The sequence below is a fragment of the Leptopilina heterotoma genome, unplaced genomic scaffold, assembly GCF_015476425.1.
Source record: "Leptopilina heterotoma isolate Lh14 unplaced genomic scaffold, ASM1547642v1 Lhet_92, whole genome shotgun sequence".
In the NCBI taxonomy this organism is placed as follows: Eukaryota; Metazoa; Arthropoda; class Insecta; order Hymenoptera; family Figitidae; genus Leptopilina; species Leptopilina heterotoma.
The window spans coordinates 39245-183423 of record NW_025111199.1 but is presented as its reverse complement, the minus strand read 5'-3'; the positions used below and the strand labels follow the sequence as shown (position 1 = coordinate 183423).

General features: G+C 29.0%; 5 protein-coding genes across 10 annotated transcripts; 2 read left to right on the top strand and 3 right to left on the bottom strand.

The window, feature by feature from the left end:
• Nucleotides 1–39244: 39244 nt before the first annotated feature.
• On the bottom strand, nucleotides 39245–52395 carry LOC122511973 (mitochondrial inner membrane protease ATP23 homolog). The gene is made up of 5 exons (XM_043627569.1): nucleotides 52011–52395; nucleotides 41703–41748; nucleotides 40115–40196; nucleotides 39671–39895; nucleotides 39245–39534 (listed from the first exon to the last, which is right to left on the bottom strand). Exons 1-5 carry the CDS (start codon nucleotides 52240–52242, stop codon nucleotides 39331–39333), a joined length of 789 nt encoding a protein of 262 aa, XP_043483504.1. The 5' UTR covers nucleotides 52243–52395; the 3' UTR covers nucleotides 39245–39330.
• A 302-nt stretch (nucleotides 52396–52697) lies between these two features.
• Nucleotides 52698–86997, top strand: LOC122511972 (GPI mannosyltransferase 2). 5 transcript variants are annotated; one of them, XM_043627566.1, is made up of 4 exons: nucleotides 52700–53035; nucleotides 76260–76772; nucleotides 78028–78494; nucleotides 81665–82750. In XM_043627566.1, exons 2-4 carry the CDS (start codon nucleotides 76425–76427, stop codon nucleotides 82542–82544), a joined length of 1695 nt encoding a protein of 564 aa, XP_043483501.1. In that variant the 5' UTR covers nucleotides 52700–53035; nucleotides 76260–76424; the 3' UTR covers nucleotides 82545–82750. The 5 variants fall into 5 exon arrangements, 2 of the variants coding, with proteins under 2 accessions (XP_043483502.1, XP_043483501.1); XR_006302574.1 differs by lacking the exons at nucleotides 76260–76772; nucleotides 78028–78494; nucleotides 81665–82750 and adding exons at nucleotides 58717–60721; nucleotides 63576–63769 and having other exon boundaries at nucleotides 52702–53035; XR_006302576.1 differs by lacking the exons at nucleotides 52700–53035; nucleotides 76260–76772; nucleotides 78028–78494; nucleotides 81665–82750 and adding exons at nucleotides 53209–53226; nucleotides 58717–60721; nucleotides 63576–63769.
• Nucleotides 86998–90742: 3745 nt separating this feature from the next.
• On the bottom strand, nucleotides 90743–96421 carry LOC122512033 (ankyrin-3-like). Its single transcript, XM_043627639.1, has 2 exons — nucleotides 96218–96421; nucleotides 90743–93485 (listed from the first exon to the last, which is right to left on the bottom strand). Exon 2 carries the CDS (start codon nucleotides 93396–93398, stop codon nucleotides 91086–91088), a length of 2313 nt encoding a protein of 770 aa, XP_043483574.1. The 5' UTR covers nucleotides 93399–93485; nucleotides 96218–96421; the 3' UTR covers nucleotides 90743–91085.
• A 2745-nt stretch (nucleotides 96422–99166) lies between these two features.
• Nucleotides 99167–138549, bottom strand: LOC122511994 (ankyrin-1-like). Of its 2 annotated transcripts, XM_043627597.1 has the most exons (3): nucleotides 138371–138549; nucleotides 128997–129142; nucleotides 99167–101759 (listed from the first exon to the last, which is right to left on the bottom strand). In XM_043627597.1, exon 3 carries the CDS (start codon nucleotides 101659–101661, stop codon nucleotides 99349–99351), a length of 2313 nt encoding a protein of 770 aa, XP_043483532.1. In that variant the 5' UTR covers nucleotides 101662–101759; nucleotides 128997–129142; nucleotides 138371–138549; the 3' UTR covers nucleotides 99167–99348. The 2 variants fall into 2 exon arrangements, with proteins under 2 accessions (XP_043483532.1, XP_043483531.1); XM_043627596.1 differs by lacking the exons at nucleotides 128997–129142; nucleotides 138371–138549 and adding an exon at nucleotides 106616–106819.
• On the top strand, nucleotides 123969–124905 carry LOC122511995. The gene is made up of 2 exons (XM_043627598.1): nucleotides 123969–124029; nucleotides 124265–124905. Exon 2 carries the CDS (start codon nucleotides 124304–124306, stop codon nucleotides 124697–124699), a length of 396 nt encoding a protein of 131 aa, XP_043483533.1. The 5' UTR covers nucleotides 123969–124029; nucleotides 124265–124303; the 3' UTR covers nucleotides 124700–124905.
• Nucleotides 138550–144179: the final 5630 nt, after the last annotated feature.

The window sequence follows — 144179 nt, the reverse complement described above, 5'->3', positions numbered from 1 at the left end:
TTAACTTTTAATAAAGATAGCTGTGCGTGCCTCCTCCCGGTGTGGGGGATTATGGTCACATTTGATACAGGAAATTCTTTTTATATTGTAATATTTTGTTTTTTCCGAAAACCAAGTCTCAGTTACTAAGAGTACGTCTAAATTATGCTGAAAAAGAAGTGCTACGCAGTTGGCCTTTTTTAAAGTAGACTTCGCGCGTGTTGCACATTTGAAGTCTGTTGTTGAAATTAAAGAATTCATGTTTTCCTTACCTAATCTATTTATTAATTATATCAATAATCTAATCTAACTTATACTGTGGGCATAAGAGTGTCAATGTTGAAGACTTTTTTAATTTCTCTCGACAAATTGTGTCTGCTTTAATTTCCGAAAAAATTGCTGTAGAAACAAAAAATCAATCCGAATCAAAGTTGTGGAAAGAACTTCTGTATGGTCGTATAACAGCATCTGAAATGTATAAAATAGCACAGTGTAAAACTGAAAAAGGAGTTTTGGTTGAACAAATAATAGGTGCTTTAAAGATCAAAGATACTGCAGCAATGATGAGAGGACAAGAACTTGAAAAAAAGTTCTCACTGAGTTAAAACATTGGATGTCAGGTGTGAAAATTGAAAATTGCAGATTATTTTTAAATACAAATTTTCCAATAAATGGAGCCTCTCCTGACGGCTTAGGGCTAGATTTCGTAATAGAAATAAAATGTCAAAAAACTCAGAAAGCTGGGAAAAAATATATACTTAAACTCCTCTAACCAGATTACGAAAAGATATTTAGGTCAAATACAGTTACAAATGTTACTAACTGATAGGAAACCGGCGTATTTTTGCGATGCTCACCATGACTTTGAGTATAGAGTTTAGAGTTTTGAAAAAAAAATATTTTTTCTATTTCATACAATGCTGTTGTATAGGGTCTTTAAGAAAAAATTTTATTTACAGAATATGGAAATAAATATAATAAAACGATGTGTTACTAACTTATTTTATTTTTCTTCTAAATTTACAGATTTTTTGTAATTTATAAAAAATGTTAATGCATCACAGTTGAGCAATTACAGGAGTTTGTAAATGTATTAAAGCAGAAGCAATGATAATAACGTCATCAATTAAATCTAATGATTGAATAGGTACTGTTGCAAGAGGTTTCAAAAAAGAAAATTCTCCATATCTTTTAATTACTCGTTCGATATGGATTCTCAAACTTGCAATGCGTTTTGTTTCCAATACTTCATACTTAGTTGGTTTTTTATTACTTGAAACACTTGCAGGTTTAACAAGAGTGCAATTCTTTCGTTTTAATTAAGATTCAATGTGTTTGAATCCTCGATCTGCCATCACAGCACAATCAGTTAGTAATTGTTCTATATAGTTACTCTCTTCAACTATAAGTACATCGGAAGCTCTTCTACTAAAACCTTTTGAAATAAAATTGACTGTTCCATCTGGTGTTGAAGAAATCAAATATTTAAATGTATTACATTTTTTAAAATCAGACCAAGTGAGAGCTTGATGCAGTGGATTAGTTGGTTTTTGTATTTGTACTTCAAAACAATCGATGATTGATTGTACTTTATTATATCTAGCACGAACTGACAATGGTAACAATGCTTTAATTGTTACTGGTAGGCAAAAAAACAAATTTTTTCAAAAAATGAGCAAGAACAGGAACAGTTTTTTTATAAATGGTATTGGCATTACTTTAACTCATTCCATACTCATCAGCCAAAATATTAAAAGAAAGATCAAGTTTAATTTTTTCAAGCGTTAAACATACATTTTCAAATTTTAATTTTGATTCTCCTATCCTTTTGACAATTAAAAAATCGTGGTAACACACCTTTCTTTAAAAATATTTTTGCCCAAGGTTTAGTTTTACTCTCAAGTAAGAAGCGAAAAATTGAAAAGAATTGAAATTGAAAAAAGTGTTCGAATAATATTCGTGCGAATAAAACCCGGATTTTTAAAATGGATTTTCAAAAAAAATTTCGTTCGGAAATCCGTATGGAAATTCGCACGGAAATTCTTTTGACAATTTCTTTAAAAATTTTGGCCAAATTTCCTTCTGAATTTCGTACAAAATTCAAGCGAATTACGAACGGATTTATTTTGGAAATTTTTTTTATAAAATTCTGCTCGGAAATTCGTATGGAATTCCGCACGAAATGTCAGCTAAAAATTCCCTCAAAAATTTTCGGCGGAATTTCCATACGATTAATTTCATGATTAATTCGGTGGTAATTTGCTTGAATTTCGTACGAAATTCGTAAGGAAATTTGGTCGACGTTTTTTTGAATATATACTTTTTGCTGACATTTCGTGCGACATTCTACTACGAACTAAGACGGGACTCGAAGAAGGCATTTGCTAATTGAAGAGGTTTCCTTGACTAGAGTCGAAGAAGAAACTAGAGGAACGAAAAAAATTCTTACAAAAAATTCTTATACTTTTTATCAAAGGGGTTACTATTAAAGCAAGTTTTGAAAAATAAAAATGTTAATTCTTTGTTAACAAAATCGAAACGGAAACTTATATATGTACACACATACATAATTCTAATCATTGATTTTTAAATGAAGAAAATTTATATATAGAAAACGTTTAAAGCTGACCTTAACTACTGAAAATTCTAAATTCCATTAGTCTTAGCAAATAATTAAACAGTTTTACTTCAAAATGGTTAATTAATATCTACCTAAAAAAGTTTTATTTATAAATCTGACCAAGAGCAGGAATAATATTGATTAATGTAGGAAATTATTTGCTGATTAAGAATTTTAATTAAGGAAGATTTCGACTATATCAGCAATTAGTGACATCTATTAGACGTCGATTGAACTCTTTGGTTTAGAGTCAGGTGTTATTCTTAAGATAATTATTCCGATATGGTTGTTGGTATATAATTATATTTTTTGAATTTAATTTTTGATCTGAAAAAATAAGCTGCGCGAACGACTGCACTGTGCATCTGTGAGGACTCAAACCCCAGTTAATAGCTGCCTTTCGCGGGACTAACGCCTACCAATGCACCATGTCAATACAGCCTGGACGTTCACGTTTCTTATAATCTTAGGTCAAGCCCATACACTAGTCGAAGAGCTGTATAGTTAATGTAGGAAATTATTATATGCTGATATAGTCGAAATCTTCCTTAATTAAAATTCTTAATCAGCAAATAATTTCCTACATTAACTATACAGCTCTTCGACTAGTGTATGGGCTTGATCTGAGATTATAAGAAACGTGAACGTCCAGGCTGTGTTGGCATGGTGCATTGGTAGGCGTTAGTTTCGCGAAAGGCAGCTATTAACTGGGGTTCGAGTCCTCACAGATGCACAGTGCAGACGTTCACGCAGCTTATTTTTTCAGATCAAAAATTAAATTCAAAAAATATAATTATATACCGACAACCATATCGGAATAATTATCTTAAGAATAACACCTGACTCTAAACCAAAGAGTTCAATCGACGTCTAATAGATGTCACTAATTGCTGATATAGTCGAAATCTTCCTTAATAATATTGATTGATTATCACAATTAAATCACATATTCAATTCCTTTGTGATTCATTTAAAATCATTATTGTTGGAATTATTATTACATAATTGACTTAATCATTGATTCTATTAAAAAAATAATTACTACTAATAAGTACTAAAAAGAAATTAAAATAATTAGAAGGGATACACATGTTTTTACAATAAAGGTAAATCCAATAAGTAATTTATAATTATACATTTATTAAATTTTCATTGAAATCTATACAATAAAAATGAAAACATCGTAAGTAGAAATAAATTGGTCGTGTGTGAAAATATTTAATAATTAATAAACGCTGCAAGGCAAGGCAAGGCAAGGCAATCTTCAAATTAATATACTAGGTGCTGGGAAAACTTTATTTACAAAATCGTAATCTAAGTCAAAAATTTTATATTTATCACTACCCTCTGGACACGGAAACTTCATTGTTATAGAAACGTTCCTAAAACGTTTTTAGAACTTTTCATATTCTCCACATAACGTCTTAAAAACGTTTTATATACTAAAAACGTTTTTATAACATTAGACGTTCTTAAGACTTTATGTAGCGGACATGAAACGTTCTAAAAACATTTTAGGAACGTTTCTAGAACAAAGACGTTTCAATGCCAAGAGGGTATCATTTACTTCTGCGGCAAAATTTTGTAGATCAGTGATATTCGTAAAATAAGATAAGAGAAGAGGTTTTCTTGACTACTTAACATGGGTCGTTTTCGGCATGGTCATGGATCGCGATCCGGATCACTAAGATCCATCGCGATCCGTGACCATGCCGAAAACGGCCAGAGTGTAGGTAGCTGGATTGTCACAAAGAACACAAGTATCTAATTAGATGGTGAATTCTGGACTAGTTAATTTGAAGGCGTTTCATGAATTAACTAGAAAAAGACGACTTTCAAGAAAAATTTTTTTCTTAAAAAAAGTTCAAACAATTTGCCTTAAATTGTTTCACTTTGCTGCAAATGAAATTGTTGAATATTTCTGCTAGAAGAGTGATTGAAGCCAAAGTGTATCCAATTTTCAGTACGTAGAAAAGAACTAATAGCAATTTTTCTTTTTCAATTATGTCTGGCGATGAAACTTTTTGCATTTCTGGCAATTTCTCAAAAAGCAATTCTTGCAGCAAACCGTGATCAAAGGCTTTCACAATTATTTTGTTAAAATGATCTATGAATGGTGAACGATTCCTTGTAACGAACGTCATTGGATAATTGTCGATATACCCCTGCAGTATTTTAAAACTAAATTCTTGATTTTTAAGATTAAATCTTTTTATTAAAATTTCAGGATTAAATATTATACAGGAAACGTTTCGGTTTTTGACCAAGAATTGTAAGCAATCATAGTCTGAAATACCAGATCTCCTCACTGCCTTAGAGGCTAATTTTTTAATGAAAGCCAGATGACTTTTTTGCATTGAATCATTTATGAAAGAACTGGTCATTGGTGTCAACGATGAATTTACCAGTTCTTTGATAGTTGAAATTTGAGGAGATTCTCGGAAATTGATTTCCAAAATGACTGAGAACAAGTAACCAGAGTAGACCATGCAACTCAATATTACAATTCCAAAAACTAATCTCTCTGATAGCTTTCTTGGTTCGTTGTCTACAGACATTCCCATTATCATTTGAATAATGCTGAACGTGTTCCAAATGCTTCTGATAAATTTTAGTAACGCAGTGGCAATTCTTATAGCAGCAATGGCAGTAGTTGTAGCAACGATCATGTAAATGAATTCCTCAGATACTTCAACACTTTGAGTTTTACTTCTTACATTTTCAATTACAGCTCTTGATGTTTTAAACGACAATATACGCATTGAAATGAGTTTAACAGCATTATTCGATTTACCTAATGTCACAAGGTTTAAATACATTTCGAATTTTTTTTAATTTTGAAGAAATGATATAAGTTTTTCATTCCTATAAAACACAGGTCTAGCTTTACAATGCATTGACTGCTGAATGTACTCTCTGAATTTTCGTAGTGAAATGAAGTGTTTTTCGGTACCTATTTCATTGAAAGTAGTCGTCGCAAATCTTAAACGTTGTCCGTGGAGATCCAATAACTTGTTCGGAAACCATTTTGTTTGTAGCTTAACTTTTTGTTTCGTATATTTCTTTGCAAAAAGATTGATTCGGTGAATAGTGGTCACATCCTCTGTTTTCCATGATCGATTTACTGCAACATTTTCAAGTATAGAAATGTCTAGCATGTCTTTTTGCCATAGTGATTCTAGCATTCTCTCATACGACCGAACCTTTTTTGGTTTAAAGAAGTTGATTAAACACTTGGGGTACGAACCATTTCTGGACAAGAATTCCAGTTTATTGAATGTAGCGTTTAATTCAAGTACATACTTCTTTTCAGCTCTATTGAGAATGAAGATAAACAATGTGGTTCTTCTAGGCAGTTGCAAATGTAGTGAAAAGTACTTTTCCAGATGCTCTCGTGCTTTGTTTAAACTCATACTCAATGATGGAAAGTTTTGAAAAACATTGCGAACAAGTTGTGCATTAGCATTGGATTCGTTTGCAAGAAATTGATCATCAGTTACAAATATTACCTGGTGGAGTCTAGATTCTTCTTTTAGGTATCTTATTAATCCCAAAGTGTAATTGCTCCTTCCTAACACACTCAGAATAATTACACTGAATAGTATGACACAAGAAATCTTTCTTAAAAACTTCATGATTTTTTTCTCTTTAATGAAAAAATGACTGTTTCGTTTGAGAGAGGAATCGATTCTGTTATTGCAGTATAACCACAAGTTTGTTGTAAGTTCGTTTATTTTTTAATTGGACTTTGTTGAAGGGCAAATGCGTTTATTTATATCTGATAGTACTGATAACAATACAATTATTAGTCATTTGATGCTAAAAGATACAAGAAAAAAAAATTTACCTTTTGTCGGAAATAAAGTTTATGAGAAAAACGCTCCTAAAGTTAAATATTGATATTCCTCAACGTTGATATGGTTTGAAACTCCCCAGATAACAGATAAGCTAAACTTTACAGGTATTAATCTAATTAATAATGAATTAATTAATATAAAATGACTAACTTATAAATTTAATAATTGACAATATTAACTAATATGCAAGTATAAACATTTTATGCAAATAAATATTATGCATATTTCATTATATGTCCAACTATTCGTCCTTATCATATCCGACTACTAGAACCCATAAACTGGCATGTCTAACTATTGCGGTGAAGAAGCAATTATTCATTTTCGAGATTCATATTTAACTAAAATGGAAATTTAGACTAATTTCTTTTAATTTGAATCCTTAAATCATAATAAAAACGAATTAATATAAAAATTTTATTAAGTAAAACTATATTGTCTTTATAAAGAACGTTGCTAAATTTACTACTATTTTACAAGTGTCTAAGTATTGGTGCTTTTATTTTATAAGTCAAAACGAAAAACAACATAGAAATTTCTTTCAAAAAATTTAATTTATATTGCTCCATGTTTATAATAGTTATGATTTTTTAAAAATCGCAGTATTTCAACTAAATTGTCATTTCCACTTAATTTTAAAAAAATTACAAGAGAATACAAGGCGGAGAAAGCAGTGCCCACGTTATGCTAGAATCGAGTCGTCACAGTTAAATTCCAATGCACCAATCGTCGAAACACAGCTTCACATTTTTAATGATATATCGAAGACGGATTAACCTTTTTTAATTTTTAAAGGCTTATTTTAAAGCTGAAATTCTAACGAAGATTTGTGTTTTTAGAAAAATTTTATCTAAATTTTTCTAGATTTTTGAAAAAGTTGAAATCAAGAGACAAAAATGAGAAAATTTGATAATTTTTTTATTTCTTTTTTACTCTACAACTTAAAAAATAATTAACGAAATGACTTTAAAGACGGCTTATTTTACGCAGAATTTAATCAGCTTTCTAACCGTGTTTAAGTTTTTTTTGTACCACCTTTTATTTCCGAGATATGATTGAAAAAGTGATTGCATGTATCTTCATAGAGTCGCGTGTAATCGTCCTGATACTCGTGGACGGTAGTGTAATTCTAATTATCGATCTTTTACTGAAAAAAATTTATATATAGAAAACGATTAATGATTATATTCACTAATGAAAATTCTAAATTCCATTAGTCGTAGCGAATAATTAAACTTTTTTACTTCAAAAAGGTTAATTAATATCTACTTTAAAGTTTTCTTGACAAATCTGACCAAGAGCAGGAATAGTATTATTATTCATTATTATTCCTTAATTAAAATAAATCCAACAGTTAGAAGACCAATTACAGGATTATTTGAATTTATTTAACTATATTAATAAAATCAGACTTCTGTCTGTACATTGCTCCAAACTTGGAAATTTTTATATATTTCTTTGTTTTGAGACATTAGAATTCGAAAAATGTAAAAAAGAAAATGTCTGTCTGTATGCAAAAACTTGATCGCGCATCACTTGAAAACGGTTCAACTGATTAAAATGAAACTTGGCAGTCTATTAGGTATTAACGTAACTTAAAATCATAGCCTTATCCGATAAAAAAATATTATCTTGAACAAAAGTTATAACATTTTTAAAAAAATTCGAAAAATCAAAAAAATTAAATTTTTTAATTTTTTGTAAAATGGATGGAAAAATATCCGTAGATAACTTTTTCAGATACATACAACTCATTTCTACTATATAAAATTTAAAAAAAGACTTATTTTGAAATTTTTTTTTCGTTTTTTCTGATCAAATTTTTTCTACAAAAATGATGATTCTTGATTTTTAAATAAGCTTTTCATAGAAAGTTATTAAACTTTTCTTATTTAAAGACCAGTATTTAAAGCAAAAAATTTGCTACATTAGACGAAAATATTGTTTCAATATTCAGTTTAAAATAAAGAAAGTTATACACGAGTTAACAAAAAAATGTTCATATTGATTGAATATTAACAAGAATTAACAAGAATTTTTTTAGTTTTACTAAGCTCCTGGAGAATAATCCCGTGTAGAAATTTTTACAGGGGAATGGTCGGGTTCAAATCGGGCTTCTCCGAACCGGGGTGAAACCGGGAACCTGGTCAGGTTTCTGATTTCATACGGGGTCAGGGCCCTGTTAGGGCAATTTATGCACGGGATCTAAAGACTTACCAAAAACAACCAATATTGGTTACCTCCAAGTGGTGCTTTTCGGAAAAAAGCAAATAAATGGTTTTCTATAAGCTCCAAGTGCTAAATTGCAAGACTGCAAAACGGGCCCGTTAATGTCTGCAGAAAACTGGCAAAAATTACTGGGTCAATACTAGCATTCAAATCGTTTCATTGCTGGTAACGGGGCTTAGCAAGGACCAATATTGGCTCATTATTATCAGATTATTAGGCTAAACTTTTCTATCTATGATGGCAAGAAAGTATTGAAAGTATTGGATAAAACTGAATTCCGGAATTTTTGGAAAATCCGTGACACAAAAATAAAAATCACTACTTTCCTCGCCTTGAATACTCTTGCAATTTTTTTAAATGGCTTCTGATAGTGAAATATAAATTATTAAGAGAAAAAAATGCTTGATTTCTCCTTGTCTATCCTTAGTCAAGAATAAGGATATAGTTGACAGAATTGTGACAGTTTATTCTCTCGGGATTCAAGGTTCGGTCACCTCTCTTTTCCCTTCTCATTATTTAGTCAATTACAAAATCTCCAATCGCGATAAATTTTCTCCATGAGTGATTTCTTGTATTATAAATAAAAGTTGGTAATTTAATAAATTATTGATAAATATTTATATAAAAAAAAGATTTTTTTTGTAAGACAGTGTGTATACTTCTGAAACCGGGACACAACAAAATGAACTGGACAAAAACGTTACACAAAAAATTTAATAATAATCCAACAAATAACTTAAGCAAAAACTATTATATGTTAAGCGATAAAATGGGCTAACCCGATACCGATATAGTTCTCTGGAAGTTCAAAATTTCAATTTAATTAAATTTTATACCAACCTGTATAAAGTCCATTTCACTAATAATTAACGCAAAATTTGATTAGAAATAACTGGAACAACAATTCTGATTATTACTCTTAGGCAAAATAGTCCATAAGTTTCAAATTCTATCCTAAATAACGGCCAGGGTTTCAATAAAGTTCAAAGTTTTATGTAAACGACTTATTTTCAATATTTTAAATTTCAATTCTTACATGAAATTCTTTCTTTTAATTTCGAGTCTTCAGTCAGTAGGTAATCTCTATAACAATTTTTATTTTCTTTCTCCCATTCCTTTCGAAACAAAAAAATTATCGTAGCACTGTCACAAACAAAATAATATTCTCGACGAAACTTTGTTAAAGAAGGGAGAAAATTATATAAACTATAGTGCGTCATACGCAAAACTTTTTAAAGTCGCTGAGGTACATAACATAAATTATACTTTTATCGGAAATAACGTCGATGATAATTACCTCAGTTACCCAAAAATAAACGAATAGATTAAATGAGAACGAAATCACAGTAGTAAAAATAGTAATTTTTTAGTGATGGTCATTGCGATTAGGGCGATACAATTGCTCTGGACGCGTGAAATAATAGCCCTCGTTCAAATACTTGCCTATGCAAGAGGGAGAAGAACAATTTTTAACACGAAATCCTATTTCGCCACAATGAAAACAAAAGATTCCAGTAAATGGTTTGTCACAGGCAGGGTAGCAGTGATTTAGATCACCACAATTCCAACATCCTAGTCTTTTTTTCTTGACATCCCTTTTTACGGCATTTCTTGATGAAACGGAAGCTCTCTGTGGTGAAAATGATCGGTCTCTCCTATGTGAGGATCTTGTCGGAGTTAGCAAAAGTTCACGTCTGCGTGAAGATCTTGAGGGTGATGGCGGAATATCTCGTTCTTGCGAATATCTCGAATGGGGTGTAGATGCGTCTCGTCTTCGATAAATCTTTGAAGTTGTTGTGGATGGCGATGAAACTCGTTCACGCGAAGTCTTGTTTGAGGCTAAAAAAGGCGTAAAAGCATCGGCGTAAAGGCGGAAAGCGCAATTTACAAGATTCTAGTAGTTTTCAAACTAGAATCGTTTGACTCTCTGTGTTTTGTGACATATTATTTTAACCCATTAACGCCCAAATGTCCAAATTTTTTGACTGAAGTTCAAGGTAAGAATTTTTATCCTAAATGATTAGTTTTTTAAAAACCCTTCGGTACTAGGGGGTATTAAGGTCCGCTCTTTCAGAATCCGGGGTCAAAAAAGCATTTCGACAATCAGGGAAACCAATATGGCGCCCAAAATGGAGAAAATACCGAAAAATCGTAGGATTTTTTTTTGAAACACGCTTTTCACATCAATAAGAATTTTTTTGGCGGGTCTCATGTATGCTATAGATGGATAAAATAGTTGTTCTTTCGAACTGTGTACTTGACAACTTAGAAATTCAAGATGGCGGATCCAGAATGGCAGAAAAATCAGAGCAAAATACTTGATAAATAGCAAATGCATAATGAATATTCAAAACTTGATTTAAAATATCTGAAAATGACTTCTCGGAGGTTTTAGGGGTCGCTGATTACGAATATAAAGTTTAATTTTCAAAATTTAAAATGGCGGACCTAATATGGCAGACGAAAATATTTGAAAATCAATAAAATTGTAAGGAATTACTCACTCGGGGGTTGTTGGGGTCGCTGATTACGAACATAAAGTGCAATTTTAAAAATTCAAAATGGCGGATCCAATATGGCGGATAAAAATATTTTAAAATCGATAAAATTGCATGAAATTACTCACTCATGGGTTTTCGGGGTCGCTGATTACTAATATGAAGTTGAATTTTTAAAATTTTAAATGGTTGACCTAATATGGCAGAAGATTTTATTAAAAATTGATTGTATTTGCTTAAAATTTGCCATTTTGAATTTTGTAAATCTGACATCGAATTCGTATTTAGTTATATCGAAAATCCACAGAACAATTTAAAATTTAGATGTCTGGTTATATGTGACCTGGACAGTGAAAAGGGACCTTACGTGCGGAAACAAGTTTTCGAGAAAACAGCAGTTAAAGTTTAACTTAGAAGAACCCTTGTAACTTTTTTAAATATTAATATTTTTTAATCAATTTATGCTTATTTTCTTCACCGTAAATCACAGTATCAAAATAAAAAACATACAAGCAATGAAATTTTTTTTAAATAATTGTTTATATAAATTAATAACAAACTCCCCAAACATAGAAAAAATAATCTAAGTTTTCTAACTAGCAACAATAAGTATAAATAAGTGACACATGTTTGTAAGGGTTTTCGAGGCCGCTGATTACGAATATGAGGTTAAATTGACAATTTGACAGTTGACAGCTGTCAACTTCTTTAAAAAATGACCGTTTTTTGTAAAAAAGACAGTTATAAGGTTTTTGAGGTCGCTGATTACGAATATGATATCAAATTTGAATTTTAACTGTTGACAGTTGTCAAAGAAACTGTCAACTTTTCTAAAGAATAAAAAATTATCGTCTTCGTTATTTTAATTTGTATAATAACAAAAAATCAGTTTTTTCGTATTTTTACTCTTGTTTCTTTTGACTTTAAAAATTCTTTTTAAAAAACTTTTAATCAACTTATGATTTTTTGGTTTTAACCATCTTAAAGATTTTTAGGTTAAAATATCTCGAAAACCTGACGTGCAGGGTCTATTTTGAGGATTCAACGCGTGGAAAACCTTCGGAAAAGTATTGTCTAATTCTTCAAAAATAAATCTTGTCGGCCTGTGTTATTATTTGCTTGGTTTCTTTCATATTGAAAACTACGTGTTAAATATTTTCTTCTCTGTGGATTAGGTGATGTAATTTTAGCTGCGTTATTGGACTTATGCTTCAGCATAATAGAAAAAAATAATTCATTAAAAAAATAAGAGTTACTTACCAAGATTTTTTAAAAATAAATAAATTATAACATAACCAAAAAATAAGCCACACAGTACGATATCTTTCTTCCAGTAGTAATTTACTGTAATTTTATTAATTTTACAATTCTTTCATCAGCCCGCCATTTTGAATTTTTAAAATTGCACTTTATGATCGTAATTAGCGTCCCCAAAAACCCCCGAGTGAGTAATTCCATGCCATTTTATCGATTTTCAAAAAATTTTATCCGCCATATTAGATTCGCCATTTTGAATTTTTAAGTCGTCAAGTACACAGTTCGAAAGTACAACTATTTTATCCACCTATAGCATACATGAGACCCGCAGAAAAAATTCTTATTCATGTGAAAAGCGTGTTTTAAAAAAAATCCTACGATTTTTTCGGTATGTTTTCCATTTTGGGCGCCATATTTGTTTCCCTGATTGTCAAAATGCTTTTTTGACCCCGGATTCTGAAAGAGCGGACCTCAATACCCCTTAGTACCGTAGGGTTCTCAAAAGTCTAATCATTTAGGATAAAATTTCTTACCTTGACCTTCAGTAAAAAATTTTGGACATTTGGGCGTTAATGGGTTAATTAAGAGAAATTAAATGTATCTTCTGCACAAAATAAATCAACTTTATTCGATCACCAAATAATTACTCTAGATGAGTTAAAACGCGCCAGGCGGCTTCTTCCTGTCGGCGTCCTTGTTGCTCCAACGATGATATGTCCTCTCTGTCTCTCCTACGGGCCTCAACACCTGTAACGAAAAGTCGGGAGGGACCGAAGGGCCTTTGGGGCCAATCGTACGAACCAACGATGATGTCACGGATGAATTAAATGATAAGTTGGAAAGTTCCTTAAATGCTTGTATTCTTTTTATTTTTAATTTGCCTAAGTTTGAACACATTACGAAATACAGGATTAAGTCTGGGTTGTTGACAGTTGCATCAAGAAGACAATTTTTCATTGGTAATATGTTGTATTTAGTGTTCGATAGTAGAATTCCATCATACTTGTATGATTTCTTTGAATTTAAAAATATTGATGAATCGAATAAAAGTAGGCTTACAGAAAGACGAGCTGTTTTAAAAATACCTGCACATAGAACCTGCAAGATGCAAAAATTAGAGCTGTGCAAAATTCGAACCGAACCGAGTTTAGTTCGGTTTTGGGGCGCCGAAATGTCGAATATTCGACATCCGAACTGGGCTAGTTCGAATGTCGAATATTCGACATTCGAACTGGGCGACTAAAATGTCGAATTTTAGAATTCGACATTTTAGCGTACCAAAACCGAACAAAACTCGATTCGGTTCGAATTTTGTAGTAACTCGAATGTCGAATATTCGACATTCGAACTAAGCTAACTCGAATGTCGAATTTTCGACATTCGAACTAGGCGAAAAAATTCGAACAGTTCGGTTCGAATTATTTTGCACAGCTCTAGCAAAAATCTTTTATCGTCAGGGGTGCTCGGCTTTGGAATAAATTGCCTTAAGAAATTAGAAATGCTCAGAAGCAATTTTCTTTTAGAAGACTTTTTTTTTACTTCTTGTTTTAGACGCATAATAAGATTTTTGATATAACTTATTGGTAACATATTTGTTATATTTTTGAATATTTTATTTTCTTTTTGTTTTATCAATGTTCTAGTATTTATTTGTTTCTTTTTCACAACAATTATGGATTATAGTTACGGATCCGCGTCATGCTGCGTCATGAATATTAGACTCTACATTTATAATTTTTTTATTATTATTATTTTTTTTTCTTTATTGTTCCTCCACTCAAAAATGTATTTATCTATTGTTCCTTGGAGGGCTCTTTAGTCCTAGGAACCGTTTAAATAAATAATTTTTAAAAAATATATATATAACACATTGTCCCTAGATGGCAGGACTGATCAGAAAAGAAAATCATAACGAGATCGATAAACGCCTCGTTACAATCCCCTCTTCTAGGCTAACAATATCCCTAGATTTGTTGCCGACCCAAATAATACCAAATACACTAAATAAAAGCCAAAATTAGAAAAATTAATATGCTTTATTCAAAATAGGCTTAACTCTAGATTAACAGTTTGTCAATCAAAATAATAATAAAATAAACAAAACTTTTTCCTTTCTTAAAAATTAAACTAAACCTGTTTTTTTTCATTTATGAAACATTAATAACTACTCTGAACAACTGTTAATAATACTGCAAATAATACTATCGAAAATAAAAAGAAGGAACAAACAATTGTCCCAAAACAAAGAAAAATGATCACTGTGGCCCACGGAGCTGGCGTTCCCTCCAAAAAGCAGTACGGGCCGCAGTAACCAAATCTAACGAGAGCCCAGAAAGTGACTGCTCCAACAGCCGTAAATCCTCCATAAGGCCTCCAGCCGGGGGCCCAAAAACGGGTTCCTTCACTTTCTCTTCTAAACCATCCTCCTGGTCATCCTTGGTCAACTCTGCTTCTCTAGGAGGCAAATTAGCAGGCGGATCCGGAACAACGATAGTCCTTTCTACCACCACTTGAACCTCCTGTACTCGTCCAGGGGCTCTTACTGGCTTCAGACCAACTCCTTCCACTTCTATTAACCCTTTAAGGCCCGACTTTCTTTAAGTGATGCGATTTTCGTCATACTCTATACTCAAGGGTTTTTTAAGGTCGCTGATTACGAATCTGATGTTACTTTTTTAAAATTCAAAATTGCGGATCCAATATGGCGGACAACTTTTTTAAAATTTCACCGGATTCATTTGAAATTCGTTACTCGGGAGTTTATTGGGTCGCTGATTACGAATCTGATGTTAGTTTTTCAAAATTCAAAATGGCGGACGACTTTTTTAAAATTTCATCGGATTCACTTGAAATTCGTTACTCGGAGGTTTATGTGGTCGCTGATTACGAATCTAATGTTAGTTTTTCAAAATTCAAAATGCCAGATCCTATATGGCGGACGACTGTTTTAAAATTTCTTTGGATTTACTTGAAATTCGTTACTCGGGGGTTTGTGTGGTCGCTGATTACAAATTTGATGTTAGTTTTTCAAAATTCAAAATGGCAGATCCAATATGGCGGATAAAAATATTTGAGAATTGAGTTAGGCTCATGAAAATTACCACTTGCAGGTTTTTGGGGTCGCTGATTACGAATCTGATGTTAGTTTTTCAAAATTCAAAATGGCGAATCCAGAATGGCAGCTTAATTTAAAAAAAAATTAATTGGCTTGAAAATCGAATTTTGAAAAACTGACATCGGATTCGTAATCAGCGACCCTACAAACTCCCGAGTAACGATTTTTAAGCTAATTAATTAATTTTTTTAAAAAAAAGTTCGCTATTTTGAATCTGCCATTTTGAAGTTTGAAAAACTTACATTAGATTTGTAATCTGCCACCCCTAAAACCCCTGAGTAACATGTTTTAAACCAATTAATTCATAATTAAACATTTTTTTACCCCTATTTTTGACCAATTTTTTTTACAAAACCTTTATTATTTAGGGGTTAATATGCTCCAAAACCCATCATTTATAAATGATGCGGCTTTTTTATTGCAATCATTTATAGAAATTCTCTCGCAAGCGGTAACTATTTTTTTTACAAGAAACAAAAGCCTAACGGAAAAATAGAATTAGAAACGAACGAGTGACGCTATTGGTGATTATACAAAACAAATTTCTAACGCATAAATATCGTAAGAAATAAACGGGTTATAGGAATTGTTAGCTGTAGGACAAAAGAAATGCCTAATACAAAACCTAATTCAAAAACAAGTGACAAGCTATCATTGACAATCAAACAAGAAACAAAAGCCTAACGGAAAAATAGAATTAGAAACGAACGAGTGACGCTATTGGCGACTACAGAAAGAAACTAATTGCTAACGCTAAAATATCGTCAGAAACGAAAAAAAATACCTTGTGCGAAATCTTGTTCAGAAACAAGTGACAAGCTAATATTGACATTCAAAAACTGAAAGAAAAGACACAAAACTTTCCTAGTAGTAACCAAGAAACAGTGCGAACACCATGTTTCATAAACATCTAACATTTTTTTTAATAGGTCGCCATATTAAATCCGCCATTTTGAATTTCAAAAAACTAACATTAAATTTGTAGTCAGTGACCTCAAGAACACCAAGTGGTAGTTTCCATAAGCCTAGCTTAATTTTCAAATTTTTCCGGCCGCCATTTTAAATTTTGAAAAACGAATATAAGATTCGTAATCAGCGACCCTAAAAACTCCCAATGAAAATTTTCATGACTCTATCTCAATTTTCAAATATTTTCGTCCGCCATATTGGATCCGAAATTTTGAGTTTTGATAAAATAACATTAGATTCGTAATCAGCGACCCCGAAAACCCCCGAGTAATCATTTTCATGAGCCTCGTTCAATTTTCAAATTTTTTCGTCCGCCATTTTGAATTTTGAAAAACTAACATCAGATTCGTAATCAGCGACTCCGAAAACCCCCGAGTAGTCATTTTTATAAGCCTTGTTCAATTTTCAAATTTGTCCGTCCGCCATATTGGATACGCTATTTTGAATTTTGAAAAAATAACATCAGATTCGTAATCAGCAACCCCGAAAACCCCTGAGTAGTTATTTTCATCAGCCTCGTTCAATTTTCAAATTTTTTCGTCCGCCATATTGGATCCGCCATTTTGAATTTTAAAAAACTAACATCAGATTCGTAATCAGCGACCCCATAAACCCCCGAGTAGTCATTTTCATGAGCTTTACTTGAAGTAATTTAACAATTTTTAATTTTTTTAACAACCCTTAGCAAAAACATTTTTTTTCAATATAGTTATAATTATAAGATTGTTGTAAATTTATTGCACTTTAATTTTTTTTTAAAAAGTAATATAAATTTCTGGATCTTTGGCGTTTAGAACTAAAAAATTGATTAATTTTTGACAAAGTTACACAGCCCCACAAAAAAAGAAAAGTACCCTGCGCGAAAGTCCACAGTACCATACCCCTATGTATTTTGATGCGCTGAACACGAATCCGAAGTCAGATTTGCTCCATCACGTCAGGATGTTTTTCTAACCTCAAAAAACATGTCAGATTTTATGTAATTTATGTAAAATACAAAATTTTTTAAAAATTGATTAGATTTGTCTCAAACTTGTTTCTCGGGGGTTTTGAAGATCGCTGATTACGAATCTGCAGTCAGTTTTTAAAAATTCAAAATGGCGGATCCAATATGGCGGACAAATTTAAAAAATTTGTTGGATTTTCACTTTACTTGGTATATAGGGGTTTTCGGGGTCGCTGATTACAAATTTGCAGTCAGATTTTAAAAATTTAATATGGCGGATCCAATATAGCGGTCATTTTCTTGAAAATTGATTTATTTTGCTTTAAAATGGGAACTCAGTGGTTTTTCGGATCACTGATCACAAATTTTAAATCAGACTTTAAAAATTTCTAACAACTGGTCCAATATGACTTGATATGCAAGCATTTTGGGAGTCAGTGAATTTAAAAGTTTCGAAAAGTTTGTTGGTAAACATTTATGCAGCAGGAAATGCAGATTTTTGGTAACCTAAATGCCTAAATTAAAATGTGTTTATCGAGACGACATCTAGGAACATTTCTAGAGAATTAGGCCTAATTTCTGGATGAAGTTCAATTCAACAATTGCAGAATACTTTTCTCTTGGACGCAGGTCTGCTAGGACATAATACAGTATTGTATTTCCGTTGTGCTTTGGCACAATAATAATCCTGCTGCTTCGATAGATGTAGTAGGCGATGACAACTGCCCCGAAAGGGGATGTGTAGAATTATTTGCTTCCTGGCTATCGAAGTAACGAAGCTAGCAAAGGCGCGCTGCCTTGCAGGGAGACGTTAGGGTGTGAGGATGATACCGTAGTGTGTCCGACGACGAGTTGACAGTGTCCTCGTCAAAGTCGGAAAGCCTCTCATACTTAGGCCTGGGGAGGTATGAGAGTTATCAAACGCTTCAAAAGTTCTTTTTGGAGTGTCAACCTCACAACATACATGTGACAGCAATGCAGATGTATTTTGTTACGTATGCGGACAATTTGATATCCCGAAAAATCGCAAATTAATTAATGAAAACATTAAACAAATTTACAAAGATTGTTTTGATTTTGAGATAGTCAATCAGAATGAAAAATGGGTTCCACATACAATCTGCAGTTCCTGCTACACAATGTTAACTCGTTGGAATGATATGAAAGAGAATAAACACCTGAATTTTTAAAAACCAACATTGTGGAAAAAACCATTGAATCGAGGAGATTGCTACTTTTGCATGACCAATGTAAAGGGCTATAATAAAAATCATAAAAAGAATATAATTTACGCATGTATAAAGAAGGCTTTACGCAAGAAGAGCTTAGCAACCTCATCAGAGATTTGAAATTACCCAAAGATGGAGCAGAATATCTAGCTTCAGTTTTAAAAAAGAAAAATTTGTTATCTAAAGGCACCACAGCTTACTTTTATCGTGACAGAGAAAAGCAATTTCGGAAATATTCTACAAAAGACGATGAGCTTTCATTAGTATATTGTTCTGACATTGAAGGACTAATAAATGAATTGAAACCAAACGTATATGAAGATCAACATTGGAGATTATTCATTGACTCTTCTAAAAAAAGTCTATAGGCAGTGCTAATTCATAACACTAATGTTTTTGCTTCAATTCCCGTAGCCCATTCCACTGAACTTAAAGAAGATTATGAAACTGTCAAATTAGTTTTGGAGAAAATTAAATATAAAGAACACAATTGGCAAATTTGTAGAAATTTTAAAATTATAAGTATCATGTTGGGCCAACAAGCAGGTTTTACGAAAACACCTTGCAACACCTTGCTCTTTATGTTTGTGGGACAGTAGAGATCGAAAAAAACATTACGTACAAAAAGAATGGCCTAAAAGAACATCCTTTACACCAGGTTCCAAAAATATTATAAAAAAACCTCTAGTTGAACCTACAAAGGTAATTCCACCACCATTTCCGCCATATTAAATTTTTAAAATCTGACTGCAAATTTGTAATCAACGACCCCGAAAACTCCTATATACCAAGTAAAGTGAAAATCCAACAAATTTTTTAAATTTGTCCGCCATATTGGATCCGCCATTTTGAATTTTTAAAAACTGACTGCAGATTCGTAATCAGCGATCTTAAAAACCCCCGAGAAACAAGTTTGAGACAAATCTAATCAATTTTTAAAAAATTTTGTATTTTACATAAGGGCAGCTCCATACGAAAAGCAAATGGTGGATCACCGATTTTTCTTAAAGTTTGTAATTTTGTAGTACTTGGGGTACTAAATAACTGTGCCAAACAGTTTTGCAAAAAAAAATTTTTTTTGCAAGATATTTAGATTTGAAAAATCGGAAACTGAAAAAAATGACTTTTTTTGAGAATTTTTATTTCGAAAACTATTGATTCTACAAGAAAAAGTCATTTATTCAAAATTGTAGAGAAAATGTCAATCTTTTATAATATTTAAAAAAAGTTAAGAAAAATTAATTTTTCAATACTTTGTTTAAACAATAATTTTTTATTGTTAAAAAAAAGAGCAAAGGACATCATGGAATATTCTAGAAAAATAATTTTCTCAAAATTTGAACCTTCCTTAATAAGTGGTTAAATTTTTAAAGAAGTGATTTTTGGTGTTTTTGAGAAAAAAATTTTTGAAGTTTGCGCTACGAGTTTTTGTGCGTTGCGCTAACTAAGCAGCGCCTATATCAGTGTATTTTAAAAGATAATATGACCTTTACTGCTCGCCTCTAATACATTTAATAATTATATACGTATATATATTATTATTATAAACAGTTTAACAATATATTTTTAACTTTTTTATAAACATTATTTTCCTTTTTTAACCCATTAATACCCATAAGCACAGGAACGCAGGTATAAAAAGTAACTATTGGGATCCTGGCATAGGATCTAATAATAATTTTTAACGTTAAAAATTAAAAAAAAATTATTTTAAACAATTTGTTATAAACAAATGAAGAAAAATTATTTTTCATAAAAAACTGATAGCGCCATTCGATTCGACGCAAAAAACTACTACGAGAACGTATATTACATAATTTTCAAAAAAGGAAATATTGTTGCAAAAATGTTATAAACAATTAGCCTGCATTTATACTGTATGAGATAGAAGGATCTATATATTCTATCTCGTACAGTATAAATGCAGGCTAATTGTTTATAACATTTTTACAACAATATGTCTTTTTTCTTAAATTATGTAATATACGTTCTCGTAGTAGTTTTTTGCGTCGAATCGAATGGCGCTATCAGTTTTTTATGAAAATTAATTTTTCTTCATTTGTTTATAACAAATTGTTAAAAAAAATTTTTTTTTAATTTTTAACGTTAAAAATTATTATTAGACCCTATGCCAGGATCCCAATAGTTACTTTTTATACCTGCGTTCCTGTGCTTATGGGTATTAATGGGTTAAAAAAGGAAAATAATGTTTATAAAAAAGTTAAAAATATATTGTTTAACTGTTTATAATAATAATATATATGGGTGATTCTCCTGAAAGGGACCACTTCACGTGTCTCCAAAATGAGGTTCATTATTTAAATTAATTTTTCATTAATATTTTATCAAGTTTAAATTTTTTGAAAAATTTATTTATAATCTACGAAGATTTATCTATCTTTATATAATCTTCTATTGCTTATATTTAAATTTCTTCCTATTTAAAAAACATATTTAATTTTGTCATCGAAGTTTGGTTAAACAGAATGTATATTTTATAATTATATTTTAACGTATTTAAATAATTTCAACATATTTATGATATATATCAAATTAAAGTTCAGAATATAAGGATTATTTTTTACTTACATTTGTTTAAAATAAGATAAAAAAAGTTATTTAAATTATTAATTAAAATAGTATTATCAATGAGAGTAAAAATTAAATTCATCTCCGAAGCCTCATTTTCTATATAATAACATCATATTTTTTAACGTTTTAAACATAATATGTAATCGATGTGAAAATATTTGATGATTAAAACTAAAAATATTGTTTAAAAAATTGTAATATTTTTAGAATTAGAAAAAATGAGAATTTTTTCATTAAATTATCAATTCATCTCCGAAGCCTTTTTTTATATTTGATAGGCGTTTTCTTTTGTTTTTAATTTTTTAATCATTGTTTTGAAATATTTAACCCTCAAATTAAATTATTAATTTAATAAAAATAAAATATACAATCAAAAAGTGCAATAAATTAAAACATAACAATTTATTATTAAAAAAGAATATTCCTACCGAGTTTTTTTTACAAAATAATTAATTTAAAAGTTATAATTAATTATACTTAACCTCTAGAACACATGATAATAAAATGTTCCTGGAGGTCTTATTTCTGAAAATTAATTTTGCGCCACTTATATTTTTATCTTTAAACATTTTCTAAACTTATTTATGAAAGAAAAGTAACAAAAAAAGAATAATTTGATTTTTTGGAAATTCAACCAAAAAAGGGTCCCTTTCAGGAGAATCACCCATATACGTATATAATTATTAAATGTATTAGAGGCGAGCAGTAAAGGTCATATTATCTTTTAAAATACACTGATATAGGCGCTGCTTAGTTAGCGCAACGCACAAAAACTCGTAGCGCAAACTTCAAAAATTTTTTTCTCAAAAACACCAAAAATCACTTCTTTAAAAATTTAACCACTTATTAAGGAAGGTTCAAATTTTGAGAAAATTATTTTTCTAGAATATTCCATGATGTCCTTTGCTCTTTTTTTTAACAATAAAAAATTATTGTTTAAACAAAGTATTGAAAAATTAATTTTTCTTAACTTTTTTTTAAATATTATAAAAGATTGACATTTTCTCTACAATTTTGAATAAATAACTTTTTCTTGTAGAATCAATAGTTTTCGAAATAAAAATTCTCAAAAAAAGTCATTTTTTTCATTTTCCGATTTTTCAAATCTAAAAATCTTGCAAAAAAAATTTTTTTTTGCAAAACTGTTTGGCACAGTTATTTAGTACCCCAAGTACTACAAAATTACAAACTTTAAGAAAAATCGGTGATCCACCATTTGCTTTTCGTAGGGAACTGCCCATAAATTACATAAAATCTGACATGTTTTTTGAGGTTAGAAAAAAATCCTGACGTGATGGAGCAAATCTGATTTCGGATTCGTGTTCAGCGCATCAAAATACATAGGGGTATGGTACTGTGGACTTTCGCGCAGGGTACTTTTCTTTTTTTGTGGGGCTGTGTTATGAATGATCGAACACAAAAGTGGTTTCAATCGAAACCGCTGGGCCTTAAAGGGTTAAGGCAACAGATCCTTCAGAGCCTGCATAAGATAGGGCCCGAGAAAGTCGTCCAAGACGGGCAAAATAAACCCTAGTGCAACGAGGACAGTCCTCAATGTTGACTCCCCAGCGGTCGCAATTTTCACAGAAACGGCCAGTTGGCTCTGGACAACGGGACAATTTATGGTCCTCACTCCAACAATAAAAACAAACGCCATACGGTGGGGTCAATTTCAGGGTCCGTCCATTTAGGGGTCAATCCCCGGAAGAAACGTCCGGCGGTGATCGGGGGAAGGACTGGCAATGCGTCGAATGACAATCCATCGGTGAGTCTGGCCACCACAAAATGGTAAAAACTAACAAAAAAAATCAAATAGGAGACAATTTAATTTCATGAACCCTGAAATATAAAAAAATAAATTGATTAATTATCGAAAGTAGATTATTTTAATTTACCAAGAATGCATTTGCATGTCTTCGTTTCTTTAAACACTAGATCCTTTTTATCATTTTTCCGAAGCGCGTTGAATTAATGTACTACATTTCTTGAAAGATATACATTTTAAGAATGTTAGTCACAGTTCGAGATAAAATATTGTTTGAATCCAAAAGACAGGAAATACTTTGTATCTGAAAGTAATATATAATTAGAATAGACAAATATTTTAATTTTCTATTTAATTCTATCAAGATTTTTCAAAAAAAATTTAAACAATACATTCCACATTCCACTCATTTTGAGGTTAGAAACTTTGTAAGTTTTTTAATATTAGCAAATATTGTTTAATGAAATGTATCCACTTACACGCAAAGAATTTATGTTATTTATTATATATTTTCTTAATAGTAATTGTTTTTTTAATAAATGAAACCGAATAAAAAGAGTTTTTTTATGGAAGCACATAGAACGATACATGGCGCACGTTGTCACAGACGAAAGAGACACGAGCAGACACGAGGCAGCGTGGTCCTCAAATGGCGTCACTATTGTGTTACTAACTTTAAAGCTTGAAATAAAGAAACTCGTTCATAATTGGTAGCACATGTTATTTAAATTCTTACATTTGCTATAGGGGAGAGTCTCCAGTTGTGAGACACCTCCAGTTGTGAGACAGTCAATTTTTTTTAACATGCAATATTAAAAAGACGATTGGTTTATATAAAAACATTTCTTTTTATATGAGCCAACTTTTTCGTGTACGCCGAAGCGGATATATAAACTGTTTTTGTTAAATACCAACACTGTGTGTGATAATTGACTAAAAAGCGTTTTTTCAATAAATGCAAAGTACTTTTTTTCCAATTTAATTAATTGGAAAAGGTAAATGTAATGCATTTTCTTTTAGTGTTTTCCTTATATTTTGTGATGCATTATTGCATTGTTCCAATCTACGGTTGAAAATAATTTAATTTTCCTTTTTCAAAATAGCGCCAATTTCTGGGTGTGAGACACAGCATATCACCAGTTGTGAGACGGTGTCAACACCCATCTGGGCAGCATAAAAATACGACTTTGCAGGCATACTATTTAAATGTTGTTTTCATTTTTTTTCTAGTATTTTTGGGCATGTCAAGTGGAAAAAAGTCAATTGATTCAGAAGAAATAAATTTTAATGCGATGTGCTCGGAAAATGTATCGTAAAATTTTTTGAGTTCATCGAAACACTATACTTTCTTTTAATAAAAGTTGCGTATTTCTGTTACCTTTCGAACGGTGTATTTTATTTACAATTTCGTTTACCCGTTTACAATTTACGGGTCAACAATGAAACCCGTCTCACAACTGGAGACTCTCCCCTATATATTTATTTTATGTTTTAAATAAATAATTGTCAATTCAGGGGAATTTAAGAAATTTATTAAATTTTACAAAGATGTCAGAGGTTGAAGTGTGGAAAAATTTGAAAAAAAAATTCCGCTCGGTACATACATTATACCCTTTGAAATACTTGTAAAATTTAATTAATTTCTCAAACCATGAATTGCTCATTATAATGTTTACATAGAATTAAACTAGAATATTTAAGCTTTATTTTGACATAAGTTTCAAGAAAATCGGATGCGACGTGTTTTGAGATATTCAAAAAGGTTATCTTTCAAACTTAATTTTTTTCATAAATTCTATTATTTTAAAAAAAAATTTCTACCATTATAAAGTTGAGAAATTTTTGTTTTAAAACCACTAATAGTAAATAAAGTTTGGCTTCAATAAATAATTAAATATAAGAAATAATGATTTAAAAATTGCCTTACAATGTCAATTGCTTATAAGGAGAATCGTTTTGAAATGGAATGCCCCATATTTAGTTTTAAAAAGTAAAATCTTTGCCTTTCCTATATCACAGAAGATTTTTAATTTCTTCTTATAAAATTTGTTACGTATTGTATACCTATAAATTGTTATATAAAATAATAATAGTAAAAATCCTTTAACTTCCCTGCTAAAAATAAAATCAGAAATAAAGAGAGAACGTCAGAAATTTTGATGTTTTGTGACTACTTTGACGATTCCTGAAGCTTTTGGTTAATTCTGACTAAAGGATTTTTTATGCTCCTGTTAAATCCTGATGTTTATGGATTGTGATTATTGAGCATTGAAATCTTTTTTTTTACTTACAGCCCCTCACCGAAATATAGCCGGTAAATGTAAAGTACCGTTAAAACTTGAAATTTGTGCGTAGCCCTTTTTTGACAATAGAATTGCGGGTCTATTGTTACGAGGTTCGGGTTTCTAACCTAATTTTTATTGCTCAAAAGTTTTGCAATTTTAAAATTTCAAGTAAAATGAATATAAATTCAAAATCTAGCAATCTACACAATTACAAATATCTAAACTTTATTATAAAAAACATTTTTTTAAGGAAACTGTAACGTATCTCGAAAACCGTAATTGTTAAATAAAAAAGGATATCATTTTTGAATGTAAGTTCTAAAGGATATACTGCATGCATAATAAGAGCATATATTGTTAGACTAGCTGTCGTACCAGTCTTCGACGGGTTTTAGTTTCTTCAAATACATTAAATAGTGTGTCTATCAGTCTCGAAAAATGGGAAATAGCGGAGAATTTAATTTGACCGGAAAAAATAATAATTAGCTACCATTAACTATTTCATGACATTAGATAAATATTACTATTTAAAATCAGTGATTGACTTTTTATCATCAAATAATTTATTTTTAATTAATTAAAATGCAGAGAACAATGTTTGTCAATTATTTGTAGAAATTTAATTATTGTATTATAAGTAAATCCAAAATTTCCACCAGTTTTTGGAGTTACAGTGAAGTCAAATTCGAACTAATTGTATCAGCTGGGAGTATAATAAATTATGGATTTATAATAAAAAAAATTTACAAAATAACTACTTTTTAAATATCCAAACAAAATTTCCATCCACAATTAATTGTATCATAATTGCTAAAATCTAAAATAAGACCTACATTGCAGGCTGAATTCACAGTTTTTCCCGATTAAATTAAATTCCTGCATATTTCCCGTTTTTCCAGTTGGTAGAACCCCTGTTAAAAGTATTAGTAAAAACAAAAACCCGTCGAAGAGTATTTTCATAAAATAAGTGAATTTTTGTAGCCATTTGTAGATTTATTTAATGTTAATTCTTATCAAGAAAATTTATATTTAATGAGAAAAGGTACACCTGTAAAAATTTGGACAAAGCTGGGAAAAACCGGATAGTTTGTTAAACAAAAATAATAATAGACACCTTGTTTAACTTTTGTCTTTACATAATGCTCAAAATATCCCTAAAAGTTAAATCAAGAATTAAAATAACAAAACTTTTTACTATCTAAGTTTTTTTCCAGTAGCATAATGCAAGTATCGTATCACAGGTATTCTTGAATTTCTGCAGTATCAATTTTATCATAAAAAATCTCCATTTTTAATATTTTCGAAATTTTTGCAATTGAAAATTGTTGATTAATTGAAAAAACAAATAATTCTGAATTCCATTTTTTTTAAGTTAAAAGTTTATCAGAGACCCCAAAAATACTACTTAATTAAGCTTGATAGTAATTGGTGTGTCAAATATAATTTTTCAATTTTTTTTATATTAAAAACATTTTTATACTTATACTTCAATCTTATAGTTATAGAACAGTATTTTTTTTAATTATGCTAAAATATGACTAAATAACATGTAATATTTAATTACAGAAAGTTTAAAAGATATACAATAAAAAATATAAAATTTGGAAATTTTCCATTTTTTTAATTTTTTGAAAAAATTGAATACCTCCCGTTCTAATTAATATGTTTAAAATCTGTAAATTTATTGTTTATATATATATATATCTTATAAAATTCATAACTGATTAATTTACAGCAATCTGTCAAAATTAAAAAAAAAAATTCGAATTTTTTGGAAAATTTATAATTTTCTTTCATATTAATATTATTTTTTAATTCAATTTATTGTTATATATCTTTATAATCATTTGTATTATTAATAAATTAAAAAATGTATGCCAATCTGCAAAAATTAAAAAAAAAATTTTTTTTGAATTTTTTGAAAAATTCATAACTTTTGTTTAGCTCAATATTTTTTCATCAAATATAGCTAATATTTTAAGTTAGACCAATACCTAAAAGATTGACAAATTTTACTTCAATCGGTCAAGACGTTTTCAAGTTATACGCGAACAAAATTTTGCGGACATACATACATACATACACACATACATACATACATACATACAGACAGGAAATTTTCTATTACCATTTTTGGATTCTCCGTTGTTCAAATAAATAAATTATGCTATTAAAAATTAATTTCGTGCAATGTACAGACAAAAGTCTGATTTTATTAATATAGATGAACTAGCTGTCGTACCCGTCTTCGACGGGTTTTAGTTTCTACAAATACATTCAATAGTGTGTCGACCAGTCTCGAAAAATGGGAAATAGCGGGGAATTTAATTTGACCGGAAAAAATAATATTTAGCTACCATTAACTATTTCGTTAGAAAAATATTACTATTTTAAATCAGTGATTGACTTTTTACCATCAAATAATTTATTTTTAATTAATTAAAATGCAGAGAACAATGTTTTGTCAATTATTTGTAGAAATTTAATTATTGTATTATAAGTTAATCCAAAATTTCCACCAGTTTTTAGAGTAAAGTAAAATTCGAACTTATTGTATCATAATTGCTAAAATCTAAAATAAGACCTATATTGCAGGCTGAATTCACAGTTTTTCCCGATTAAATTAAATTCCTGCATATTTCCCGTTTTTTCCAGTTGGTAGAACCCCTGTTAAAAGTATTAGTAAAAACAAAAACCCGTCGAAGAGTATTTTCATAAAATAAGTGAATTTTTGTAGCCATTTGTAGATTTATTTAATGTTAATTCTTATCAAGAAAATTTATATTTAATGAGAAAAGGTACACCTGTAAAAATTTGGACAAAGCTGGGAAAAACCGGATAGTTTGTTAAACAAAAATAATAATAGACACCTTGTTTAACTTTTGCCTTTACAATGCTCAAAACATCCCTAAAAGTTAAATCTAGAATTAAAATAACCAAACTTTTTACTATCTAAGTTTTTTCCCAGTAGCATAATGGAAGTATCGTATCACATATTCTTGAATTCCTGCAGTATCAATTTTATCATAAGAATCTCCATTTTTAATATTTTCGAAATTTTTGCAATTGAGTACTCTTAATAAAGACGGCTGTAGACGCAAATTAGGTTAATATATAGAAAATTTCTAAAGTAGAATGGTTATGCTTAATCCAAAAAAGTATTTCTCGGGGACTCTTGTCGAAGTGCGTAAGGCCAATAGGGCAGGAGTATAAACAATAAAAATATTTAATTACAGAAAGTTTAAAAAATATACATTAAAAAATATAAAATTTGGAAATTTTCCATTTTTTTAATTTTTTGAAAAAATTGAATACCTCCCGTTCTAATTAATATATTTAAAATCTGCAAATTTATTGCTTATATATATCTTACAAAAGTCATAACTGATTAATTTACAGCAATCTGTCAAAATTTAAAAAAAAATTTGAATTTTTTGGAAAATTTTTTTTCATATTAATATTATTTTTTATTCAATTTATTTTTATATATCTTTAAAATCATTTATATTATTAATAAATTAAAAAATTTATGCCAATCTGCAAAAATTGAAAAAAAAAAATTTTTTGAATTTTTTGAAAAATTCATAACTTTTGTTCAGCTCAATATTTTTTCATAAAATATAGCTAATATTTTAAGTTAGACCAATACCTGAAAGATTGCCAAATTTTACTTCAATCGGTCAAGACGTTTTCAAGTTATACGCGAACAAAATTTTGCGGACATACATACATACATACATACATACAGACAGGAAATTTTCTATTACCATTTTTGGATTCTCCGTTGTTCAAATAAATAAATTATGCTAGAAAAAATTAATTTCGTGCAATGTACAGACAAAAGTCTGATTTTATTAATATAGATTCTAAGTCGATGAAAAACAAGTATAATGTTTAAATAAATATGAATATAAACAAATAAAAAGATTTCCCTTCAATTTTATGACGGTCAGTTGACCTTTTTCCAGGTAAAAAAGGGTGTCGACTTTGTATAAAAAAACCTGACTACTTTTGAAGCTGTCTGATTAAACATGACTCAAGCCTGACGTTCTGTGGCTGCAATCGTAACAAATGCAGCCTAAAAACGTCAGAGATTCTGACTAAATTTCTGTCGTTTTGTGATTTTATTTTTAGTAGGGTTTTATAATATAACGTGTACTAAAGTTACACTGAGAAAACTGGAGTGTCAAATTCGGAGGTTCAAAAAGTGTATGTTTCCTTTGCTTATGAAGAGAGTTAAATAGTCCTTCTAAAATAAATTTTGAATTGATAATGGAAATTTAATGATTAAACTAACTTACAAGTGAAGTTCGATCGTAATTATATGAATAGTACTTGTTCGAAGATATATAACTTGTAGTACCGCGACTTGTCGCTGGATGACGCCACTGTTCAGAGATAGAAAGAGAAAAATTGTCTGGACTACCATGTTCCCTCTCTATCTATCTACGTATATGTTCCTCTTCCTTCATTTAGTTTAGAGTTGCTTCTTTTTATTTATTTATTTAATCTCTTTATCCATATATTTTGTTTATATATATGTTACTATTTTTTATCTTTTATTATTTATTTATTTATTTTTTTTTGGGTCGGGAGGGTGGGATTCTATATCTTCGAACAAGTACTATTCATATAATTATGATCGAACTTCACTTGTAAGTTCGTTTAATCATTAATTATATTTCATTCGACTTGTTCGAAGATATATAACTTGTAGATGTTCAAAGTAAGATGCATCTTCTTTTTTGAAAACTTTTTCTTTATTTAGAAACGATAGAATTACACTGTAAAAAAATCTGGTGTAAAATAACACGAAACTTGTAATTTCACACATCAAAATTATAGGTTGTACGTAGTAAATTTATTTCGTTCCAAAAGTAGTTTTACTATTTTTAATAATTTTACATTATACGACTATGTAATTTAATAGTTTTGTGTAAATTTACTACGTCCGACGTAGGAAAATTTGATCACTATGTCCGACGTGGTATTTTTACATTGCGTGTATTTCTACACTTTGACGTAATATTACGTCGCACGATCTGTACAATTACATGGCGAATGTAATTTTCTTATTCCTTTAAGATTTTCAAAAAATTTTCAAGTTTTTATAAATAACTCTAAAAAAGTGTATATAATGTACATTTATAGAAAGTATATGCTAATTTATAAGTAAATAATAATATTACAAAAAGTTTTGGGCTATATTTCATAAATACAAAAAGTTACGACTGAAAATATTATTTCAAAAAATATTTGCAGGTTATGTAGATTACAGTCGGCGTGTAAAAATACCACGTCGGACATAGTGACCAAACTTTCCAACGTCGGACATAGTAAATTTACACCAGATTTTTTTACAGTGTAGTATTGAATAATCACAGTAATTATAAGGATTCTTAAAACAAACATTGATCGAAAAAAAAAATTTTTAATTTTAAACTTATGATCCTATTAGGATCTAGAAAGTACAGCTTCAGCGTAATTGTCAATGGAGTGCCTTACAGGTCTATTATAAAATTTTGTAAACATCTTTGAGTTTTTTGACCATCCGGCTGCACTCTTAATTATACTAACGTCAATACCTTTGGAGACAGCTTTTGAAGTAGAAGCATGTCTGGTAGAATAACCTGTATATTCTTTATCTAGACCTGCTTCTGTCATTACATGTCGTAACCAACGACTGATTGTCTGTGTGCCAATTTCCTTATGAGGCTTCTTATAAGAAATAAACAACTGCTTAATGTTTCCACGCAAATTTTTAGTTTTTTCTAAATAGCATAAAAGTGTTTTTGCTATGCAGAGAGTAACATTTGTATAAAACCTAAAAACCGCGAATGGTTGTTCTGCACCTGGACGCGAAGTTTTTACTAATTCTGATATTTTTATTTCAATATCTGTCTTTGTGACTTTTATGTTCTCTAATTTAATTAAAGACAAGGACTGAATCCTGAAGGATGACCCAAGGGCTAGTAGCATAGCTACTTTAAATGAGAATTTCGATAATTCTAACGAGTCGGTTGGTCCCCAATTTTCTATCACATTTAAAACTATACCGACATCCCACGTCGAGTGGTATTTCGGAGTAGTTGGCCTTAATTTAAAAATACCTCTAAGGGTGCAATCCCATTACAGCAGAATACGTCGACCGAAAACAGAAAATCATGAGTGCGAAAGAGATAGATAGATATTGTTGTTCTTTTCACTCTCATGATTTTCTGCTTTCGGTCGACGTATTCTGCATACATGGGATCGCACCCTAAAAAAACGGTTGAAAAGTTTGCTTTCCGAAAAATCACGTCCATTAACTAAGGAAATAGCTGATCGCAGTGTGTTGAGGGTTCCATATGCTCCTCCTTCCGAAAACTTAATCGTAAGGCATTTTAAAATTGAATTTTCATCGGCGTAAAAAGGATCCAGAGATTCCGACAAACAAAAATTCCACCAATAGCTTAAGGCGCTGTTGTATTGTTTTTTTGTACCTTCTGTTATCGATGCCATCAGGATATCTATTGTGTCGTGGTCCAGTTTCTTTTTCTCGAACGCCTCGAAGAAACTATTCCTGACACCAGGGTAAGGTCTGCTGCTAGTGGGTGTTGGAGCTTCCTGCAAGGAGAAAGAAGAAGATTAAACGAAGGTTTAAATTCAATTATTTTAGAAATCAACATGCTTTCAAAAACTGGAAACCATGATTGACCTTGCCAGTAAGGAACAACCAAAATTCCTGTGGAGAATTCTTCATTTACTTTTTTCAGAATTTTTGATATTAGGGAGAATGGTGGGAAGGCATACCAGAATTCTTCTTTCCAATTAATTGTTAATGCATTAATAGCAATTGCTTCCGGATCCCTATCCCAAGAGCAATATCTGTTACATTTTTTATGTATTCGGCTTGCAAAAAGATCTATTGTTGGAGTACCAAACTTTTTAACTAATTTTTGAAACGCATCACTTGATAACTCCCACTCAGTATCTATATTCGAGATTCTAGATCCCTCATCAGCTGGGTTTAATTTTGAGGCCACGTATTCTGCAAATATCCAGTTATTTCTATAGATACAAAATTCCCAAACTTCTTTAGTGAGGCTATGTAAAGTTTTGTGTTTAATTCCACCCATTTTGTTTAAATAAGCAAGTGCAGTGAGATTATCAATTCGTAAAAGGATTTGTTTGTTTCGCGAATTTGAGGTAAAGCTCTTTAATGCTAGAAAAGCTGCCAAAATCTCTAAGTAATTAATATGCAAACTTCTTTCTTTACTATTCCAAAAACCTCTCACTTTTTGATTTCCACAGGTTGCTCCCCATCCTGTGGAGGACGCGTCGGAGAAAATCTCTAAATCAATGGAACTAGACCTGATTTTGTTTTTGCTTATCAAAATTTGCTCCTGCCACCACCTAAGTTCATCCATGGCTTCTATCGACAACTTAACCTTCTTATTATAATTGTTATTGTAGAGAAGAAGGCCTTCTCTTTTTAATGACTCTAAATCTTTATAAAAAAGCCAACCGTAGGCTATTGCGGGACAGGCAGCAACTAGGGAGCCAATGCATTTGGTCTCTATACCTAAATCTGAGATATTTTTTGTCTGAAGATGCAATTGGTACGTTTAAGTATGCATCTTTTAAATCTATTCTACACATGAAGTCATTTCTATTTAACAAATTTATTGCTGTTCTTATATCCTCGATTTTAAAATGTTCTTTCTTTATAAATTTATTGAATTTTTTAAGGTTTAAAATGAACCTGAATGACCCGTCAGGTTTGTCAACTAAAAAATAAGAGGACAAGAACTGATCAAATAAGGGATCGCATTTTTCAATAGCATTCGAGTCTAGGAGATTTTTTATGGCTGTGTCTAAGTCCTTATTCGGACTTAAAGAATGTGGTTCTTCATATTGAAAAACATTTTGTGATAAGTTGAGTTTATAACCCTTAATAATTTGTAAAATAAATTGATCTTGGTTTATTTGTTCCCATTGTGAAACGAATTTAATTAAATTTGCTGCTTTAAAACTTACCGGATTGTTTATTAATGCCTGTTTTTCTGCGGTTGAGATTGGCTGTAGTACTTTTTCGCTGGATATTTTGGTTTGTCTGAATTCCTTGAGGTGGACGCTCTTGCTTGATTGGAGTTGTAGCTCCTCCGTCCCACCTCTTTCCTGATGGTGGAGCTCCTCCAGTTTAAAGCTGAGCGTTGTTGTTGATGTTGTTGTTGAAAAGGTCTTGTTTTTGGCTTCAATTCTCTAGACACTTTTTCCATCGCTTTTGACGTGTCAATAAGTGCCCTGAGGTTATCACCAAAAGGATGCTCAGTCTGCTCAACCTTCTTTAATATTATATAGATGATTTTTTTCTTCCGTTGCATTCCTGTTTTCTATTTTAGATATGTGGACGACATATTATTAAGTGTCCATACAGAGATCATGTCGACTTAGTATTAAATGTTTTTAACTCTTATAATAAAAATTTAAAATTTAATCATGAATTAGAAATCAATAATCAAATTAATTTTCTCGATATGACTTTAATTAAAGACAATGATAAACTCATTACTAATTGGTTCCAAAAACCATCATTTTCTAATAGAGTTATTAATTACTTTTCAGGTCATCCAATCCAACAAAAAAAGAACATTGTTTATAATTTGTTGGATAGAGCTATCTTATTGTCACATGAATCTTTTCACAAATGTAATATCGAAAAGGTGTTCCAAATTCTACTTAAGAATGATTATCCATTGGACTTTATCAATAAACATAAAAAAATTAGATTGTTTAAACAAAAATCTACATTGAACAATAATCAAAATTTTAATAAATCATTTATCTATAGTCGTATTCCAAAAATTTGCATTCCATTTAATAATAATTATTCACAATTGTCAAAGATTTTAAAAGATTATAATTTATTGTCAATTCCAATGGTTAATAAGTCTTTAACTTCAGTTGTTAAATTAGGTAAGGATTCAACCAACAAATGGAACCAAACTGGTATCGTTTACAAATTTAACTGTAATAATTGTTCCGCCACTTACATCGGTGAATCAAAACGTAGTTTGGAAAAAAGAATCAAAGAACACAAAAACAAAAAAATTGAATCTGTAGTTAATGAACATCAAACTACACTCAATCATTCTTTCAATTTTGATGAAGTAAAAATTGTAGATTTGGAATCAAATTATAAAAAACGATTAATTTCTGAAATGTTATATATTAAGTTTAACGATAACACGATCAATAAGAAAGAAGATATACAATTTCTAAGCAATACATATTTTCCTCTATTAAGAAAACTGAAAGAGTGAACTTATCTCGATTATTTTGATTTGAGTTCATTGACTCCACACGTGCTGTTTATATGACGTGCAAAATTGTCTCCTTCAGATTTTAGTCTTGTTTTGTCACTCGTATGAGATGTCCGTGTTTTATGTGAAACTGTTCGCTCGTAATTTTTTGACGTTTTTTATGTTTTTGAGACGTGTTACTAATGTAACAAATATAACAAAAAATTATTTATTTGAATAATTTTTTTTAAACTAATTTTGTAAAATGACTAGGTAGATATTAATTTTTGTATTAACTTAATTTTTTTTTTTTGTAAAAATCTTTTATTTGTAAAATTTAAAAAAAAAAAATAATTTTTATTGTTTAATAAAGTGGCCTGATGATGGTGTCAAACCAAGACACCGAAACGTTGCACAACTAATGTAACATTGTTTCATTTATCACTTTTCCGATAATCGAATAAAAAAGGATTTACAAACTTCTTTAGTATTTTTTGGATTTTTTCGTCATATATTCCCAAGACGAAAGTTTTTCTAGCTTGTGAAAGCAAAAAAAATAAATCAGCGTTCAGTTTCACAGAGGATGACAGCAGTTGTAATAATAAATCTCTGTCCAGCTCAATCTCATTATCGTTCAATATCATAGACAAGACAGAAGACGATGCAGCTAAATGCCGATCCTGTTAAATTTTGGTATTCCCGAAAATTTTCATCGCGTGCGAGAGCTTTCGGGTGTAAATCCACTACGATTTCTTCATTTAACAAGGGGGCTTCTAAATTTATTTGACCTTTTCTTGGAACTGCTGCAATGAGTTTTTCTCGGTCTTCTTTTTTTCCCAAACCGGATTTTATCCAGAGTTTCATCCTTTTAGCAATGTCCTCTCTTAGATTAATCTCATCGGTTACTTGATCTGGATTATCGCCGAGAAAATAATCAGCCTCATCTATCCCACACAGCACATGATATTTCCTAAATATTTCCTGAATATTTCACTGAAAGATTGAAATATTTCAGTGCAAAGTTCTAGAAATATTTCTGCAAACAGGAAAATGTCCGCTTTTGTGGGAATATTGACGCGAAAGTTGAGAAAATATTTCATTGAAATATTCCTGCAATATTACACATAAAGATTCTGCAATATTGTGAAAATATTTCACAAAATGGAAAAATTTGTTAAACACCTCAAACCAATAGGAATTTTCTGAAATATTTTAGAACCCATAGGATATAGTAAGCCAAAAACTACTGCGCAGCTCTACAGGCCATAGAAACTGAGTTCGACCAGTGCGCATCATTTCAGTTGAATATTTCCAAAATATTTCAATGAAATATTTTCTCAACTTTCGCGTCAATATTCCCACATAAGCGGACATTTTCCTGTTTGCAGAAATATTTCTAGAACTTTGCACTGAATTATTTCAATCTTTCAGTGAAATATTCAGAAAATATTTAAGAAATATCATGTGCTGTGTGGGATGGCATCGTCATTCGGATCTGAATTTTGTGTTTCAACTTCCATCTGCTTCTCGTAGTTAATTACGTCTGTAAAAGGGAAAGTTGATTTCTCTAGACATTGTTTGTTGTAGATTTGATCAGCAATATTTTTGTTCACCTTCTTCAATTCGAGATTGGAGATAGGTAGAACTTTTAGGCATATGGCCTCAACTCTGGGTTGAGGCTCCGCCATATTGTTTGAAAAATCTAACCTCCGCTCTACATGGCGAGAAGCTTTTGACTTTAACCTACCTACGAATTCAAGATCAGCATCTTTCTGATCGTCTTGATGTCCAGAATCCTCCTCCGCTATCTCTCCGAGAAGTCTGTTCATCTCCGCCTCCACTTCTTTTAGACGCTGCTGCTTTGAACTCATCGTTGTAAAAAAGAATGTGGTCGTCACCAACGCCAAGAAACGAATGAAGGAAGAGGAACATATACGTAGATAGATAGAGAGGGAACATGGTAGTCCGGACAATTTTTCTCTTTCTATCTCTGAACAGTGGCGTTAGTGATGCATTACGAGCGAATATCGTCTCGTGAGAACGAGAATCTCGCGAAAAATACAATGAAAACAATTGAATGTTATAGTTTCATCTCTTTCCTTTTATGAAAGGACAGAGTCTCGTTATGCATCACTAAGTGGCGTCATCCAGCGACAAGTCGCGGTACTACAAGTTATATATCTTCGAACAAATCGAATGAAATATAACTACACGGAGAGAAAAATCAAGCGTTTTTAGTATGGACAGTTAACCTTATTTAGTAAAAGAATTCACATGCGCAATAGGCGTAAAATTTCTGCTGTATTTGTATGAATTTCTACGTTATCAGCATAAAAGTTCTACCTTTAAACGCATGGGGCGTCAGTATACTACGATTGCAAGAGATCTATGCTATTTTAGTATATGTTTCATGCAACTGAGGTATAAAAACACGCCTTTTAAGCAGGGCGTTCATACAAAATTACCATAGGAAGTCTCCATACTAAAAACGCTTGATTTTTCTCTCCGTGTACTTGTATATTCTCTCCCATTATATCTGAGGGTTAAGGCCAACGCAGAATAGATCTGTAACCGGAACCGCAATCGTAAGCGTAACCGTAAGAATGAGTTAGAGAAGGATAAACAATAAACCTATCCTTCTTTAACTCATTCTTACAGTAACGCTTACGATTGCGGTTCCGGTTACAAATCTATTCTGCGTTGGCCTTTAAAAGTTGCGCAGAAAATGTGTACGATCTGATGCGCGCGAAATTATTTTTCTGACATTTTATGTATTTAATTTAGGGGTTAGGTTGCCATATTTATTCATTTCGCGCCGGATAAGGAAGGGATTTCTCAAGATGGTTAATTTGTCCCTCTGTTATAAACTCATTTTCCCTCCAAGAGAAATGGCACGAATGTCTGTCAATGGTGTATTTGAACATTTAGATTGTTATTCAATAGCTAACTCTCAAATATCAACAATTTGTCCCTCCAGATGTTTAGTCCAATGCTCCGTTTTTCTCAGTGTCGTTTTAAATAAAATTTAAGTTATTATTTTTACTACTGCTTCATACTATCAATTTACCCTTGACGATTTGAGCTGTGACCGTGTTATTATATTACGCTTTGAAAAAAATTATAATTTTTTATATACATAATTCAAAAAATACCCTATAAATAGAAAATTCCCGGGTTTTTCCCGGTTTTTTGAAGTCGAACCAAATTCCCGGGTTTTTCCCGATTTGGCAGCGTTTTGCATTGCGTTGTAATAAGAGAAAATGCAGCAAACGTATATTTGTGTCTTTTTCTCTCCCATTACGACGCAACGCAAAACGCTGCCATGAAGCGTTTTTGTCTAACTATTAAATTATTGTAACTATCTTATAGGGTATTTAAAAATACATTGATTGACCCAAAATCCAATCACTTTTACCATATTTATAAAAAGTTAAAGGTTCCAGAGATATGCCCATAAATAAATTACAAACGATTGAAGCAACCACAGCGTAGAATGGTCAAGTTTTAGAATTTAAATAAGGGTTCGACTTAATTTTAAGCTAGCATTATTCATTGTTAATATTTCTAAAGTTTCAAAATAAATTTTTATCTTTTTTTTTATTTTTGAAAAATGACGTTTTTTACGTAAATTTTTTCTTAAAATGCTTATAACTCGGTCAAAAATTGATCAAATTGGACGTTTTTATAATGAAAAGTTTTGTTTTCACGCGTAGTTTTTAAAAAAAATATTTAAAAAAATTTTTTTAAATAATTTACGATAAGATTTAAAAATTTTTAAAATAAAATTTCATTTTTAACAATGTATGTATCGATCAATTTTTTCAAAATTTTTTGTAAGAAACTAGCACTAAATTAACAATTTTTAAGCCTTGTCCAATCGTTGGGCAAACGATGGGATTTATTTATTTTGAAATTTTTAATTTTTATATACGCAGTGGTGGCCAAATGACTAACTTGCCATTTGACAAAATCACACAAATTTTTCACAGCAAATGTGTTTTCAGACTGAGTCTCTCCAAACTTAACCTTCTTTCTGTGTAAAATTGTGATTTGGTCAAATGACAAGTTAGGCCTAATGTTTTCACTGTGTATATAAAAATTAAAAATTTCAAAATAAATAGATCCCATCGTTTGCCCACGATCGGACAAGGCTTAAGAATTGTTAATTTAGTGCTAGTTTCTTACAAAAAATTTTGAAAAAAATTGATCGATACATACATTGTTAAAAATGAAATTTTATTTTAAAAATTTTTAAATCTTATCGTAAATTATTTTAAAAAATTTTAAAAATATTTTTATTAAAACCTACGCTTAAACACAAAACTTTTCATTATAAAAACGTCCAATTTGATTAATTTTTGACCGAGTTATAAGCATTTAAAAAAAAATTTACGTAAAAAACGTCATTTTTCAAAAATCTGTATGTGGATCTCCTGAAGAAAATATTAAATTTGTAAAAAATAAAACATAGTTCCAACCCCTAAAGAGAAAATTGATATTTTAAAATAAAATACTTTCTCATGTGATGAGAATGTAAAAAATTCAATTTCCTCCTACTTAAAGAAAGCAATTTTTTATTCGTTGTAAAACGTCACAGAATGTACCAAATAACGAATATGTAACAATTTCCAAAGTAATTTATTTATAATAAAAACTTATACATGATTTAAATATTTACATAATTCATTTGAATAAACAGTAATAGTTACTTTATATGTTCATAACCATACATTGGTGCTTCAAGATAAGCCTTATGCATATCTACTGAATTCCTCTTAATTCGTCTACCAATAGGCTCCAGATCATTGTAACATTTCGTAAATACACGCTCAACGGCTGCACGTGCCTCTTCTTCAGATACTTTACGTACTGCTAATACAGACAAAACTGCTTTATCTTTTACACAATCCTATAAAAATTAAATATAACTTTTTTAATTTTTGTTACCACTAGTATATCTACATGAAATTTGATCTAGATTTAACATTAACTTTATTTTCATAAAAATTGTGTTAATTATGTTATTCTCTGATAAGAAAAATTACCTGATGTGATTGTTTGATATTGATAAAGGACGATGTACCATTTGCGCAAGAACTTAAAAAACTGCAGTGAGCTAAATTTGCAGCACGAATTTCTGTACATGCCAGATGATCAATATTTTTGAAATCAAGATCATTGCGACAATAATCGAACATATGAATCATTTCATGTGTCAATACTCCTTGTATCTTTCCTACTCCTCGAGCAACATTGTGACATATAACTATCTGAAAATATACAATCAAAATACCTAATAGTTTTTTATCAGTAGATTTTAAAATATGGCAATCAGAATTAGTTTACTTGTGTTTACAGAATTTCTGTTATTAGTATACGAATTTATAATTAGATATTTATAAAAATCTATGTCATGAGCTACCTAAATTATTTGTCTTTTACGATAAATACTGACTCAGTTGGTCTATAATTTGAAGAAAGAAAATTACCTGATTCAGCTCAGGATCATATCCACCACTAACGCTGAAGTCACAAACTTCACAGGCAACGTGCCTTCGAATGTCAAATTCACTGTAACAAATAGAGATTTATATATTTTCCATTCAAAAAAACATTAATGTAATCAGACAACTTAAAACTACAAATTCATGGTAAAAAAATCTTGAGTGACACACTTTTATAATTCAACATAAAAAACTATAAAATAAATACATTTCAATTCTACTATAACCAGAATTTATACATTTTAATAAATTAATGAAAAGGATGAAAGAGAAAAACGTACAAAATTTACAGAAATTATCTTTCTAATTTCTGCTAAATTAGCTGAAACTTTAGAAACATTTTAAAAAATTTTAAAACATTTTCCTTAAGATGTTATAAACAAATAATGTTTATGAAAAAATGCTCGATAAAGAATATTTTTGTTCACGCTTTGCTTTAAGTAGATTTAAGTAGTATAGATAAGATGCAATTTAATTTACTGTTTTTATGAATAAATGAAAAGTTATTTTATCTAAACTTCATGTTTTGGGTTTTCAGCAGAACTTTCGTTTGTCCTCTTTATAAAATAAATAAAATATTTTTGAAAAGCCTCACTCGAAGTATATAGAACAAAAATTATGTATCAAGTACTAATAACTTCTAATTTTCAATTTTAACCAATTTAATATTAAATTAATTTAATTTTCAAATGTGAGTTAGATTTAAAATATTAAAAATTACAATCAGTCCATTTCTGATCCTCCAATTTAATATTACTGTCAATCAGTTTTCTTGAAATTGGCAGAAGTAATTTTTCTGTAAGGTTTAAAATTACGAAACTTTCTGAACCACATTTAGATAATACTTCACCTATTTTTTAATTTTTTGCAGCAAATTTTAAGAAGGAAATTGGGATGAGCCTATACAGGTAGATTAAGTGGCCATAATACATCGGTAATGCATAAAGTAATTTTATTTCCCATTTTGTTCAATATTTCAATAATTATTTAAATTTGGGTGCACGAAGTGGTAAAGACTACGATAACTTGTTTTTTTTAAAAACTTAATACCATTAAAATACGCCGTAAAATACTAGTAATTTTTGTAGTTTTAAACCTAAAAATGCTATTTCTTTATGCAAATTTAACATAAATACTAACTTGTTAACTTAAAATGATATAAATAGTAAGTAAAATTGCACTAAAAATTTCAATAAAAATTATGAAAATCCACGAATATTTAAACTCTAGTTTCGAATAACAAAATAATGGGGAAAGTATTAAAAAAATATTTGTACACAAATTTGTCAATGAAAATTGGAAAACAACACAAAGAAACTTAGTTTTGGAGATGAACTTTCGAATAGAATAAATAAAAACACAATTAAAATAGGCTTTGTGTAAAATAGACCATGATTTCTGTGTCTGAAAGAAAGCAGGAAATTTCTTTGAAAAATGCGGCTCATTACTACAATAATTTCTAAACACTTTTAAACCTCTCAGTCTATTGAAGTGTTTTGTTAAAAACACTTCAATAACATCACTTCAAAACATTAAAAATGTATTGTAACTTTTAAAATGAAAATTTACGTACCATCCTGAACTTTTTAAGGCTGATGCCATTAATTTCACTAATGGACCTGAATCAAACAAAATTAATTTTTTTAATTTAAGTATTAATGATGGTAAAGTAAAGAGAAATTACAGAATATATAATTGTGGGAGGGTATTTTTAAATTTTATTATTTTTGGCCTTTTTGAAGGGATCTATTTATAAAAGTGTATTACATTCTCATCAAAAATGAGAAAGTCTTGGATTTGTGCGATTTTGAGAAATTTCTAATTTTGATAAATCTTCACGTTTCATGACCCCCTGATTCCAAAAAAATGGTTTTTAAAGAAGTGTCTGTCTGTCGATCTGTCTGTCTGTCTGTCTGTAGAAAATTTTGTCTCGACGATAACTCGAATAAATTTTCATGAATCAACTTGCAATTTGGGGTGCTTTTTTAGTCCATTAAAATAAAGCCTAAGTTCCTTGGACAGCTCATTTCGTCAAAAAACGACAAAAATACAAAACTTTTAAATTTTCAAAATTTTGTATTTTTTACAATTTTCAAAATAATATTTTTTTTAAATTTTTTCCTTAAAATTTGTACAAAAAAACAACTTTTCCTTAAGATACTTTTTTGTACAACAAAAAACAAAAAAGTTATGAATTTTTTTTTTCAAGTTTTTGGGCCAGGTTTATTTTTGAAGTTTTTGGGTCAGGTATAGCCAAACGGTTTATCTAGAACTAAAAAATGTTATTTTTAATTTAAAATATTTTTACATTCTCATCACATGAGAAAGTATTAGTTTTGATCGAAAATTGATTTTCGCTATTTTTATAAAATCTCATGATATTAACACAGTTGGGCTGGTCTGACCCTTTTTTACGTTTCAATTTTTGGTCCTATGTTGTTGGAAATGGTTTTTTATATTCTCATCACATGAGAAGATATTATATTTGATGGAAAACTGACTTTTGCTAATTGTATATGAAATCTTTGCGTTTTGAGGTTCCCTGAATTCAAAAAACATGGTTTGGCGATTACGTCTGTAGAAATTTGTCATGGAGCCACTCGATTGTTCAAGTTACTGGACAGTTTTTGTCACGGACGCTGATTCTAGGCGGACTGGTAAATAACTGTAAAGTTACTGACCAACGCTCTTCGTCAAAGATTCAAGTTGAATTTGATATTGGCTAGACATAACTTCTGTCTAGTTTTTTTAATGTTACTTTAAAGTACTCCTAGAAATTATAGTTCTAAGTTTGTCGTGTCGATGACACTGCAATAATGTCTAATAACAAGACAGCTCGACTGATTATTTGCTAGAGATAAATTTGTTCTTATTCTTTCCAATATTTTAAAACTTTTCATTTTAATTTGTTATTAATTAAAAATTTAATTAATTTATTATTATAAATTAATAATATTAATTAATAAAATTAATTAATAATAAAAAATATTAATAATTATTAATAAAATTAATTAATAATATTAATAATTAATAAAATAAATTAATAATATTAATTAATTAAATTAATTAATAAATATTTATAATAAGTAGAAAAATTATAAAATTAGTTAAAAATTAATTTTTTAAATTCCATTTTAGTTTAATTATAATTTTCTATTAATTAAAAATGTAATGAATTTATTATTATTAATTAATAATCAATTATTCATATTAAATAATAAAATTAATTAATAAATATTATTATCTTTTGATCCATCCACTTTACTAGAGGGTTACGAGTCCCAATAAGGGTTAAGTAGCCTCCCATCCCCTAGTAAAAATTCAATCTGCAATTTTAAGGGTTTCACATTATTTTTTTTGTGAAACAAAAATTTGACTAGAATTCCCCTACCCGTAAAAAGGGAAATTCGCCCATGAAAAAAATAAAAATAATTAAAAATTTAATTACAGTAATCAATTTATTTATTAATTGTTAACGTTGCAAATTAAATTACTAAAAAGTTATAATAATTAAAAAATCATCTAAAATGTTTTATTACATAGAAAATATTAAAAGTATATACCAATGCTTAAAATCTCTAGTTACGTCACTGAACTGAAACATATGTGCAGTTGTTATTAATTCTCAGTATCCATTGCGTTGAACGGCCGAGTGCGTTAAGCGGTGCGACTTTAGTCCAGCGGGACCTGGGTTCGCTCCCCGTTACCCCCCAAGATTTTTTCGGTGAAATTGCGTTATCATTTTAAGGTTTATATAGATTATAATTGTTTATACTAATAAAAAATATTTGTTTCAGTGTTATTGTTAATAATAGTGCATTAAAAAAAGAAAGATGTTTGAAAACAGTAAATATTTAGGATATTTGAATTTAGAATTTTTTTTTAATTGAATTAAAAATCAAAAGGTAATGTAGAAAATTACATGTAATAATTTACTATTTAAATTATTTTTATATAATAATTCAACTTATTAATTAAAAATTATAAAATATTATATAATTTTTTATTCTATTCCATTTATTATGTATATTTGTGTCACGCTCTGAGGAAAGGTACCTAAGAAGGAAAAAATTTGAGGTTATGTTTTAAATTTTTTAAGTAAAAATACAGAAAGAGAATCAATTATTAATTAAAAATTGTTGGTTTTCAAGTTTTCATTATATTCAAAATATTCAATTAATATTGGTTTAAAATTCAAATAATTAAAAATGAACTTTTAATCAAGATAAATCTAACTCGAACCCAACCTATAATTCGTTTGCTTCTTAGGTACCTTTCTTCGGGTCGCGTCACATATTATAATGGATACAGAAATTTTCCAAAAATATTTTTTATTGAATTTCTTTGGTGCTAAATAGAAATTTTATATTAATTGCATGAAATAAATGTGTTAACTACAGTAAATCTTAATATTAAACAAATTTTCAGTATTTTAAAAGAATTAATTTGTCTAGTTTTTCTACAGAACCGTTGACCAGAATTTATAAAGTTGGGCTAGATAATAACTTGATGAAAAAAGCGTGACACTCCATTCCAGTTATTAGCCAGTTGGCTTGTAAAGTAACTAGACAATTTTAAGCGCGACTGGACAGTTCCTTTATAATAACTAGGACAAATTTCTACTAGGGTATAGGGGGAACGGGACATAATGGCTAAGGGGCGTAATGAATAATTGTAATTTATTTAAAAATCGTAAATCGAAATGATTTCGCTCCAAACACAACTTGATGTACTGCAAGTTTCTACAAAGTTTGATTATTTATTATTCAATCACTATTGTAAGAAATATAGTAGAAAAACTGTATTTCACATATGAAAGTAACTTTTCAAAATTTTCATTTTTTCGTTCTAATTTTTTTAAAATAACTTTAAAAAAGAAACTAAAATCGCGTTTTAAGCTTGAAACTTATTTTGAGGGTCAATTTGAGATTTTTGATTCACACTTACTGTATTGATAAAACTTACAAAATATTTCCCATGTACCCCTAGGGCGTGTTGGCTAATGCAACACGCTATGCATAAAGAGCAACCTACGATACCTACACTGAGAAAACTGGAGTGTCAAATTCGGAGGTTCAAAAAGTGTATGTTTCCTTTGCTTATGGAGAGAGTTAAATAGTCCTTCTAAAATAAATTTTGAATTGATAATGGAAATCTACTTGTATATTCTCTCCCATTATATCTGAGGGTTAAAAGTTACGCAGAAAATGTGTACGATCTGATGCGCGCGAAATTATTTTTCTGACATTTTATGTATTTAATTTAGGGGTTAGGTTGCCATATTTATTCATTTCGCGCCGGATAAGGAAGGGATTTCTCAAGATGGTTAATTTGTCCTTCTGTTATAAACTCATTTTTCCTCCAAGAGAAATGGCACGAATATCTGTCAATGGTGTATTTGAACATTTAGATTGTTATCCAATAGCTAACTCTTAAATATGAACGATTTGTCCCTCCAGATGTTTAGTCCAATACTCCAGTTTTCTCAGTGTACGAAGTGTACGTTCATTGTAGAAACAAATGTGAGAGTAATATAGGGACGTTCGTTTTTTAAAAGAAAGCTGAGATACCAGAGTAACTTTTCTAGGAAATGTCCGAGTAAATCAACAAAGAGTGAAAATTTAGCCATTACGCTCCGGTCTACACGACACAAGAAACTTATAATAATACTAATACTTTAAGAATATTTTAGCTGCTTCTGCAAATCATGTTTCTGCTAAGAGAGTTAGTAGAATTAAAAATAACTTCTCAATTTTATCATCAAGACCAAAAATATACATTTAAATGCACTTAATCTCGCAATCATCAGCAAACAAAAACATGTGATGAGAATGTAATCCTTAAAGTAGTAGTAACTTTAAGAAAAAAAATGTTTTATGAAACATATAATAGGAAACAAGAACACAATATAATAATGCACAATAATTGCAGATCACCGCGAGCGAAGCGAGCCCCCGCGCGAAGCGCGGATGAGAATGTGTCCACGCTTGCGCGGACAGATTTTTTTTTAACACGACAGGCAAGAAATTATTAAATACAATGGCTGGTTTCTACAACGGACTTAATGAGTTAAATAATTATGTCATTAAGAAATAACCTTCTCTCTACTATTAATAATCCATAGTATTTGAGATATCTATTCGCAGTTTGAATTTAATTACTTTGCTCTGCTTTTCTTCCTAATATTTTTGATAATTTTTTTTTCTAAATGTGTTGAATTTTAAAATTAATAAAAAATTTTATTTACTGTTTCTGCATATTATTTAAGAATAACAAAAACATTAATTAACCCTCTCTGTTGATTTATTTTCAGCAATTCTTTTCTTTTTGTAGTGAAAATGGATTGAAAAAATTAATTCAAAATTATTTAACAATGTGCAAGAATGTTATAAACAATTGTTATATGTAATCAATTTGCAAAACATGAAATAGAATCGTAGAAACAATTATTTTTTAATTATATTATGCTCTCTTGTAATCAAAATGTTTGCTAAAGGTTTAAAATTAATTTAACATTATTCAGCAATATTTAAAACTGTTATAAACTGTTTTCATAGAAAAAAGGAGACGCATGCTTATTCCCGAAATCTTTTTTGACCAAATAGTTATTTAATATAAAACTACTTATCTTAAAATTCACATAATTTGCACATTATTTGACATAAATTTCATTGCACACAAAAACCATTAACCATAAATATCATTTGTCATAGAATTCATTAAGGGCATTTGAAACTTGATGACGTCACACATGCTTTGCACAAACTGAAACGTCATCAAGGTTCAAATGCCCTTAAACAGAAATATTATGTTACATAAAACTCAGATAACTTAATTCCCATTTGACATAAAAATTATATAACATAAATTTCTATTGACATAAAAATCATTTAACATAAATTTCTTTTGACATAAAATTCATTTAACGTAAATTTTATTTGTTATAAAATTCATTTGACATCAACTTCATTTGGCATAAATGTCATTTAACGTAATTCTCATTTGACATAAATATCATTAGACATAAAATTAGATTGACATAAATTTCATTTGACGTGAATATCATTTAACATAATTATTATTTAACGAAAAATTAATTTATATAAATTTCATTTAGCATAAATTCCATTTAACATAATTCTCATTTGGCATAAAATTTACTTGACATAAATTTCATTTGGTATAAATCCCATTTAACATAATTTTCATTTGACATAAAGTCACTTGATATACATTTCATTTGACGGATAACTCATTACTAGAGGTGTGCAAAAAGCTCGAAACCCGAAGCTCGAGCGGGTATTTTCGAGCTTTTCATTTTTCGAGCCGAGCCGAGCCTATTCAGTTCGAGCTCGGGCCGAGCCGAGCTTTATAAAAAGCTCGAATAATTTCGGGTACTCGAATTTTTCGGGTACCCGAAACTTTCGGGTACTCGAAATTTTCGAGTACTCGATTTGATTCGAGCCCTTGAGAAAATCCAAAATTTTCTACATTAATTTTTAATTAAATTTTTTTTTGTAAAAAAAAAAATTTTTTTAATTTAAAAGCTCGAATTAAATCGAGTACTCGAAAATTTCGGGTACCCGAATTCATTCGAGTACCCGAAATATTCGAGTACTCGAGTGAATTCGGGTACCCGAATGTTTCGGGTACTCGAAAATTTCGGGTACCCGATACATCGAGCCCGGCTCGGGCTCGGCTCGGCTCGACTCGAAAAAATTGCGGCCCGGCTCGGCTCGGCTATTCGAGCTTTTTGCACACCTCTACTCATTACACATAATTCTCATTTGACATAAATTTCAGTTGTCATAGATTTTATTTTACGTAAAGATCATTTGACATGGAAATATAGACGCGAATTTCAAAATTGGCGAATCACAATGTTGTTGATAATATCTAATTGGTTACTTTTAAAATTCGCGCTGATATTGTTATGTAAAATGTAATTTGTGTAAAATGATTTTTATGTCAAATGAGAATTTTGTTGAATGACTTTTATGACAAATGAGAATTGTGTTAAATGTCTTTTATGTCAAATGAACTGTATGTCAAATGAAAATTATGTTAAATGGGATTTATACCAAATGAAATTTATGTCAAGTAAATTTTATGCCAAATGAGAATTATGTTAAATGGAATTTATGCTAAATGAAACTTATATAAATTTACTTTTACGTTAAATAATAATTATGTTAAATGATATTCACGTCAAATGAAATTTATGTCAAGCTAATTTTATGTCTAATGATATTTATGTCAAATGAGAATTACGTTAAATGAATTTTATGTCAAAAGAAATTTATGTTAAATGATTTTTATGTCAAAAGAAATTTATGTTAAATGATTTTTATGTCAATAGAAATTTATGTTACATAATTTTTATGTCAAATGGGAATTAAGTTATCTGAGTTTTATGTAACATAATATTTCTGTTTAATGAATTTTATGACAAATGATATTTATGTTAAATGGTTTTTGTGTACAATGAAATTTATGTCAAATAATGTGCATATTATGTGAATTTTAAGTTAAGTAGTTTTATATCAAATAACTATTTGGTCAAAAAAGATTTCGGGAATAAGCATGCGTCTCGAAAAAAGAGTTCAGAGTAGAAAGAAAAATTTTATTTTTCTTTATTTGTTTTGTTTATACATATGTTAAAGACAAACCTTTGTCTGAAATTATTTAAAAATTGTTAATAATGTTATAAACAATTTTTATAGACAATTGTTTATAACATTTTAAAAATTGTTTATAAATATTGAAAAAATGGTTGACACATCAGTTTCCACTTTAATGTCAGAAAAAGTTAGCAGTGAAAAAAAAAAATTTTTTTTCTTTCTGAACAACTTTTTTTTATCAAAATTGTTTATAAGGGGCCGTTCATAAACTACGTCACACTATTTTGGATAATTTTTCCACCCCCCCCCCCTACCCACGTCACAAATTTTACATGCTTTAGCGCCATTTTTTCTACAGAACGTCACAAAAAATGAATTCCACCCCCCCCCCTCTAAGGCGTGACGTAGTTTATGGACGGCCCCTAACATTGATAAAATTTTTTAAATAATTTCAGACAAAGGTTTGTCTTTAACATATCTATTCTAATGACAAACAAAGCAAATAAAAAAAGCAAAATTTTTCTTCCCACCCTGAACTGTGTTTTCTATGAAAATTATTCATAAAAATTGTTTATAACATTTTTAAATATTGTTAAATAATGTTAAATTAGAGTTTAAAGCATTATGAAATTGTTTATAACATTCTTAAACATTGTTAAATAATTTTGAATTAATTTTTTTACTTTCAATATCCATTTTCACTGCAAAAAAAAAGAATTGCTGCAAAAAAATTATTTCGACCACTTTTGTCCATAGTTTTCAAATTGTTTATAATATTGTTAAATAACATCATATAACTTTTTTTTGTTGAAACAACATTATTTTATTCAAATGAAGAATAAAAGTTAAAAAAAAAATAATGTTAAAATTTTTAAAAATTATTTTTCCCAATTTGAAAATTCTGGCGGACATTTTTGAAGCACCATTTTGAAATTTGAAAAAAAAAATTTTTGGCAACATGTCTATCTGATAGTCACAACATTTTGGACGCTATATTTTGATATTCCGGATTTTTTCCAAACCGATTTCGATTGAATAATCTGATTTAAAATTAAACACTTATAACTTTCTATTATTAAATTGAAATTGAAATTTTCTCTCAGATTCTGAAAGAGGACACTCAAAACCATAAAAAACCTATATCCAGATTTTTTAAAATTCGTAACTCGTAGAACGGAAAGCTCGAACTTTTAAGTACTAAGAAAACGGTCATTTGGGACTAAATGGGTTAGATATTTGCGTAGAATTTTATTAAATTTTTTTTTAAATATGAATTCTTTTGAAAATTTTTATTAAAATAGTATATATTGAAAAAAAAATTTTGAAAATAATTGAAATTTTGCCAAGAATTTTAATAAAATTTTTAAGAATAATTTAATTTTAGAGAAGAATTTGATTATTTATAAAGATACTTGAAATTCTGACGAGAATTTTTTTTAATTTTTGAACATAATTGAATTTCTGCGAATAATTTGACTACTTTTTAAAATAATTGAATTTCTACAATCATTTGTAACTTCTCAAAAATGCAATTTTTTTAGTATTTTTAACTAAATTCTACGCACAAATTCAATTATTTTTAGTAATTAATTAAATAATAATAAAATTAATTAAATAATAATATTATTAAATAATAATAATAAAATTAATTAAATAATAAGGAATATTTTTTGTACATAATTAAATTCACTAATCTATTCGCAGTTTGAAGTTAGTTGTTGTTTGCTTTTTTGTTGCCTAACTTTTTTAATGATTTTTCTTTTCAAATATTTTCCATTTTAAAATTAATGTATTGAAAATCATTGAATTCTTGCAAAGAATTTTTTCAACAAATTTGAGAATAATTGAATTCTTTCGAAGAATTTTATTATTTATGAAATTAATTGAATTCTTACTAAGGATTTTATTAAAATTTTTGAAAATCCTAATTAAATTCTTTTGAAGAATTTGTTCTTATTTTTTGAGAATAATGGAGTTTTCTTTAATAATTTTAATTGAAAATTTTTATTAAATGAAACATTTATTTATTGAATTTTATTAAAATTTTTTGAAAAGAATTAAATTTTTTCCAGAATTTTATTACATTTTTCTAAAATAATTTAATTCCTTATTATTCAACAATACATAATTGAATTCTTTCAAAAAATTTCTTTAATTTATTAAATATACCCGATTTTATTAATAATTGATTGTAATTAATAATTTTACTATTAATAATTTTACTATTAAAATTTTATTAAAATTATTAATAGAAAATTAAACTCTTTCAATCAATTTTATTAGAGTTTCTGTAAATAATTAAATTATCTTAACGAATTTCTTTAAGTTTTTGTTGAAAATAATGTAGTTTGTTGAATAATTTTAATTGGAAATTTTGAAAATAATTAAATTAAACAAAGAATTTTTTTTTTAACTTTTTAAAATAATCGTGTCTGTTAATAATTATAATTAAATATTTGATTTTTGAAGTTTATTAAAATTGTATTGAAAACAAATGAATTCCTGAGAAGAATTTTTTATTATATATATTAAAAGTAATTTAATTCTTGCGATGAATTTTACCACTTAAAAAAATAATTGAATTGTTTCAAAGATTTTATTAAAATTTTAGAAAATATTTGAATTTTTTCGAAAAATATTATAACGAATTAAGAATAAAATTGAATTCTTTCCTGAAATTTTATTAAAATTTTGAAAATAATTGAATTCTTTTGAAAAATTTTATAACGAATTAAGAATAAAATTGAATTCTTTCGTGAAATTTTATTGAAAATAATTTTGAATTTTTGCAAATATTTTATTATTCAAAAAAATAATTGAATTGTTTCAATGAATTTATTAAAATTTGAGAAAATAATTGAATTCTTTCGTGAAATTTTATTAAAATTTTGTTGAAAATAATTGAATTTTTGTAAAAAAAAAAATTACTACCTATTTATAAAAATAATTGAATTCTTCTGAAGAATATTATTATTTATGAAAATAATTGTATTCTTGCGAAAAAAGATTTCAAAAAAAAAACTTTTTTTTTATTAGAAACAGGTGAAAAAGGGGACAAATCATCAAAAAAGGGGAAAAAGGTAACAAATTATCAAAAAAAAAAGGTGAAAAGGGTGACAAAATTAAAAAAAAAGGGATAACAGGAGAAAATCTAGATATTAAACCATTTTTTTGCAGTAACAAAAATTTGTTCATATTTCCCTCTTGGATTGAGAATTATATAATTTAAATTAAATGAATACTTTTAATAAGAAACTTACTAGTCCTGAAAACTTTGAAGACATTTGTCTCGCACTCCATTCGACGTATATTTTCTTTACCTTCCATACCAATCATTGCTTTTAAATATGAAGGTTTAAATACTGCACCTCTTCTCTCAGGATATAAATCATAACCCCATAAAGATTTTTTTTCTCCATTTTCATCTTTTTGTATTGGAATATTCTCCTTGTCAGTACTTTCACTATTATTAGCGGCGTTTTCTGTACTCATTTTCGTTTTTGCCGTTCTTTCTAGGACAGTAATTGCATTTATTTATTATTTTTTATTTTTTTTTATAAGTAAATAAATAAGAACATGCTCCTGACACTCAAATTTCATATGTCGTACGTCGTACACACACATATATGTATATAGCAGAAAGAATAATCATAGATAATAGATGTAGAAATGTAGTAGAACATCTGAAGTGTGAACTATTTTTAAAGCCATTTCAACAATTCGTTTAGTGACAACTTTTGAAAAACCCGGAAAAATTATTCTCGTCTTTCTCTCTCTTATGGCAGTGGCATAAGTTTGTCTCACTCTACACTTTCCGTTTTTGGAAAAAGAAAGAAAATGTAGAGTGAGACGAACTCATGCCACTTTCATGCGAAAGAGAAAGATGAGAAATTGAGAGTGGTTTTTCCAAACGTCGTGTGATCGTACCTTAATAGTGAAAAGTTATTCATTAAGTTCCCAACCCTGTTGGAACATCTGATTGACAACATCAACAAATAAGTAATAAACTGTCATTTTCGTGATAAATTGTTCTTTTTAAACAAATATATTTTCAAACAATTACCTCTTAAAATACAATTCATCGTCTATAAGTCTGTCACTAAGAAACTTATTAACTGAACTTTGACATAAAAAACTAAGTATTGAACGAAGTAATTTTATTACATCAAAAAACTAAGTTTTAAACGATTGTTACTTAAAATAGCAGAACAACAATGTTTCTGTTATGATTCGCCGATTCGTTTAATCAATATTACAATATTCAAGGAGATTTCTGCCTGAAATTGTAAGTATTAAAATTGTTTTTATATGAAACGCATGATACTATCATTCTAACCTAAAAATAATTATTGTTACCACGAAGACGAACACTGTAAAAAATTTTTCTTGCTCATTCACAGTTGCGATTTGTAATTTTACAGAAAATTGTAGAATGGTACTTTTAAATGTAGCGAATTTGCAACGCCTACTGTAAACGTAATACTTTTAAAGCAACAATTTTACAAATTTTTGTACTTTTACTACTCTAAAAGAGGGTCTGAATATTACCTAAATTCAGTGTGGCAAGATTACAACCGCGGTTGTAATTTTACAGATAGTTGTAAGAAAACAAACATAACCAGTATAGTTGTTACTTGGAATTTAGTAAAATTGCTACTCTGAATGTAGGTAATATTCGGACCCACATTCAGAGTAGTAAAAATACAAGAAATTTTTTTTACAGTGTAATGCAAAAAAATACCATTTTTTACGAAATTAATTTTAAAAAATCTTGTAATTTTACTATTTAAATTATATGATTTATTATTTTTTGTAACCAAAAAGCAATGTCACTTTTATTGAAGGAAAAGATTTTAAAGTTATGTAAGACAACTTTTAAATAATTAGGATTTTCATATTTTTTTTAACCGGAGCTAACTTTTTCTTTAGAATCCATAAAAAAAATCCAGAATTTTTATGTCTTTTTTGTTTTCCTCATAAACTATAAAATTACCACGAATTCTAATAAAAGAAACTTTAATTTTTTTATATTTCTGACAATTTCTTTTTAAACAACTTAATTCTCGAAGAGTTATCATAAAATTATTACTTAGAAATTATTTAATGAATAATTTTACTCAAATATTTCAAAATTAATTGAATTTTAAAAGAGTGGCGTTTACAATTATTTTCATAAATAAATTAACTTCAAACGGTTTCAATTAAAAATTTTATAAAATTTCAATTGTGAATAATTTTAATTAGCATTTTAAAGAACTTAGATTTTTGAAAAAATTTAATAATTCAAATTCTTCTGAAATTAGTTAAATTTATCAATATATGTTTAATTAATTATTAAAAATAATGGATTTATAGAAGAATTTTAGTTAAAAACAGTAAAAAAAAATTGAAGTTTGATGAAGTTACAAATAATTGCAAAAATTCAATTATTTTCAAAAGTAATAAAATTCTTCGTGGAAATTTAATTATTTTGAAAAATTTTTGAAAATTCTCGTCAAAATGTCAATTATCTTTATAAATAAAAATAAAATTCTTCTTCGAAATTCAATTATTTTCAAAAATTTAAATAAAATTCTTGGCAAAATTTAAATTTTTTTCAAAAATTTTCCTCATTTCAATGATTTTTAATATCTACTATTTTAATAAAATTTCCCGAAAAGAATTCAATTATTTATAAAAAATTTTGATAAAATTCTAAGCAAACATTAAATTATTTTTATAAATAATAAAAATTTCACACGAATTCAACTATTTACAAATTTTTTATTTTCTTCGCAATAATTCAATTTTTATTATAAAATGAAATTCTTCTTAGAAATTCAATTATTTTCATATATAATGAAACTCATATCAATTATTTTTAATACAATATTTTAATCGAATTCTTCGAAAAATGAAATAATTATTCTTGAAAATTTTTTATGAAAATTCAATTTTGAGAAAAATTTATATATTCCATATAAGTTATTTATTTTTGTGTTTAAATAATTGAATTTTCGTAGAATTTTCTAATAAAAATTTTTTTAAAAACGAATTTCAGTTAAGATTTTAGATAATAATTGAATATAAAAAGCATTATAACTTGAACTTTTAGAAATAATTGAATTATGAAAATGTTTTCACTTAAAATCTTTGTAAACTTGAATTTTTTATACTTTTAACTGATAATTCTGTAGAATTAATTTTTTTTGATAAAGTTTAATTGAATTTTTCTTTAAAATTATTTCAAATTTTTATTTTCTAAATATTTAATTGAAGAATATCCGAATAATCGAAATTTCGTGCAATTGAAATGTAAACAAATGGGTTTGAAAATTCTCAAGGAACTTTTGCAAAAATTATTAAAAATAATTGATAATTGAATTCTTTTGAAGATTTTTAATCAAATTTTTGAAAATAGTTACATTTTTCGAAGAATTTTCTTAAAATTGTATTAAAAATAATTGAAATCCTGCAAAGAATTTTATTATTTAGTAGAATGGGCAAAGTGACAATTTTATTTTACATTTATTTTCTATTTGACTAGAAAATGGAAAAAACTTTAAACAAAAACTGAAAGTTTATCACAAATTCTTAATATTCCGTAAGTTTTTACTTAATTTTATAATCCACTTTTTCCATTATTTGTTAATAAAAATCCCAAAATTAGGTTGCTTTACTGATAATCTTTGTGATAATATTTTTTTTATTATTTTATATCTTTTAATTGCTTATAAAAATTTATAATAATAAATTTAGACATTCTTAACAAATGACAATAATTTTTGTTATATTTTTGCACTAAATTGTATGCCTTTTAAATTATTTTCTGCAGACAGAAAACTGACAGATTTTAGTATTTTTTACATCAGGGTTGCCACAAAAATTTAATTTTGTTTTTCCATGAATTTTTCCTGATTTCCAAACAAAATTTTGACTTCTTCCCTGACCTTGAAGAATATTCTGATTCACTCTAAAAATTATTAGATACTCAAAAAAAATGTTCTATTACATTTATTTACGAATTTCTTTAATTGTAAATTTTTTTGAACACATTAATAACTTCTTTTTTTAAATAAATATTTAATCATTATCAATTTTCTATAGGAATTAAGATTTTCAAATTCAAACCTTTTAAAATTCAATAACTTATGAAAATGTTATTATAAAACATGAAGAAATTTAAGATGAGAAAATAATTGGATTCTTGCAAGAAATTTTATTAAAAATTTTTTTTAAAAAATGAATTCCTTTGAAAAAATTTATTTCTGAAAATAATTGAATTCTGGAGAAAAATATTATTTTTTTTTTATTATTTATAAAAATAATTGATTTCTTGCGAAGAACTTTATTCCAATTTTTTTAAATAATTGAATTCTTTTAAAAAGAATTGTATTAAAAATATTTGAATTGTAAGTATAGAAAATTTTTATTATAATTGCAATTTTATTAACTAAATCTTGTAAAGAATTTTGTCAACATGTTTTTAAATAATAGAATTTTTAAAAGAATTTTATTTAAATTTTTTGAAACAATTAAATTTCTTAGAACTATTTTTGTTCAATTCTCTGAATATATTTGAATTCTTTTGAGAAACTTCATTAAAAAATTAAAAATAATTTAATTGGTTCGAAAAATTTATAAAAAAATGGTAAGTAATTGAATTCCCTTGAAATTTTTATTAAAATTTTGTTTAAATAATTAAATTCTTTTGGAAACTTATATTAAAATATTAGATGTTAAAAATAATTGAAATGAGGAAAGTTTTTGAAAATAATTGAAATTTTGCCAAGAATTTTATTAAATTTTTTGAAATTAATCGAATTTTGGAGAAGAATTTTATTATTTATAAAGATAATTGAAATTTCGACGACAATTTTAAAAAATTTGTCAACATAATTGAATTTATGCGACGAAGTTTATTACTTTTGAAAATAATTGAATTTCTGAAATCAGTTGTTCTTAAAATTTCAAATTGAATCCTTTGAAGTTCATCTATTATTTATGAAGATTGTAAACGCAACTCTTTTGAAATCCAATTAATTTTGAAATTTTTAAGTAAAATCATTCATTAAATAATTTATAAATAATAATTTTATGATAGTTTTTCAAGAATTAAGTTATTTAATATTTAATAAAGTTATTAAATATTTAATTAAGTTATTTAAAAAGAAATTATTGTCATAGAAATAGAAAAAAATGAAGGTTTTGTATTATAATTCTTGGCAATGTCATAGTTTATGAGGCAAAGAAAAAAGATTCCAAAATTCAAAATTTTCTTATGAATTTTAAAAATTTAATTTTTTTCAGTACTTTTAATAAAAATCCCTGACATTTTCCCGAATTCCCTGATCTGTGGCAACCCTGTACATTTTAAATTCATTTTTACAAAAGATATAAAATTTTTTTGAAAAAATCTTTTTATTTTGTGACTTTAGTAACAAAAGTGGCTGTTTTGCACCACCTGGTGGGGTTTTCCCATTTTGCGATTTTGGTAAAATATAATGTTATAAATTTTTGTGTTCTTATATTTTTCTTTTATTTATAGGACAAATAAATAAAAAAAATTTTTTAGCTTGCAAAATTGTATTTTAAGTTAAGTTTACGTGCTTTCGATTTACAGTCATCAAAATGAGCAACTCAAAAATAAAAACTATAATATTATTCATACAATATCCAAACTAATATTAAAATTTATGTGTTATCTAATTAATTTTATATTCCAAATGACTGGTAAAACAGTTAAATAGTTTTAAGGGGTTATACATAGTCTTGATTTTCAAAAAATCGAATTTTTTTGCAGTTTCTTAAAGTATATATGGGGCATTCCACGCCAAATCGTAAATTATTTTGCTTTTGCATCTCAAATTTTTTTTAAACATTTTTTTTTCTTTTACTTCTCTCTGAAATGAGCTACCTTGATTTTTTTCAAATTTTTTCATAAAGCGGTTCAGGAGGTACAAATTTTTGAAAAATGACATTTTTTTACCTAAATTTTTTTTAAATACTTATAACTCGGTTAAAAATTGATCAAATTGGACGTTTTTATAATGAAAAGTTTTGTTTTCACGCGTAGTTTTTAAAAAAAATATTTTTAAAAATGTTTTTAAATAATTTACGATAAGATTTAAAAATTTTTAAAATAAAATTTCATTTTTAACAATGTATGTATCGATCAATTTTTTCAACATTTTTTGTAAGATACTAGCACTAAATTAACAATTTTTAAGCCTTGTCGGATCGTGGGCAAACGATGGGATCTATTTATTTTGAAATTTTTAATTTTTATATATACACAGTGAAAACGGTAGGCCAAACTTGTCATTTGACCAAATCTCAATTTTACACAGAAAGAAGGTTAAGTTTGTAGAGACTTAGTCTGAAAACACATTTTCTGTGAAAATTTTGTGTGATTTTGTCAAATGGCAAGTTAGTCATTTGGCCACCACTGCGTATATAAAAATTAAAAATTTCAAAATAAATAAATCCCATCGTTTGCCCACGATCGGACAAGGCTTAAAAATGGTTAATTTAGTGCTAGTTTCTTACAAAAAATTTTGAAAAAAATTGATTGATACATACATTGTTAAAAATAAAATTTTATTTTAAAAATTTAAAAATCTTATCGTAAATTATTTTGAAATTTTTTAAAAATATTTTTATTAAAAACTACGCGTGAAACTAAACTTTTCATTATAAAAACGTCCAATTTGATCAATTTTTGACCAAGTTATTAAGCATTTAAAAAACATTTACGTAAAAATTGTCATTTTTCAAAAATCCGTATCTCCTGAACCGCTTTATGAAAAAATTTGCAAAAAATCAAGGTAGCTCATTTCAAAGAGTACTAAAAGAAAAAAAAATGTTAAAAAATAATTTGAGATGCAAAAGCAAAATAATTTCCGATTTGGCGTGGAATGTCCCATATATTTGTCTGTTGTAAAAAAAATGTTTATTAAGATTCAAGGAATATTTTCGAAATTACAGATATAATTAGCAAGGCGGCGTGGCGCCGTACGGTGTGCAGAGCAGGTGATGCGCCTGTAACGAGTTCCTATAGAAATCTGATTCTTTTGTCCCGTCTATTATATTCTACCGTCCAATTTTCGTATACCTGACTATAGATAGGCATTCGTTCCTTGCCTTCGAATAACGGCAAAATTTTAGTACAAAACTAGACTCTGAACTGTCAAGTCGTGCGTTTATATCTATTCAGTTTATATCTATTTTCGTCGTGATTTAAAAAATGAGTCAATCCAAGTGTAGTAGAGAAAAACGAGCACTTACGGGCTTCCATAAATCGCGACCAAAGAAGAGGAAAAACGTTTTCAATCCAAAAACAGCTGAGACTGATGAAAAAAATTTTAGTGCCTGCGCGAAAAAATTCAAAAATCAAGACGAACTCATTGTTCCACGTGATGTGTCGATTGAATATAGAATTTTAAATTTCATAACTGTCTTTGCATCAATCTCGGAGTTTGTAAAATGTAAAGACTGTGGTGGAAATGTGTCATTTAAAACTGATAGTCAAAGAGGACTTGGTTTTAAAATTATTATCGTATGTGACAAGTGTGCGAATAGATGTGTCAATTCGAGTCCCTTAATCGGACATTCTTATGAAATAAATAGACGTTTTATATTTGTGATGAGAGTGCTCGGATTAGGGTTGAACGGTTGTGCAAAATTTTGTGGATTAATGGATATGCCCGGTTTCCTAAGTCAGAGTTCATATGATTCTATAGTAAAAAGTATACACGGTTGTGTGAAAATAGTCAGCGAAAAACTTTTCCAACGCGCTGCAACGGAAGAAAAGGAGAAAAATTCTGAACAGAAGGAGAAAACTGAAGGTTTGACAGTGTCTGCTGATGGTACATGGAAGAAACGAGGATATTCTTTGTATGGTGTGACATCGCTAATCGGCTATTATACTGGAAAAATTCTCGATCTTTCGGTGAAGAGTTCTAACTGCAAAGAGTGCGAAGTTTGGAGTGAGAAAGAAGGTACTGCAGAATTTGAAGAATGGCAAGAATCTCATCAAGATAATTGTTCTGCAAATCAAGAGGGGTCCTCTGGAAAAATTGATGCAGCGGTGGAAATGTTCAAGCGCTCAGAGGAGAAACATAAAGTGCAGTATAAAAACTACATTGAAGACGGCGATTCGAAAATTTACGGCGAAATTCTAAAAGCTGCACCTTACGGTAAAAATGAGGTAGTGAAGAAAGAGTGTATTGTCAACGTCCAGAAGAGAATGGACACACGACTTCGAGAATGTGTTAAAAAAAATTTAGAAGATGTTGACAAAAGTGGTAAAACGAGACAAAGAAACGTTGTTGGTGAAAAAGAAAAACTCCCTGCGAAATTAATCGACAAGTTAACTGTTTATTACGGTTTAGCGATGAGAAGAAATTGTGACTCTGTGGAGAATATGCGTAATGCGATTATGGCAACATACGAACATTACTGTTCTACAGATGAGAATCTACAACATGAGAAGTGTCCCATTGGAAAAGATTCTTGGTGCTCTTGGCAACGCGCAGCAGCTGAGAATGAATTACAATCATTTGAACATGATTATAAACCGTTTCCAACTGAAGTTGCTAAAGCACTGTTACCAATTTATAAAGATCTTAGCAGTGACAACTTATTGGAAAGATGCATTGGTGGCTTTACACAAAACAATAACGAAAGCTACAACCAACTGATTTGGAACATCAGTCCAAAAATTATCCCAAGTGGGGATAAAATTGTTGAAATGGCAGCATTAATAGCATCTTGTATTTTTAACGAAGGGTCAACATCACTATTGTATATTATGAATGCATTGGGAATATCACTTGGACCGAATTTCCATTCGTATGCAGAATGTACATCGAACTTCGATCTCAAAGGAAAGGGCGCATTAGAACACCAGGGAGGTGCATAAGATTAAAATTCTGGAAGCTGCAACTGGAATGGACGACTCACTTTATGGTCCTGGAATAGATGAATTGATGTAAGTTTGAAAAAAAAATCTCAGGGCTCGAACTAAGTCCGTAAATCCCTTAAAGTCCGTAAATTTCCTTCAAGTCCATAAAAGTCCGTTTTTTTAAAGAAGATCCCGTAAAGTACGCAATTTGCTTCAAAAAGGATGAAAAGTTCGTAAATTTTACTATATAATTTGGATAATTTAAGAGAAATTATAAAAGATTGCAGAAAATTAATTATTTTCAAAGGTAAAATTCTTCGCAGAAATTCAATTATGTTCCAAAATTTTTTTAAATTCTCATCAAAATTTCAATTATTTCAAGCCTTGGATATTATAACTTTTTTCGACTATTTTCAAAAAATGCGACTTTTTTCGACTTATTTTCAAAAATTACGACTTTTTCGACTTTTCTTCCAAATATTGCAATAATTTTTAGTATAAAATGCCAACTTATTTCGATTTTTATATATTGTGAAAAATAACTATAGACAAATCTTCAAAAATTATTTTTTAATAATTTCTCTAATTAAATTTTCAAAATTTACAATTAAAAAGAGTTTCAATAATTGAAATAATGTAAAATTTAGTAATTAATTGAAAATAATTGATTTTTTTAAAATTGCAAATTTTTTAAAATTATTGATTTCTCAAAAATTTTATTGAAAAATCTTCAAGTCTAAATTTAAAAATGGTAATTAATAAAAATTAGCTTCTAAAAATTATATATGTAGTAATGATGTTATCACTATCTCATCGTTTTTATTTCTAAAAATTATATTAAAATATTTTTCAAAAAAATTGTTCTTAGAATTTTTGCATTCTAATCTTTTAAAATTCATTTATTTTCAAATACAAATTTCCAAAAATTCAAGTACATACAAAAAATAATAACATTAAAATTTTTTAAAATTATTTTTAACATTTTAACAACATAACAATCATGGTCAAAATTTTTAATCAAAATTCTTCAAAACATTAGTTTTTTTTTAAATTATACAATAATTCTTTTAAGAAATTGAATTCTTTTCGAAAAATTACATTACAATATTTAAAAAAGAAAAACTTTTTCTTGTAATTTTTTTATCTTAATTTTTTAAGATTCAATTAACTTCGAATAAAGTAAATTAAAATTTTTTTTAGATTTATTAAAATTGTAGAGAAATCACGTTCATATTAATAATTAAAATTCTTTAAAAATTTAATTATTTTTTAATAGAATTTACCAAATTTTAATTGTATATAATTGGAAAACTATTATCTTTCATAAATTATTTTTTAAATTATTTTTTTTTTAAATTAATTAAATTGATCAGGTTAAATAGGGTCCTGAATTTGAAATGAAACACTTTTTCTGATCAGGCCCTGAAGTGGTGTTTTAAAAAAAGGCCAAATAAGGTTGTGATCAGGGCCTTATAAGTTTAAAAGAATTTAAGCTAACAAAAAATGTAATTGACAAATGTGAATGATGCAAATTGTTTCATTTCTTTTCAATAAAAAACTAAAATTTTGTTAAAAAATGTTTGACAAATCAAAATTCTGCAGATTTTTTTCTCTATTTTTCTAAATAAATAAAGAAAATTAAGCAAATTTTATCAAAAAAAGAAAATTATAATATTAAATATAAATAATAAATGTCAAGTTATATTTTTTTATTTTTATTGTTTAGAATTAGAATATTATATTCGTACCTTCAGATTCAGAAAAAACATTTTCCAGTTTCATTAAAATCCGCTTAAAAAATTTTAATTTGTTATTATTATTTAATTAATTATTACTTATTTTCTCTGGAACTTTTTATTTTTTGCTTAAACTGACATAAAATGAATTTTAAATAATTGAATGTGGCTTAATGTGTTGACAATAAATTATGTAATTCCTTTTTTGAAGTAACCTGAAACCTGATCAGGGCCCGAAGAGTGGCCATGATAAGTCAATCCTGATCAGGGCCAAACCACAAATAGAATTTACTTAAGGCCATTTCTACACGAGTAATTTTTTGGAAATTAATTAATAACTTAAAAACATGGACAATTACAAGTATTATAAAGCACTGAATTTTTGTATTTAAATAATTGAATTCTCTAAGAATTTTCGGAAAATTATTAAAAATAATTGATTTCGAGAAAAAGTTTGAATAAAAATTGTAGAAAATAATTGAAGCCTTAAAGTCGATCCGACGCCTGTTATCTTTAGAAATAATTCAATTCTTCTCCGAAATTCAATTATTTTCAAAAATTTTCCTCAATTCAATCGCAGAATTTCGATTACTTTTGTAATACAATTTTAATGGAATTCCTCTAAAAATGTAATTGTTCTTAAAAATTGTATTAAAATTCGTCAAAAGAATTCAATTACTTAAAAATTTTTCATAAGTACATTCAATTTTTCAATAAATTATATTAAAAAATTAAAATGTTGCAAAATCAACTTTGGGGTCATATTTTGGTACGAAAATACTATAATATTATTGATATGGAATATAAAAATATCTCTATCGAAAAATTAGTAAAATACGAAAATACTATAATATTATTGATATGGAATATAAAAATATCTCTATCGAAAAATTAGTAGCACGTTTAAGAAATTTTGAGCCTTTTTTAAATAGGTGAACACGATATTTCAAAAATCGCTGAACCAATTTGGCTCAAATTTTCACACAAGCTCAACAACTACATTTTGCTGTCGTTGATCGAAGGTTTTTTAAATAAAGTTAAAATTATTATTTTAATCAGCAATTTAAGATAGTTTTGTTTCATGAAAATGAAATTTTTTCTAAAAAGTTGCCATTTTGTGAAAAAGTGATATTTTTTTAATTCCTTCGATCAACGACAATATTTTCTCATAAACTAACAGAATCTATTTTACTTTTTGATTTCAGATAATTCTGTCAGAATTTATGTTGCTCACCGAGAGAACCATTTTTTTCGAGGACCTTTTGGCAATCGCATTTATAAAGGACAGAAAAATTAATATTTTTGTAAATTAAAAATTATTTTAAAAACACTAAAAGATGTATATATGTAATATAGAAAAACTTTCATTTTAAGAAATAAATATTCCCTTAAAAAAAAATCTTCAAAAACTGAATTTTTCCAAGCCCATCTGACTAGGTACAACCCCTTAATATAAAACCCAGTTGGTTATTTTCCACTTTGAATTTTTCTCTCTATTCTATTTTTTAAACTGAAAAATTGTCGAAAAAAATTATTATTTTTCAAACAACTTTATTCAACTTGGTAATTTTAGCAATGCTAAAGGTATTGTTAAATTTTAAACAAAGAAATAATTTTCTTTATAAAAACCGTGATATAGATGTAAGCTTAAAAATTTATTCTGTTTAAAAAAAATAAATCTATATCAGCTCCTGATTTAATTTTATACAATCGATTTGCATATCATCAATAATAATTAACGACCCATGTTGACAAAAAAGTTGTTCCGAAATGCGATTAATAGGGATGATATAAAAGTATCGAAATCGTATACATTATATTTTGCAATGTCCTACAAAGTGGTCAATTTTCTTTTTTCTTTAAAAACAAATTCAATGTATCAAACACTATATATTGCTTCTAATTAATAAAAATACTAATATTTATATTCAAAATTATAAAGTTAAGAATAATATACTAAAGTCAAAAAAAAATCTAAATAAATAAAGATTTACATTCTCTTTCTTCTTTTTTAAATTTTTTACTAAAAGCATTATAAAGACTGCACACGAATATAATATAAGGTTTTGGACCCGAGCAACAGAAAGCTTTTTTCTAAAAATAAATTTTTAAAATATACCTATTAATTAAAAAAAACTTTTGAATAATTGAAATTTTATAAAATTTAATTGATTTTTTACATTATTTAATAGAACAATTTTTTAAAATCAACTTTTGGAGACTTTAAATTGCAAATTTTCAAAATATTAATAATTTTTAAAATTTATTGGCAATAATAAATATTATTAATAATTTTCAAATTCTCAAAAATTTTAATGAAAAATCTTCAAGTGTAAATTCTAATAATTACATTAAAATATTTTTGAGAAAAATGATTCTTAGAATATTTTTATTATAATATATAAATTTTTCATTATAATTTTCATTGACTTGTAATATCTAAAAAATCAATGTTTTAAACATAAATTTTAGCCAAATTTATCTTCTGAAAAAAAAAATTAAACTGAAATTTGTATTTTGCACATTGATTTTTCAGGCATCAGGGACTAATGAAAATGTCTGTACAAATTTTATTTGTGGTATTACTTTCCGGTGCGGCGGCTCAAATACATGCAAAAAATAATATTACAATTATATAGTTAAAAATTATATAGAAAGTAAGTGAATTTTTGGAGGAATTATAGTTTTAATTTTTAAAAATTATTAAATTTCAGAAGATTTATATTGAAATAAATTTTATTTTCTGTGGAAAAATAAATAAGAAATATTCAAATATTTATTTAAGGGGATTTTCTGGTGCAGAATTTGTAAAAAAACACTTTTTCAAACTCTTATTGCAAATAATGTACCTATTATAGTTATTGCAAAATTCCTTTTGGATATTCTTACATATTACAAGAAGATAATTAAAAAATTTATTTGAGTATTTTTAGTTGATTTTCTTTTCATAAGCGTTTTTCTAGACAACAAACCTCAAAAACAATTTTTTTTAATGTTTTATAAATTTTTATACACATTTTTCTCAAAATATCGCAAAAATACTGTGTTTTTGGGCTAATTCAGGGTGGCCGCTGGACCGGGAAAACCGATGTATATCAAGTTAGCAGTGCAACTTCACAAAATTCAAAAATGAACAATACTATAATTTGCCGTTAATTAATCGCTAATTAATTGTGAAAGAAATAATTTTGTCGTTTAAATATTTTTTTTTATACAGGGTGCCCTGCTAACTTGATGTCAAGTTAGCAGGGCACCCCCTTGAAACTGTTAAATCAATATATTTCGCAGAATTTCTTGCGCAAGAATTTACCGTTTTTTATCCGTAACAAATCCCATTAATCCTTTTGAAAAATAATTAAAGTTGCGAGGGCAAACAAAAGTTTTCGGCTTTAGAAGTGTAGAATAACCACTTTAACCGCACTCATAGGGTTATTCCTGTGTTTTAAATTTACCGCTTGTCGAATTTAAATTAATTGTGTCCGGGAAAAAATCGTATGATTATTTTCAACTTAACATTAGATAATATCAAGTTAAGCCAACCTCCTATCTCAATTTTTTATATTTGTTTTCATTTTTATAAATTCCACACTTTCGCCACTAGTTGTGCAATGTACTATTGTACCAAATGATCAAAATATTAGTGTACGGAACCCGCTATTTCAGTGCAAGTGAAATTCGCACTTGCCCAGTTTTTTTTAAATGCCGTCTAACATAAAAATAAACAATTATGAAAAGATAAAAATTACTTCGGAGGCGAGGGAATATTAATTTAGTTAAAATTTCTAAAATTTTTGTAAGATCCTGGAAAAAAATTTCAAATATAGTGTTTTTCCTACCTTGGATCCTCTTGCAATTTTTTTTAATTACTTCATACATTAAAATTTACAATTATCAAAAGAAAAAATTGTTTCTAAGGCATGAAAATGATAATTTAATTGAATAAACAATTTAATTTAATACCGAGATTTTTTAAAAAATCATAACTATTATAAATGGTACAATATAAATTAAATTTATCAATCTTTTTCTGTGAAAGTCAGGTGGCAGATTGCACCCGTAGTAATTTCTTAAATCATTAATGCGCGCATAGAATTTTACTAGTAAATTGAATAAGTTAATAAAATATCTCTGAATATCTATAATATATTTAAAATATAAGTAAATAACGTAAATATTTTTTCCCATTGACTATAAACGTTGTAAAAATAATCTCAGGGCATTCTAGCGATATTTTTATTATATCCCTAGGATATCCTGTGAATATCCTCTAGATATACCAAGGACAGCTATAAGATATCCCTACACTGTAAAAAATTTATGGAGTTAACGGACTCGGGAGTTGGGAGTGAAATTTTTTGAGTTAAAAATCAACTCTAGAAGAGAGTTAATTTACTAACTTCTACTAACTCCCTTTATCACAAAATTTTATTCACAACCATTGTTTACATGATTCTTTATGTTTTTTTATTATTGTAGATTATGTAAATGCAATATTATAAATAAAAAACCAAACGGTCCGGTTTACCCCAGGGGGTGGGGCAAACCGGACCGTTTGCAAAATTTTTTAAAGTTAACACAGCAACTTAACAATAAAAGATAAGGTATATGTGTCTCTGGGAAAAAGTTGCGCAATTAAATGATCATTCAAACAAGCCATCGAAAAGTGAAATCAGTTGATTCGTTTGGTCACAAGAGTCAAAAAACCGTTAGGGGGTCCGGTTTGCCCCACTCTACCCTATTAATTATTTTTAAGAAATAATCTTCTAAAAATTGAAAATTAAAGATTTTTAAATTCAAAAGTTAATAAACTAAAATAAATAAAAAATAAGTATAAACCAACTATTTACTACTTTTTTTACGTTATGGTACTATATATTTAAGTACTTTTTTTTAGATTTCAGCAACTCGAAGCTACTATTTCTTTTTTTTTTTGAGAATTTGCACTACTTTAAATTCGCTAATACAAGAAATAAAAATATATTTTAATAAAATTTCGCAAAGAAATTCAATTATTCAGAAAAAATTGATAAAATTTATCCAAAATTTAATTATTTTCATAAATAATAAAATTTCTCCATTTTAAACATTTTAATAAAATTCTTCTTAGGAATTCAATTTTTTTTAAATTTTAATAAAATTCTTTACTATTACTATTTCTTTTCTAATACTATTTTAATTGAAATTTTGAAAAGAATTTAATTATTGTCCGAATTTTAATAAAAGGCTTCGCAGTAATTCAATTATTATTCAACTCATTAACAAAATTTCTGCAAGGCATTTAATTATTGTTATAAATTTGAATAAAATTTTTTTTAAAAATTCAATTATTTTCATGAATGATAAAATACTTTACAGAAATTCAATATTTGTGTTGTTACTTAAAATAATAAAATCCTTTGCAGAAAATAAAATATTCTCGTATAAATAACATTTTTACAGGGAATCAATTATTTTTATAAAAAATAAAATTCTTTTAGGAATTCAATTATTTTCATAAATAATAAAACTCATTGCAGAATTTCAATTATTTTTTATAAAATTTTAATCGTATTTCTCGAAAAATGTCACTATTCTCAAAAATTTTATTACAATTTGTTGATAACGATTCTTTATGGGAATTGAATTTTAAGAAACATTCAATTCAATTAAAATTTTAGATTAACAATTAAATATCAAAAGCAATATAGCGTGAATTTTTAAAAATAATTGAATTTTGAATAAATTTAATTGAACTTTGTAAATATTATTCTAAGTTTTTATATTTTAATATTTATTTCATTGAAGAATTTAGGAATATTTGAAATTTTGTAAAACTAAATATTGTAAACTATAATGGATTTAAAAATACCATCCTTCTAATTTTAGGTTAGGATTTTTGTCAAAATAATTGTGCGAATAAATTAACCGAGTTGAGTTGTACAATTCGAAACTCCGATTTTCGAATTGGCTAGTTTGATTCGAATTTACTTTCGAATTGGTAGTTCGATTCGAATTTTCTTTCGATTCGAATCGGCCAATTCGAAATTGAACACTTGAACAAAAGGAACTTCAAGCGTATAGAAATATGGATAATAGATATATACTGCCCAAAAAGAAAAATTGATATTCTAAAATTAAGAATTTAATCACCGACAGATTAGCTCAGTCGGATAAATGCCTCGCTCGGCGAGATGGACCAAGGGTACTTGGTTCGCGCCCATTAGCCTGGGATTTTTCCGGCACGTGAGATAATCTGAGCGGGCGATTTGAACGTCGAGGACTTGGTTGTGTAATATTCGAGACTTCGAATTTATACATCCAAGACTCGGCGTCGATAAATCGGCTGTACTCAGTTAAAGGTTTTCCGTAGTTTCCCTTAACTATGGCCAGAGAGGGCCATGTGAATACGAGTACTTCTAATAAAAGTCGGCTGCGGACCGCAAATAGGGGGTATTTGGGGAAATCTGGGGAAATTTGGAGAATAATAGGGGGGTTGTCAGATATGTAAAAACCCGAATGGGGTATACATGAAGAGCAATTATATACTATAAAAAAAATATAAACAATAAAGAAAGAATACAAAGTCATTTTATAATTAATTAGATTTAAAAAATTATATTTTTAGGAAAACATTTTTCTTAAAATTTAGAAAATTTTGAATCAAAAAAGTTAATTTATTACAATTAAAATTTATTTGTAAAAATTATAATTATTTACTTGATTTAAATACAACTTATAATTTTGTTATTAATTTAAAAAAATTTTATTTAATTTATTTAATTTAAGAAAACAAATAATTTACATTACTATAAAATAAAGAACACATCTAAGTATTTTTTTATGATAATATAAAGAAGTTAAATAAATAAAAATATGCTGAAATATTATTGTATATTTAAAATTAAATTTATAATAATAACGTAACTTTATAACCATGGAAATTTCTAAAAATTTAATTTTATAATTGCTTATTTTTGAAAATTAAAAATAAAATGAATTCTTCCTCTATAATAAATATACATTTATTTTTCTTTATTAACTTTATAATTTTCAAATTTTTAATTTTCAATGTTCAGAAAAATATTTGTTATTACTTAAAAATAATTATTAATTATTAATAAGAAATATTAAAAATTATTGGTATTTGTATGTTGTTTATATATTAAAATTATAGAATTAATAAAAAATATATAGACAATTTTTAAGAAAAAGTTTCAAAGTACTATAGATAGCTGTATTATGAATATCAGCCTACTAATTTTAGGTTAGGATTTCTGTCAAAATAATTGTGCGAATAAATTAACCGAGTTGAGTTGTACAATTCGAAACTCCGATTTTCGAATTGGCTAGTTCGATTCCAATTTACTTTCGATTCGAATCGGCCAATTCGAAACTTCGAATTCGTATTTCGATTCGAATTTTCTTTCGATTCGAATCGGCCAATTCGAAATTCGAAACTTCGAATTGGTATTTCGATTCGAATTTTCTTTCGATTCGAATCGGCCAATTCGAAATTCGAAACTTCGAATTCGTATTTCGATTCGAATTTACTTTCGATTCGAATTTTGCACTACACCTCTATTAAAAACATTTAAAAACTTTTTTGCAAAAGCAAGGAAGATTTTTTTTTATTAAAACAAATTTCATCTTCAATTTAAAAAGGGATTTTAAAAAAACAATTTTTCTTTGTTTTAAACAAATTTTTTCTGGGTGCAGAGTTAAAAAGGTGTTATTTAAATGACTTGCAATGCAAAGAAAATAGAAAGGTTATTTTAATAACGAATTTGGTGTTAAAATAACAAGCAACAACCCTTACAACAAAAGGATATCTTTAGGATATCCTCAGGATGTCCTGTATAAATGTAAGATATCCCGAGAAAGTAAATTCGAATCAAACTAGCCAATTCGAAAATCGGAGTTTCGAATTGTACAACTCAACTCGGTTAATTTATTCGCACAATTATTTTGACAAAAATCCTAACCTAAAATTAGAAGGATGGTATTTTTAAATCCATTATAGTTTACAATATTTAGTTTTACAAAATTTCAAATATTCCTAAATTCTTCAATGAAATAAATATTAAAATATAAAAACTTAGAATAATATTTACAAAGTTCAATTAAATTTATTCAAAATTCAATTATTTTTAAAAATTCACGCTATATTGCTTTTGATATTTAATTGTTAATCTAAAATTTTAATTGAATTGAATGTTTCTTAAAATTCAATTCCCATAAAGAATCGTTATCAACAAATTGTAATAAAATTTTTGAGAATAGTGACATTTTTCGAGAAATACGATTAAAATTTTATAAAAAATAATTGAAATTCTGCAATGAGTTTTATTATTTATGAAAATAATTGAATTCCTAAAAGAATTTTATTTTTTATAAAAATAATTGATTCCCTGTAAAAATGTTATTTATACGAGAATATTTTATTTTCTGCAAAGGATTTTATTATTTTAAGTAACAACACAAATATTGAATTTCTGTAAAGTATTTTATCATTCATGAAAATAATTGAATTTTTAAAAAAAATTTTATTCAAATTTATAACAATAATTAAATGCCTTGCAGAAATTTTGTTAATGAGTTGAATAATAATTGAATTACTGCGAAGCCTTTTATTAAAATTCGGACAATAATTAAATTCTTTTCAAAATTTCAATTAAAATAGTATTAGAAAAGAAATAGTAATAGTAAAGAATTTTATTAAAATTTAAAAAAAATTGAATTCCTAAGAAGAATTTTATTAAAATGTTTAAAATGGAGAAATTTTATTATTTATGAAAATAATTAAATTTTGGATAAATTTTATCAATTTTTTCTGAATAATTGAATTTCTTTGCGAAATTTTATTAAAATATATTTTTATTTCTTGTATTAGCGAATTTAAAGTAGTGCAAATTCTCAAAAAAAAAGAAATAGTAGCTTCGAGTTGCTGAAATCTAAAAAAAGTACATAAATATATAGTACCATAACGTAAAAAAAGTAGTAAATAGTTGGTTTATACTTATTTTTTATTTATTTTAGTTTATTAACTTTTGAATTTAAAAATCTTTAATTTTCAATTTTTAGAAGATTATTTCTTAAAAATAATTAATAGGGTAGAGTGGGGCAAACCGGACCCCCTAACGGTTTTTTAACTCTTGTGACCAAACGAATCAACTGATTTCACTTTTCGATGGCTTGTTTGAATGATCATTTAATTGCGCAACTTTTTCCCAGAGACACATATACCTTATCTTTTATTGTTAAGTTGCTGTGTTAACTTTAAAAAATTTTGCAAACGGTCCGGTTTGCCCCACCCCCTGGGGTAAACCGGACCGTTTGGTTTTTTATTTATAATATTGCATTTACATAATCTACAATAATAAAAAAACATAAAGAATCATGTAAACAATGGTTGTGAATAAAATTTTGTGATAAAGGGAGTTAGTAGAAGTTAGTAAATTAACTCTCTTTTAGAGTTGATTTTTAACTCAAAAAATTTCACTCCCAACTCCCGAGTCCGTTAACTCCATAAATTTTTTACAGTGTAGGGATATCTTATGGCTGTCCTTGGTATATCTAGAGGATATTCACAGGATATCCTAGGGATATAATAAAAATATCGCTAGAATGCCCTGAGATTATTTTTACAACGTTTATAGTCAATGGGAAAAAATATTTACGTTATTTACTTATATTTTAAATATATTATAGATATTCAGAGATATTTTATTAACTTATTCAATTTACTAGTAAAATTCTATGCGCGCATTAATGATTTAAGAAATTACTACGGGTGCAATCTGCCACCTGACTTTCACAGAAAAAGATTGATAAATTTAATTTATATTGTACCATTTATAATAGTTATGATTTTTTAAAAAATCTCGGTATTAAATTAAATTGTTTATTTAATTAAATTATCATTTTCATGCCTTAGAAACAATTTTTTCTTTTGATAATTGTAAATTTTAATGTATGAAGTAATTAAAAAAAATTGCAAGAGGATCCAAGGTAGGAAAAACACTATATTTGAAATTTTTTTCCAGGATCTTACAAAAATTTTAGAAATTTTAACTAAATTAATATTCCCTCGCCTCCGAAGTAATTTTTATCTTTTCATAATTGTTTATTTTTATGTTAGACGGCATTTAAAAAAAACTGGGCAAGTGCGAATTTCACTTGCACTGAAATAGCGGGTTCCGTACACTAATATTTTAATCATTTGGTACAATAGTACATTGCACAACTAGTGGCGAAAGTGTGGAATTTATAAAAATGAAAACAAATATAAAAAATTGAGATAGGAGGTTGGCTTAACTTGATATTATCTAATGTTCCCAAGTAGAAATGTCCGGAGTTAGGACGGAGTTAAACACCGACATGGTACTGACTCAGTACTGACCGTCGGTACTGACTTTCGGAACCCGATCAGTACTGGGAGTATACTGACTCCAAAACCGAATCAGTACTATGTCGGAGTTAGAAAAGTTCTAAAATCAGTACTGGCAGAAAACTGGCTTAACACTAAATCAGTACTGCGAAGGAGTTAAAAAAACAATCAAAATTTGTTATAATGTAATTAAACATTAAACATCGTTTTATTTATTAACAATTAAAATATTTGCAAAGATTTGTAAAAACATTATTCATCAACAATAATATCAAACATTTTATTAATTTATTATTAACTAATAGATATATTTTAATAATATAATAATAAATTATTATTAATTAATTATTTTTAGAATTATTACGTATTATTAATAATAAAAAAAATTTTATTTTTTAAAGCTGTATATATATTTTTATTTATTTACTTAACAAAAATTTTTCTTAAATAAATTTTTTTTTATTATTATTTTAATAAATAATTAGATTATAAATAATTTATAAATAATTATATTAATAATTTTTACCATATTATTATGATGTATCTATTAATTACTACATAATGACTTGATAAAATGTATATAAAGATATATGTATAATAATTTTTCTTGAAATAAATATAATATGCAGTGGATTTATTATTAAAGCACTGTATATATCGGTCCCACAATTCAAAAGGAAGTTTATGCGAGATAACTCCCGAGCTTGCGTGGCTATGCGGTATGTGTATTCGACTTGCGTCCTCGAGGTCTAGGGTTCGGTCCCCCGTGCGTGCGATATTTTTCCGTCTTAGTTTTAAGTGTTTTGTGTATAATTCTTAACAGTGTTACATAAAGTATAAGTTTAAATAATTAATAACCAGTAATAATAATAATTTAGTCATTAATTTAAATAAATAAGATTTAAATAAATAATGAAAAAATAAGAAAAATATTTTTTTAAAACTTATTTTAATAAAAGGAATTCTAATAATTAATTAATAATAATTAATACTAATAATAATTATTAGTATTCAATAAATTACTCCCCATGCTTTAATAATTAAATAAGGAGCTTATACTGACCGCCGGTAAAAATCAGTACTGGACAGCGTTACCAGCCAGGGTTTTCCCAGTACTGACTTAGTACTGGAGTCAGTACTGCAATACTGGCAGTCAGTACAAGATCAGTACTATGCCAGTATTACATTTCTACTTGGGTTAAGTTGAAAATAATCATACGATTTTTTCCCGGACACAATTAATTTAAATTCGACAAGCGGTAAATTCAAAACACAGGAATAACCCTATGAGTGCGGTTAAAGTGGTTATTCTACACTTCTAAAGCCGAAAACTTTTGTTTGCCCTCGCAACTTTAATTATTTTTCAAAAGGATTAATGGGATTTGTTACGGATAAAAAACGGTAAATTCTTGCGCAAGAAATTCTGCGAAATATATTGATTTAACAGTTTCAAGGGGGTGCCCTGCTAACTTGACATCAAGTTAGCAGGGCACCCTGTATAAAAAAAAATATTTAAACGACAAAATTATTTCTTTCACAATTAATTAGCGATTAATTAACGGCAAATTATAGTATTGTTCATTTTTGAATTTTGTGAAGTTGCACTGCTAACTTGATATACATGGAAAACCGGGAAATGACAGTGAATTTTGATCTTGACCGGGATTTTGGAATTTTTTTTTAAAAAACACATTACTTTGTGAGAAAAAATAGAAATATTTATTTTAAGACTTAGGTATTAACTATATTTCATTAAAAAAGATTGAATAATCTTCTATAAAATCTATTTATATTTTGTCAGAGAATTTTATAAAAAGTACTATAAAAATATTCAATTTCTAGAATTTATAAGAAAATTATGAATTTTGTTGTCCAACGTAACAGACTTAGAAAAAAAGAAAATATTAAATTTAATTTTAAATTCTTTCTATTTCTAACAATAATTAAACAAAATATAATTTTAATTAAATTTGTCAAAAAAATTTCAAAGAGAAAAAATTTCACATCCTATAAAATAATGAAAAATAAATCAATTTAAAAATTTTTTTGCAACTAATATTATAACAAAACAAATAAGAATTATTAAAAATTTGAACTAATTAGAACAAAAGTGATACGAAATTTATAAAAATGAATTTTTGAATAATAAATAAAGTAAATAAAAATAAATAAAATTTCTTTTCTTAGAAAATAAATTTTAAAAACCCGTATTTTTCATTAATATCAATTAGTTTTTTTTACAATTATTCATAAGCAAATTTTTCGATTTTTTATAATGTTAAATTAAGATTAATAATATTATTATAGATTGAATTTTAAAAAATTTCAAATTGAAGTTTTAGAAAAGTTGAATTTTAAAAGATTTTAATTAAAAATTCTGAATAATTTAGTCTTTAAAAATATTTTTATTCACATTTTCTCAAATTAGTTATGTTTTTAAATATGTAATATTTAATTGAAAAATTTTCAAATTATTCAAAATTTCATGAAATTGTCTTGTAAACAAGTGGATTTTAGAAATATTTTAGTTATTTCTAGAATATAATTAAATTGAAATTTTGAAAATAATTTTTAATAAGTTGCAGTAGCAATTCTTAAAAATTATTCAAATTTAAAGGATTTAAAATTTGAATTTTTTTTGAAATTTGAATACCTACTATATGGAAAAATAATGGATAATAATTAAATATTTATTTCAAAAAATCTATTTAAGTTCAAAATTATTTTTAGAGTAAACTAAAATATTTTTAGGGTTTAGGAAAAAGTCAAAGTTTTGTCTAAAAATCAGGAAATTCTTTCAATCTTTCATGGAATAATTTATTTTCAGAGTTATTATTTATGACCGGGAAAAATAATTTATGACCGGGAAATGACCGTGAATTTTTTTTACAAAAAAAGTGGCCACCCTAAATTTAATTTACCCCCGTAGAAAATGGTTTTCGGTTTTTTAAAATAGATTTCGAGAAAAGTGTCTCTTTCGTTTTAAAAAATGTTTTTTCGATAAAAACGTGTTTCAAATTTTCGTAATGTATTACAGTGAGTTAAGAAATGGTTATAAAAATTGTTATAACTTTTTTCTTTTGCATATTTTTTCAAAAATATTTTAGGACAGTAAGTTTATGAAACTAAGGAATATTTTTAAGCAAAAATAATGAAAATCAATTTTTTTTAAATCTTTGACCAGAAAGTCCCCTTACTTAACAAAATTACTCAAGTTTTGAATAACTGATTTTAGAAATCAGTGAAAAGTCAGGGAAATATAAAATAAAATTTTTGTGACCACACTGAATTAAATAAACGACTTTTTTGTATTTTTAATGGACTAAACCTGAAGCGACTTTTTTTGCGCCTTAAAGTCGATCCGAGGTCTGTTGACCCCTTAATTGCCACGACGGTGAATATTTTGTGACCAAAATCTTTGCCATCTATATTTAAGGTGTTTATATGTGTGTAAACATAACATTTGTGCATATATTTTCGAAATTATAATAGCTAGTGTTAATTTATTTTTTCCACTTTGTAGGTTTCATTGTGGAGATAACTTCGAGTAGTAGTTTCATCGAGTTGCTTTTATTGCACTGGAACACCCGAAGATGACAATATAAGTATATAGGCGCGACGTGTTGATATGTAGAAGCGTGAGATTTTTGTTATTAGATCAAAGTCCCGACAAACTATTCAATTTAAGATGAATAAAAAAAGAAGAAATACGTTTTTAGACATTGAATCTAAAACTGAGGTATTGAAAAAAATAAGAAGTGGCATTGAGAAAGATGAAATTTTAAAAGAATATAAAATCAGTGAAAGAACATACTTTAGATTGATGACGAATGAGTCGAAAATCTTGAACAGAATGAAAAGGCCGGAAAATAAGGATCGAAAAGTGTTTAGAAAAGTAAAAGATGAGTGTTTGGACGCAGCTGTAATTGAATGGTTCCAGCAAGTGCGAGACAGAGGAGATCCAGTGTCCGGACAACTTATTAGAGAAAAGGCATTGATTTTGAATGAGAAGCTTAATGGATCTCAAGATTTCAAAGTAAGTATTTACATAAAACAAAAATAAACAATAAACAAAAGAATTTGAAACATTCTCATTAACAGTGCGACCGGATATTTTAATTAAAAATTATAATTCAATTATTAGCATCTAATCCGTTCGTTAGTTCACTTTCCTGCAATTTAACCCCAAACAACTCGACTAACCAAACAATAAAACAACACCACAAAGACAATTCTTACTCAAGTTGTGGAACTTTCCCGCCAAGACAACCGATGATGCTAAGACGATGGAAACAAAGAGAAAATTATGAAACGATTTACCAGCGACGCCAAAAATATCAATTCCTTGGGAAAAAGGCTCAATAAACTCCAACACAAAAGATAACAAGCACAATTAAAGAACACTTTGCCTTTATTTTCCACTAGAAAATACAATTAACGGAATCATATCACAACGAACAACATTCAACACGCGCCGGTAAACGAATGAAATAATATTAAATAACTGCTGGTAACGAATTCGTCAGCTGAGACGCCGGTATTCCTGTCTTAGTCCTAAGGTCACGCAAATCTGATAAATCCTTCCTTGTCCCTCAAACGACGGAAAATCACCTGTAAATAAATTCGGCCCTGGTCGCTATCAATCGTGGAAACTCGTCACCACGCCTTATTTTCATCACATACAGTGAGCCGCAACCAGAAACAAATAAACTTTGGAAATTTAAGAAAGAGATACCAACTAACACATTTACTTTTCCGACACAGACAAACCGCTATTATCCCAGTAACAAATGCCTTGTTACAACAGAAAAATAATTTTTAAAATTCAAACATATTTTTTTTAGTAAATTCTCTTGAAAAATCTACACCATAAGTAAAACTTTTACTCTGCTTCTTCATGGAAGAATTGTTTTACCGAAAATTTTCAATCTTGATTTCTTGGCATATCTTTATGTTTTTTTGACAAAAAAAACCTGTTAGTGTTAAACAGCTCGTTTCTTTAGTTTTAAAATTAAAAATATCATTGAATTTGGACCAAATATGATAAAGTTACAAGCAATTTTCTGCATTAACTTAAAAAATTTTTTTAGCTCTAAAATTAAATTTTGGGGGCGTTTAAGTCACATACCATTTTTTTTTAGTTTTTCAAGACGAACAAGTTAGAATAGATACGATTTAAATTAATTTTTCTTTTTACTTTTGTAACATTGTGTTATTTACTTAAAGTCTATGTACTAAAGTAGATTTAGAAGCAGTGAAAAGTGAAATTAAATAAAATGTATTGTTTATAGGCAAGCAGTGGCTGGTTGGTAAAATTCAAAAAGAGATATAATATTCGTAGCGTTGATATGAAAGGAGAAAGACTATCAAATGATGTGGAAAGTGCAGAGGAGTTTTCCAACTATTTAAAGAACAAAATTGTTTCCGAAAATCTTTTACTAGACAATGTCTATAACGCCGATGAATCGGGTATTTACTGGAGGACAATCGTATCTTCGACTCTTTCCCAAGAAGTAGAAGATGAAGTGTCTGGATCTAAGGAGAGAAAAAATAGAATAACAGCTTTATTCTGTTCTAATGCTACTGGAAGTAATAGAATCCCATTATTATTGATAGGAAAATCGAATATACCGATGAGCTTGAAAAAACTAATATCTAAAGAAAAAAAGAACAACTGCTTGAAAGTGTTAGAATGTATTGACACCATCTACGCAAGCCAAAAAAACGCTGTGATGAGTCAGGAGATATTTAAGCACTGGTAATTTCAATTTACTAAAAAAATTTATATTTTTTTCCTTGCTGCAAGAAAGCTTATTTTTACAAATATATTAATTACAAAGCCGGCAAAATGGTTTTTAAAACCTATTTAAGATGCTATTTTAAATAGTTTTTTCATTTGAAATGCTATTTTAAATAAGTTTTAAAAACCATTTTGCCCAGCTCTGATTAATTGTAATCAAGTCTTTAACGTCCGAGTGGTTTTAATAATAAGACAAAACGAAGCCATTCAGACAAAGGATCTAAAGGAGTCTGAATGTCTTCTTTTTGTCTTATTAATATTAATTGTAATTTTTTTTGTTTAATTCTTTGAAATCTATTAAAATTAAACCCTTATTTCATAAAATATAATTATCTGTTTAAATTTTAGTTAAAATATATTTTTCTGATTATGCTTTTAAAGAGTATTTGGTTGATTTTATGTAAGTCAATCACACTAATTTTCATGAGTTGTTGGAATTTAGCTGTACCTACTTTTGAAAATTTATTACTTTAATTGTGAAAAACAACCCTACCAAATATTTTTTTTAATTTTAAAAATTCCCAAAAATACGGCATTTTCAACATTTTTCAACTTTTTTTAAGGTCACGTAACTTTCGTTATAATTAACCAATATCGTCTATATTTTTGGATAAAATTAACATAAAAAATAAAATGTCAGAAACCTAGTTTTTTTGTTGTTAAAAAATTAAAAAACCTTTTTTGAAAAAACATCTTTAATTTTTTTCAAAATTTTACTATAAAAAACCTTTTTTGAAAAAACATCTTTAATTTTTTTCAAAATTTTACTAATTGGATATGAAAATTTTCAAGGAACTTTTGCAAAAATTATTTAAAATAATTGATAATTGAATTCTTTCGAAGAATTTATTTAAAAATGTGTAAAAAATCATTCAAATCCTGTGAAATTTTTTAAAAATAATTAACATCCTGTGAAGAATTTTATTAATTTTTTTTAATAATTAAAATTCTATATATAATTTTATTATTTCTAAAAAATTCTACTTCATATATAATAATTTAATTGTTTTGAAGGATTTAATAAAATTTTAGAAAATAATTGAATTCTTTTGAGAAGTTTTATTAAAATAGTAGATTTTGAAAATATTAGAATTTCAGGAAAGAATTTCATTATTTGTGAAATGTAATTGAATTCTTGTAAAAAAAACTTTTGCAAATAATTACATTTCTCGAAGAATTCATTTCAAATTGTATTACTTGAAAAAAAATATAATTCTTGCGAAGGATTTTATTAAAATTTTTGTAAATTTAATTTTTTTTTGAAGAAATTCAATTATTTCCAAAAATTTTTTTAAATTCTCTTCTAAATGTCAATTATCCTATAAATAATAAAATTCTTTTCCGAAATTCAATTATTTTAAAAAACTTTAATAAGATTTTTGACATAATTTTAATTATTTTCAAACATTTTTCTCAATTCAATGATTTTCAATATCTAGGTACTATTTTAATCAAATTTTCTAAAAGAATTCAAATATTTTCATAAATAAATTTTTAATGCAATTTTAATCGAATTCCTTGAAAAATGCAATTATTCTTAAAAATTTTATTAAAATTCGTCAAAACAATTCAATTATTTAAATATTTGTTGATAAAATTTTTTATGAGAATTCAATTTTCCGAAACATTCAATTATTCAGTAAATTATTTATTTTTGTATAGTTAAATAATTAAATTCTCGTAGAATTTTCTATTAAAAATTAATTTAAAAATGAATGTCACTTAAAATCTTTGATAATAATAAAAATTGAATATTAAAAGCATTATAGCAGGAATTTTTAGAAATAATTGATTTTTGAAAAGGCTTCAAATTAAAATCTTTGAAAATTTGAATTTTCCATACTTTTAACTAACAATTCTGTAGAATTAATTTCTTTGAAAAAGTTTAATTGAATTTTTTTCAAAATTATTTGCAGTTTTTAGTTTCCAATATGTATGTTTAATTGGAAATTTTCTGAATAATCTAAGTTTCGTAAAATTGAGTTGTAAACAAATGGATTTGAAAATTCTCAAAGAACTTTTTCAAAAATTATTAAAAATAATTGATTTAGAGAAGAATTTTAGTTAAAAATTCTAGAAAATATAATAACTGATATTAATTGTCATGTTTAATTATTATAAGGTTTGAACTTTAAATTTTGGAAGATCATAATTCCTATGGAAAATTTATAATGATTAAATACCTATTTATTCAAAAATGAAGTTATTGATGTTTTCGAATCATTTTACAATTAAATAAATTCGTAAATAAATGTAATACTATATTTATTTGAGTATCTAAACAGTTTTGGAGTTAATCAGAATATTCTTTAAGGTCAGGGAAAAAAGCAAAATTTTGTCTCGAAATCAGGGGAAGTCAAAGAAAAACAAAATTACATTTTTATGACAATCCTGAAATTAATCTTTATTGGATAATTAAATTCTTATAAAGAATTTTATCAATAAATATAATATATATATATATATATATATATATATATATATATATATATATATATATATATAATAATATAATAATAATAATAATAATATATATATATTATATATATATATATATATATATATATATATATATATATAATATATATATATATATATATATATATATATATATATATATATATATATATATATATATATATATATTATATTTTTTATAATTTTATTCTTGTAAAGAATTTTATTTAGATTTTTGAAAATCATAAAAATTCTTCCGAGAAAGAACCCCGTAGAAAATATTTTAGTTTTAGTCCCAGTAGATTTTCATATGAGTTTTTGAATTTAATTGTTTTCCTCAGACTGAATACAAATTTCTTTGATTAAAAATTATGAAAATAATTAAATTCTTGCGTAGTATTTTATTAAAGTTTTTGAAAATATTAAATAATAATAATGATAATTATAATTAATTAGTTAAGTTAATTTTTAAAAATTTTAAATACAAAATTATTCAAAATATGGAACTTTTAAAAAAATTTAAATATTATAAATAGATAATAATATAATATTATTATTATAAGATTATTATTTATTAGAGAATATTGAAATCTAATTAAAATTTCATTCAAGTTTTAAAAATATACCTACTACAAATTTTATACAATCTGTTAATAATTATGATTTTTCAGGTTCGAGGAAATCTTCATTCCGCAAGTATTAAATTTTCAACAAAATTCAGGAATTACGGGAAAAATTCTCCTACTCCTTGACAATGCTCCTTCTCATCCACCTTTGAAGGAGCTTAATTCAATAAACGAGAATGTTGAGATAATTTTTTTACCACCCAATGTTAGTGCACTGGTTCAACCTATGAATCAAGGAGCAATATCCCTGACAAAGAAGCACTACAAAAAAAATATATTGCGGAATCTCTTGTCAGCTGAGAAACAAGGAGGTGCTGATAATTTCCTGAAGAATTTAAATTATCTAGATTGTTTTCCACTTCTTGATGAGGCATGGAACACTGTAAAAATTTCATCTCTACAAGAAGTCTGGAAACCGTTATTGGGCGACTCTTGTCAATCCACTGACACACAGCATCCAACATTTGTCAATTCAGAGACAACAATAAAATTAGAAATAATGGACGAAGACATGATAGAGATTGATGAGGATGTTAAGTTCCCTCAAAATATGAGCACGGATTTATCTCGTCTTACTTTGGGAACAAGTATTAAGGTGGAAAATACCGAAGAAGTTTTTCGCAACTGGTATAATAGTGAAGAATACGATTGTGGCTGGGAGCCCTTATCTGACACGGATATTGTCAACTTTGTTCAAAATGGTAAAGTGAAGATTGAGGAGACTGATGAAATTAAAGCGACGGATAGTGATAATAGTTCAGATGTAGTTTCTCAAACGGAAGAAATAACGAAATCACAAGCAATCGAAGGTTTAAGATTATTTGAAATGTGGGCGCAGCAAAAAACTTCTGTGGAAAATTTTGACAGAATTTCAATATTATTAGGGGAAGTGAAGAACATTGTAAATGAAGACTTGAATGAATAACTTTAAAAAAGTTTATATTTTGAATGTGAACGTGTAATTTTTTGTGTGTAGATTCAGTTTCATTGTACAGGTTTAAATTGTAAAGATACAATTAAAAACAGACTTTTTTTATTTTAAATACTAAGTTACGACGAATAAGATTTATTTATTTAATTATAAATGTAAACAATTTGTTTAATTCTAACATACATTAAATGTATATAATTAAAAAGGAAACAAACTTTTTGTTTATGAGCGATTCTTCACTTAGTAGTCACTTTTGATTTTCCACTGTTCCCTATTTAATAATCTTTAAGAATTATTTTCAAATCTGCTTTAAACTTTTGCACAATTAATCTTCACTATGTTTTTTAGTAATATAATCAAAAAAATTTCTTTTTTTAAACAAAAGTTATGATTTAATTGGAAAAGGCTGAAAAATGTAGTTTTCTCGATTCTCTACACAGAAATCATCAAATATGCTTTATTTTACACAAAACATTTTAATCGCCTTTTTATTTATTTCATACGAAAATTCATCTCCAAAACTACATTTTTTTGGGTACCGAAAGTGGTATTCAATTTATTATTATTACGCAAATTACAAAATTTTTTATTTTCAAATATAAATTTTTGAATAATTTAATAATCGAAATTTAAGAAATTCACTTATTAATGAGTAATATAATTAATTATTATTATTGTATATCTTTTCAAAAAATTTAATATAGGTAATATTTTTCGCAAGAATTCAATTATTTTCATAAATATTAATATTCTTCAGAAGAATTCAATTATTTTTATAAAAAGTAAAAAATTTTTTTACAAAAATTCAATTATTTTTAATACAATGTTAATAAAATTTCACGAGAAAATTTTTTTTTTCGTAATTTGTTCTAAACTTTTTTTAATTAAAATACAATTATTTTCTAAAATTTTAATAAATTCTTTGAAACAATTAAATTATTTTCATAAATAATAAAATTCTTTACAGGATTTCAATGATTTAAAAAAAATTTAACAATTATTTTCATAAATAATAAAATTCTTCACAGGATTTTAATTATTTTTAAAAAAAGGAATAAAAATTAGTTGCAAGACTTCAATTGTTCTCCTAAATAATAAAATTCTTCATATGCGATTTCAATTATTTTTAATATAATTTTAAGTAAATTCTTCGCAAAATGCAACTACTTTTAAAAATATCACGAAAAAAATTTTTTTTCTTTCGTAATTTGTCCTAAACTTTTTCAAAAGAATTCAATTATTTTCTAAAATTTTAATAAATCCTTCGGAATAATTGATTATTTTTATAAATAATAAAATTCTTTACAGGATTTCAATTATTTGAAAAAATTGTAATAAAAATTCGTAGCAGGATTTAAATTATTCTTCTAAATAATAACATTCTTCACAGGATTTCAGTTATTTCTAATAAACAGTTAATAATAAAATAAATAATAAAATTCTTCAATTTGAAGAAAATTCTTCTAAAAATGTAATTAATTTCAAAAATTTTATTAAAATTCTTAGAAACAATTCAATTATCAATTTATTATTTTTAATACAATATTTTAATTAATTTTTTTTATATCAATTTTTTTAATACAATTTTTTTAATTCTTTGCAAAATGCATCTACTCCTAAAAATTGTATTAAAATTCTTCAAAAGAATTCAATTGTCAATTATCAATAATATTTTTAATAATTTTTGCTAAAGTTCCTTGAGAATTTTTAAATGGTTGTTTATATTTCAATTTTACGAAATTTCGATTATTCAAAAATTTTTCAATTAAATATATAATTTATTATTTATTACAAAAATAAATAATTTATTGAATAATTGAATGTTTCTTGAAATTGAATTGTCACAAAGAATTTTATCAACAAATTTTTAAATAATTGAATTCTTTCCAAGAATTTTAATAATATTTTTAAGAATAATTACATTTTTCGAAGAGTTTGACTAAAATTTTATTAAAAATAATATTGAAATTCTACGATGAGTTTTATTATTTATGAAAATAATTAAATCTTGGTAAAGAATTTTATTATTTATGAAAATAATGAAATTATTACGAAGAAATTTACAATAAATTGGATAAATAATTGAATTTTGAAATTTTCTGTAGAAAAAAAAATCAACAAATTATAATTTTTGAAAAATTTTCAAAATCGTTTAAAAGCTGAAATTTCGCATAAAATTTTGTTTGAAAATGGAAAAAAATACTCGAAATTCAAGATTTTGAAGTTTTATGGGAAAAAGAAAAATAAAAAAATCGATAAATTTTAATTTTTGAAAAATTTTCAAAATCATTAAATTGAGGAAAATTTTTTAAATAATTGGAATTTTGACAAGAATTTTATTAAAATTTTTGAAAATAATTGAATTTTGCGGAAGTATTTTATTATTTTTAAGATAATTGAAATGTTGATAAGAATTGAAAAAATTTTTTGAACATAATTGAATTTCTGCTTAGAATTTTATTACTTTTAAAAATAATTAAATTTCCGATTAGCAACTTTTGAAAGATTTAAAAATTTTTTAAATTGTATAATTTTTAGGGTTTTATGGCCAAGAGCCGAAACCCATATAGCGAGAACCGTAATATTCCTAATGGCCCCCATAGAGGCCGTTACATTGCGCCAATGCCACCGTTGTTATAGTAATTGTCACCAGAGCAATTGTGTTGCCGATGCTATGAAAATTATTTTGACTTTCTCAAGAATTAATTATTTACTTTATTTTTTCATGCGGCACGAAACCCTAAGATGTAGAAGCTATGTGTTATAAATAACTTTTCTATAAGTGCTAATTAATTAATATCACAACATCTTTTATTTTGTTTCAGTTGGAATGAGGTGATACATACAATTTAAGAAGGATGAACCACATTATTGCAACTTTTTTAATAATTTAATCGACAATGTACGGTCCCAGGAAGAAAGTATGGTGGTTCGCAATTACCTCACGTATAATTATAATTTTTCTACAATTTATTTTCAATTCCATATGCCCTGATCATGACGCCGATGCCTTTAGCAGTCCTCGAAATCCACGAGAGAAGCATTCTATTTTTGATAATGCGATTACTTTTCTATTTGGAGGACTCACCAGATGGGATGCCCAGTATTTCATCCACATTGCTAAATATGGATTCACCTACGAAAATACCTTAGCCTTCTTTCCACTTTATCCAATGGCAATTCGTTGTACAGCTATGCTATTAAGGGCAATTCTTTTCGTTCTCAATGATCACAGCATAATTATTTTAACAGCTGTTGTCATTAATTTTATCTGTTTCATTAAATCTGCGGTAATTTTATTCGATCTCAGTTTACATGTTTTAAAGGATGTTTCCCTAGCCTATAAAGCAACAATACTCTATTGTTTAAATCCAGCGAGTATTTTCTTCACTGCCGCATATTCTGAATCATTGTTTGCTTTATTAACATTTCGAACAATGTTAGCGAGTGTTGAAAATAATTATTATGTATTTTTACCATTAAGTCTGTCAACTTTGGTTCGTTCGAATGGTTTAACGAATTTGGGCTTTCCGGCTTATAACTGGATGAAAAGTATAATGAACACTGCGATTCCTAATTTTATTTCAGAATATAAATCAAAGTGGTCTTCAATTTTTGACCTGCGACACATTTGCCTAAGTATTTGTCAGATAGGGACAATTATTATTTTATCAATTCTACCTTTCGGTCTCTTGCAAATTTATAATTATTCCAAATTTTGCATTCCTCGGGCAAACACAACTGACTTACCTCCTTACATTGTACATTATGCTATTGAAAACGATCTTGTTCTACCTGGAAATTTTCGTTCACCTTGGTGCGATTCCGCAATACCATTAGCTTATTCGTACGTTCAGGAAAAATACTGGAACGTCGGTTTTCTAAAATACTATCAACTAAAGCAAATACCACAATTTTTACTCGCTTTTCCTATTTTGTATATCATGTTAAAATTTAATATAAAATTTCTAAGGGAACATAAAAGTGAAATATTAGGTTTAAGTATTTTTGGTACAAAAGAAGAAAAGGAAAAGACAGTTAAGAGTCTATATCCATTGGAAATGTTTCCCTTTGTTGTACATAGTTTATTTTTAACATGTTTTTGTATTTTTATTGTACACATTCAAATTAGTACAAGATTATTAGTATCTGCAAGTCCTGTGATATTTTGGTATTGTGCCTTTGCTTTATCTTATAAAACAAAATTTGCAGAATTTGAGGAAAGTTGTAATTTGGATTCAAAATGGAAAGTGTTTCTTTTAACACAAAAAACATACTCGAAGCCAGATATACTTATTCTTGGTTACTTTTTAAGCTACATTATAGTAGGTACATTTATGTACTCAAATTTTTTACCTTGGACATAATGTTAATCAATGTGAATAATGTAAATTTTAAATTATTTATGTTATTAAATAAAATATTTGTTAAATATTTGAATCTAAAATTGATACATATATTTATTTAATAAAACCATTTCCTGATTTTTTATCTTGTTCCTATCATTAATTTTGATCCTACTAAATATTTATTCAGGAAATTCAGATTTTCAAAATTCAAAATGGCGAATCCAATATGGCGGACGCCTTTTTTAAAAATTGATCAGATTCGCTTGAAACTCGTTACTTGGAGGTTTTTGGGGACGCTGGTTACGAATCCGATGTTAGTTTTTCAAAATGGCGGATCTAATATGGCGGACGAAATACAAAAATTGTTCGGACTTACTTGAATCTTGTTACTCGGGGGTTTTCGGGGTCGCTGATTACGAATTTGATGTGTCAGATTTTGAAAATTCAAAATGGCGAACCGAAATTTAAAAATTCGATATGGATTTTCATGAAACTTTGTATCTAGGGGTTTTCGGGGTCACTGATCACGAATCTGATGTCAGATTTGCAAAATTCAAAATGGCGGATCCAATATGGAAGTAGGCAATTTTTTTAATTAATGGGTTTTTATAAAACTTGATATCCAGGAGTTTTCGGGGTCGCTGATTAAGAACCTAATACTAGATTTTCAAATTTCAAAATGGTGAATCCAATATGACCGGAAAACCGGGAAATAACAGTAAATTTTTATCTTGACCGGGGATTTTGGAATTTTTTTTAAAAAGTATTTTTTTTAAACACTGATTATTTTGTGAGAAAAAATAGGAATAGGGGAGAGTAGGCTACATTGAACCAGCGTCAACAGTGAACCACTTCAATTTTCTGAGAAATGACTGAGTGAAATTTTTTCTTATTTAATATGTAAGTTAGTTTTACTGAAACAAACTATGTCCAAAAATTTCGGGCACGTAGGTTTATTATTTACAAAGAAAAACTAAAAAAACTGTTTTTCACGTACAAAACAAAAAATTTGGTGGAATTATAATGACGTTTTTTTATTGAAATAGGAAGTTTTAAAAATTAGTAAACTTGCGATTTATTTCGCTTAGGGTGTCAACTTCAATATTCCGATGTGATAAAGAACTTTAAATCTTACACAAATTTATTATAAACAATTTTTGTTGTGAATGTCATGTGAATACAGTGAGTGCGGCATCATTGAACCACCCGAAAAAGCAAAGAATTTTCAATTTTAAGAGTTGTAAAATTGTCTGCTCTACTAATTAGTAAGAAAAATACTGGAAGACATGCTTTCATCACAATTGTGAACGAGATAAACTCAAACTGTCACTTTACCTACCTAACCTGACATTAAAATACATTAATCTCCTATATTAACAAGTAATAACAATTAAATAACAATTTTCTATTTTTTTGAGTGGAAAATAACCCACATAGCACCATAGTATGAGGTAAGGTTATGTTGAGTACTAATCGTAAGGCACATAAGGTTACACAATATTGCTGCGGTAGACCTGAGGTGAACTAAAAACTTCCGCCATGGAGGTAAGGTTACATGTTAGGGTGTGGTGAGTATATATGATAAGGCCATGGTAACCTTACACGTTAAGGTTAAGGTAACCTTACACGTTAAGGTTGATGTAACCTTACACGTTAAGGTTGAGGTAACGTTACATGTTAAGGTTGAGGTAAGGTTACATGTCAAGGTTGAGGTAAGGTAATTATTAAGTTGTAAGGTTGAGGTAAGGTTAAGGTAAGGTTGTGATAAATTTACCAGTTATGGAAAATATTAAAAAAATAATTAATAAATAAATATTCAATTAAAAAGTTAGTTTGTTGCTCTTCTCTATTTTGGAAACCTGACATGAAGCAGAAAATTTTGAAAACAAATTTGGGGGGACTGGGATTCGAACCCGGGATCGACGCGCATAAACCTATCATTCTAACTAACTGAGCTAAGTAGAGAACTGGCAGAAGGAAAATTAATGTTGCCTTTAAGGTGAACCAAGAAGATGATTAACTCCTTAAAGGCAATATTAATTTTCCTTCTACCAGTTCTCTACTTAGCTCAGTTAGTTAGAATGATAGGTTTATGCGCGTCGATCCCGGGTTCAAATCCCAGTCCCCCCAAATTTGTTTTCAAAATTTTCTGCTTCATGTCAGGTTTCCAAAATAGAGAGGAGCAACAAACTAACTTTTTAATTGAATATTTATTTATTAATTATTTTTTCAATATTTTCCATAACTGGTAAATTTATCACAACCTTACCTTAACCTTACCTCAACCTTACAACTTAATAATTACCTTACCTCAACCTTGACATGTAACCTTACCTCAACCTTAACATGTAACGTTACCTCAACCTTAACGTGTAAGGTTACATCAACCTTAACGTGTAAGGTTACCTTAACCTTAACGTGTAAGGTTACCATGGCCTTATCATATATACTCACCACACCCTAACATGTAACCTTACCTCCATGGCGGAAGTTTTTAGTTCACCTCAGGTCTACCGCAGCAATATTGTGTAACCTTATGTGCCTTACGATTAGTACTCAACATAACCTTACCTCATACTATTGTGCTATGTGGGAAGATTTTTTACAATGTGTAAGTGGAAATATTATTTTTGAAGTAAATTGTAGTGTTTTATTAGAGGTGGTTCAATGTAGACACACATCCTTCAAAATAAGAAAAGTGTGACTTGTTAGAAAAAAATTAAATTTAATTATTTAATCCTAATAATTTGTGTTTGTAACGTGTGTATTAACTAAAGGAGTACTTCAGCTTAATTTTGATACAAAAACCTGATCGAAATTAGTAAAATTTTATTAGTTCTTGGACTTTATAAAATACCCGGTTCAATGTAGCCTACCCTCCCCTATTTATTTTAAGACTTATTAATTATTATTTTTCATTAAAAAAGATTGAATGATCTTCTGCAAAATCGTTTTATTTTGTAAAAAAACATTTAAAATACGTATTCAGGGTTGCCAAAGCCAAAGGTCAGGGAAATCATGAAAACTTCTTGAAAAATATTCAATTTCTAGAATTTATATGAAAATTCTGAATTTTAGTTGTCCAACGTGACAGACTTAAAAAAAATATTAAATTTAATTTTAAATTCTTTCTATATTTTTAATAATAATAATTGAATAAAATCAACTTTAATATAATTCTTTAAAACAATTAAATTATTTTTAATACAATTTTAATTAAATTCGTCGAAAAGATTTCACGTCCTATAAAATAGTGAAAAATAAATCAATTTTTAAATTTTTTTCAATAATAATATCACAAGACAAATTCGAATTAGTAAAAATTTAATTTATTAATTAGAACAAAGTGATACGAAATTTATAAAAATTAAGTTTTTAAATAATAAATAAAGTAAATAAAACATGAAAATAAATAAAAATCTGTTTTTCTTAGAAAATAAAAGTTTAAAAAAAGTATTTTGCATTAATATTAATTCGTTTTGCAACAATAATTTATAAGTATATAAGTATTACAATGTTTTAGAAGTAGGTTTAGATTGAATTTCAAAAAGTTTCAAATTAAAGTTTTAGAAAAATTGAATTGTAAAAAATAATAAGTTAATTTTTTTAAACATTTGTATTCATATTCTTTCTAAATTAGTTATATTTTTAAATATATATTTAATTGAAAAACTTTCAAATTATTCGAAATTTCATGATATTGTCTTGTAAACAAGTGGATTTTAGAAATATTTTAGTTAAAATTTCTAGAAGATAATTGAATTGGAAGGTTTTTCAGGAATCTTTTTTTATAGTAAAAAAATATTTATTACTTATTTTTTTTACAATAAAATACAAGTCTTAAAGCATTCGAAAAATATTCTTTTTATAAATAATAATACTTTTTATTTAAAATATTTTTTCTTTTTTAGAAAATGGCTATCAGATGTCTTTTACTTAATTAACTTGACTTTTAGAAAGTATGTTTCTCGAATGTCTAATTTTCTATACGATTGCCAAAATGGCACAGATTAACAAAATTTTTAATTTTTTCATTTCAGTTAACCCTTGCAGATTAAATTCACTTTTTATTACATTAATACGAGAACGAATCTTTAAATAAAAATTTCCTTATTCGTAGATAGAAAATGCTTAAAAAATTATACATAAGAAAATATTTTCGTGAATTACGTATTAAAATCACATTTTAGGAACAAGCTGTTGAAAATCTTCGCAAATCTAAAATTGAGAGATATTTGAAAATTTTATTGACTTCAACTTTAGAAATTCGAATTTTATGACACTTTTGAATCAAAATTAACATTAAATTAACACAGTCGTTGATGAAATTTCTTCTCCTTTCTGCTATTTCGACAGTTGACTTCAAAAGATTAGCATATATAGGAAATTTTTTATCAGAAGATTCGATTTCTTTTAAAAAATCATTGTTGCTCGTGTACATTGCAACTTTATCAATTGACTTAGTTAATACATTATAGAATGTAAAGTTCAGATTTTTATTAACTTTCGTCTTTTGCATGACACTTTTCTCCTTTAAACACTTCTTTCGCCAATCAATAAGATCATCTAATTCACATTCTTCCAACTCAGTTATATCATACTCTGCATCTAACAATACTATACGACATACTATCAATTTTAAAAAATCATCTTTATTCTTCCACATGTCTTCGTCGTCGTTTATATCATAATCATTAGAAATTTCATAAATAACACTTGAAAGAATATTAACGTTTTTAGAGTAACCAACTGTGAGTAATTGACTCTTAGGATTTCTATCAGCATAGTTTATTCCTACACAGAAACGTGATTTCGAATCATTATATTCCATCATAAGTTGTAACAACTCTGGTGGCTGAACATTTGAAGAATTCCCTTCAGCTAAAACTTTCTCAGAACAACATTTGATCTTTTTATTACTGAGATGATTACATATGCATGTAACAATTTCAGGACGAAATACACAATCACCTACTTCCGATATTTCTTCATTTGTCACTGGCTTTAAATAATTAATACTTGAAACTCTCATTGTAACTGCAACTGAAAATAAGTACTCATTAATTTTACTATTCGAATACCGAATTAACATCTGCGTCACTTTTAACAATTCCTCAAACACTAAAGGAGTAACAGGCATGACATGATACACGCCTGAATAAGCCCCCAAAGCTTCATGCAATGGTACTCCACCGAATTTAGAGGTTGTAAATGGATCAGCACCATTTTCTAGAAGAAATTTAACTACAGCTGGCTGCGCTGCAGTTGCTGCGAAAAGTAATGGTGTACGGCCACAATCTTCAGTTCGTAAATTAACATCAGCTCCAGCTTCCAGGAGTAGCTTTACCAATCTCGGGTGTTCGAATGTAGCTGCAAGGTGAAGAGGACTTATAAATTTAAACAGACTTTTTTTAACAGGATAACCAGCGTCTAGAAGAATTTTTAATATTTCTTCACTGCCACTTTCAACAGCAATGTAAACGGCCAATTTTCTAGCGAAAGTGTTTGATTCATATTCACCTGATGGTTCATTTACCATTACTTTAACAGTCTCCACTTGGCCCATTCGAATAGAGAAATGAAGTTGCATTTCTTTAAAATATGTGTTTGCACTAATTTTGGACAACCTTGTTAATAAATATTTCCACATGTCATGACGACTCAAATTAAATGTACTATTAAATACGTCATCTAAATTTTGTACTTTAATACCAATATCGACTAAACATTTTAAAGTCTCTAAACTGCCTTCCAAAATAACTGATCTAAATAAGCCTAGTTTATCTTCCTTAACTGTTGCGATGCTTTTTACGCCATTCTTTATGAGATATTCTACAATGTCCAAACGATCGGACGATACTGCACATTCAAGACAAGATTCGAGATGAACGAAAGTATATTCTGGAATATCTACTTTGTTACATCCATTCGCCATGAGCAGCTTTACCATTTCAAACTTTCCTGTGAAAACTGCGTTACGAAGAGAACTCATATTTGTTAAATCTGTGTCATTTAAAACCGCACCGTGTTTAAAAAGAATTTCAGCCATTTGAACGTTTCCTTTCGACAATGCAACATAAAGTGGCGTTTTTCCATATCTATCCTTTTCCTCAATAAAGGCGCCATTACCTAGAAGTGACTTTGCAAATTCAGGGCGATTATACAAAACTGTATAGTGAAGTGGACTTTCATCATTGAGATTTTTCGCGTTTAAATTACTATCTTCTAAAAGAAGATTGAATAACTCAGGCTGATTTTCCCTAATCGCCAAATGCAGCGGTGTATTCCCTCTTCCGTCTCGCTTGGTGCTTGTGAACAGTTTTGCTATTGCTGCGTGTCCTCTTGCAGTCGCCACATGCAGCAATGTCCTGCCACGTATCGTTTTCGTCGCCGAATATTTCTTGAGCAAAGAATGGACAAGATTCAATTCTCCATTGTGGACTGCGAGAAACAATTCATTGTACTCAGAGGTGTCGTTGTAATCATTTCCAAAATCCATGACAACAAATAGAAGATTTGGATTCGAAGGTAGTTTACTGTGGTGATTTGTAATCTCAAATAGGAAGCATTGCTCCACTTAAATATTCTGTAACAAAAAGTACCCAAAAGTGTAAAAATATTAAATATAGGGTTTAAGGTGACTTATCGACTAGCCTGGCCGCGATTTGTTAAGATATTTTTTAATCTGGTAATATTATTGAGCGCCGGGCAGAAAAAAGTTTCCTTTTTACCTAAAGAAACAAATACAAAAATACTTCAGTTGATCTATAAATAATTAATAGACCCAATAACTTAATAATATTATCGAAAAAGAGATCCCAGCTTAAAATCCCCGTACAGGGTCCTTAAAAGATCCTCTCGGGATCCTGCGCAGGATCCCGACCGGATCCCGTACGGGATTTTGGGACAGGGTTCCTGTGCAGGAACCTTAACTATGAAAGGTTCCTGTACAGGAACACTTGCAGGATCATGTACAGGAACCTTTACAGTTTTGTAAACTGCAGGTATTTAAGTATAAAGGAACCCGTAAAGGATCCTACAGTTTCCTCAATTAATTTATTTATATTTTTAACTCCTGCGCAGTAGTTTTCTATGAGTTTCTCGAATGCGCAATACATTTTCCTGTCCAACATAGTAATACGAGCCTAACATAATGAAATATGAAGTCTATGTATGTCAAATGTTGATTAACATATAAAAATTTAAAAAATTAAAAAGTTTCCTGTTCAGGATCCTCCAAGTGTTCCTGTACAGGAACCTTTGATAGCTAAGGTTCCTGCATCGGAACCCTGTCCCAAAATCCCGTACGGGATCCTGTACAGGACGGGTATAGGATCCCGAGAGGGTCCTTTAAGGATCCTGTACGGGGATTTTAAGCTGGGATTTTATTGACATTTTGAATTTTAATATTAATTTCATAAAGTTTTGAATATCCTTGACTATTGTTTATAATAAAAATAATGTTAATAAAAAAATTAGTTTTTAAATAAAAAAAAAAAATTTTAAACAATTTTTTCATTATTTACTCCTTTCTGAGAAAAATGTCATTAACATATTTGGAATCCTTATGAATTCACCTTTAATTTAATAAACCAAAATTTATGAAGACTCATCTGGTTCCGGAGATATTGGAGTTTTTGTAAAAAAAGACTAGCTGCAGCAACAAGGTGAACTTCGAATAAAAACCCAAAAGTTCTTGCCCATCCAATTTTTTTGGTATTGTCTCAGTAAAGCCATACAATAATTTTAAGACAAGAAAGAAAAAATCAGTATATGAAATTTTGAATAAACTCAGTTTTTCGATTTTTTTCATTTCGGATATTTAAAAAATTTTCATTTGTTAGTTAGTTTGGAAAATTCTACAAAAATTGAGTAGAAATAGACAAAACTTCGATAATTTAGAAGAATTTAACTACAAACATCTAAATTGCAAATAGTTCTGCAGATTTTCGGTATGACTGGATACAAATTCTATGTCAGATTTCCAAAATTCAGAAATGGCGGATCGTATATGGCAGACGATTTGGTAAATCTGACATCGTATTCGTATTCAGCTGTACCGAAAATACGCAGAAGTATTTGAAATTTATATCCTGGTTTGTAGTAATATTCTTCTTCATTATCGAAGTTTTGTCTGTTCTTACTCAGTTTTCAAAGAATTTGCCAAACTCAGTAAACAGAATGAACGAATACTCAGACTAAAACGAAAATATTTTAAATTTTCAAAATGTATTTTAAAGAAGAAAAGTAGTGTCTTTAGATGCAATATTGAAATTCTTCAATAAGTTTTATTATTTATGAAAATAATTTAATTTTGTTAAGAATTTTATTAAAATCTAAAAGAATAATTGAATTAATTCAAAAAAATCTAATTTTAATTAGAATAATTTATTTCTTTTGAAAAATTTTATTAAAATATTTGAAAATAATTGAATTCCTGTCGAAAATTCTAATATTTCTGTAAATAATTGAATTTTTCCAAAGAATTTAAAAAAAAATTTTTTTCTGAATAATTGATTTTTTTGAGAAATTGAAATTTAGTTTTTAAGAATAATTATATTTTTTGAGCAATTCCAGTAAAATGGTAATAAAAATAATTGAAATCCTCCGATGAATTTCATCATTTATGAAAATAATTGATTTCCTAAAAAGCATTTTATTATTTATAAAAATAATTGAATTTTGCAAAGAATTTTATTAAAATGCCTCAAAAAGAATTGAATTTTCGGGAATAATTTTCTTATTTATTGACATAATTGAATTCTATCGAAGAATTATTTATGTAAATAATTGAATTTTTGGGAAGAATTGTATGAAAAATAATTGAAATCCTGCGATAAATTTTATTATTTATGAAAATAATTGAATAGCTGCAAAGAATTTTATTAAAATTTTTAAAAATAATTGAACTCCTGAGAAGAATTTTATTATTTATGAAAAAAATTGAATTATTCATAAGAATTTTATTAAAATGTTTAAAAAGGAATTGAATTTCTGTGAAAAATTTTGATGTTTTTGAAAATAATTGAATTTTTGGGAAGAATTGTATTGTATCTGTTTTAATTCTTATAAAAAATTGTATACATTTTAATTTTGATATGTTGATTTGAGCTGATATATTAATTATTTAATTAAATTTAATTTGAAATATATTTATTCTCACATGCACTCAAAATGTGTAGTGCAAAAATGTCAAAAAAATATAAAGGATCAAAGTTTTTGTGTTATTGTTAACTTAACTTATTGTCGATATACTTATATTTAAAAAAAATTAAAAACAAATAAATAATTAAATTAGTTTCTATTAAAAATACTAACCATGCTTAATGCAATATTAACATATCGCTTTTATAAACTGGACGATTTTCCGTGACGAAACATTAAACTAATGATGGAATTTTGGATTATAGAAAACAAGATTTTCTAATATATATACTTATTTTATGTAAGTATTTATTTACAATTTATAGAATTTTTGATTTGTAAATCAAGAGGCAGTTGAAAACACTTATAACCATAAATGTATAAACTGGAATAGAATGGAAACTTCAGCTGTTGCAGACTGCAGAGAGGTGCAACCACTGGCAACCACTAACCACAGCTTTAAAGAAATTCTTACTTTCCTAGGGGTTCTTGGACCCCTCTTGTTCTTAAATTCTCGAGAATTTAAGTTGGGGCAATTTCGCCAAGAAAATTAAGGTAATTTAATTTTTTTAAGAGAATGTAAGAGAATTTAAGTTTATTTATTTAAATAATGTATATATTTTATATTTTTATTAATATAAATACATATATTTTAGCACAATTATGATGATTACTTTTACCTAAAAGAATTCTTTAAGTTATATATGTGAGTATACGCTATGGTTCTATAGGGATGTAGATGAGCATCAAAAATTTTGTTATCAAATTCGATCCTTTTTTATGAAAGAAGTCCTTTTCCGAAACACGGAAGTAATCAGAATTTTTTCAGAATTTATTTCCGATTACGAAAAATATTTTTGTCTTGAGAAAACAACGCTGGTCTTGATAGAATTTTTTGAAACAATTTTTGGAGTCGAATATCGTGTCTTGAAAGAATTGCTTTTTTCAAAACACGGAGCTACTCAGAACTTATTTAGAATTTATTTCAAATTCAAAAAGAATTTGTGCTTGAAAAACAACGATTATGGTGTTGAAAATTTTTTTAAAATAATTTTTGAAGGTGATTATTAAATTTGGGCTTTTTTCATTACATTGCAGCTTTTTTTATTAAAGAAGCGCATTTTCCGAAATTTATTTTTCTACTTAACAGATCATAATTTTTATTGATGAAAAATAGAAATACACAGAAAAATTAGGATAAAATTTTGACCTGAAATTAAATAAATAAACAAATGATTTTCCATATACAAAAATTGAATAACAATGTTATTTTTTATTATTTTCAGCCTCAAAACAAAGATTTTTCTTAAAAAAAAAATGCTATATATAATTATGAAAATCAAAGTTTTTATTTGGAAATATTTTTATTGATTCAAAAACATATTTACTACAAAATTACGCATGGATTTCTAAATCCACCAATTTTTAAGAAAAATAAAAATTCAAAAGGGTCAAAATAATTTCTGACCGATTTTATTTTATCAATAACAAAAATAATAATAAAATTTTAAAAATTATGCACTTAATAATTTTTTATTATTTAATTTTTTTTAACCTAATTTATTTCTAATAAAATTTTTATAAAAAATTTTCCTTTATTTTTTAAATATGTACTTTTCCATCATAACATTTTTAAACCGACGGATTAGCTCCTCTATGAGGAAGCAAACACGGTAAATCGTTAGGTATTAAAATAACACCAAAAAGGATTAAAATAATCCAATTTAGTGTTATTTTAATCCATTTTGGTGTTATTTTAACACCTAACGATTTACTGTGAAGTGTTCATGAAATGAGCACCAAAATTATAAAAAAATATACAACTTGGCAGCGGTTTTTAAACACTGATTATTTTGTGAGAAAAAATAGGAATATTTAAATATTAAAACTTATTAATTATTATTTTTCATTAAAAAAGAATAAATGATTTTCTATAAAATCGTTTTATTTCGTAAAAAACATTTAAAATACATATTCAGGGTTGCCAAAGCCAAAGGTCAAGGAAATCATAAAAAAGTCAGGAAATTTTATCAAAAGTTCTAAAAAAATATTAAATTTCTAGAATTCATAAGAAAATTCTGAATTTTGTTGTCCAACGTGACAGACTTAAAAAGAAGAAAATATTAAATTTAATTTTAAATTCTTTTTATTTTTATTAATAATAATTGAATAAAATCAACTTCAATATAATTCTTTAAAACAATTAAATTATTTTCAATACAATTTTAATTAAATTCCTCGCAAAAAATTTCACATCCTATAAAATATAGTGAAAAATAAATCATTTTATAATTTTTTTTTCAATAATATTATCACAAGACAAATACGAATTAGTAAAAATTTAATTTACTAATTAGAACAAAAGTGATACGAAATTTCTAAAAATTAATTTTTTAAATAAATAAAGTATAAATAAATAAAGTAATAAATAATAAAAATAATAAATAAAATAATAAATAAAGTAAATAAAACAAAAAATACTAAAAATCTGTTTTTCTTAGAAAATAAATGTTTAAAAAAACGTATTTTGCATTAACATTAATTCGTTTTTCAACAATAATTTATAAGTATAACTATTTCTATGTTTTAGAATGTTAAATTAATATTACTAATATATATTGAATTTCAAAAAGTTGCAAATTAAAGTTTTAGAAAAGCTGAATTGTAAAAAATTCTGAATAAGTTGATTTTTTGAAACATTTTTATTCATATTCGAAATTTCATGAAATTGTCATGTAAACAAGTGGATTTTAGAAATATTTTAGTTAAAATTTCTAGAAAATAATAATTGAATTGAAATCTTGAAAATAAGTTTTAATATGTAAGTTACAGTAGTAATTCTTTAAACATTAAGGTAATCGGAGTATACATTTTTAAACAAAATTTCGACCATATTGGATTCGCCATTTAATTTTGAAATTAATTAATTGCCCCCGAAAAATTCCACAGCTTGCTGCTGCCGATTTTACTTGTTTTACTTCAATAGAAAATTCGGAAAAATGTATGGAAAGTACAAAAGAAGACTAGTAGAGTAAGAAGGTAGAAAGAGGTAGTAAGAGGTGAAAGACTAAAAATTAAAAGGTTTTTTTTATAGTAAAAAAATATTTATTACTCAATTTTTTTATAATAAAATACAAGTCTTAAAGCATTCGAAAAATATTTTTTTTCTTTTTTATAAAATGGCTAACAGATGTGGTTTACTTAACTAATTTGACTTTTAGAAAGTATATTATTCGTAAATAGAAAATGCACAACAAATTATACATAAGAAAATATTTTCGTTAATTACGTATAAAAATCACATTTTAGGAACAAGCTGTTGAAAATCTTCGCAAATCTAAAATTGAGAGATATTTGAAAATTTTATTGACTTCATTTCTAGAAATTCGAATTTTATGACACTTTTGAATCAAAATTAACATTAAATTAACACAGTCGTTTATGAAATTTCTTCTCCTTTCTGCTATTTCGACAGTTGACTTCAATAAATCAGCATATATAGGAAATTTTTTATCAGAAGATTCGATTTCTTTTAAAAAATCATTGTTGCTCGTGTACATTGCAACTTTATCAATTGACTCAGTTAATACACTATAGAATGTAAAGTTCAGATTTTTATTAACTTTCGTCTTTTGCAAGACTTTTTTCTCCATTAAACACTTCTCTCGCCAATCAATAAGATCACTTAATTCACATTCTTCCAACTCAGTTATATCATACTCTGCATCTAACAATACTATACGACATACTATCAATTTTAAAAAATTATCTTTATTCTTCCAGATGTCTTCGGCGTCGCATACATCATAATCATTATAAATTTCATAAATAGCGTTTGAAAGAATATTAACGTTTTTAGAGTAACCAACTGTGAGTAATTGACTCTTGGGATTTCTATCAGCATAGTTTATTTCTGCACAGAAACGTGATTCCGAATCATTATATTCCATCATAAGTTGTAACAACTCTGGTGGCTGAACATATGAAGAATTCCCTTCAGCTAAAACTTTCTCAGAACAACTTTTGATTTTTTTATTACTGAGATGATTACATATGCATGTAACAATTTCAGGACGAAATACACAATCACCTACTTCCGATATTTCTTCATTTGTCACTGGCATTGAATAATTAATACTTGAAACTCTCATTGTAACTGCATCTGAAAATAAGTACTCATTAATTTTACTATTCGAATACCGAATTAACATCTGCGTCACTTTTAACAATTCCTCAAACACTAAAGGAGTAACAGGCATGACATGATACAGGCCTGAATAAGTCCCCAAAGCTTCATGCAATGGTACTGCACCGAATTTAGAGGTTGTAAAGGGATCAGCACCATTTTCTAGAAGAAATTTAACTACAGCTGGCTGCGCTGCAGTTGCTGCGAAAAGTAATGGTGTACGGCCACAATCTTCAGTTCGTAAATTAACATTAGCTCCAGCTTCCAGGAGTAGCTTTAACAATCTCGGATGCTCGAATGTAGCTGCAAGGTGAAGAGGACTTATAAATTTAAACAGACTTTTTTTAACAGGATAACCAGCGTCTAGAAGAATTTTTAATATTTCTTCACTGCCACTTTCAACAGCAATGTAAACGGCCAATTTTCTAGCGAAAGTGTTTGATTCATATTCACCTGATGGTTCATTTACCATTACTTTAACAGTCTCCACTTGGCCCATTCGAATAGAGAAATGAAGTTGCATTTCTTTAAAATATGTGTTTGCACTAATTTTGGACAACCTTGTTAATAAATATTTCCACATGTCATGACGATGCAAATAAAATGTACTATTAAATACGTCATCTAAATTTTGTACTTTAATACCAATATCGACTAAACATTTTAAAGTCTCTAAACTACCTCGCAAAACAAGTGATCTAAATAAGCCTAGTTTATCTTCCTTAACTGTTGCGATGCTTTTTACGCCATTCTTTATGAGATATTCTACAATGTCCAAACGATCGGACGATACTGCAAGTTCAAGACAAGAATCGAGATGAATGATATTAATTACTGGAATATCTACTTTGTTACATCCATTCGCCATGAGCAACTTTACCATTTCAAACTTTTCTCTGAAAACTGCGTTACGAAGAGGACTCATATTTGTTAAATCTGTGTCACTTAAAACCGCACCGTGTTTAAAAAGAATTTCAGCCATTTGAACGTTTCCTTTCGACAATGCAACATAAAGTGGCGTTTTTCCATATCTATCCTTTTCCTCAATAAAGGCGCCATTACCTAGAAGTGACTTTGCAAATTCAGGGCGATTGTACAAAACTGTATAGTGAAGTGGACTTTCATCATTGAGATTTTTTGCGTTTAAATTACTATCTTCTAAAAGAAGATTGAATAACTCAGGCTGATTTTCCCTAATCGCCAAATGCAGCGGTGTATTCCCTCTTCCGTCTCGCTTGGTGCTTGTGAACAGTTTTGCTATCGCTGCGTGTCCTCTTGCAGTCGCCACATGCAGCAATGTCCTGCCACGTATCGTTTCCGTCGCCGAATATTTCTTGAGCAAAGAATGGACAAGATTCAATTCTCCATTGTGGACTGCGAGAAACAATTCATTGTACTCAGAGGTGTCGTTGTAATCATTCCCAAAATCCATGGCAACAAATAGAAGATTTTGATTCGAAGGTAGTTTACTGTCGATGTGGTATGATGATTTGTAATCTCAAATATGAAGCATTGCTCCACTTAAATATTCTGTAACAAAAATTAGAAAATGTACCCAAAAGTGTAAAAATATGGAATTTAGGGTTTAAGGGGACTTATCAACAATGCAGATCTAAAATACAGACTTCGCACTCGATAATTAAGTTTAAAAAACCGGACAAGTGCGAGCAGAACTCGTACTAAAACCGAGGGTTCCGTACCCGGACTGAATTTATCTTGTAGTCTAAATATAAAAATACATACGAATATAAATCTGCAGTCCACTAGGTCAAGAATTGTAACCGCCAGGGATGAGTTTCTACACACTTTTTTGACTAAATTTTCAATAATATCAATTTTTTCGTTGAGAACCATATAAAGATCAACTCCAAATATTTTTGCTATATTATTCCTAAAATCTACATATAAAAATACATAAATAATCCAAAACTGCTGTTCACTAAGCCAAGAATTATGAGAGCCAGGGGGTAAAATCTTTTTTTTCACTAAATCGTAACAAATTTTTAGTTTTTCGCTAAAAAAAATTAAATATCAACTCCAATCATGTTCGGTGTATGTTTCCTGAAATCTACACATGAAAATACATAAAATAAGAAAAACTGTAGTCCAATAGACCAAGAATTGTGAAAACCAAGGGGGGGTACACACTTTTTTTCTAAATCAAAAAAAATTTCTAGTTTTTCGCAAAAAAAAATATGAAGATGAACTCCAATAATTTTTTCTGTAATCTACACGTAAAAATAAATAAAAAATGCCCAACGCCAGTCCACTAGACTAAGAATTGAGAGAACTAGCGTAGATATAATTATTATAAAAAATTGAAAAAAAAATTTTAGGTTTTCGCTCAAAACGTAATGAAGATCAATTCTAATCATTTCCACTATATTTTTCCTGTAATCTACACGTGAAAATACAAAAGTGTACCAATTTTCAGCTCTCTAGGTAAAGAAACTGTGAGCGCAAGAGTGAAATACACGCTTTTTCGACGAAATTTTTAAAAACTTTGAGTTTTTCGCAAAAAAATATGAAGTTGAACTCCAATAATTTTTTCTGTTGAAATCTGCAAGAAAAAATAAATAAAAATGTATAATGCCAGTCCACTAGGTTAAGAATTGTGAGAACCAGCAAGGGTTAAAGAATTTTCGAGCTTGCAAAAAGAGATTTTAGTTTTTCGATGAAAACACCATGAAAATCAATTCTAATCACTTCCGCTATATTTTTCCTGTAATCTACGCGTGAAAATACATACGTGTACCAATTTTTAGCTCTCTAGATGAAAAACTGTAAGCGCTAGGGGGGGGGGTACATGGTCATTTTCCGTAACCGTTTTGATAGGGTTCCTACAGGGTACTGAACCCTAAAAAGCAGCAAAAAGTAGCTTTCAAACTAAAAAAAGTAGTAAAAAAGTAGCTATCGAAAAATTAAACTTGACAAAAAAAACGTTTCAGACACTTCACAAAACTGACAAAAATTCCATTCTATATTTTATTTTCCTGACATTTTCCTAATTTTCATCATAAATTTAAATTCTTTCTTATCCTGCTAATAAATTGAATACCTGCAACGAATTTTATTATTCAAAAAAGAATTTAAATAATTTATAAAAATAATTTAATTCTCGAGAAGAATTTTATAAAAATTTTTAAATAATTCATTTCTTTCGACTAATTTTATGCAAATTCTAATTTAAATAATTGAATTCCTGAGACATTTTTATTATTCTTGAAAAGAATTGAATTCTTACGAAGATTTTTACAAATTTTTTTTAAATAACTGAATTCTGTTTCGAAATTTTATGAAAATTGTAGATATTGAAAATCATTGAATTCGAAAAGTTTTTAAAAATAATTAAATTTTACAAAGAATTCTATTAAAATTTTTGAGAATAATATTAAATGTTTGTGTGGCATTTTCAGGGATCACAGTGGCATTTCCACTTGAAAATAGGTAAAAAAGGGGATTTTTCAAAAGAAAAAAGGGGATTTTGAAAAACACGATAAAAATTATTTTGTTACAACATACAGGATTTATTTTCTTAAATTTTTATTTTTCCTTCTATTTACAGCTTTCTGGATTAAATCTGACTTCCTTTGCTCCTTTTTTCTTAAATAATTTAAGAAAAAATAGCCATTTTTTCTTTTAACGGTATAATATTGAGTTTTCTAAGGTTTGTTTTATGTTGCGCGCTATTTAAACATTTTACAAAAATAAAATCAGGGTGTCCAACAAGGATTGAGAAAAAGATTCCCTGACTTTTTACTTTCCTTATTTCTTCTTCGACTATAATATATGGTTAATAAAATATAAGGAAAAAGTAATATCATACTTAGAGGAAAAATCCTCTTCTAATATCCTCTTAATGTTTTCCTCTCAAAAGAAAACTATTCGACTTGAATGAATATTATTTTTATTATTAATTAATTCATTGTTTTATTATTGACATTTGTCAAAAACATTGAATATTTAAAGAAAATAAATGAAGGAATAAATATATTAAATAATGTAAGTAATTAACTTTTAGTTATTGAATATAATTATTTAATTAAAAACATTAAATTTAGTGCATAAAATTAACTTTTCTTCATCAGTTCATAACCACAATTTGCAAATAATATCCGAGAGAAAAATCCTCTAAAGTGAAGAGTATTAATTTTCATACCATATATAAGAGGAAAATATGCATTCAGTTTAGAGGATTCCGCATGAAATCAAGATTACTTCTTTTTGGGTGAGCGATAAATTAATATCGAATTAGAGTAACAAATAGTAATAAAAACCAATTTAGTCTTGTTATAGATTACAAAATTTTTAAATTCACAAAAAATTTTAACTTTCTTATTAAATTTATAAAAATGTCCCTGACTTTCCTGAACGCTGAACACCCTGTAAAATCTTTTTAAAAAAATTATTGAATCATAATTTTTACTTTTCAAAAAAAAATTTACTGAATAAAGGGGAATAGGGGAGAAAATATTTGAATTAAGGGGATTTATTTTTTTAAGGGGAAAAAGGGGACGAACTGTGATCTCTGCATTTTATTAAATTTTTTTGCAAATAATTGAATTCCTTAAAAAGCATTTTATTATTTATGAATATCATTGAATTTTTGCGAAAGATTTTATTAGAATTTTGTTAAATAAATTGAATTTCCAAGAAGAAATTTATTACTTTTAAAAAGAATTGAAATTCTTCAATGAGTTTTATTATTTATGAAAATAATTTGATTTTGTAAAGAATTTTATTAAAATTCCTCAAAATAATTGCTATCGGGAATAATTTTGCTATTTATCGACATAATTGAATTCTTTCAAAGAATTATTTATGTAAATAATTTCGTTCTTGGGAAGAATTTTATTAAAATCTAAAAGAATAATTGAATTATTTATTCAAAAAAATTTAATTATAATTGTATTTAGAATAATTGATTTCTTTCGAAAAATTTTATTAAAATATTTGAAAATAATTGAATTCCTGTCGAAAATTCTAATATTTCTGAAAATAATTGAATTTTTCTAAAGAATTTAAAAAAAACTTTTTTTCTAAATAATTGATTTTTTTGAGGAATTGAAATTTAGTTTTTAAGAATAATTACATTTTTTGAGTAATTCCTGTAAAATTGTATTAAAAATAATTGAAATCCTCCGATGAATTTCATTATTTATGAAAATAATTGATTTCATAAAAAGCATTTTATTATTTATAAAAATAATTGAATTTTGCAAAGAATTTTATTAAAATGCCTCAAAAGAATAGAATTTTCTTGAATAATTTTGTTATTTATTGACATAATTGAATTCTATCAAAGAATTATTTATGTAAATAATTGAATTTTTGTGAAGAATTGTATGAAAAATAATTGAAATCCTGCAATAAATTTTATTATTTATGAAAATAATTGAATAGCTGCAAAGTATTTTATTAAAATTTTTAAAAATAATTGAACTCCTGAGAAGATTTTTATTATTTATGAAAAAATTGAATTATTCATAAGAATTTCATTAAAATGTTTAAAGAGGAATTGAATTTCTGTGAAAAATTTTGATGTTTATGAAAATAATTGAATTTTCGGGAAGAATTGTATTGTATCTGTTTTAATTCTTATCAAAAATTGTATACATTTTAATTTTGATATGTTGATTTGAGTTGGTACCTATCATAGGGTAAGTGTGTCAATTGTGGCGGGTGCTCCAATTATGGCGACTTTGTAAAAAATAGAATTATTTACTATTTTAGAATAATATAGTTATTTGAAAATGATAGAAAAAGTTATTTTCGACCTTACTCGATATAATTGTACGAAAAAAAACACATTTGAACTATTATTGGTTTAATTATTTAAGTACAAAAATTGTGCCCCGCCATAATTGGCACATTTTCATTGAATGTGCGTGCTCCAGTTATGGCGCGCAACACAACCTCTAAATACACGTTATTTTCCCCGCCGTAATTGGCGCGCCGAAATTGACTCAACCGCGCCATAATTGACGTTTTTAATCCTAATTCTTATTGCTTTAATTTTGTTTAAATAATTAATTTTTATAAAGTTTTTATAAAAGTTTTATTATCTATATGACACGGGCTTTTAGTTTAATAAGCCATAAATTTACTTCTTTCATTATAATTTTTGAATTTTCTATTTCAAAGACGGCTAAACCAGAACCGCGCCATAATTGGCACACTTACCCTATTAATTCTTTAATTAAATTTAATTTGAAATATATTTATTCTCACATGCACTCAAAATGTGTAGTGCAAAAATGTCAAAAAAATATAAAGGATCAAAGTTTTTGTGTTATTGTTAACTTAACTTATTGTCGATATACTTATATTTAAAAAAAATTAAAAACAAATAAATAATTAAATTAGTTTCTATTAAAAATACTAACCATGCTTAATGCAATATTAACATATCGCTTTTATAAACTGGACGATTTTCCGTGACGAAACATTAAACTAATGATGGAATTTTGGATTATAGAAAACAAGATTTTCTAATATATATACTTATTTTATGTAAGTATTTATTTACAATTTATAGAATTTTTGATTTGTAAATCAAGAGGCAGTTGAAAACACTTATAACCATAAATGTATAAACTGGAATAGAATGGAAACTTCAGCTGTTGCAGACTGCAGAGAGGTGCAACCACTGGCAACCACTAACCACAGCTTTAAAGAAATTCTTACTTTCCTAGGGGTTCTTGGACCCCTCTTGTTCTTAAATTCTCGAGAATTTAAGTTGGGGCAATTTCGCCAAGAAAATTAAGGTAATTTAATTTTTTTAAGAGAATGTAAGAGAATTTAAGTTTATTTATTTAAATAATGTATATATTTATTATTTTTATTAATATAAATACATATATTTTAGCACAATTATGATGATTACTTTTACCTAAAAGAATTCTTTAAGTTATATATGTGAGTATACGCTATGGTTCTATAGGGATGTAGATGAGCATCAAAAATTTTGTTATCAAATTCGATCCTTTTTTATGAAAGAAGTCCTTTTCCGAAACACGGAAGTAATCAGAAGTTTTTCAGAATTTATTTCCGATTACGAAAAATATTTTTGTCTTGAGAAAACAACGCTGGTCTTGATAGAATTTTTTGAAACTATTTTTGGAGTCGAATATAAAATTTGGGCTATTTTCATCAAATTGGAATTTTTTTTATTAAAGAAGAGCTTTTTCTAAAGCTCAGAACTTTTTAGAATTTATTCCAATATCATATTAAAAAGAATTTGTGGTTGAAAAACGACGCTGATCTTGACAACATTTTCTAACAATTTTTGTAGTCGAATATCGTGTCTTGAAATGAAAAATCAACTCAATTCCGACGTCGTAAACTACGTTGTACATGACGCCGTAAATGACATCGTATCGACGTCATATATCACGTAGTATACGACGTCGGAAACGAAAGCGGAAATTGGGATAGTGAATGACGTCGTAGTATACGACTTCGTATAAACTACGTAGTAAACGGCGTAGCAAACGACGTCGTTTACGGTGTGGCGAAATTGATTATTTTAATATTATTTAATAAATACGTGAAAAAAGCAGTTATTATATAGAATAAAAATTATTTTAATTAAAATAAAATCATACATCATTTCTAAAAGGTCAAATTCCTAATTGACAATAAATAAGACGTTGTTTTCATATTCAAATTATTTTTCATTAATATAATATAAAATATCTTTTTTAACATTATGTAACTCATGAAAATCCTTTAGAAGAACAAGTATAACAAGTTAATAAATATACACTGAAAAAAAAATTTATTTGATTTAAATAATTCAAATTATTTGAAAAATATTTATTTGATTCAAATACTTTTTAGTTGGATCAAAAAAATATTTATTTGATTAAAATAACTTGAATTATTTGAATCACACTTATTTGAACCAAATAAATCATATTTGATTCAATTAAATAATTAATTAAATTGAATAAATGAATTTGTGTAATACAAATATAATGAGTTACTTGAAACTATTCTGCCGTCTTTTTTAAAAAAGACACTATCTACATTTTAGCTCAATCGGAGATATTGAAGGAAACGCGTTTGCATCTAGATCTCTTAATAAAATTAAAAATTTTGTAAACAAACTTATGTTCTTCACTAATTCGGACACGCTCTTTTCATTGGTGCAAAAAAAATTATTAATTTTAATTATTTATTAATAAAACTGTAGATAGTGCACATTTTTTATCCGAAAATTATGGAGAATACATTAAAAGTGCACTATGTGGTAGATAGTACCTACGTTTAAAATTGCTTTGTCCGTCCACTTTCCTGTTTAAAGCGTCACTATCTACATTATTTTCTAACACAATCCTTTATTTCTGTTATATTTTCATTATTATTTTATATTTTATTTTATTTATTATTATATTATATTTTTTATAATTTTGAAAATACCGAACGAAAAATCACGAACAATAGAGGGGCTGATAGTAAAAATGGTTTATAATAATAATGGGAGCAAAAGTAGAATAAGTGACTTGAGAGAAAAAACGGGTGAAAATGATTATGTAATTTCTTGATAAATTAATTATATTAATGCTTAAAAAATATTGTCAATAATAAAAAAACTTATTTTATTTGAATTCATATTTTGTAATTATTATAATTAATTTATCAGGAAATTACACAATCATTTTAATCTGTTTTTGCTTCTAAGTCACTTATTCCACTCTTGCTCCCGTTATTATTTTAAACCATTTTTACTATCAGCCTTTCAATACATAAATTTTATTTAGCTTTACAACTTTATTTTATTTGATTATTATGTTGTGCATTAAAGTTTTATTAAATTAAATGTTAACTTTACAAAAAAAATAATTAAAATTGTTTTTTAATTTGCATTAAATATATGTGTTAATACAAAATAAAAGCTTTATTTGCAAATTATTTTATTATTTTTATTTTATTTGCATAATTAAACTTGTAGATAGTGCTCTCTCTCGCGGAAAGTTAACCAAAGTTCGAGAAAAATATGTACGAAAAACGTCACTATGTACATAGTTCTCTACTTTTGTGACTTTTGAAATCAGTTTACTGATTAACCTATATAGTGCTCGTGAATCAGGATTTCAGGGGTCAAGTGGGTTGAAAATCCTGAAAATTTTGTAGATAGGTCGTCTCCTTCTGCAGATAGTGATACTTTAAAAAATATTTCTCGAAAATCTCTGTAGATAGTTTAATTAACAGCTGATTATCTTCTAATATAATTATAATTTTCAATTACGAATACGACTATTAGATTCGTCTTTTCATTACGAATCCAACGGTATAAAGAACTCATTTTTCGTAAAATATGTAGATAGTGCCTTTTTTAAACTGGACGGCAGTATTCTTTTATTTATTTCACTCAAATACTTCGTATATTTGATGCAAATAAAAATTATTTGACACAATAAATTTATTTTATTGATTATTATAAACTTAATTATTCAATCCGAATAATTCGTTATTCAAAGCTAATACACTATTTTATCAGGACAAATAAAAAAATATTTCAATCAATTAAATAATTATTTGAAACGAAAATAATGAATTACTTGAAACTGTTCATTTATTTATTTCACTTAAATATTTCATTTATTAAATATAAATAAAAAATATTTAACCCAATAGGTAAATTTATTTTATCGATTCTAATTAACTAAATTATTTAATATACGAATAATGAATTAGTTAATACTAATACCCTATTTTATGAAGACAAATAAAAAATATTTCGACAAATAAAAATGTGTTATTTGGATACAGAATATACGGCACTGGCATTGATATAGTAGATTAGGCGTGATGCCTTCCAGCCTTCTGTGCCCGAGCGGTTTAAATACGTGCGTTTAAGACTTCCGGTATGCGTTAGGGGTGGGGGGACGGTGAGTTCGAACCCACATGCGAGCGAATATTTTTCATTTTAAGCCTTTTAAGCGTTATATAAAATAATAAAATTGTGTGTTGTGTTGTGAATAAAAACTGTGTGAACATGTTTGTAAATAATGTTAAAAGTCTGTTAAACAATCAGTTAATATATATAATATAATATATAAATATAATATAATAATATATTAATGAATTAAAAAAAATACTAAATATTGAAAAAAAAAATTTTTGTATTAAATATAGAATGAAATAATTTTTATAATTGATTCAAACAATTATTTACTAGCTTGAAATATTACATTTATTTGATTTGAATAATTTGTATTTGATACAAATAACTATTTATTTGATACGATAAAACAAATTACTTAGGTCTAGTAAATATTTATTTGAGTTGAATAATTTCTATAATTGATTCAAATAATTATTTATTAGTTTGAAATACTCCATTTATTTGATTTGAATAATTTGTATTTGATTCAAATAAATAGTTATTCAGTAAATCAATTAGAATTCACTGTTATTGAACAATTAACTACAACAAACGCTTATGATGAAGCATGTAGCATGTTGAAAAAGATTGTTGAAATCTCTACAAACCATGGACATTTCCAAAGTTTGTATTCATATGGATGTAAATGGTACTTAGTATATTTGCGCTGTGCCAAATCTATACCATTATTAATTACTAAAAGTCTGTTAGTGCATTTTTCTGAGAAATGTTCCAAATTTTTAAAATGGAAATTGATTTTAGTTCAAAAATTATTACTTACAAGAATTTTATTACTTTACCTGACTTTTTTTTAAAACTTTTAAAAACTTTTGAATTTGTAATAAGTTAAAAACGACCGTTGGTACGTAATGCTGTAAGCAATGCTCAAAACTTTGTAAGTTAAATTATTATCCTTTTATAAATATGAGTGATTTTATTTATTATCTTAATTTAAATTCATCTCACTTCAGATATTTTTACTTATTACTAGATCTTTGTTATTTACATGACATAGGTTATATTTTTCTATAACTTTTAAATTTGTATTAAGTTAAAAACGACATTAGTGCGCACTTATCTGAAAACTGCTTTAAATGTTTAAGTGAAATAATTGTTACACTCCATATTTTAAGTGATTGTATTTATTATCTCACTTATGTTAGATTTTTTAAAATTGTTATGAGTTACATAATGTTAAAAAAGCTATTTTATATTATATTAATAAAAAATAATTTGAATATGAAAACAACGTCTTATTTATTGTCAATTAGGAATTCGACCTTTTTGAAATGATGTATGATTTTATTTTAATTAAAATAATTTTTATTCTATATAATAACTGCTTTTTTCACGTATTTATTAAATAATATTAAAATAATCATTTTCGCCACACCGTAAACGACGTCGTTTGCTACGCCGTTTACTACGTAGTTTACGAAGTCGTATACTACGTCATTCACTATCCCAATTTCCGCTTTCGTTTCCGACGTCGTATACTACGTGATATATGACGTCGATACGATGTCGTTTACGGCGTCATGTACAACGTAGTTTACGACGTCGGAATTTTCTAACTCCTGCTTTGCGTTCGCGAACGACTTTCGCGAACCTATTGTGCTTAGGCCTTAAGGGAGAAGTTTGAAGTCACTGACTCTCTTACTCTTGTACGTTACCATGACAACCTGCAGTCAGTAGAGCATATTCTTGTTTACAAAATTTATACAGATGAATTTAATTGTTTTTGTGTTTTTGTATTCATTGCTTTTAAAATATTTCCATTTTACACTCTTTGGTTTTGTCATTTTTTAAATCTTTAAATATATAGCCACTTTAATAAACAAAATAACAACTACTAAATAAAAACACAACGTTGGACAATAATCGAATTTACCACAGTGTAATGACAAAAGTGAGGTTATGTTACATTCTCTTAAATTCTGCGGGCCGAAATTTTCAAATTTCAAAATCAAGCAAATTTAATAGTTTCAGTCCGCCATATTGAAATCGTCATTTTTAATTTTACGAAATGGTATCGTGTATTTTAGGCTTCAAAACCTAAAGTTTTTTTCCGATTTTTTAAAAGAAAGTACTACAGATTTGAAATTTTTTTTTCTGCACTTCAATATGTATTTAATAAACCCTCCAAAAAGAAATCCTATTCTACTTTTCATTTTCTCAAAACAAATCATTAAATATATAGGTCTCTTTTTCTGGCTCTAGAGCACCCTGGTTAAAAAACCGGACAGATTTCGGACTATTCCGAAATTTGTTCGAAACAATGCGGTTTATGGTCAGGTTTTTGTCACCCGAAATTAATCCGGAAAAAATCCGAACTCTATACGGTTTGTGAACAACTACCCGTGTAGAAATTTATCGTGGAAGTATATGAGAAACTGTCTAGTTGCGCTAGATTCTGTCTATGAACTTGAAGGGAAATCTGGGCAGAAGCGAACTAGGAATGTGACGCTAGAAACATCTAGAATATATACAGGCTAGGTGTCTATTTTTTTTCTATTAAAATTGAACGTTTCTGGACAAATCCACAATATTAAAATACACCGTTCCTATAAAGGTTGAATATTTATTGTAACGTGAATATTTTTACACGTTACATCCGAGTAAAATTAATTGAATTTAAAAATTTAGAGAAATTATAGCTTTCTCCTTTTGGACACTTTTCTGCGAAAATCTCTGCTCTGCGACTCGACCTCGATAAAATGCAATTTATTTTATTTTTTGTTTACTGCTTTGCTTTATTTTTTTATGTTTGTCACGAGCGATTTTCTTTTGGATTTGTACTCTGAGACCCGGAGGAGGAACGATATTGGATATTTGGAGGTTAATTGTCCAACCATTCACCACACTGGCTGTTCGATGCTCTGCTTGGCTGTTTGAGGCCACACATTTACACTTTTGACAATTTGGCTGTTTGACGCCGACCTTTTGGCTGCTTGACGCCGCACTTTGAGCCGTTTCTGCTCTTTTAAATTTGGCTGTTCGAAGCTGCACTTTTGGCTGTTTGACGCCTGAATTTTAACCACTGGTTGTACCAGATATTATTTTATTGCTGGCTGCTTGGATGTTGCCCTTGTGTTTGGTTTTGGACCAAACCCATTCTGTTTTGTTATTTTGACACGCACACACACATTCACGTGGAAGGATGTTTCCTCTGGTCGCTGCCACCAATTGTCGTTGGAAGTTCCGATAAATTTGTCAACTTAGGCCGAGTTGACTATTTTCTCTAAAGATCGAAAGCCTTGATCAAAATTGGTTTTTGTCCTTTGGATGGTAACCTCTCCTACCAATTAATTGTTCCGCAGCAAAAGAAGAGCTCCTGATCATCGTATTTGTAAATCGCTCGCGTAAAACTAATTTTGCTTTGCTATGCTTGTTTTGCTATTTTGAAATTAACGTCGTGTTAATTTAACTTTTGCTTACTACTTTGCTTGCTTTTGATAATTTTGCAAATTTATTGGTTTTAGTGTTGATTATTTTGTCTGTTAATTAATTAATTTGTTAATTAACTTAATTATTAGATCAATTTTTCTAATTAATTATTAATTTAGTTTTGCTTCGAATTTAATTTTGCTTATTCTGAATATTGTTTTGAAGTTAGATTATCGCTAGTATTGTTACGTTATTTCATTGAAATTAAGATTTTTTATGTTATTATGAAATTTGGTTTGATGTGTGAGTATTTTATTCAACGAAATTTATTAATTTACTATTTTGTTAAGAATAGTTATTTTCAAATTTGAATGAATTTGCCGCCGCGGCGCTGCCTCGAAATAATGGCGCGCGCGACCGCCGTAGGTCAGGTTAGATAGGAAACACGACGCTACCGGCGAATTAATGAGAAAACGTGACAAGCACCGGCACTTGCGTTTTGGACTCGCTCTGAGACTTTTATTTTGTGGGCTTCTCCCTTTAAAATTTTTTTATACTTGCGAAACATGTGACGAAAAAGTGTCCAGGACGAGAAGACGACCCGGTCTCGAGGAGCTTCCCGTCCGCTGTTAATTTTGATATTGGTGAGTCGACAGTATTGTTAAAAACAATGCATATTCTCAATTTTTCGTTTGTTTTCTTTGATTAAATTTAGATTATTTCGCGTAGAGAATATGAATTCTTGCTTTCTTTTCGAAATGACGCCACTTTTCGACCTCATGGTCTTTTCTTTGCGACAATTTTCGGTTTTGTCATTTGATTTCTAATTTCAAGCTTAAATTAAAAGGCTTCATTGCGAATCATTGTTTCAATTTTGTGATATTATTATGTATTTTACGAGTTTGTTAAAATTTCGTAATGCCTCGCGGTTTCCCTCCAAACCTTTTTTTTTATGTGTGTAAATTCAAAAGGTCGCGTATTAATTAGTTAGAAATAATTAGAGAATTGATTGTGTGTAATGAGTGAGTTTAGAACCAAGTCATTTTGCGTTAAATTTAGTTTATTTTGCGTATTAAATTTTGTTGAGTAGCAGAGATTTTTTTTGTTTTATAACGAAATTTTACAATTTTGTTTGATTATTTTGCGTACATTTTTGTAATTATTTGAGACGAATATTAGGTTCGAGAATTATGTCGGAAATTATTAGTTTAGATTTTATTTTGTTATTTTGTTTGAATTGAGCGAATATTTAGTTCTTTTTTTTTGTAAAGTGAACATGATTAATTATTGAATATATTTTTTTATTGTCAATTTTAATTATGTTTCTTTATTTTTGCCTTTGAAAATACCCTCACCAAAGCCCTAGCCCAATGCTTTTTCTTTTTTTGAGTTAGCCCGAGCAACATTTTGCTGTGAAAATCCGGTAAATCATACTTAAGTACTATTTTGTAGATTTTGACTAAATATTATTTTTGATGCTTTGATTTGATATTCGCTTCTGTTCGATGATTCGCGAATTTTGATTGATTTTCTGGTTAAATTTTTGAAGTAAGATTTGTTGAAGAGGAATTAACCTGGTGGTCTTGTTTCCTCCTAAACAATAATTTTACTAATTTTGTTGCTGCTGACGTTGGCTCATCGGTGAGCCTGGCGCCCAACAATTTTGTAATTTTGTGGTTTTTGCCCCTTTTCGCTTAAAGGTACACTCTCACCTCACTGCCTGCCTGCCTGCACAGGCAGGCGCCATAAGAGTGAGAGAGAAAAAACATTTAATTTGAATTTTCTTACTCTCTTACTCCTATGTGTTACCATGTCAACCTGCAGGCAGGCAGGCAGGCAGTAGGAGCTGTGCTAGCGCCTTTAGTATGATTCCGAAGGTGATTGCGCTATATCTCTGAACGGCAGAGATAGCAATTTTTAGGAATTTTACAATTTTGAATTATCTTGATTTATTTTTGATTTTGTAAATTATTTTAGCCATTGTAAAATTTTTAATCTCACATTATATACGTTAATAATAATGAACTTACATATTAAGTATATTTAAAAAATCTTTATTATTACAAAACTATTTCTTACATATCACAATTTTTCATTCCGGTTAGATTATTATATTTCACGTACATGTTATTGTTGTCTAGTTGATCATCTAAATTTTCAGAGTTGATATCTGGATAACTAAAGGCGCTAGCACAGCTCCTACTGCCTGCCTGCCTGCCTGCAGGTTGACATGGTAACACATAGGAGTAAGAGAGTAAGACAATTCAAATTAAATGTTTTTTCTCTCTCACTCTTATGGCGCCTGCCTGCGCAGGCAGGCAGGCAGTGAGGTGAGAGTGTACCTTTATGTATCAAAAATAACTTTTTGCTCATCTTTCTATGACTTTGGAATTTGTTCTTATACTATTCCTAGAGTTCAATAAGAAGATTCATCAGTAAATTTCTTTACAAATGACACTGATTAACAAACTTTTCTTTAACAATTTCTGCACCACACACGCTGACACGCACAGCTATCGCGATCATCTGATCCATTGCTGCCAACTGTCGCATGCACAGTAACACTGTCGTCTGCTACTACCACTGCTACCAACTTATAATATTGTTTAAAAATAGTCATGTTTGTAAAAAAATGTCAAAAATATTAAAATTAATAAAAGCTTAGATTCTTTTTTGAATCTAAAAACAGGTAATCCATATAAACAATTAAAATTTCTTTACTATTATCTCAAATTCTTGATCTCAATGAAAAGAATATAATTTTTATAAGATTTTTATAACCTATAATCTGTCTTTAAATTAAAGAATAAATTATCCAAATATAGTTCTGAAACCTTTACATTAAATGCAACTTTAATTTTTACAAGGATTTATATTTCTTAAAAGTTCGTTTCAAAACAGAAAGAATCTGTATTACATACGCAATAAAGGTAGAAGATTTGGTATGCTAGCTAGTTACTATAACGAATTTAGTGACACCTACTAGATGGACTTGTTCTAATTCCTTATGTCGGTAACCTAGACAGCATCACGATAAATACTAGGCAGTCTCCATATCGAAAGAAATGAAGGGAAAACTATATAGAAACTGTACATTAACTTTACGGGACCAGGGCAGTTATTTGAGAATGAAATTCCACGACAAAAACTGTCTAGCTGTAGGCTAACACTAGGAAGGCCACGACAAATTTCTACACGGGTAGTGAATCCGGAGTTGGTCCGATGAAGTCCGAAATTAATCAGTTAATTTTAACTAGTGAATCCGGAATTAGTCCGAAACAATAAAAAATTAGTCCGGACAATTTAGTAAATGTTAATAAAAAAATAATTATACAAGTTACACATATTAATTATTATTACTTTATAGTACATTTAACATATTTTTCGATTTACCTATCGCAATTTTATTTACATTAATTTAAAATTTCTAACGCTTGGGGATTCGAACCTACACCTATCTAACATTATAACGCACCGAAATCGAATACATTAACCACTATACCACGCTCGCATGGGAGTTCAAATTCATAATTGAATTTTTCATAACGCGGTGCAAAAAAGGGCACTTTTTTGCACCTTGTTATGAAAACTATCGTTCGTAACTTGTGTGAACAGTTGCTAATTTTTGAACGAGCCCTTTTTTGGAACAAACTGTAGGCGAAGCCTACAGTTTGTTCCAAAAAAAGCGCTCATTCAGAAATTAGCAACTGCGCACACTCGTTACGAAATATACTATATCAAGTGCCACGAAAAGAAATGACAAAAAACTAACGCATCAGTGTTAATTATGATATTAAAAAAGATAACTAATAATACTAGTGTAAAATCAAATTGACTGCAAAAGTAAATATTTTATTTACCATAAGTAAATACCTTGAATAAAAAGTCGGAGCGATTTCGGACTAATCCGGAACAGTACGGTTTATTGTAGAGTTTTTTCACCATGAATTAAGTTTGAAATCAATACCGTTTTTTATAACTATTGATTCCGTAATTAGTCCAGTTTAGTCTGCAGTTAGTCAGATCATATGCAACTAGTAAATCGTCGGTTGGGTGCAGAAAGGTGCCAATTCAGACTAGTCGTGAAAAACGTGCCGTTTCAAAAAACACGTGAGAAACCTGCCACTTCAGCTGCGATTTGGAAAACATGCTAACTTAGAATTGACGTTCATTTTTTTATTTTAGGTTGAAATTTGTCAGTACAGAAAAATTTGAAGCAAAGATTATAAACTTGTACAAAAATTATTTTTTTAGTTGCATTTTGCATAATTTTTATTTTTCTTTGAAAAAGGAATATTTTTACTAATTTATTGAATTAATTTGTTGATTATTTATTATTTGATGGACAACTTCTTTCTTGTACCTAAAATGAAAAAAATGAACGTTAATTCTGAGTTGGCATGTTTTCCAAATCGCAGCTGAAGTGTCAGGTTTCTCACGTGTTTTTTGAAACGGCACGTTTTTCACGACAAGCCTGAATTGGTACCTTTCTGCACCCAACCGACGAAATGCAGAAGTAATACGGTTGGTTTAACCAGTGAATCCGCAGCTAATGCGAAACAGTCTCCTTATGGACAGGTTTTTGTTCCAAAATTATTCAGTAATAATTACGGACTTAATTCATAGACATTTAATTTTTACCAGGGATATAATATGATTCTGGTGGCCGTCTATTTTCGGATTCTTAGCATACATATTTCGGACTGTTTCGTATTTTTTTGGAATAGAATTTGACCACACTAATTCCAAATTGAAGCGGACTAATGTCGGATTTTTTGTGTACAGATTTCGGATTATTTCGTATTTGTTTCGGATTATACCTTTTAGTTGGATTAAATCCGGATTGTTGCAGACAATTTTCGGATTCTTAGCATACAGATTTCGGATTGTTTCGTACTTCTTTCGGAATAGGATTTTACCACACTTAATTTCAAATTGTTACGAACTAATACCGGATTTATTGCTTACAGAGTTCGGATTGCTCCGGACATTTTGCGGATTAAGTTTTTTAACTAGATTAAACTCGGATTGTTGCGGACTGATTCCGTATTCTTTACATATTGATATCGGATAATTCCGTACTTATTTTAGAATAATTCTTCACCGGTCATAAATTTGGATTGTTGCAGACTAATAACGGACTGAATTCGTAGACATTCAGGATTACTCCGGAGTGTTTTCGGACACAGGTTTTCATTCGGATTGATATCAGACTAGCGCTGATCATTTTCGGACCTTTTTCGTACAATTTCCGGACTAATCCGTACTAATCTGTCCGTATTTAATCCGGAATTAGTCCGAAATTTTTACCAGGGCAGTGTTACCCCTTAACCCATTAAAGACCAGACGAACGGAAAATTTCAATTGACTTTGAGGACCTCGTTTTTTAATAAAATGCATATAAAAAAATTTGCACATACAATGTGAAATTAATGTAAAATTTACTCCTCTTTCAGATTCTGCTGTTAAAATTTGTTTTTACCGAATTGTTAAAAAGTCATAAACAATTTTTTCCAAAAAAAACACGATTCTTCGAAAAAAAATTTCATTTCAGACGTATTTTCACCGGAAAAAAGTAGATAGATACTCTCAAAAGCTCCAAATATCGCGTCCATGGACATTTAGCTACCAATCCCTGAAGCGATCAATTTTTTTTCAAAATGGCGGACGCTAATATGGCGGCTAAAGCTACAAAAATGGCTCGCATATGAAACATAGTGCTCCAACTTTTTCAAGTCACTAAAATCGCCTGAAACTCGTTACTCCAGGGTTCTTGGGATCGATGATTACAAATATGATGTCAGTTTTGAAAAATTCAAAATGGCGGATCCAATATGGCGGACGAGTTTTGTAAAAATTAATTAAACTCACCTAAAACTTTCTACTCGGGGGTTCTTGGGATCGCTGATTACGAATATGATTTCAGTTTTTAAAAATTCAAAATAGCGGATCCAATATGGCGGATCAGTTTTGTAAAAAAAATTTGGATTCACCTGAAAATCTCTACTCGGGGGTTCTTAGGGTCGCTGATTACGAATATGATTTCAGTTTTTAAAAATTCAAAATGGCGGATCCAATATGGCGGACGAGTTTTGTAAAAATTAATTGGACTCACCTGAAACTCTCTAGTCGGGGGTTCTTGGGGTCGCTGATTACGAATATGATGTCCGTTTTGAAAAGTTCAAAATGGCGAATCAGTTTTGTAAAAAAAATTTGGATTCACCTGAAACTCTCTACTCGGGGGTTTTTTGGAGGCGCTGATTACGAATATGATGTCAGTTTTTAAAAATTTAACCCTTAAAGCGCACCCTGGGTGTGCGACACTCATATTCTAGCTTTTTACTCTAATATCTCGTTTAAATTCGTAAAAATTGAAAATGTATCGCAATTGGAGGGTACATTTTACTTTATGTTCCGTGAGTGACAGTATTGTCCCAAGTGTCTTTGTGTATGTGATAACTTTATGAAGTTGACGGCGAAAAATTTCTATGCCCTACTAAAAATAAAATCAGGAATCGTCATGAATGGTCAGAATTTCTGAACATTCCTGAACAGTCTCACCACTTCTGACGTTTTCGAACGTTTCTCACCATTCCTAACCAAATACTTTCCAAGCTCCTCCCACTTTACTCCCACCATTTTCGAAGCTGTGACCATTTCTGAAATTCCTGACCATTTCTGAAATTCTTGACTATTTCTGAAATGTGTGAACACATAACCTATAAAAATTTTGGTACATCTTTCTAATTTTGGTAAAGTCTCATGAAAATTTATATATGCATATAAAATCTTTCAAATTTATTTTTTACATTTCAGAATACATTATTCTATTATAAAAATTGTTCTTTTAACTTAACAAAAGTTCTCATTTTTCAAATTGGTATAATTATTGAATTAATTATACAGCAAAAGTAGGTAAATAAATCAAAACATTCGGACCATTCTTTAAACATTATTTAATATATTTATTTAATGTATATTTATAATATATTTATTTAATATATGTATATTTACTTGTAATTATTTAATATAGTTAATTAATAATAAATTTTGTTTCATAATATTAGTAATTTACTATACCAGTCAGTACTTATTATGAGAAGTATTTGCATTATAATTGAAATACATACAGTTATATTTAAATTATTATTAATCATTAATAGAATAATTTCTTACTATAATGATTACCTATTAATAATTTAAATTTAAAATTTATAAAAATTTCAATATTGCATTAATAATTCATTATTATTATAAATTATAATGTTAAATTAAATTAATATTAAATACTAAATTCATTTTAAATGCAGATATAATAATAATTATTATTAATCTGTATTCGTATTATAGTTTATGAAACATTCCAAATTGTAAAGTAAAGACTTAATTTATTATTGATTCAATTAATAATGTTAATTTTTATTAATTCACTGTTACAAAAATTAATGAAAAATGAGTATTAATTATAATCAGGAATCACTATCTTCGGAGTTGTAACAAAGAAAGAATTGGAATTTATAATATTTTATTTAGTTCAATTCTTTGATAATTTATGGGGTCGTTATCTCTCTTTAATCTTGGTACATCTCGCCTCTTTATAAATTTTATTAAGAGAATTTCTAGCTTGTCATTATTATTTAAATAAAAGATCACAATAATTTATGTCAAATATGATATATTTAAAATAACCAAGTTTTATTACAAGTTTTAAATTTCGCAAAACCAGATTTCGAAAATATGAACTAAAGTTGGATGAAATATGATTCAATTTTCATAATAAAAGGATTTACTTAAATTTTGAAACGATACTATTTGTTACTTACGAAGTATTGGCCTTAATTCCTACCGCACTTAAAAGAAGGGAGAGAAGGTCATCTAGAGCTGGTCCTCCTTCTTATTAGGACGGGCAACTATTTGTTTATTTGTTTTAATTTGTTAAAGTGTTGTTCACCATTAATTTTCAGTCTTTGCTATTCAGAACGTTCACTATTAACAACTTATTTAAATGGGACAATTTGAAGCACTCATTTTAAATATTTTGTTTTTGTCTCTACTCGTTTCGATTCCTCAATCTTTACGCGGCTATTTAATTCGAATATCTATTGTTTTGGACTTGTCTTATGATCGTTGTCATAAGTTCAAAACAATTCAAAGTGTGACGAAAGGGCTGCCAAAATTGTGGAATATATGAACGAGAGTAATCGACAATCGTGATTTTATTTATGAGAAGGTTTAAATTGTTCCATTATTTATTTTTGTGTTCACTGTTAATTCTCAGTCTTTTCTATTCCAAACACTTCGCGATTTTTGATTTTAACGTCCGCCCGAATTCGGTTGCCCGTGGCGAACCCTTGAACCGGCCGAGTTTCGCAGACGGTCAACCTCGCGATAACCTGTCTCCAGGAGTTAACTGTCGCGAAGAAGCAATTTACATTGGGACACATCAGTTTTAATACCTAAAATTGAGGTTTGGGTGTGTCAAAATTTAGTGGAGAGGGATAAAGGATTGGAAAACGTATTCTTATATTGGCCAATAATTATTATAACTTGGAATAACTTTAATGTCATTGCACCCTCTTACTGTGCAAAAATGTTTAGTTCCTTATATTGGTTGCAACATGTGAATTTGCAACAGAGTCTTTGATGTCAAAGATCTTTTAGAAACGCTTACGTTTCCATTTTATCAACAGACTACATTTTGGTCATTAACCTAAAAGAGTCTTTGATACTTTTAATTTATGGAGCTAAAGAGGACAATTATGAAATTATTCCATTAGTTCATACTTGGCAATTATTTTATTCGATTAAGTTTTTGGTTCAAAGAAGGATATGGAATTTGGATTCTCAAGTTGTAAAAATGATGCACGCGCAATGTAAATTCCTTATAATTTGTTGACACTATTGCAAAACTCTAACTTATTGCAATATGTTCGGTTTTGTTTAGTGCAATAATTTATTCTGTGAATTTGTGATAAAATAGTTGTAAAAGTATTTTGGAAGAAGCGTAATAGAATAGAATTTTACTAAGAATCAAAACTACTTAATGCCTTTCTAAGTAAGAAAAGGGGAGTTTAATTTTGATGGCTCGTATGACCCTTTCATTTTTCTTTAATTTCGCTTATGTATATTTTACCGTTATAATTAAATATAATAGGAAATATACTCTTCTAATTATAGTAATTGTGAATACAATTTATTAAAATTTAATTTAATAAGGATAAAAAAAACGATACGGCTTGTAACGTTACATTCACATAACCTATTGTGACTAAATTGAAATATAATTAATTAATCAAATTATTTAACAGTTTATACTGATTTATTGATAATATTGGTAATTGAATTTTACTATTTTACAGTTGCTCTTTATATAGGCAGTTGAATCCAGAAATATGTAAGTCGGTTCGGTAGTCGCAGTCGTTAGGGCAGTTAGTTTAGGCACTAGGTTAGGTCATGCGTCGGGGTTAGATCCCCGTAGGGTCCAAATTTTAATTTCATTACGGGAATTAGTTTCAAGTTGTTCCGTATGTAAACAAACTGATATTAATTAATAAAATATATTTTTTTAAATTTATTTGTTGCAACTTTTTGCATATTGTTTAAATAAATAAAACAGAAGTGGCTTAAAAATATGGTCAAAAATGAGATACAAATGGTCTCAAATAGTCACCAATTATTGGCGTGGTCAACAAAGAGGAGGGGATAGTAGCAAACTTGTGACCACTTTAAACTTCCTCCTGATCAGTTGTGATAGATTTCTGACGAGATCCATCCAGAATCGTAAGAAAACTGGATTAAAGTGGTCAGGCGGCCTGACCATTTGTCTGACCATTCCTGATTTTATTTTTAGTAGGGTGTGGCTGACGCCCAGTTATCGGTTTAAAGGTGCTTCTATACCTCTGGTGTTTTGGCCAAGCAATCGGCTGGATGCATTTTCACAGTCGGATCACGTAATTTGATTGGCTGTACTAAAGATTCCATTTTCACTGTTTCTAATTTTCATAAACAGTGAAAATGGAATCTTTAGTACAGCCAATCAAATTACGTGATCCGACCGTGAAAATGCATCCAGCCGATTGCTTGGCCAAAACACCGGAGGTATAGAAGCACCTTAAAGTAATTTTAGTACCCCGCCGATGGTTGTCCACTACCGAACATCATCGATGTCTTTGACGTGCTGGGAGAAGCGGATCTACTGCCAAATATCATTGATTTCTTTGATGTACTGGGAGAAGTAGATCCACTGCCGAACATCATTGATTTCTTTGATGGGCTGGGAGAAGTGGGTCCGCTGCCAGACATGATTGATTTCTTTGATGAGTTGGGAGAACTGGGTTCGCTGCCAGACACGACTGGCATCATGGATATGTTCGGTAGACCTTGTCGTGGTGGCGGGGCTTTTCACTAAAGGGCAACTAAACAGCAAGAAAAAATGGATTCAGAAAATTGAGAGAAGATACCCCATGTGAGCAGGCCGGAAACGGGAAATCTCACCATCGGTCCCAGGACTGATGCTCAAGTGCGCGCGGATTGTGGGAGCGCACAATTTCTTGCAGTACCACGTGTGATCGTGGAAAAGTTAGAACCACAGAACATCGTGGAAAAAGAAAGATGGAGAAAAGGAAGCGCGTCGAGCCTTCTGAGTGTGTCAAGTTGCAGTAGCGGAAAGACCGTACGCAGCGCTATCCACTCGGAAGTGGACGACGAGGCAATAGAAGAGAGTCGCGAGATATGCTTGTGGCTCAGAAAAGAGGAGGCGACTTGTCTCGACAAATTGGAGTTGGAGGTCGCAAAGATGATGGAGTCTTGCGACATTCAGAGGGGCGTCAAGAAGACGGTAAAAGATGGACTTACAGTCATCGAGGTCCTGCTGAAAGAAGCAAAAGCAAAGCATGTCGCGGCCGATGAGTCGGACGTCGATTTGGCATGCGTTCTGAGCGGTGCCGAGTGTAACCGCAAGGACCGTAAGGAAGAGAGAGAGCGTTCATATAGGCGTAATCTCAAAAGCATCATAAGAGATGCTCAGAAACGGAAGAGAGAGGGTGACAGTCCAGAAGAGACTCGAACCAAAACCGATAAGAGGAAGAAGGAGGAAGCTCCTCCAATGGAAACGGAAGTACCAGATCCAAAGATTCCTCAATTGGAAAGAATTGGGTCAAAAAGATCCACAGTTCTAATCCGAGTCGGTTAAGGATTGACGTATGCTGACGTTCTAGGTAAGCTTCGCAAAGAGGTTAACCCGGAGGACAGCCATACGAGAATAGTAGCAGCAAAAGCTACAAACAAGGGGGACCTTCTGATTAAGTTCAGAGGAGACTCCGACAAGGACGCTTTCACCGCCGAGGTCACCAAAGCGGTTGGAAGCATGGGTAAGGTGCAGTCATTGGATCGAAGAGTTACACTCGAGATCCGTGATTTGGATCGCCTTACCCAAGAAGCTGAGGTGCAACAAGTGTTGTCTGAAGCAATGGGTAAGCCAGGAAACAGGAGAGTGACGGTCTTAGGACCCAACCGCCGAGGGATGAAGCTCGCGGTTGTAGTCACCAATCTGGAGGAGGCGAACAGGCTGGAGAAATTGGGACACGTAAAAATTGGTTTTATGTGTTGCCCAATCAAAAGAAGAGTAATGGTCGTCCGGTGTCATCGATGCCTGGGATACGGCCATATTGGAGCCAAATGCCAGAAGGAGGACAGATCGGCTGCGTGCTTTAAGTGCGGTGAGGCCGGTCACAGGTTCTCCAACTGCAAAAAGAACGCAAGCTGCTTTTTGTGCACTGAAAAGTTTGGCAATAAGGTGTCAACTACCCATATTGCAGGCAGCGGAGGATGCGGAGTCTTCAGGTCGGCCCTTGAGGAGGCGAAGAAGACTCTTGCAAGGACTAAAAGTAAATGAGAAGTGTTAAAAGGAGCGAATAGTTTTTAATTATTTATTTTATTTACTTTAATAGATTAATTTTTGTTTTTATGTCCGTTTACAATTTTATTTTTTAACCTTTTAATCTTTTTAATACTTTTTAACATTTGTTCCTTTATTCTTTAACATTGGAATGGTTTTTAATTTTAACTATTGACGCAGAAGAACCGCAGAGAGAGAACAAAGTCGCATGAGCGACAGAGTCGGAGCGCCACCCTCGAAGGCTAAAGTCTTGCGACAGTTCCGAGGGTGGATAAAGGACTTCAAAAGAAGGGTTACGGGTTTTAGTGGGTCGGGGCTGGCAGTAGGTCGCCAGTTTATTAAATTTTATTATTTAACTTATCTTATCTTTCCTTTTTTTTTTTTATTATACCAACCCCACATAACCTTGGAATGCGGAGTCCAAGGTATCTGTATGCAGATTTCCCAAAAGTCCCTAAGCGAAAAAAAAGGTAATTTTAGTAGTTTAAGAAATTTTTTTTGTAGATATTAAGATTAAGTAAATTATTATGAAACCTATTTTTCTTCAAAATAGATGCACTGAGTTACAATAAATAATTTTTATAAAAGATAATATCCTATTTTAGCTTGAAGAACAAACAGTAAAGTCCCCGGGTGTCGCACACCCAGTGTGCGGTTTAAGGAGGGCGCCTACTTTAAAAGGTAAAAAACTGCGTACATTTCAGGAATTTTTTTCTCAAATACATTTAAATAAATCGATGCGAGATTTAGTGTATGTTTTCTTATATATTTAAACCTTTGAAATATAATTTTTTCATTAAATGAAAATAGAATTTAATAATAAAATAATCGCCATATATATAATGCCTCGCTGCTGAAATTTTCCCATTGCGTACAACCTAGGGTCCACAATTCTTATCTAAACCAAAAAAACAAAACTTTTTCTTCAAATATACATTATCGCCTTCTGTATGAATTAAAAGATTTCAATATAAAGTAAAAACTGAAATTTTTACATGACTTTTAAATTAAAAATTTAATTTTTGCCAAAAAAAATCTCATTTTTTCTCTAAAATAAAGCATTAAATTTAACTCTATCAAAAACAAATTTAATTTATACAGAAGAGACACTCTTTATCTTCAAAACAAGCCCAGGTAGACCTTAATCGGTTGATTAGATTTTTGTCTATCGTGTATGGGAGACTGGGGCTAAACCGGACACGTCAAATATTTCCGAAACCATGAGGAATTTCAAATAATGTTAATAACCTTTGAACGCGCTATTTCGTGAAGCATATATTGCATGAGGTTTTAGGGTCATGTCATTTTTCTTGTAATAATAGTTGCCGTTAATATATAAAAATGTCGTTTTTTGCAGTAAAAGTAAAAAAAAATTTTCTTATTTTTTTGGGCTTTTATTGTTATTATTAAAGTGCATATATCATATGGAAATTTTTTTATTAGCTGAAGGTGTACTGAGTTTAGTAGAAGAAAAGTTTAATGGAAAACGTTAAGAAGAAAAAAATTATTGCAGGTTAATTATTAAATGACGGTGTGGGACAAAATCGGACGTCGTGATAAAAAACAATCAAATTTGCGAATACTATAATTTATTTGATATTAATGACCTATTTTATATTATATTCTTTGCATAGAACCACTTTATCAATAAATAAATAAATAATTTATTTTAAAACACGAATTAGCAAGCGAGTTGCTGAAAACAAGCAAGTCTGAAAACTGTAATTCATTTTATATTATATTAATTACATATTTTACATTTTATATTATATTCTTTGCATATAACTACCTACAAATAAATAAACAAAGAATTGTTTTGATTTTTCTACAAAAAAATCGAAAATTTGTGACTCTGTCTTTAATTAATTAGCAGTGTCCGATTTAGCCCCATGGCGTGTCCGGTTTAGCCCCACCAATTTTGGGATTTTCGTTTATGAGGTAGTCACCTTCAAGTTCAAAGCAATATATCTCCTAAGCTATTGTAGTTTTTTAAAAACGAACAAGTGCGATTTGTAGGTGAAGGAACAAGCTTTAAAACGGTATATTACTCTTTAGCAAAAAAAAAATTTTCTATGAGTTTTCTGGTCAAAGAACAAATCCGTCCGGTTTAGCCCCAGTCTCCCCTATGCAAACTACAAAAACAGTGTTTTGAGAAAAACGCGTTTAAAGATTGAAAACATATATAAGTGCTGTTTCGCGGCCTCGATAAACGACTATTTTTTTATGTGTAGCTCTTGGATATTATATTCGTAATCAGCGTCGCCGAAAACCCCAGAGTGACTAGTATCCAGTGAAATAGACGACATTAAAATTTTTGGTCCGCCATATTGGATCCGCCATTTTTAATTTTCGAAAACTGACATCATATGTGGGATTATTCAACTTGTGATTGCACACTTTGTACAACAAATAAAGGTTCCCACAATCTTATGTGTTCAATAATCGAGAAAAATATAATTTTACTATAATGACTTTATTCACTTATAAAATTTCGTTGATCAACGAATATAAGAGAGATGTGACTCGTTCAACTGTACAGTTACTAATGTCCATTCGCACACACAATTCGTACATTCTACTACAACCTTTTAGGGTAAAGGGGGTTTCACACAGCAATTCTCCACACACTCCTAGAGAGCGATATAAAAATAATGTTGAAGTTATATATAAAAAAATTTTTGTCTTATATAAAAGTAAAAAAATAATTTTTTTTAACAATCTCAAATCAAAATAAAAATAAAAGTAATTATTATCGTCATGACATTACTTACTTCAGATTACGACATATCTCAGAAATTAAACATATTACTATTAATACTGACAAATTCAACATTAAGAATCTTGATTCTCATACAATAAACACCCAGTGGGCACACTTGTTCAAAAGACGTCCTAAAGATGTCTTTTTGCGGACGTCTTTTGGACTTGTACAAAAAGACGTCCTATACATGTTCTATGTCTTGGCCAATATATGTCTTCAAGATGTCTAAAAGACGTCTTTTTCATTCAACATTTGAAAATAGAAAAATTTCCATAAATAGAAAATATTATTTTCTAAGTTCAACTTGGACTTAGAAATTCATGAATGTAAAATTCATTGGAATTTTTCTAAGTTAAATTCATTTCATTGACAAGTGAGATCGTTAACTTTGTAGAGGTTCATATCTGTCTTGAACGGCTGAGGTGCTTAAGGCGCAGTGCTTCAATCCCAAGGTATCCGCCCACATAGCACAATATTATGAGGTAAGGTTATGTTCAATACTAATCGTAAGGCTCATAAGGTTACACGATATTGCTGTGGTAGACCTAAGGTGAACTAAAAACTTACGCCATGGAGGTAAGGTTACATGTTAGGGTGTGGTAAGTATATATGATAAGGCTATGGTAACGTTACACGTTAAGGTTGAGGTAACGCTAGTTTTATTAAAATAACCCACAAAATAAATTTTTTCTCATCAAAAAATTTGTTTGCATTTATGTTCACATTAGCTTCTTATTTAAAATGGTTGAAAAGAGAAATAAAACGGAATTTTCTCTATTCGAAAACGTCATAAAAATGAATTTAAAAAAGTGTGAAAAAATGATTTCATACCTGTTGTCATTTGATTACTCTTTTCAAATCCCAATTCCTTTAGATTTGCAAATGAATGATTTGATGCTGCAGCTGGGGATGTTTGCAGGTGTTCAACATATGTTGGTGGAAGTTCAGGAATTTGAGGTGCGACTTTTGAAACAGTTCTGAAATAATTAATATATTGAAAACTATTACGGAGTTCGTTTTTTAAGCTTTGAAATATTTAATTTCAACCTCAAGATCAGTATGTTAAAATGTATAAAATGTTAAAATGTATCAGTATGTATAAAATGTATTATCTATGGATATTCAAAATAATGTACCCACATAGCACAATAGTATGAGGTAAGGTTATGTTGAATACTAATCGTAAGGCTTGTGAGGTTACACGATATTGCTGTGGTAGACCTAAGGTGAACTAAAAACTTTCGCCATGGAGGTAAGGTTACATGTTAGGGTGTGGTAAGTATATATGATAAGGCTGTGGTAACTTTACACGTTAAGGTTGAGATAACCTTACACGTTAAGGTTGATGTAACCTTACACGTTAAGGTTGAGGTAACGTTACACGTTAAGGTTGAGGTAACGTTACATGTTAAGGTTGAGGTAAGGTTATATGTCAAGGTTGAGGTAAGGTAATTAATAAGTTGTAAGGTTAAGGTAAGGTTGTGATAAGTTTACCAGTTGTGGAAAATATTGACAAAATAATTAATAATATAATTAATAAATAAATATTAAATTAAAAAGTTAAGTTTGTTACTCTTCTCTATTTTGGAAACCTGACATGAAGCAGAAAATTTTGAAAACAAATTTGGGGGGACTGGGATTTGAACCCGGGATCGACGCGCATAAACCAATCATTCTAACTAACTGAGCTAAGTACAGAACTGTCAGAAGGAAAATCAATTTTGCCTTTAAGGTGAACCAAGAATATGATTAACTCCTTAATGGCAAAATTAATTTTCTTGCTACCAGTTCTCCACTTAGCTCAGTTAGTTAGGATGTTAGGTTTATGCGCGTCGATCCCGGGTTCGAATCCCAGTCCCCCCAAATTTGTTTTCAAAATTTTCTGCTTCATGTCAGGTGATACCGGTCACATTAGTAAAGAATATTCGCGCTAAAAAAGCACCACTGTTCAAGTTGAGAACCTTCTTTTTGAAGGTCTCAACTACGCGAAAATTGTGGTATGCTTTCCCTTGGGCCGTGCTTAGACATCGGAAGTAATTTTTTTTTCTCTTTTGCCGGGCCTCGTCGTGGGTTTTTCCAACCGCACTGAGTTTTCTCTTACCTTCCTATTTCTATCTCTCTCCACCCTATCTCCTTTCTCCTCTTTCTCTCTCGTCCCAGCGAGGACCCACAAGGCCCGGCTACCACGTGCGCAACACGTGTTTACAAATATAAACAGTTTAGCTGTTCCATTAAACTTAGAAATTATTCAATGAAAATTCCTAAAAGTTATAAAGTTTGGATAAAACTATGCGTAACTATTGTTTTAAATTTACAGTATGTATGTCAATTTTCTTATTCTGGTTTTAGCATTATTTTTGGATTTGATTTTTTATTATTGTAACTAATATTAAAGTAAAATAATATCACTTCGATGGTATGTAATTTTTATATTTTCTAATGTCATAATTAATAGTAATGATAATTCATTACACGTCTAATTTGGAATGATTCTACGATTGTTATAAAATTATTTTAACCTCATTCATTTGCTATATTTGTTCTATTCCTTAGTTTATTAATTAATTAAGCAAAGGAATTAATGAGTTAAATATTGACTAATGAAGTAGAGAATAGTATGATAATTTTAGGTTAAAACCATGTTTAAATCTTTTAGTTGGTTAGAATATTCATTGCTAAATTATCACCAATTTAACAGTAAATAATCACAATACCAGTAAAAACAAAAGGGATTAAATGAATTGTCAGTTAAGTCTAAGTTATGATTGAATGTTTGAGATGTTGTATGTTTTAGAATAAGTTTAAATTAAATATTAAGTTTTGTAAGAACGACTGTGCTTAGTTCAGTCGCTTTTCCACCCACGTACAGTGTACCTCCCTGCTAACTGAAAATAAAGTGCCTTTTAAGTGAACTTGAGCCTCTCTTCTCTTAACGTAAGTACCTCAACATTACTTCCAAGTTAACCTCCTCCTCCTCCTCCCCACTCGTCGTCCTGCACGCGGGTCTACTTTCCTTTTCCACCTTTCTACTCTCCCTATTTTCCTCCTCTCTCTTCCTGTACTCGCCGTCTTGTACGCGGGTTTCCTTCCTCCTCTCGTCGTCTTGCACGCGGGTCTCCCCTCTTCCTTTCCATCGCTCGTCGTCTTGCACGCGGGTCTCCCCTCTTCTTTTCCATCGCTCGTCGTCTTGTACGCGGGTTTTCCTTCCTCCTCTCGTCGTCTTGCACGCGGGTATTTTTCCCTCTCTCCTCCTGTACTCGCCGTCTTGAACGCGGGTTTCCTCCTACATCCTCGCTACGCTCGCCGTCCTGTACGCGGGCTCTCTCTCTCTCTCTCTCTCTCCCTCTCTCTCTCTCTCTCTCTCTCTCTCTCTCTCTCTCTCTCTCTCTCTCTCTCTCTCTCCCTTACCTAACCTCACTCGTCGTCCTGAACGCGGGTTTTCCTCTCCACATCCTTACCTCCCTGCCTCCGACGTCCTGTACGCGAAGACGTTCCTTCCCTTCTAGCCTCCTTCCGGTAACCTTGCAGCTAATTCGTATCTCCTATCTAACATACTTCAAAATGATCAATAACCCTCGTTCTGCAGATGCCGGCACCTCGACCTCTTAAGCGACGACAATGTGCTTCACGTGCCCAGAGAAATCAACGACAGTCCGAGAAATTCAAGGCCAAACTCCTCGCCTGGGCTTCCTCCGGGACTCTCCGACGACCCGAGCTTCTGACCACCTATTTGCCGTCAACGCCTCTTCCAAGGGACCTGCCCATCAACTGCCTGTCTCCCGGCGATAAGGAGAACCTAGCACCTTGCGCCCATGTCGCTAGCCGGCCTTTCATCCGGAAAATAGAAATTTTGACTCCCGGAATTCAGTTGCCTATATTGACTCTACGGCCCCCTGTATCAGCCTTAGATTGGCCAGTATCTTCATCAAGGAAGGCCCCAGGGTACGAACCATATCTACCCTCCGGAAGACCTTCCCCTAACGACAGCTCTACCTATGTACCAACGCTGAAGGGCACCGTCTGCTCCGAGAACGCCACATCGATAGAGGAGGAAATTGCCGAGCTTACGAGGATCCTGGAGGCAGCTACTTATGAAGCTCCCTCACCACGACTCCTTCTGACCCCGATAAAGGAACCCGTGATTGTTAACCTCGTCTCTCCGCCGGAGTCTGGCTCGCTAGTCCCATTTATCAGTCCTGGGAAGGAACCTTCGACTCCTGGTGTACTGGAGCTATCGACCGAGGCTCTCCAAGACTTAGAGGACCAGCTGTACCTCTCAGACGATGACGACATCTTGGAATTAAACCCAGGGTCGCCGTTCTCCCAGACTCCTACTCCACCGCCGGTCTGCATCAGAGAAAAACCGTCTCATTGTCGGCAACTGTGGGAAGCCGCTCCGGTATCGATACCGTCCCTCCTGGATCTACCCGTCCTCGTTCCCGAGAACCTGGAGGTTGCCCGCTCAACACGGACCACGGTGTCCCAGCTTCCACGAAACCATCGCCCCTACGATCGACCCGTGGAACCCCTTCCACCAACCACGACTATGGGTCTCAAGAAAAAGACAAATGAGCAACGACTAAACAATATTGTACGACGTTTTAGGTCTCAACGACGCTAAACTAACCTTGTTCTATTTATTTTTCTTACTCTTCCGCTCATCGTTATAATCCAAAGAACGCCTAGGGGAAATGGGGGTTTACAGAATATATTAAGTATTTATTTATTTAACATTACGCTTATTATTTATAGTTCTTGGTCCCAAAATTTCCCACCGAAGTTCCTACTAGTTCCTTTCCTACTCAAACCGAAATCCAATTCCGTTCCACTTAATACGCTCGTCGCAATTAAGAGTATATCTTTGCCCGGTCCCCTCCCTCTACCCGGTGACCGGTAACACATGTTTCCAAAATAGAGAAGAGCAACAAACTTAACTTTCTAAGTTAATATTTATTTATTATATTATTAATTACTTTGTCAATATTTTCCATAACTGGTAAACTTATCACAACCTTACCTTAACCTAACTTCAACCTTACAACTTAATAATTACCTTACCTCAACCTTGACATATAACCTTAACTCAACCTTAACGTGTAACGTTACCTCAACCTTAACGTGTAACGTTACCTCAACCTTAACGTGTAAGGTTACCTTAACCTTAACGTGTAAGGTTACATCAACCTTATCGTGTAAGGATATCTCAACCTTAACGTGTAAGGTTACCATAGCCTTATCATATATACTTACCACACTCTAACATGTAACCTTACCTCCATGGCGGAAGTTTTTAGTTCACCTCAGGTCTACCACAGCAATATCGTGTAACCTTATGAGCCTTACGATTAGTACTCAACATAACCTTACCTCATACTATTGTGCTATGTGGGCGAGTTCGATCCCAGCTTCGTAGGAATTTTTTCATTATCTCTCCACATTTTAGAAAAAATAAAATTAAACTTAAAATAAATTTAATACATTATTACTGAATTTCAAATTAGAAAATGTTAAAAAAGAAATGTTTATTTAAGATCTGAAGGAATGTAAAAAGGACGTCCAAAAGACGTCTTTTAGACGTCCCTTTTATGTCTTTTAGTCGTCCAAACGACGTCTTTAAGACGTACTTTAGACGTCCTTTCTTATGTCTTTTGGACGTCTTTTGGACCAGACATAGAACGTCTGTTAGACGTCTTTTAGTTGTCTTTTTGATGAATCAGAGACATTACCATCATTGTCCCCGAATTGTCCGCGGACAAAAAGGGACGTCTTTAAGACGCCCCTGTGTCCACTGGGCATTACATTAGTTCTTTTTCGTTGACGTAGTAAAAGTTATTGATTTATTTTTATTTGTATAAGTTCTTAGAATCGGTCGATTTACAAATAAATATTCAGAACTTATAGTTTTGAGGGAGGTTGAGGTTGAGGCTGAAGGAACAGAACTCCTTTCACTTAATTCAGTCAAACCCGTAGATGTAAAATTAAGATCCTCACGAATGAAATAGGCAGGTTTTAAGTTTTCGATAGAGACTTGCTTTTTTAAGCCATTAATCTCTATTTCAAATTCTCTGTCCGAGATACGATTAGTGATTTTATGTGGTCCTGAATAAGGACATTCGAGAGATCTCTTCATTCCTATTCCCTTTTTCATAAAAACATGGAAACAAGTGTTAAGATTTTTATAAACAAAAAGTTTCCCTCTTATGCCGATGTTCAACAGGAATTGGTTTTACCGCGCGCATGTTTTCACGAAACTCCTCTAAAAAAAATTGTCGATCCTGGGAAAAGTCCTCAGGTAGGATGAATTCTCCGGGTAATCTGAGTACCGTCCCGTACAAATACTCGGCCGGCGATGCCCCAGAATTTAAAACGTTATTGCGCGAACCCATCAATACAGTAGACAATGATCGCACCCAGGTCTCGTTCGAATGACACATTATTGCAGATTTTAAAACGCGGTGTCAACGCTCAATCATCCTGTTCGATGCGGGATGATAGGCGTAGTTCTAATTCTTTTACAACCAACCAATTGAAGAACTGATGAGAAAATTTTCGATTCGAATTGAGAGCCCTGATCTGTCGTTACCGTTTCAGGAGATCCGTACCTCGAAATCCAACCGTCTATGAAAGCCCGATTAATTGTCACCGCCTCGATGTCCTTGAGGGGAATCGCCTCTGGCCAACGAGAGAATCTATCAATTAACGTTAAACAATATCTGAAGCCTTCACACAGCGGAAGTGGACTAATAATATCCATGTGCACATGTCTAAATCGACTTTCCGGTGCAACAAAATGCGAGGGTTGCACAATGGTGTGTATAGACACCTTCGCTCTCTGGCAGTTCAAACATTCCTTACACCAGTCCGAAATATCCTTATGGATTTTTGGTCAAACATAAACTTTACTAATGATTTTATCTGTAACTTTAGCACTTAGGTGAGCCGGATCATGAAAAACCTGAAACAATTTTTTTCGTAAAATTTTAGGAACGAACGGACGCAGTCTCTCCCCCGAAAGATCGCAGACGATGGAAGTGTCACCCCATCGAATACACTTAAGGCTAAGAGAACTACTACCATCAGTAAGAAGATATTTTAATTCCTCATCATTTTTCTGAATCTTTGCCAACGAATCCAAATTGTTATCAAATGCTAAATAAACTGCATCGACACGAGACAGCGAATCCGCCACGACATTATTTTCATTCGGTAGAAATTCAACAGATGTTGTGAATTGCGAGATAAAAGACAATTGTCCAACCTGTCTCGGCGATGCTTTGTCCAATTTTTGAGAAAATGCATAAATTAAAGGCTTATGATCTGTTACAAAAACGAACTCTCTTCCCTCTAAAAAATGTCTGAAATGCTTTACAGATTCAAAAACAGCGGTAAGTTCCCTGTCATAGGTACTATACCTCCTCTGAGTGACCGAAAAACCTCGAGAAAACAAGGCCAAGGGCTTCCATGATTCCTCCTGGCATTGCTCCAACGCAGCGCCCATTCCAGTATTTGAAGCATCCGTGACCAGACGAATTGGGGCATTGAGAGCTGGGTGGGCCAAATGGACAGCAACAGCTTTTCTAACCCCGTTGAATGCATCATCTGCCTCCGCAGTCCAATTGATCCGTCGTTGATCATTCTTCCTAGAATTGTGAAGGTATGCGTTCAAAGGTTTCTGCAGTGCCGCTGCATGCGGCAGACTTCTACGGTAAAAATTCACCAACCCCAGGAAGCGACGCAGTTGCACGACTGTCTCAGGCTTAGGGAAATTCGTGATAGCTTCTGTTTTTTCTGGGGTGAGTCTTATTCCATCCTTGTCAACTATGTGGCTCAGAAATTCGAGACTCTTTACCCCCAAAGAACATTTTTCAATATTTAATCTTATTTGCATGCAAGGTAAGTACAGTGCGCAGATGACTCTCATGTTCCTCTACACTAGTGGATGCGATGAGAATATCATCTATACACGCAAAAACAAAGTCCAAACCGTCCAAAATCTTGTTCAAAAATCTCTGAAATGTCTGAGAAGCATTGCGAAGACTAAATGTCATAACATGGAATTCAAAAAGACCAAAAGAAGTGCGAACGGCCGTCTTCGGCACGTCTTCCGGCGCGACGAGAATCTGATTATATGCCGCATATATATCTAATTTTGAAAAAATTGCCTTCCCATACAACATTGATGAAAAATCCTGTACGAAGGGAATCTTTCGCCACTACCGTTTTTTCCGGTGATAAACGACGTACTCTTTCCGAAATCGGAGGACCCCTCGTCAAAATGTGAAAAACCCCACTCGCCATAACGTTCGTCGACTGTTCAAGGCCCATGAAGGTAGGAAATTCTGCGAGAATCTCTGTGAAAGGGGAAGATCTATCCACAACCCTGACACCCGAAAAAGAAGCTGAACCAACAATAGTATTAGTATCAAGGCCAGTCAGAGAATCGACAAGTGTTTTTCGACGTAAATCAACACTTAATCCATAATGAGCAAGGAGATCGGCCCCTAAAATAGGATAGGGCACCGATTCTCTGCAAAAATTCTAGGTTATTGGACGCCTAAGTACCAAATCAAGAGTAAGCTCTCGTTCGCCGTACGTGTTTATCCGCGAATTATTCGCGGCATAAAGCACTGCTGCCGAAGGCTGATACTTGACCCCTGATTTTACTGGAATTATGGAAATGTCAGATCCAGTGTCTATTAAAAATCTAAAACCCGATTTTCTATCTCGGATAAAGAGACGTTTGGAATTTCCCACCGTACCTCGAATTATTATGACGAGATTTAGATCTGGTTTGTCTTTGATCACGGTTCCGAGAAAAAGAACGAGAACGGGATTCATTATGAGCACGAGGATAATCTGAATGGGTCGTTAAGGCATCGACCTTTGCTACCAATCTATCTATCTTATCCAAAAATTCCTTATCGTGAGAAATAGAAGCGACTGCTCGCTCATCAGTTTGAGCCATAATCTTATCGGCGATCACAGCCAAACGGGAGAAATCATTCAAATCTGAGAGAGCCAAAATCGATCGACACTGTGAGGGAAGTTGTTCTAAAAATATTGCCTTAATTATCTCCTCACTACAACGGCCCCTACTGAGATGACGTATTTTGCTTAGTATAAGAGATAAATTTCCATCACTTAATATTTCGCCTTTTAAAATTTGTCGAAGTTCTACTTCCGGGGATACGGAAAAATTTGTTATATTTCTTTCTTTAATTCGGGCGTATAAATTGGGTATGGGTTGAGCGGAAGTTATTAAGTCTCCAATAGATTAGATAATTTCGTAATCAAAAGCCGCGACGACAGCTCCAGCTCTTTGCCGCTGGGCAGTAACTCAAGCAGCATCCAACGCAAACTCCACCTGAGCAAACCGAAGAGTGGGGTCAGACCGAAAAAAGGTAGGAAGATTGGGTATTCTAACCGCATTGACTTCTATTTGATTCGCATTAAAACCGCCCCCAAAATTTTCCAAATGATTAAAATCAAAATGAAAACCGCCATTATTAGGGCCCGCATTCTGCTCACCGAGGTTATCGCCCGCATTCTGCGACGGGGCACCACCGAGACCACCGGGAGCCTTCAATTCTTTAACGTCATTTTCTTTAGACATGTTAAAAAAAATATATCCCAAAACTAAAGAAATCTCTCAAAAATTCTTCAACTTCTTAATGCAAATAAAATATCAAGAATTCTGTTCCCACAAACTAGTCACAGTCAAATACACGACACACACTGATTTTAAACAAATAATAAATTTTCGACGATTCTGAAAATAATGGATTGACTTCACCAGATAAAACGCAATAAAATCACAAATAAACATATGAATATTACATTGTCAATGAACATAGGCGTCGTTAATGTTATACGCACATTTAAATGTCATTATAAATTTAGACAAATTTTCAATAGTTTAATTATTTTTAATTTCAATTCGTTCATCGAAGTTATCAAATTTATTATGTTTAAGAAAAGAAAAACTCTAATAATAACTTTTCAAAAAAAAATAAAAGCATACGCGTAAGTATATTTTTAATAGTTAAATTCAAATTTCAACAAAAAATCTTGAAAAATATTCAAAAGCACGCGCGTAAACGCATTATTTCAATTCACTTTATATTTCTAATATTTTCTAAAAGTGAAATTAAATATGTTCAGAATAAATTTTTTGTGTCTATATACTATAAAAATTAAAAACTTACGAAAACAACCATTTTAAAATCAAAACATAAACGATGAATAAGCTCAAGGCGACGAAGTTCTCGAGATTGGCGATGTAGCAAGCGAAGTAGATTGTGCAGTTCATGAGTTGCGTTCTAACCTCAGAATGTCTTCAGGAATCTCTCTCTCTCAGCTAAAGATCGTCATCTGAGATCGGCAGCACCGCTCTTGATCTAAGTTTCCCGGGAATCGGTCACCAGAAAGCATGAAAAAGAAATAACCCTCAGACGATGGCTAACCCGGTAAGAAGCATAGAATAGAAAAGAATTCAATTTCCAGAAAATATGCTTGAAAACGAGAATTTTGAATTATTCTGAATACGCGAATTTACCTCGAAGCTCTATTCCACGGAGACCATCAAAATTTTAGAAAAATCAATTCTTCTCTATTGCTCACGTCGATTTGCAGAAAGAGAAGAATCCAAATGTTCTATTTTTCTTAATGCGCAAAGTTTTATGGTATTAAAAGTTTTTGAAAAAATATGGAGCTCTATTCTTTTGAACTGACTGGATTGACTTCTAACGATTCTAGGTAGTCAATTCAAAAGAATAGAATGTTCGACGAGTAAATATGAAATGTTTATTCTTCTCAATAGACTGTTTCGAATTTCAGAAGCGCATTAAAAGGAATACAACTTTTGACAAACAATTTGAAAAGCCTAATCTTTCCAATTGTCTGTAGGAGCTCCTCTTGTTATTGTCTTAAAATAAAACGCAGTGACAGTTATGTTTCGCGTCGTGTGAATTTCATTGTAATTTCAGTGCTAAACTATTAAAATTAAATATTAAAACTAGTGAAAATATGGTTAAAAACGCAAAGTGGTTACGATAAAATATAAAATGCTCTTACTAAAAGGAATTTTCATATGTTCAATGTTTAACGTCAAGTTTTGAAATCTAACCTCACTTTCTAGTGGAATCTTGAGTGGTAGTGAGTCAATTCAGTGGAATAGAAATTTCTACTGATTTGCTGTAGATTCTGATTCTTTTGAATGCGTGTTTCATATTTTTGTGAAGTCAATTCAGAGTAATAGATTTTTTGGAAATTTTGGTGGTTCCCGTAGAATAGAGCTCCGAGGTAAATTCGCCTATTAAGAAGAACACAACTTTTGAATTCTTTTCAATTCTACGCTTCTTACCGGGAATGCTTGGAAACTGTTAAATTGCAAAAAGGTATAAAAAAATATCATACCTCGTGCATGGGCTTAGAATAGTCTGCCCATGCGCCGTTTCCAAAAAGCGTAAATAAAACAATCTACAGGAACTGCTTAAAACATCAAAAATTGATCTGCATTCGTTCCCTTGGTCGCCAAATCGCACAGTGCTATTTTTTTACAATTTACTGTTCAAAAATGTCTACAGCTTACAATTTTTAACCGATTTGAGTTTTTTTTTAATTAAAGAGAACTAAATTCTTAAGAGATCCCTCGAGGCCGATTTTTAAATTTTCAATTGTTTATAATTATTTATTTTAGTCAAAGTTAACAAATTAACACGATTTAAAAAAAAATACGTTTAATTTCGAATTCTATTACTGCAGATGACCAGAATCAATTCAAAATCATGTAATATGTTCTCTAGACGAAAAATAAAGAATACAAAATTTTTTTTCATTTGTTATAAACAATATTAGTTAACAAATAGTTAACTTTGGTTCCTCTCAAACAAAAAATTTTTTTTTACATTTATATTTTAATTCAGTCTTATTTTAAGAATATATATCTCTTTTTTTAATAAAAAAATTATTTCAATTGTTATAAACAATATTAGTTAACAAATAGTTAACTTTGGTTCCTCTCAAAAAAAAAAATTTTTTTTTACATTTATATTTTAATTTAGGCATATTTTAAGAATATATGTCCTTTTTTTAAAAAGCAAATTATTTTAATTGTTATAAACAATATTAATTAACAAATTGTTAACTTCGGTTTTTCTCAACCAAAAAATTTTCTTTTTCACATTTATATTTTAATTTAGTCTTATTTTAAGAATATATGTCCCTTTTTTAATAAACAAATTATTTTAATTGTTATAAACAATATTAGTTAACAAATAGTTAACTTTTGCTCCTCTCAACCAAACAAATTTTTTTTTCACATTCATATTTTTTAATTTAGGCTCATTTCAAGAATATATGTCCTTTTTTGATAAACAAATTATTTTAATTGTTATAAACAACAATTTTTTGAAAAAATAAATATTTTGCAGAAACAAATTTTTATAATTCCGCTCTCAGCCGAACCCAGAGTCATGAACAAGGACATGGCGGAAATTTTTTTTTTTGGTTGAGAGGAACCAAAGTTAACTATTTGTTAACTAATATTGTTTATAACAATTGAAATAATTTTTTTATTAAAAAAGAGATATGTATTCTTAAAATAAGACTGAATTAAAATATAAATGTAAAAAAAAAATTTTTTGTTTGAGAGGAACCAAAGTTAACTATTTGTTAACTAATATTGTTTATAACAAATGAAAAAAAATTTTGAATTCTTTATTTTTCGTCTAGAGAACATATTACATGATTTTGAATTGATTCTGGTCATCTGCAGCAATCGAATTCGAAATTAAACGTATTTTTTTTTAAATCGTGTTAATTTGTTAACTTTGACTAAAATAAATAATTATAAACAATTGAAAATTTAAAAATCGGCCTCGAGGGATCTCTTAAGAATTTAGTTCTCTTTAATTAAAAAAAAACTCAAATCGGTTAAAAATTGTAAGCTGTAGATATTTTTGAACAGTAAATTGTAAAAAAATCCCACTGTGAATCGCCAGACATAGAGTCGAAATTCCGCACCTGTAGTCACAGCAATTATCCGTTTATCGATCGCTGACACAAAGGACAAATCTTCACAGGTAGCTATTTGCTTCCCTCAGGAATCCTCGGAAAAGCACAGAGTCGGTGTTTCCCTTTAAAATTTGTCGATGCCGGTCTTGGCAATATGGCGTCGTTGTATGAATCTCTCATGGAAATTTTTGAAGTCAGTTTTATTTGTGAATTAAATTTTTGACGCACATGAGAAATAAAGGTTTTCTCAGATGTAAAAAAAAATTTTCTCTTAGAATGTTATGTAGACCTTTTCGGATTGCTTTAGAATTTTCAAAAAAGTCTAGATTATATTTCGATACACAACATGTGCTCGTCGAGTGGTCACCAATGTGGGATTATTCAACTTGTAATTGCACACTTTGTACAACAAATGAATAATGGAAAGGTTCCCACAACCTTATGTATTCTATATTCGAGAAAAATATAATTTTACTATAATGACTTTATTCACTTATAAAATTTCGTTGATCAACGAATATAAGAGAGATGTGACTCGCTCAACTGTACAGTTACTAATGTCCATTCGCACACACAATTCGTACATTCTACTACAACCTTTTAGGGTAAAGGGGGTTTCACACAGCAATTCCCACACATATTCGTAATCAGCGCCCCCAAATAACCCCCGAGTAGAGAGTTTCAGGTAAATCCGAATAATTTTTACAAAACTTATCCGCCATTTTAAACTTTTCAAAACTGACATCATATTCGTAATCAGCGATCCCAAGAACCCTAGAGTAACAAGTTTCAGGTGAATCTAATTAATTTTTACATAACACGACCGCCATATTGGATCCACTATTTTGAATTTTTGAAAATTGACATCATATTCGTAATCAGCGATCTCAAGAACCCCCGAGCAGAGAGTTTCAGGTGAATCTAATTAATTTTTACAAAACTCGTCCGCCATATTAGATCCGACATTTTGAATTTTTGAAAACTGACATCATATTCGTAATCAGCGACCCCAAGAACCCCCGAGTAACGAGTTTCAGGCGATTTTAGTGACTTGAAAAAGTTGGAGCACTATGTTTCATGTGAGCCATTTTTGTAGTTTTAGCCGCCATTTTGGCGTCCGCCATTTTGAAAAAAAATTGATCGCTTCAGGGATTAGTAGCTGAGGGTCCATGGACGCGATATTTGGAGCTTTTAAGAGTATCTATCTACTTTTTTCAGGGGAAAATACGTCTGAAATGAAATTTTTTTCTCGAAAAATCGTGTTTTTTTGGAAATAATTGTTTATAACTTTTTCACAATTCAGTAAAAACAAATTTTAACAGCAGAATCTGAAAGAGGAGTAAATTTTACGTTAAAAATGGTATGTGCAAATTTTTTTATATGCATTTTATTAAAAAACGAGGTCCTCAAAGTCAATTGGAATTTTTCGTCCGTCTGGTCCTTAATGGGTTAACATGCCTACAAGGGGAGAGGGCAGGGTTGGAAACGTAAACTACCTAAGGTAATCTACGGGGTGCGACCGTCTGTACCAAAAACATTAGTCCGAATGCATTATGCCGAATACATAATTTAGAAATGACTAGATACGCGAATCCTCAATAAACTAAATTATAGATTGAATGAAATTCAAAAGTCGGGAATAATCATTTGATATAATCTGCATAATAAAGAATATTAGTTTAAACTAATTCTTTTTCTCAAAAATTTGAAATTATTCTAATTTTTATGTTTGGAATTTCCACTTTACCTACATTTTATTAATTTGAATTCTAATTTAGTAGAATATTTAATTGTCCGAATTATAATTTGGCAAAATGTCAATGCGATCGATTTTATATTTGCAAGAAATTCAATTTGACCGAATATCAATTTATAAGAAACACTTTTTCGTAGAATTTTAATTTATCTGAATTGTAATTTTATAGAATATTAATATTGCCAAATCTAGTTTTGGTAGAAATCTTCTTTATCACAATGATCACGTGTTCAAATCCTCAAAATTCCTAATTTCTTTTTTTCCTAAAATGGATGTAACGTAAATATTTGGCGCGAATTTTAAAATTGACTAATCAGAAATCAAAATTTTAAAATTCGCGCCAAATATTCACTATCCACTAGTACTACAGAAGCCACAAGTTTAGGCATGATTGGAGAAAAATTGTTGTCCACCTTGATCACTTGATATGGAATCGCTCCTATTTGAAATGAGAGTTACAATTTATGAAATTTTATTTTACAGTTGGGTAATCCAAGTTTCGATTTTTTGGATGAAGACTTCTTTTTAATACGGATGAAGAAGAAAAGAACGAAGATGAAACTACACACAGTTCATGCTTCAAAAACTTACATTCATTTTTGGATAATGAAGATGTTTTCAACACCATAAACGTTGAAGTGAAGATTAGCATTGCTGAATTATTATTAATGATCATTAAATACGCTTTAATTCATTCACTTTCCTTATCATCTGTTGTTAATCTTTTTATGATCATTAATTGCATTTTTGCTAGACCAATAATTCCAGATACCCGATATTTGATCGACAAACTATTCAATCCTTTAAACTCAGTTAGATTTCATGCATTATGTCCAGAATGTGGAATGGATATTGGAATATTCAAACGTTCTGACAAACAAACATTGCAGTCTATGCAATATTAATGTCGATGTTAAGACTCCAATGTATAAAGAGTTTTTTGTAACTTTGGACCCCACAACCAAGATTAAAAATTTGTTAGAAAACTAACAGCACTTATTACAGTTATGTTATGAACTCACGACAAACTGATAATATTCTCAGAGATATTTATGACGGTAAACATTATCGGAAATTTGTCGAAAGTTTAGAACTTTCTGATAGAAATCATTTCGTTTCTGCCACTTTCAATACAGATGGAGCACCACTTTTCGAGAGCTCTGCATACTCCATTTGGCCCATTTACATGATGTTAAACGAGTTACCGTTTTCCGTTAGGTCGTCGGAATTGGTAGTTGTGGGAT

Bases quoted from the DNA above. Each gene is read 5' to 3' on its own strand.
- LOC122511973 (XM_043627569.1), bottom strand. From the start codon at position 52,242: ATGAGTACAGAAAACGCCGCTAATAATAGTGAAAGTACTGACAAGGAG. The intron at 41,749-52,010 runs GTAAGTTTCTTA...TGTTTGATTCAG, and splicing joins CTTCAAAGTTTTCAGGACTA to GTCCATTAGTGAAATTAATG. The intron at 40,197-41,702 runs GTACGTAAATTT...TATTTGTTACAG, and splicing joins GCCTTAAAAAGTTCAGGATG to TGAATTTGACATTCGAAGGC.
- LOC122511972 (XM_043627566.1), top strand. From the start codon at position 76,425: ATGAATAAAAAAAGAAGAAATACGTTTTTAGACATTGAATCTAAAACT. The intron at 76,773-78,027 runs GTAAGTATTTAC...TATTGTTTATAG, and splicing joins ATGGATCTCAAGATTTCAAA to GCAAGCAGTGGCTGGTTGGT. The intron at 78,495-81,664 runs GTAATTTCAATT...ATGATTTTTCAG, and splicing joins CAGGAGATATTTAAGCACTG to GTTCGAGGAAATCTTCATTC.
- LOC122512033 (XM_043627639.1), bottom strand. From the start codon at position 93,398: ATGGATTTTGGAAATGATTACAACGACACCTCTGAGTACAATGAATTG.
- LOC122511994 (XM_043627597.1), bottom strand. From the start codon at position 101,661: ATGGATTTTGGGAATGATTACAACGACACCTCTGAGTACAATGAATTG.
- LOC122511995 (XM_043627598.1), top strand. From the start codon at position 124,304: ATGATGGAGTCTTGCGACATTCAGAGGGGCGTCAAGAAGACGGTAAAA.